We start from the raw sequence: 125,220 nt of genomic DNA, 5'->3' as shown, positions 1-125,220 counted from the left end.
GCCAAATAACATTACAGTTTGCTCTGTTTTTTTGTTGATTATTTCCAATGTGTCAAGTAATTATCTTTTTGTTTTGTCATAATTTGGTTGCTGTCCTGGTGCTTTGTGGGGTCTGTTTGTGTTTATGAGTACCAGCTGGCAGAGGGGACTCTTCTCCAGGTTCATCTCCCTGTATGTGAGGGCCTTGTTATGGAAGGTTTGAGAATCACTTATTTTTAGGTGGTTGTAGAATTTAATTGCTCTGGATTTTGATCTCTCTCTCTCGTCTCCTCCCTTTGTCCCACTCACACTAGCCTCTTCCTGGTTTCTCTCTCTCTCCTCTCTCTCCTCTCTCTCTCCCCTCCTCCCTTTGTCCCTCCCTTTGTCCCACTCCCACACTAGCCTCTTCCTGGTTTTTCTCTCTCTCTCTCAAGGTGAGGTAGAGTGCTGGCACAAAGAACAGCGGAAATGAAGCACATGCACACTCCTAAATTCTCTCTCTCTTCTCGCTCCCTCAATTTCCTCCCCTCCCCCCCACCTCTTATTCACTGTGGACACAGTGTTCATGTGTGCTTTTGGAGCGGGAAGGGGGGTTGTGTAACATCCCATAATCACCAATCAGAAGGATATGTGGTGGTTGTCATGGATACCCGCACGCAGCCCGCCCCTCCCCCACACCAGCGGACGCACCACTAAACATCCCATAATGTAATTTCTGAGTGAAAAGAAAGTACAGACCATAATATTCCTTCTTGTCCTGGTTGTCGCTATGGAGATAAACATTCGCGAGGGGGTGGGGGTTACAGGCGGGGTCAGATTACCATGTAAGCCAAAATGCAGACCATAATACTCCTTCACCCCCCCACCCACACCAGTGCCCCCTCCCTCCACACCCCCACACCCTCTCCATTCCAGACATCCTTTAATGTTTCACTGTTACTAGGCAAAGGAGTGCATATGGACATGATCATGCACACCCACTGATATAAGCAGAAAGCTCACCGACAGAGAGATAAGAAAGCAACTACTTGATGGACAGTCGGACAGGTAGACACACGTGATGGTGTGTATATAGAAGGTATTGACTTGATAACCAGACAATGCACATACTGCACTGTGAAAAGAGTACAATGTGCCATATTTCTGTCATGGACAAAAATAGGTATAGCCTATCTATTTGCATAGCCAATATGATCATTCATGACCACCATCCTGAGCAGTAGGTGTCTTCAAAAATAGGATGCATGTAATTCATCTGAATGAATCTATGGGAGAGTGCAGGAGACAAGACAATAAGCTGAGACAGATAGCCAAGGAATAGAATACAGTTGATTCTATTTCACCTGTGGTCCATGAAAACCAGATGATGTCTCTTTTTTGGTCAATATTACTTCTGGAATTCAGTGTCAAGGTTTCACCCTGCTGTTGTACACTGCATTGCATTGGCTTGTTGAAAAGGAGCCTTTGATCTTATCAGTGGGGCCAATGTATGAGTATATACATTCTGGTTTCATAGTGCAAATATCTCCAACCCTTCATCAAGGTCTCTGAAGAATAGTGATAAGGTATGAACAGAAAACATACTTTGGCAGATTTCTTCCCACAAGCCAAGACTGAGTTTCCCAGACAGTCTCCCTTTTTATTCAATTCACACCTGAGGATAAACATCCCATAATACTCAACATGTCGTAGAGCCTTGATCTCGATCCTTACACAGGACTCCCTTGGTAACACAGGCGCATTCTCAGGCAGGGAGGAGGGAGGGAGGGCCACTGTACAGCCTCAAAAACAGGCCTAGGCCAGACCATAATATTCCACCCCCCCCTCTGGTCCCACCTTCCCTCCCTCCTCCCTTTCACATCACCCCTCTCACCCTCCTCACTTAATTTCCACACCTCCCCCACATCACAACACCCGGCATCCCATAATATGCAGAGCTGCTGCCCACCATCTCTCCCTCCCCCACACCACTGCCGCTCCATAATAATCAGAGTGCTAATTCACCCTCCCCAGCTCTGTCTCACTACTGTCTCATATGCACTCCTTCAGAGTACAGTGCGTCTTTAAAAAAAATGAAGCTGGGGGCACACAGGAGCCCCAGAGCTCAAAATACACTTTATGACGTCTGCAACGGACTTCATCATGCACAAGGGTTCTTCTCTCGCTTTTTAGTTTTTCCCTCTTTCTCCTTCTCAGGCAGCCTTTATAAAACCACAGTATGGTTTAAATGTATGCGCACACCATTCCCGGATATAGGCTACATCAGGCCCCATTTTCAAGTGTTGGCATGTCATAATCTGTGTGGTTTCCTTAGATTGTTTGTGCTCTCTGGGTGCTGTTTAAACCTGACTGTCTTGAGAGTCACCTAAGGGAGATGGCCAATGGCAGTACAGGCTGAATGGATAAATGGTATAATGTGCTCTATCATGAGAATGCCATGCAGATCTGTCTAAGACCTTACATTCAGAGGAAGGTTGCTTTCTCTCTGCTCCCAGGTCCAGTCAAGAGGCCTAACACACACATCAGCATGTATTTCTACCCCCCCTCCCATACCAGGACAAGTCATGACAAAACAAAGAACATCCCATAATATCACAGTTGGCTGCCTCACCGTCACAGTGTACATGGTAACCGGTTGTGTCAGAGATAGAGGGACTGTGACGCTTGACTGTACTTCGACATACAAACCAACGCATGAGCCTTAAAACAGTTCACATACAATTATAATTTCCACATAGATGCAATGTACATGCTATTGTTAACCGTGTATGTCTAAATGTCCCCATGTATGCTTTTATGAACCTGTACATGGTATATATCACCAATCTAAACAGGTACTGTCCTTTGGATGCAGAAGTTAATTCAAGAGCGATATGCCTTTTCTATTTTCAAATCTGTTGTTGACGTATCTTTGTTTAGGCAAACCGTAAGTCCTCTGAGAGAAAAAAGAATGAGAGGTCAGGTTTCTATCCCATAATTCCTCTATTCTGCCCCCCCCCCACACACACACACTGTTGCCCATGACAACACTCTTATAATGAGGTCAAATTGGCATCCCATAATATGCACTAACCACTCTGACTCAGGCAATGTGGAACATACAGCAGTCAATGTGTCACTGGCTAACACCAACCACTTGACGACGCAAGAAAGCTAACTTGTGTCTAATTTCTCTGTGGATAACGAAGGACCCCCTTACTCCATGAGACCTTTCTTGGCTACTTAACATCAAGCTCATCAGCTTAGTTCTAAAAGAGAGCTGACATCTGTACTGTTCGGCATTATATTTGACAGGTAGTTTGTTGTCCTACACAAGTTGCAGAAAGGCAATGATCAATACATGTTATTTGAGGCGGAGTAGCCTATGGGAGCATCCACTAAAGTGGGCTAGACTCCACAGTAAAAAGGGTCTCTAAGATTGTCAATGAACAGATCATATCCGGGACACTTGTGGTGAGTGATTCTCCGGACGCATTTCAAATGCACCAACTGAAGATACAGGGTTAGTAAGAGTATAGGGTCTACCACTCACTGATGGCAGGATGGGATTACATTGAGCACTTTGCATTCCCAACGATTCACACATAGGCCTACAGTATCCGTGGGTACAGGCTGTTAAGAGGGTTAGGTTGGGACGGAGGTCTTGAATGTAGCCTCACTCGTGAGACCAGCTTTACCTTCAATGACCGTATTGTGATGTGGAAAGATGCTAAATTCATAAAAGATAAGAACATGTATAATAAAAGTGCAGTGGCTATAGTTTAGCTTTGTAATGGAGGGAAATCTGTCTGTGGGAGAGGAATGGTGACAGAGAATGTAGAGACTAGTATGTCAGACTGATACACCTTTACTGTGACATAAGATGAGATGTAGCACTAAACATCATTCTGTTGAAGAAATAGAGGTGAACTTGGACCTCCATTTGTCTGTGAAGACCCTTTGTGGCTATTTGCTTACTCAATCAATTATCCGTAGAGGGGAGTTCCCCAATGCATTTGCTGTCCAGGGTTTCGACAAAAACCTAAAGATCATCTATACATACCAATAAGATTATTCCATTGGTATGCACTATGCAATGGACTAGCAGTCATCTTAATGCTAAGGATTATCTTTGTTTTTGTTCAACTCGCCTGAGAACTGTCTTTTTCACTTAATCAAATCACACAAACCAACACACTGCTCTGCTTAAATCTCTCCACCACGTTTCCCTCATGGAGACTAAAGCAAATGGTTCTTCATTTAATTTAATCACTTCATTTTATTGGAATGAGATCCATTTTAGATCACCAATCAAAATGGGACTTTGAGAAATGAGTTCGACTCAAAACAAATGGCATACCTCCCCCTAGTGGCCATAAGATTGAACAAGTTAACCCTCAACTCTTCCACCCCTGGGGGGTTACTAGTGTACATGACTGTTCTCTTTGTCCATTCACTTCAAATACTGGTTCCACTGGTTTCATCAACGTGTTTCAGCGCTATTAACCTCTGGGGAAAAGGATACTTTTTATTGCGGTCGTTTCCATTTAGAATGAATGAAAAAGCATGCATTAATTACCTACAGAAAAGCCTACCAAATTTTCTGCAAACCCTTATGAACTGAATCCCTCACGACGAGCAGGGTTGAGCAGCCCAGGGATAGATAAACTTACTGAAGGAAGGACATTGCATGTTTGTTTTTCTATACATCTTATTTTTCTCTGAACTGTTTGCATTGCTTGCATTGGATTCAGAGAATATTAAATAAATTGTATGGGACATGACATTAAGAAAACTAGGAACATCACCAATCTCTAATCATGTAGTTATATTTAGCATCTTCACTATACCATGAGATAGAGTGGCTATAAACACTATTTCCTCAAAAAGTGGACAGTAGTTTCTAAGCAGCTACTTTGTTCTTTCACCACTTTTATCAACTTTGGTTTTGCATCTCTTCTGAACAAAAATATAAATGCAACAATTCCAATGATTTTACTAACTTACAGTTCATATTAGCAAATCAGTCAATTTAAATAAATTCATCAGACTGTAATCTATGGATATCACATGACTAGGCAGGGGCACTGCCATGGGTAGGCCTGGGAGGGCGTAAGCCCACCCAACTTGATTGCCAGGCCCACTGGGGAGTCAGACCCAGCCAATCAGATTGAGAATTCCCCTCACAAAAGGGCTTTATTACAGACAGAAATACTCCTCAGTTTCATCAGGTGGCTGATGAAGAAGTCGGATGTGGAGGCCCTGGGCTGGCGTGGTTACACGTTGTCTGCGGTTGACGCTGGTTGGACGTACGGCCTTTTGTCTCCAGCACAAGGTGCACCTGTGTAATGATCATTCTGTTTAATCGGCATCTTGATATGCCACATCTGTCAGGTGGATCGATTATCTAGGATAAATGCACACTAACAGGGATGCAAACAAACTTGTGCACAAAATTAGAGAGAAATAAGCTTTTTGTGCAAATGGGACATTTCTGGGATCTTTTATTTCAACTTATGAAACCAACACTGTGTTTTTACTTTTGTTCAGAATAGTTTTGATATTCCTCCCTAGACATGTTTTCAGAGAAGCCCAACCTTTTCAATAGAAGAGACTTACCTGAAAATATATACAGTGCATTCGGAAAGTATTCAGACCCCTTGCCTTTTTCCACTTTGTAACGTTACAGCCTTATTATGAAATTAATTAAATAACCCCCCCATCAACCTACACACAATACCCCATAATGACAAAGCAAAAACAGGTTTGAAACATCACATTTATATAAGTATTATGTAGCACCTTTAGCAGCGATTACAGCCTCAAGTCTTCTTGGTTATGACGCTACAAGCTTGGCCCACCTGTAATTGGGGAGTTTTTCCCATTATTCTCTGCAGATCCTCAAGCTCGGTCAGGTTGGATGAGGAGCGTAGCTGCACAGCTATTTTCAAGTCTCTTCAGAGATGGTCGACCGGGTTCAAGTCCGGGCTCTGGCTGGGCCACTCAAGGACATTCAGAGACTTGTCCCGACTTTGTCTTGGCTGTGTGCTTAGGGTCAATGGAAGGTAACCTTTGCCCCAGTCTGAGGTCCTGAACACTCTGGAGACGGTTTTCATCAAGGATCTCTCTGTACTTGGCTCCATTCATCTTTCCTTCGATTCTGACTAGTCTTCCAGTTCCTGCCACTGAAAAACATCCCCACAACATGATGTTGCCACCACCACGCTTCACCGTAGGGATGGTGCCAGGTTTCCTCCAGGCGTGATGCTTGGCATTCAGGCCAAAGAGTTCAATCAGATGAAAATCTGACCAGAGAATTTGGTTTCTCATGGTCAGAAAGTCTTTAGGTGGCTTGTGGCAAACTCCAAGTGGGCTGTCATGTGCCTTTTATGAGGAGTTGCGTCCATCTGGCCACTCTATCATAAAGGCCTGAATGGCGGAGTGCTGCAGAGACGGTTGTCCTTCTGGAAGGTTCTCCCATCTCCACAGAGGAACTTTGGCGCTCTGTCAGTGTGACCATCGAGTTCTTAGTCAGCTCCCTTCTCGCTCGATTGCTCAGTTTGGCCGGGGAGCCAGCTCCAGGAAGAGTCTTGGTGGCTACAAACTTCTTCCATTTTAGAATGATGGAGGCCACTGTGTTCTTTTAGACATCCAATGCTGCAGAACCTTTTTGGTACCCTTCCTCATTTCTGTGCCTCGACGCAATTCTGTTTCGAAGCTCTACGGACAATTCCTTTGACCTCATGGCTTGGTTTTTGCTCTGACATGCACTGCCAACTCTGGGACCTTATATAAACAGGTGTGTGCCTTTCCAAATCATGTCCAATCATTTGAATTTACCACAGGTGGACTCCAATCAAGTTGTAGAAACATCTCAAGGATGATCAATGGAAACAGGATGCACCTGAGCTCAATTTCGAGTCTTATAGCAAAGGGTCTGAATACTTATGTGACTAAGGAATCTGTTTTTAATTTTTAATACATTTGAAAAAATGTCTAAACCTGTTTTCACTGTCATTATAAGGTGTAGATTGATGAGGACATTTTTTCTATTTAATCTATTTTAGAATAAGGCTGTAACATAAAATGTGGAAAAAGTCAACGGGTCTGAATGCTTTCCGAATGCACTGTAACAAGCAGACTAAGCAGTTACTACCTCAAGTTTAAAAACTCACTGAGTGACAAATAGATGTGAAGTCAAATAGTTGTTTGATGTGTTTGGGTAAAGCCTGCAAAACAAGGATAGCATATTGTGTACTTGTAGATACTTTAAAGATATTTTTTTAGTTTTATAGCTGTCATATATACAACACTGCTCAAAAAAATAAAGGGAACACTAAAATAACACATCCTAGATCTGAATGAATGAAATATTCTTAAATACTTTTTTCTTTACATAATTGAATGTGCTGACAACAAAATCACACAAAGTTGATCGATGGAAATCAACCCATGGAGGTCTGGATTTGGAGTCACACTCTAAATTAAAGTGGTAAATCACACTACAGGCTGATCCAACTTTGATGTAATGTCCTTAAAACAAGTCAAAATGAGGCTCAGTAGTGTGTGTGGCCTCCACGTGCCTGTATGACCTCCCTACAACGCCTGGGCATGCTCCTGATGAGGTGGCGGATGGTCTCCTGAGGGATCTCCTCCCAGACCTGGACTAAAGCATCCGCCAACTCCTGGACAGTCTGTGGTGCAACGTGGTGGATGGAGCGAGACATGATGACCCAGATGTGCTCAATTGGATTCAGGTCTGGGGAACGGGTGGGCCAGTCCATAGCATCAATGTCTTCCTCTTGCAGGAACTGCTGACACACTCCAACCACATGAGGTCTAGCATTGTCTTGCATTAAGAGGAACCCAGGGCCAACCGCACCAGCATATGGTTTCACAAGGGGTCTGAGGATCTCATCTCGGTACCTAATGGCAGTCAGGCTACCTCTGGCGAACACATGGAGGGCTGTGCGGCCCCCCAAAGAAATGCCACCCCACACCATGACTGACCCACCGCCAAACCGGTCATGCTGGAGGATGTTGCAGGCAGCAGAACGTTCTCCACGGCGTCTCCAGACTGTCACGTCTTTCACATGTGCTCAGTGTGAACCTGCTTTCATCTGTGAAGAGCACAGGGCGCCAGTGGCGAATTTGCCAATCTTGGTGTTCTCTGGCAAATGCCAAACGTCTTGCACGGTGTTGGGCTGTAAGCACAACCTCCACCTGTGGACGTCGGGCCCTCATACCACCCTCATGGAGTCTGTTTCTGACCGTTTGAGCAGACACATGCACATTTGTGGCTTGCTGGAGGTCATTTTGCAGGGCTCTGGCAGTGCTCCTCCTTGCACAAAGGCGGAGGTAGTGGTCCTGCTGCTGGGTTGTTGCCCTCCTACGGCCTCCTCCACATCTCCTGATGTACTGGCCTGTCTCCTGGTAGCGCCTCCATGCTCTGGACACTACGCTGACAGACACAGCAAACCTTCTTGCCACAGCTCGCCTTGATGTTCCATCCTGGATGAGCTGCACTACCTGAGCCACTTGTGTGGGTTGTAGACTCCGTCTCATGCTACCACTAGAGTGAAAGCACCGCCAGCATTCAAAAGTGACCAAAACATCAGCCAGGAAGCATAGGAACTGAGAAGTGGTCTGTGGTCACCACCTTCAGAACCACTCCTTTATTGGGGGTGTCTTGCCAATTGCCTATACATTTCCACCTGTTGTCTATTCCATTTGCACAACAGCATGTGAAATGTATTGTCAATCAGTGTTGCTTCCTAAGTGGACAGTTTGATTTCACAGAAGTGTGATTGACTTGGAGTTACATTGTGCTGTTTAAGTGTCCCCTTTATTTTTTGGAGTAGTGTATATACAGTACCAGTCAAAAGCTACACCTACTCATTCAGGGGGTTTTCTTTCTTTTTACTATTTTCTACATTGTAGAATAGTCGTGAAGAAATCACAACTATGACATAACACATATGGAATCATGTAGTAACCAAAATAGTGTTAAACAAATTGAGATTCTTCAAAGTTGTCACCCTTTGCCTTGATGACAGCTTTGCACACTCTTGGCATTCTCTCAACCTGCTTCATGAGGTAGTCACCTGGAATGCATTTCAATTAACAGACGTGCCTTGTTAAAAAATATTATTTTGTGAAATTTCTTTCCATCTTAATAAGTTTGAGCCAATCAGTTGTGTTGTGAAGATGGTTATTTACCAAAGAGGGCAAAGTCCATATTATGGCAAGATCAGCTCAAATAAGCAAAGAGAAATAACAGTCCATCATTACTTTAAGGCATGAAGGTTAGACAATGCGGAACATTTCAAGAACTTTTAAAGTTTCAAGTGAAGTTGCAATAACCGCAAAGCACTATGATGAAACTGGCTCTCATGAGGACCGCCACATTAAAGGGAAGACCCACACTTACCTCTGCTTCAGAAGATAAGTTCATTAGAGTTAACTGCACCTCAGATTACCGCCCAAATAAATGCTTCACAGAGTTCAAGTAACAGACAGATCTCAACATCAACTGTTCAGAGACTGTGAATCAGGCCTTCATGGTCTAATTGCTGCAAAGAAACCACTACTAAAAGGACACCAATAAGAAGAGGCTTTCTTGGGCCAAGAAACACGAGTAATGGACATTAGACCAGTGGAAATCTGTCCTTTGGTCCGATGAGTCCAAATTTGAGATTTTTGGTTCCAACCACCATGTCTTTGTGAGACAGAGTAGTTGAAGGGATGATCTCTGCATGTGTGGTTCCTACCGTGAAGCATGGAGGAGGTGTGATGGTGCTTTGTTGGTGACACGGTCTGTGATTTATTTGGAATTCAAGGCACACTAAACCAGCATGGCTTCCACAGCATTCTGCAGCGATATGCCTTCCCATCTGGTTTGCACTTGAATTATATATATATATTTTTAAATGTAACATTAATTTAACTAGGCAAGTCAGTTAAGAACAAATTGTTATTTAGAATGGCGGCCTACACCGGCCAAACCCGGACGACGCTGGGCCAGTTGTGCGCCGCCATATGGGACTCCCAATCACGGACGGTTGTGATACATCCTGAATTCAACCCAGAGTGTCTGTAGTGATGTTGTTTTTTGGCCGGTGTAGGCCGCCATTCTAAATAACAGTATTGCTTGCTGTTTGGGGTTTTAGGCTGGGTTTCTGTACAGAACTTTGAGAAATCAGCTGATGCAAGAAGGGCTATATAAATAAATAAATTTGATTTTTCAACAGAACAATGACCCAACACACCTCTAGGCTGTGTAAGGACTATTTGACCAAGAAGGAGAGCAATGAGTGCTGCATCAGATGACTTGGCCTCTACAATCACCTGACCTCAAGCCAATTGAGATGGTTTGGGATGAGTTGGACCGCAGAGTGAAGGAAAAGCAGCCAGTATTTGTGGGAACTCCTTCAAGACTGTTGGAAAATAATTCCAGGTGAAGCTGGTTGAGAGAATGCCAATATATATATATATATATATATATATATATATATATACACAAATATAATACACATAAAATAGTATAGTATGCTTTTCCTTCACTCTGCCTAGTTAAATAAAGGTAAAATAAAATAAATTGGGAAATCGACTAGAGTTTAAGTTCAAGTATTTTTTATTTATTTCAAACAACCAGATGAGGATGCTTCAAAAGAGCTATTATTGTTACTCATAACCATTATTGCTTTTTTCTGTTATTACTACTGACATCACATCCAGCTACGTAGTCATTAGAGGCATATTATGATTGTTATGTCAAATGAAACCAGTGACACTCAACACATTGGCACACAACCATCAAATTAATAATAAAAATATATATAAAAAAACAACAAGAGTCCAAACCACTAACCACTAGGGGTACCCCAGAAATAAAGAGCCAAAAAATATATAATACTCTTATTATCATCAATAATACACCATCATCTCTAAAACAATAAATGGCAACAAAAAAAGCGAGCGGGAATTCAGTTCATGTTATTGCCTTTAGGGAGCAGTGAAAACCAAGAGGAAGTAAGAAGCGCTTGTAGTTCCCATTGGAGCGGTGACGGGCAGATAGCGAGTCAAGCAGAATAGTTCATGTTTGAAGACGCAGCATTTTCTAAACTATGGCGGGCAGTTTGAAAGAGAGAAGCCGTTTTGGGTTGAAGGGAGTAAAGCAGGTGTGTGTGAACGTCAAGGTTGCGCGTCTTAAGCAAAATTTTCCAGTCAGTTTTTAGTATCATCAAACACAAAATAAACTCCACACCGTCTCTACCTCTTTTTGTCAAACCCATTTCATTTGTCCTGTAACTAGAAGGCAATAGAGGTTTCAAAACCTTGTCTCTTTCCCTATATTGCTCAGTCGGTCTCCTTTTAAGAAGGACTATACTGGTTAGGAAGAGAATTGATCAGCTTGTTACATTCTATTACACATTGTGATTTATTTCTGTCTTTGTTACCCAACATCGCCCCTCCCCACCTCTATCACTGAAGGCACTGTTAAACGAATGTCTCACTTGTCCTCTCTTGCTCCCTCCCTCTACACCCCTCCCAGCGTTACACCCCTCCCTGTCTGTTCCTGTGTCCGCCTTTTAAATTCGGTCTTTCCCCTGGCTCTTTGGCCCCATTTAAAAATGTTTTATAAGAGTGCACAGCGTTTCTTGGGCTTGGTCTCTGGCGGCTCCAGTGCCGCCAGGATGGCCTCATCAAACACGTTCTTCAGACCTCGCTGAGAGAGAGAGAGAAAAAAAAAAGAGAGGAATAAGTTAGTCAATTTACTTATTGACCCACTAGCCTAGTTTCACAATGGCCACAGTTGCACAAGTTGGCACTATAAAATGCTGTCAACAGTAGCCATCATCCGGTAGTAGTTTGAAGTGAGTAAGTATGACATCCAACAACACGAAGGGGAACAGAGTGAGAGGAAGTTAGAGGAAGTTACTTTTCAGAAACCACACAAGCCACTTACACCCACCATTTCCTGTTTCCCTGAATGAGGGCCAGACTTAGGAGATAGAGATTGTGTCTCTCACACACATAGACACGCACCTGGGTGAGGGCGGAGCACTCCACATATTTGACGGCCCGGAGGTCCCGGGCCAGCTTGTCTCCGCTCTCGGGGGCCAGCGGCCGCTGCTTGTTCTTTGCCAGCTTCTCCACTGTGTTGCTGTCGTCCCTCAGGTCCATCTGGGTTCCCACCAGCAGGAAGGGTGTACGCGGACAATGGTGGGAGATCTCTGGGACCCACTGTGGGAGAGGAAGGGGGGGGGCATATTAGGTTCTGATCCTGCATTATATTATGTCCATAGAGTATGGGAGGGTTTCATGTTGTAAATAATGTTATGCAGGTGTGAGTAATGGAGAGAGAAAGAGGGAGGGGAGAGAAAGAACACTAGAATCACAGGTGTAAAGACATGGGCTAGAAAACACTAGTCCCACGTGTGTGTGTGTGTGTGTGTCTGGGGGTGTTGTGAAAGGCAGATGACTCATACGTTCCAGCCAATGGACACTAAAGTTATATTCCACACACACACACACACACACACACCTTCTCGCGGACGTTCTCAAAGGAGGAGGGCGATACGACAGAGAAACACACAAGGAAGACGTCTGTCTGGGGGTAGCTGAGTGGTCGCAGTCTGTCATAGTCCTCCTGACCTGGGGAGGGCGACAGAGAGAGACAGCAAACATTTGAGGAGTGTTCATCAAGGCTACCTTTCATATGCAAGAACAAGCCTAAATAAGACCACTACACAATGGGCTCTACATTATCTTGCGAATAATTGAGCTCAGTGGACTAACAAACTAGTAGACTAACTCACAAACACGTTTAGACACCATGGTAAATCCTATCACTACATAGGCCAGTGCACAAGGCGAGTTACCCATGCAATGTTCAAACGCTTAGATGGCTGGAGAGAAACACAATCCATAATCCCAATGTAAGCACCATGTGAAAGTCATTACAGGCAGACCATGGTGAGTGAGAAGAAGGTATTGCAAGTCGATGCTCAAGACACTGTAGTTAAGAAGAGCTAATGTAGTGGGGAGCGGCCATTTTGTTTTACCTGCTGTATCGAACAGCCCCAGAGTGTAGGGCTCCCCTCCGATCATCACGGTCACCGCATAGTTATCAAACACCTGAGAAAGAGGCAGATAGGAGAGAAATATAATAAATCATTAGGGATTTCAATGAAAATGTTGAGTTTTGATTGATTTTATTTGACAGTTACTTAATTTTTTAAATTTTTTTTATTCACACAACAACAAAAAAATAGAAATGTCCAATGTAGCCCCCCCCCCCCCAAAAAAAGTGATTGAAAGGTCTGACGGAGATTGAATAGTCCCTAGTAGAAGGTTCCAGGTGATGGGAAGGGAGTTGAGGCAGTGGGCTGGAAAGGCAGTATAGCTTGAGTGGTGGGGGCATTGATGATACAGCCAGGGAGAAACAAATGCAGTCTGACGAACAGGCCAGGAGCTCTTCATCACGACACCACATCCGTTTCTGGCGTTCAGTTCCGCCACAGCAGCTGCTCCCCAGCAGGTATTGGTCCTCCATTGATGAAAATGTGGCACCCACCTGCATGATGCCATGGCTGCCGAAAAAGCTCTCAAAAACAACCACATGTCGAGAGTGGTTAGGAAACAGACCCTTAGCCTTCACTGCCATCACATACAGTTGTCATTCGCAACAGTGTTAAATCCAAATAGCCAGATAACAAGCTGTCAAGCCAAACAAGTAGACTTTTAAATCTCAGACCTGCAACTTTGTGAGATGTCATGACAACCAGAGCAATCAAAAAAAAATAAAAATATCTATTTTTAATGTAACAAAACATGGATATTTTTTTCATAACAAAACATATACAATGGGTGTGTTTGTAAATTCACTCTGGAGTGCCACAGTGCACTTTGGGCGTCAAATTGTCAATTCGCAAATTCTAAGCGTTTCACTCTCAGAGCGTTCAGAGCGCACACTGTGGTCCTCGGCCAGAGCGTCCAACGGCAGTCAAGCACCCAAGCTAACTGGCTAAAGGTGGCAAGCTTGCTAGCTACTTCCAGACACAAATGAGAGAACACCTCACTCTGGCAATTTTACTCGCCCTAGCAGAGCTGGTTAGGCTGTTTACATGTTATCTAGAACAGTGGTTCCCAAACTTCTTATAGTCCCGTACCCCTTCAAACATTCAACCTCCAGCTGTGTACCCCTTCTAGCACCAGGGTCAGCGCACTCTCAAATGTTGTTTTTTGCCATCCACACACACACAATACGATACATTTATTAAACATAAGAATGAGTGTGAGTTTGTCACTTCCCACGAGCCGGGTTGTGACAAAGAATATAGGACCAGGGCACAAATAACAATAATCAATAATTTTGCTCTTTATTTAACCATCTTACATATAAAACCTTATTTATTTGTTCATCATTAATTGTGAATAACCCACCACAGGTTAATGAGAAGGGTGTGCTAGAAAGGATGCACTTAACTCTGCAATGTTGGTTTGTATTGCAGATAGTCTCAGTCTTAAATAAGGCAAGAAGGCAAAAATAAGGCAAGAAGGCAAAAATAAGGTAAGAAACTTTGAGCGCAGCCCTATCCAGAAATCTGGCAGTGGCTTCTGATTAAATAAACATGTCACAGAATCACTTGTTGCAATTTTGATGAGGCTCTCTTGTTCAGATATCAGTAAGTGGACTGGAGGCAGGGCATGAAAGGGATAACGAATCCAGTTGTTTGTGTCGTCCGTTTTGGGAAAGTACCTGTGTAATTACGCACCCAGCTCACCCAGGTGCTTCGCTCTATCACATTTGATATTGCCCGTAAGCTGGAATTCATTTGCACACAAAAAAAGAATACAACGATGGAAAGACCTGTGTGTTGTCCTTGTTAATCCAGACAGAAAAGAGCTCCAACTTCTTAATCATAGCCTCAATTTTGTCCCGCACATTGAATATAGTTGAGGTGAGTCCCTGTAATCGTAGAATCAGATCATTCAGGCGAGAAAAAACATCACCCAGATAGGCCAGTCGAGTGAGAAACTCATCATCTTGCAAGTGGTCAGACAAGTGAAAATGATGGTCAGTAAAGAAAACTTTAAGCTCGTCTCTCAATTCAAAAAAGAGTGTGTCAGTACTTTGATAACCAGCGCACTTCTGTATGTTGTAAAAGCGTTACATGGTCGCTGCCCATATCATTGTATATAATGCAGAAAATACACGAGAGTTCAGGGGCCTTGCTTTAACCAAGTTCAAAACGTCTTTTAAGCTGTCAGGCAGTCCCTTGGCAGCAAGAACCTCTCGGTGGATGCTGCAGTTTACCCAAGTGGCATTGGGAGCAAGTGCTTACACGCGTGTTACCACTCCACTAGGTCTCCCTGTCATTGCTTTTGCACCATCAGTACAGATACCAAAACATCTTGACCACCAAAGTCCATTTGATGCCAAAGCTGTCCAGTACTTTAAAAATATCCTCTCATGATATCCTGGTTTCAACTGGTTTGCAGAAGAGGACATCTTCCTTAATTGACCCCCATAAGCATAACGGACATATACCAGGAGCTGTGCCAGGCCCGCCACGTCTGTTGACTCATCCAGCTGTAACGCATATAATTCACTGGCTTGTATGCGAAGCAGTAACTGTTTCAAAACATCTCCTGCGCTGTCACCGATGTGCCGTGAAACAGTGTTGTTTGATGAAGGCATTGTCTGTATAGTTTTTTTGGCCTTTCCCGCAGCCATATCCGCAGCAGCAGGAAGAATTTAGTCCTCCACAATAGTATGGGGCTTGCCTGTCCTAGTCACTCGGTAGCTCACCATATAAGACGCTTCTAGCCCCTTCTTATTAATGGTATCGGTTGCTTTTGTAACCGATGTGAAATGGCTAGCTAGTTAGCGGGGAGCGCACTAATAGCATTTCAACCGGTGACGTCACTCGCTCTGAGACCTTGAAGTAGTTGTTCCCCTTGCTCTGCAAGGGCCGCGGCTTTTGTGGAGCGATGGGTAACGATGCTTCGAGGGTGGCTGTTGTCGATGTGTGCAGAGGGTCCCTGGTTCAAGCAAAGGTAGGGGCAAGGAGAGGGACGGAAGCTGTACTGTTACACTTTTATACATGTCTTACTTCTCGCTCAAAAAACTCCTGCGGCTTATTTTTCAAAATGGTCATGGTTCATTTCTAAGTGACTGCGCAAGAGTGAAGGTTTCCCACGAGAGTGTAACGGTCAATGTGTTTGGATGTTAATTATTTGACAAGGCTACCTGTATTTGACATTGTGTTGCTATTTCGCTGAACACTAGATGGTTTCATTTTATTTTGGGCAGTGAAATGAGGCTACTCAGGCGAGAAATAAACATCACTCAAATGTATAGCCCCGTTGGAAAATATAAATGTACTGTTTGAAAATGTGTTAAATTTTTTATACAAAAATTATAAAACATTTTTTAAATGTGAATCACATTTTTATTTGGTGTACCCCCGACAGCATTGCGCATACCTCTGGGGGTACTCATACCCCAGTTTGGGAATACTTGATCAGGAGCATTGGTGACTAACTATGCTGCTGGCAAGAATTGATTTACGTTTTTTTTGCAGATGTTTACTGACACCGGTCATATTCAATAGCTGTTGCACGTTCGGAAATTCCTCAGTTATTCTGCACTCTGGCACACCCCGATGAGAGTGCTCTGAAATTCGAGTAGATAGCCAGAGTGAATTTTCTAACAACCCTCAGACAAGTGTGTGCTGAGATCGGGAGTAGATGGCCAGCATGAATTTACAAACTCAATCAATATTTACAGAACTCTGCCTAGGCTACCTTCCATGGCAACCATGGAACTGTCTGATGAACATGGAGGCAGTGCTTAAAAGTCAAAAGCCAAAAGTTACTCAATATTTTGATGTTCCTATACTGTTGTCAGTGTTAAGTGTGCTCATTCTCTATTAGATATCAGATGAGTGAGTGACTGGTTGCCTCGTTCCAAACCTCTGGAAAGTCTTGTACTATACAGTAGAACAGGGTTCCCCAACTGGCGGCCATGGGCCATGATTTCATTTGTCCCCCCAATTTTCTTTTGTCTTTTTATTTTTGGACATGAGAATAAGAAACCAGAAAATCTGCTCCAAGTCATTCTAATTTGGGATATCTGTTCCAAAGTATTCCCACGCATTGTAGAGAGATACATTTGTGTGTATATAATATAGTGTAAGCAAAGTTTGAAATTATTATGTTTTGGGATTCTTGCGTTCAATTTGCAGTAATTATGTACCGCCGGCCCCCTGATCATCCGCTCAAGAAAAAAAATACATAAATAAAAATGTAAGAAATGGCCAGCGGATGAAGCGAGTTGATGATCTCTGCAACAGAAAGTATTGTACTATACAGTAGAGCTGCGCGATATGGCCAAAAATTGATATCGGGAACTATTTTGCTCGATAACAACAAATACATACACACACACATATATATACACACATACATACCTTTAAAAAATTGAAGGGACATATACTTTACATTAGCAAGCAGGGCTCTAAACAATTGTTTTCCGGTGCCAAGTAAGACAACTGAGAGGGTAGCCTATGATTCAAGCTGTTTCATCCAACATATCCAGGAAATGCATCACTGATATTTTGATGTGCAACCTGGCAAAATTGGATCCAGAATGATCAGATTTATTGTGGGCTATTCAGAGAATTTGCTGGCATCTTTGTGCACATTGGCCTATATTATTCACCACCTGAGGAAGTGGACACTCTTCGCTAGATTGCCAACGCTAAATATGATTTTGTTGCTAGATAGATTCATCAATTAGCCTACATGGCTATCAGTAAATGTAGGCTAATGTCCTACAAAAACTTTACAGCGCTAGGCTAGCCTATTCATTCCAAATCAAAACGAACTATAGTCTACTCCGGTTGTAAAGTGGTGCCATGAACCCAATATTAAGGGGTGAGAAATACATGATATACTCTCAGATATCTGTGACTCTCCTCTATGGAACTAGAACAACAGTAGTTGCTTTGAAAACTCTTTTACCCGCAATAGCCTTTTTTTAGCAACTTTCATATGCTTGTGCTTCTCAGAATGCAACGCTCTCTCCTCCGTGAGCACAGTGGGGAGAGGGAATAAGAGTCAGCACCCGACAGTGAAACAGGGAAAAGAAGATACTTCCATAGCAGGAATCAAAATAATGCATAGGCTATTACTGTTGGCCAAATCATTGTTTTAGAACAATTGAAATGAACTGGACTCTTTTGGAGTCTTTCCACAGAGCAAGTTTACAGTTGGCCTACATCATACCTGGTAGACCTGTGGATACAGGAATACTAGGCCGATATTCCATCATACTGAACACATGGAAATCCCAAATTTTTTGGTTCCCTCCACAGAACGGTCTATGACACAGAGTGGTAGTTGGTCAAAGGGATCCATGTTGTCAACTAAGTAAGCCTTGATTTTAAAACATGTGGAAGACCTACAATTAGCTACGTATTGCATAGGGACACTACATAGACGTGTGGCGCCCCGCCATTCATAACTTGACACAAGTTCTTGTGTTGTGTACGTAGGGTATCGTTTAGGTCAGAGACCGAATGTTTCACAGTGTTCTTGTTTCTCTTTAAGGTGCCTCCCACTAGAGGCAATGACACAACCGACTGTTCAGTAAGAATGAGAAACAATCTGACTCAGCTCATTTATATGTGCTGAAGAAACCACTATGCCTTGTCCCAAATGCTGCTGAATGGCATCACCATTTCTCATGTTTCGTCTCCGTCGCACAATGCTGGTTGACTCCCATAGGGCAGGTTCATGGGCAGTATAATTTCCAAGCTTATCTTTAGGTCAGCAAACTTAAGGACAATTCTAATCCTGTGCTCCAAACACACTCTCTTTAGCCCAACCAGTGTTTCTCCTACCATTACTACCATTGGGGCTCCCGAGTGGCGCGGCGGTCTAAGGCACTGCATCTCAGTGCTAGAGTCATCCCTACAGACACCCGTCCCTACAGACACCCAGGCTGTATCACAACCGGCTGTAATTGGGTGGCGCACAATTGGACCGTCGTCGTCGTCCGGGTTTGGCCGGTGTAGGCCGTCATTGTAAATAAACATTTGTTATTAACTTCTTTAGGATAGGGGGCAGCATTTTCACTTTTGGATGAATAGCGTGCCCAGAGTGAACTGCCTCCTACCCTGTCCCAGATGCTAAGATATTTGATTTGATTCATATATGCATATTATTATTGCTATTGGATAGAAAACTCTGAAGTTTCTAAAAAATGTTTGAATGATGTCTGAGTATAACAGAACTCATATGGCAGGCAAAAACCTGAGGAAAAATCCAAACAGGAAGTGGGAAATCTGAGGTTTGTAGTTTGAACTCACCCCTATTGAATACACAGTGGGATATGGGTTATTTTGCACTTCCTAAGGCTTCCACTAGATGTCAACCGTCTTTAGAACTTTGTTTCAGGCTTCTCATGTGAAGGGGGGCCGGATGGGACTATTCAGACTATTTCACATGAGAGGTAGCTCTTGTTCCATTGCTTTTCTACAGACAATGGAATTCTCTGGTTGGAACATTATTGAACATTTATGATAAAAAACATCCTAAAGATTGATTCTATACTTAGTTTGACAAGTTTCTTCGACCTGTAATAGAACTTTTCGTTCAACTGGACCAGATCGCACTTTTGGATTTGTTTACCAAAACGCCCTAACAAAAGAAGCTATTGGGCATAAATGATGGACATTATTGAACAAAACAAGCATTTATTGTGGAACTGTGATTCCGGGGAGTGCATTCTGATGATCAAAGTTAAGTGAATATTTATAATGCTATTTATGAATAATGTTGACTACTCAACAATGCGGATATATATTGTGTAACATGAAGTCCTATGAGTATCATCTGATGAAGATCAAAGGTTAGTGATTAATTTTATCTCTATTTGTGCTTTTTGTGACTCCTCTCTTTGGCTGGAAAAATGGCAGGGTTTTTCTGTGACTTGGTGGTGACCAAACACAATAATTTGTGGAGCTTTCAATGTAAAGCATTTTTTAAAAATCAGACACTGTGTCTGGATTAACGAGAATTTTATCTTTAAAATGGTGTTTAATACTTGTATGTTTGAGAAATTTGATTTATGAGATTTCTGTTGATTTATATATGGCGCTAGCAGAACCCCTGTCCTAGACAGGTTTAACTGACTTGCCTTAGCTTCTTGGATATAGGGGGCGCTCTTTTAATTTATGGATAAAAAAAAACGTTCCCATTTTAAACACGATATTTTGTCACGAAAAGATGCTCGACTATGCATATAATTGACAGCTTTGGAAAGAAAACACTGACGTTTCCAAAACTGCAAAGATATTGTCTGTGAGTGCCACAGAACTAATGCTACAGGCGAAACCAAGATTCAATTTCATACAGGAAGTGCCCCAGATTTTGAATGCGCTGTGTTCCAATGTCTCCTTATATGGCTGTGTATGGGTCATGAATGAGCTTAGACTTTCTGTCGTTTCCCCAAGGTGTCGACAGCATTGTGATGTATTTGTAGGCAAATCATTGGAAGATTGACCTTAAGAGACTACATCTACCAGGTGGCCGCTTGGTGTCCTCCGTTGCAATTATTGCAATCTCCAGCTGCGTGTATGAATGATTTATCATCGAATAGATATGTGAAAAACACCTTGAGGATTGATTCTAAACAACGTTTGCCATGTTTCTGTCGATATTATGGAGTTAATTTGGTAAAAAGTTCGGCGTTGTAGAGACTGCATTTTCAGATTTTTTTCTTAGCCAAACATGATGAACAAAACGGAGCGATTTCTCCTACACAAATAATCTTTTTGGAAAAACTGAACATTTGCTATCTAACAGAGTCTCCTCATTGAAAACATCCGAAGTTCTTCAAAGATAAATTATTTTATTTGAATGCTTTTCTTGTTTTTGTGAAAATGTTGCCTGCTGAATGCTAGGCTTAATGCTATGCTAGCTATCAATACTCTTACACAAATGCTTGTGTAGCTATGGTTGAAAAGCATATTTTGAAAATCTGAGATGACAGTGTTGTTAACAAAAGGCTAAGCTTGTGAGTGAATATATTTCTTTCATTTCATTTGCGATTTTCATGAATAGTTAACGTTGTGTTATGGTAATGAGCTTGAGGCTATAATTACGCTCCCGGATACGGGATTGCTCGACGCTAGAGGTTAAATAAAATAAATAAAAATGTTACTTAGGTGGGGTGCAAACAAGTGACTAAAAATGGTGTATCCAGTTTTTAACGTTGCTTTGGAAAATGTTGATTAGTGTTAAACACTCAGTATTCTATTTAAAAAGGAGTCTTACCGCTGTCACCTGGAAATGAGTAAGTGTTAACTTCTATTACTTTAGTGGACATGTTTGTCTTTGTAATGTGGAACATGAGGGACATTCCTTCAATTTGGGTGGGAGATTCCAGACAACATTCCAGCCTTGTGCAGTCACTAAACCACCAATTTACCTTCTTCCCTGGCTGTCCAATACCTGTTTCATCTCAGGCCTCATCCTAGTCCATTCTTACACTTTAGTTTGAGTCAACTGCCATTTTTCTTTTAAGGGATCTCACCTGGACGACAAGGAGAGGAAGCCATTTCAGACTATTGAGAGGCACCCACAAGTCATGCTTGCTAGAGTTGGGGTGCATCTCAATGGTCTAAAATGTCTTACTCTCCTTGTCACCTTTCCTTTAACTGCACTGAATATTATTGAATACTAGTGTTGCATTGTACTTTTTCAATACTAGAACATGAAAAAAAGTTTGGTACTAGAAGGAGTTACTTTCGGTCCTTCTATCAATATCAAAATGGGTCTCACGTCGTCTACTGATTGAGAGACGATTAAGCTCGTCTATCAACACAGTCGATTTTCCCTTTTAGCGCTGTGCAGAAGCGCTAACATGCTGTACAGAAGTTAACACACTTGAATAATGCAACACAGCATGTAGAAATGATGCAACTGTTAATTACTGTTCGAAAAAACAATGTCCATTTCAGGCTAGAACACTTTACAATGCAAGAGGCTACCGATAGCTTCCAGCTTTGTAGGCTAACTGTCCTTGCTAGTTTACAGCTGAAGCTAAACATCAATTCACAACCCTAGTATTTTGTTTGTGATAATATTCAAATCATAAACAAAATATGCTGATTTCAAAGCTTATTGTCACCATTCAATCATTTCCAACACTACTGATCACCGTCTGAATATGAAAAAACTGGAGAGGTGATAGCAATTTCCCAGGAGGTAGTCTGCCTATCATAGGCCTATTTCTTTCATCTCTCATACGTGTTTACACATCAGTGCAGAAAGATGAACGCGAGGAGGCGAGGTAGACACTTTCAACTATTAAGATGCAACCATGCACTTCAGTCTTGTACACACCCGTGGTCAGCTAATCGGTTATCTGATCCAGAGGGAGAACAGTCTGCCTCTATTGGGTTGAGAAACCATGGGAGGCAGGGCTTCTTAGGGCAGTTCAAGTTCAGACATAAAAAGAGTGAGGCGTTGGGGCACGTAGCGGAAAGGCGAGGCACGGCAGACCGAACACATTGAAGAGCAACCAAGCAAAGTAGAAAAAAAACACATCTCTGACCGTCATGACAATAATGTGTTTGGACAGAGCTAGGCCTAATGCCACAGAGAATGGTGGGTAAAAAAATAAAAAACCTGCCTCTACAATTGTGACTATACAGACTACACCAATATTCAGATGTTTCAACTCCCAAATGCAGTAGTACAAGGACTGTATTCACCAATAAATGAAATGTTATAAGAATGCACTACATACATCTAATATGAGAATACATTAGGCTGTTGTAGGTTCTCAGCCTACTTCTGTACATGTATGACGTGTAAGACTATTTCAATACCTACCAAATCAACCAGTAGCATTGTTTCTGAGGATTTTGAGAGTAATCTGCTTAGAATCAAATTGCCACGTGATTCTTATGAGAAGAGTGCACTGTTGAACTGCACAGACAGACAGAGAAACGTCATGGAGAAAGTTGGGTCTGTTTTTATGGGCCAACAACATGAACACACCCAGTTGAGCCTGACTGGGCAGAGGACAGAGAGGGCTGAGTCGACACACTCTCCCTGTCAGTCTCTGGTACAGCACAGTGCTGATTACTGCCAGAGACGGGACTGATAGAAACAGCTACTCATCACACACCATCTGCAGCACCCCATTGCTGTGCTGAGTCCCAATGCTACCTCAGGGATGTGCACCCCCCCCCCCCCCCTCAGGAGGAACTCAGTCAGGGTCTCAACTTGGTAGATTACACAAGGTGCAATTTCTAAATGTGGTTGTGCATCAGCAGTTTTTCTCCTGTTATGTCAGTTAATTAGCCAATGTCAGCTAAACATTTTTAGATTGCTAAATTAGCCGGCCGCTAAACTACCTAAACGTGTTACCATCCATTTCTCATCCACTTATATGCAGATGATTAATACTCCCCTGGATTGGGGGAGTATATGCAGATGTCTTATACTCCCCTGAATTGGCCCCTGCCCGGATCTTGTGTTAAACGCTCTACAACAAAGCTTTCTTATTGTCCAACAAGCTTTCTCTGCCCTTAACCTTGTTCTGAACACCTCCAAAACAAAGGTCATGTGGTTTGGTAAGAAGAATGCCCCTCTCCCCCCAGGTGTGATTACTACCTCTGAGGGGTTCGAGCTTAAGGTAGTCACCTCATACAAGTACTCGGGAGTATGGCTAGATGGTACACTGTCCGTATCTCAGCACATATCAAAGCTGCAGGCTAAGGTTAAATCTAGACTTGGTTTCCTCTATCGTAATCGCTCCTCTTTCACCCCAGCTGCCAAACTAACCCTGATTCATATGACCCTCCTACCCATGCTAGATTACGGAGACGCTATAAATAGATTGGCAGGTAAGGGTGTTCTCGAGTGGCTAGATGTACTTTACAATTTGGTCATCAGATTTGCCACCAATGCTCCTTATAGGACACATCATTTCACTCTATACTCCTCTGTAAACTGGCCATCTCTGTATATCTGTCACAAGACCCACTGGTTGATGCTTATTTATAAAATTCTCTTAGGCCTCACTCCCCCCTATCTGATATCTACTGCAGCCCTCATCCTCCAGATACAGCACCCGTTTGGCCAGTCACATTCTGTTAAAGGTCCCTAAAGCACACACATTCCTGGGTCACTACTCTTTTCAGTTCGCTGCAGCTAGCGACTGGAACGAGCTGCAACGAGTTCTCAATCTCTTCATTCAAAGACTCATTCATGGACACTTACTGACAGTTGTGGCTGCTTTACGTCAAAGTTGCCCATCCCTGGTCTACCAACTGTATTGATTTATTTCAGTTGGACTGAGTTGTCTGTTCTCATCCCTATTTGTCAAATAGTATGAAACGGTGTGTAGCCTGACTCATGCTTTTTGGTCCATAACCACTTCCATTCGAGTTTGGCTCTTCAAGGGGTTCCTCTTTTCAGTTCGAAAACAAATACCTTCTCTCAAAACCCATTCTATATTTGAGATTCTACACAATCATTGGTAACTCCAGCCATGAAGAATTACAGATGGTGTGTGGAGGCTTTTGCTCATGCCCAGCACTAAACACACCTAATTCATCCAATGGTTGTTTCAAATGGATGAGTTGAATAAGAGATGTGATAGAAATGGTCTGGAACGAAGGGCGCAAAGTGCGGCGGCTCCTGTTGCATATCCCCTAGCCTAGACACTTGACAGACCCAGACACTCCGCCAAGTCCCGCTTGAGACCTTTCTCGACAACACTCCAGTGCCACTCACCGTGGGGACGTATTCAGAAGGGAACTTGTTGGTGGTGTAGGAGATCAACAGGCAAGTCTTTCCCACCGCACCATCACCCACCACCACACACTTTATGGTCTGCATCTGGAGGGAAGGAGACAGACAGACAGACAGACACACGGTTGAATATGCTGACACAAGTGAATCTGCACTCTTTTGGTAGCTGTCGTCATAACTTATAGACAGACACCTCTTGCCGATCATCATCGGTTTATCACACTAGAGATTAGAGGTCGACCGATTAATCGGAATGGCCGGTTAATTAGGGGCGATTTCAAGTTTTCATAACAATCGGAAATCTGTATTTTTGGGCGCCGATTTGCCGTTTTTTTTTTTTACACCTTTATTTAATCTTTATTTAACTAGGAAATTCAGTTAAGAACAAATTCTTATTTTCAATGACGGCCTAGGAACAGTGGGTTATTTGCCTTGTTCAGGGGCAGAACGACAGATTTTCACCGTGTCAGCTCGGGGGATCCAATCTTGCAACCTTAACAAGTCAACGCAATAACGACCTGCCTCTCTCTCGTTGCACTCCACAAGGAGTTACGCGAATGCAGTAAGCCAAGGTAAGTTGCTAGCTAGCATAAAACTTAGCTTATAAAAAAAATCAATCAATCATAATCACTAGTTACTACACATGGTTGATGATATTACCAGATATTATCTAGCGTGTCCTGCGTTGCATATAATCTGACTGAGCATACAAGTATCTGACTGAGCGGTGGGGTAGGCAGAAGCAGGCGCGTAAACATTCATTCAAACAGCACTTTCATGCGTTTTGCCAGCAGCTCTTCGTTGTGCATCAAGCATTGCGCTGTTTATGACTTCAAGCCTATCAACTCCCGAGATGAGGCTTGTGTAACCGAAGTGAAATGGCTAGCTAGTTAGCGCTAATTGTTGTTGTGTTGCTGGTTATAGCCCAGGGAGGAGCGAGGAGAGGGACGGAAGCTATACTGTTACACTGGCAATACTAAAGTGACTATAAGAACATCCAATAGTCAAAGGTTAATGAAATACAAATGGTATAGAGGGAATTAGTCCTATAATAACTACAACCTAAAACTTCTTACCTGGAATATTGAAGACTCATGTTAAAAAGGAACCACCAGCTTTCATATGTTCTCATGTTCTGAGCAAGGAACTGAAACGTTAGCTTTCTTACATGGCACACACTTTACATGGAACATATTGCACTTTTACTTTCATCTCCAACACTTGCATTATTTAAACCAAATTGAACATGTTTCATTATTTACTTGAGGCTAAATTGATTTTATTGATGTATTATATTAAGTTAAAATAAGTGTTCATTCAGTAGTTGTAATTGTCATTATTACAACAACAAAAAAAACATTTATGTATTTAAAATCGGCCAATTAAATAGGTATCGGCTTTTATGGTCCTCCAATAATCGGTATAGGTGTTGAAAAATCATAAATCGGTCGACCTCTACTAGAGATGAAAGATAATAAGTGGGAGAGAATTATTATTTTTTTAAACATCATGAGGGTAGGCACGAGAGTGAGAGCAGACACCACCATTGTATGACTCCTTGGCTACAGCTCCGACAGTGTGTATGTGAATAACAAGTGATAAGAATGCCACACATCTTAATAGCTCAAGTGCACACAATAGGCGGTCACACAGTCCAAACACGGTTGGTTGTGTAATACACTGTTTACAGCACAAGGCCCTGTGAACAGTATGTTGCTCAGCAATACACATACCTGCTCATTTGGTTTAAAAAACAACAATAGCAATGACAGGAAGAGGCTAAGTGAGAGGCTCCACTCCCGTCAAAATCTGTCCACACGAGATACAGCGATAAGCAGACAAAGTGGAGACTTTTTGTTTGGAGGTCTGTAGCTAGGTTTCCATCATATTGACGACAGATTTATGTGAATATCCAAGTACTGTAAATAAATAAATAAAAATATGAGCATTCTCCCACCAGAGATGTTTCTCCATCAAGTTGACTTGTTACGGATAAAAGACTGTGCGTGATGACATAGTGCACATAAATTACTTGAGGTTAAATTCCCATGTACCGAATTTAAAAAAATAAGTATTTTAAACTCTGCTGATCGTTTTGTCACAACAAATGTTGCAATATATAGTGAATGTGCCCACTCTGGTCTTGGCACGTGCGTGTTAGCCAACAACTCGCAGCTACAGTAAGGGTAGGCTACCTACACGATAAGGTTATTATGGAAAAGAGAGAGTCTTTTAAATTTGTTAAACGCTAGCCAAGCATCGTCATGTCACCAGAATAAGACCCTCAATATTTATTGGAGGGGAGCATCAAGTTCATCCCCGTGCACATTCGCCACCCTGTGAAGTTAATCTTAAGTCGCTCTGGATACGAGCGTCTGCTCAATGACAAAGATATTAATGTAAATAACTTATTTCACCTGTTGCCTAATAAACGGCATGCTTTCCCGAGTCGTAGTGGGAGGACCACACAACTTATCATTGTGACTCCAAGTTTAATTCAATATGATGGTTTTAATATCATTATTTGCACATAAAATAACTTCCAATGCCATTTCTCGCATTACTAATTTGTTTTAAAACACAAAAAAGATCCCACCTTGTCTAGTGTATTTTATCAACATTTGAAAAGTGTACCGACAATTTTGCTGTTTCCATTTAGAATTTTTTATTCAACATGTACTTTACTTGGATGGAAACCTGCTTTATGAGTGTCAGATTTGGTCAACAAAACATGTATTGCTAATTTGCTAAGTGCGATTTATTTGATCTACACTAAACAAAAATATGAACACAATATGCAATAATTTCAAAGATTTTACTGAGTTAAAGTTCATATAAGGAAACCAGTCAATTGAAATACCACCCAAGAGCATACCACCCTGCACCATACTGCTGGCTTGCCTCTGAAGTTAAGCAGAGTTGGTCCTGGATGGGAGACCAGATGCTGCTGAAAGGGGTTTGGGGGTGGCCAGTAAGAGGCACTATTTTCTCTGGTCTAAAAAAATATCCCAACGCCCCAGGAAAGTGATCGGGGACTTTAAAACAGGTGTGCTGACTCCCTGTAGTCCCGTGGCCAAATTACCAATCTGGTCCTCATACCATCATGGCCACCTAATTATCCCCCGTTTACAATTAGCTCATTCATCCCCCCTCCTCTCCCCTGTAACTATTTCCCAGGTCGTTGCTGTAAATGAGCGTGTTCGCTACTTAATTTATAAAAAAGGAATTTATTAGGCCCTAATCTATGGATTTCACATGACTGGAAATACAAATATGCATCTGTTGAGCACAGATAACTTACAACGAGAAAAAAAAAAGTAGGGGCATTGATCAGAAAACCAGTCTGTATCTAGTGTGACCTGCATTTGCCTCACACAGCACGACATCTCCGTTGCATAGAGTTGATTGTGGAATGTTGTCCCACTAGTCTTCAATGGCTGTGCCAAGTTGATGGAACTGGAACAAGCTGTTGTACACGTCCATCCAGAGCATCCCTAATATGCTCAGTGGGTGACATGTCTGGTGAGTATGCAGGCCATGAAAGAACTGGGAAATGTTCAGCTTCCAGGAATTGCATACAGAACCTTGTGACATGGGGCAGTGCATTATCATGCTGAAATATGAGGTGATGGTGATAGATGAATGGGCCTCAGGATCTTGTCGCGGTTGCTTTGCGCATTCAAATCGCCATCGATACAATGCAATTGTGTTTGTTTTCCGTAGCTTATGCCTGCCCATACCATAACCCCACCGCCACCATGGGGCACTCTGTTCACAACGTTGACATCAGGAAACTGCTCACCCACACAACGCAATCTGCCTGGTTACAGTGAAACCGGGATTTATCTGTGAAGAGCACACTTCTCCAACATGCCAGTGGCCATCGAAGGTGAGCATTTGCTACGCTGAACTGCAATCAGGTCAAAACCCTGGTGAGGAAGATGAGCACTCAGATGTTCTTCCCTGAGACGGTTTCTGACAGTTTGTGCAAAATTCTTCGGGTTATGCAAACCCACAGTTTCATCAGCTGTCTGGGTGGTTGGTCTCAGATGAACCAGCAAGTGAAGAAGCCGGATGAGGGGGCACTGGGCTGGCATGGTGACACATAGTCTGTGGTTCTGAGGCCAGTTGTACGTACTGCCAAATGATCTAAAATGACATTGGAGTCGGCTTATGGTAGAGAAAGTAACATTACATTTTCTGGCAACAGCTCTGGTGGACATTCCTGCAGTCAGCATGCCAATTACACACTCCCTCAAAACCTGAGACATCTGTGGCATTGTGTTGTGTGACAAAACTGCATATTTCAGAGCAGCCTTTTGTCCCCAGCACAAATTGCACTAATGATCATGCTGTTCAATCCTCTTAGAAAAATGCCACACCTGTCAGGTGGATGGATTATTTTGGGAAAATGCTCACCACCAGGGATGTAAACAAATGTGTGCACAACATTTGAAAGAAATAAGCTTTTTTTGCATATGGAACATTTCTGGAATCTTTTATTTTAGCTCACGAAACATGGGACCAACACTTTACATGTTGCGTTTATATTTTTGTTCAGTGTAATAGTAGTTTCGTAAGTAGTTTTCGTTGTTACGAATGACATAAGTGGACGCCCACGCAACTTTGAGAAAAAACTAATTTCGGAGTTGTGTTGGATGTTTACATGCGTATCTTCCCTCTCATTGGCTAGAATGTTCACAGCTGATCTTGCCTCCTCCCGAGTGCCGGAAGTGGATTATCAATCCTCGTAACCAGTGGTGATATGAAATATTAGCGATATTACTGTGCAATTTAGGAAGTTTTTTCTCTCTCCAGAGATAGCAACAAAAAAAAGCATTTACCGTCGTTTCCTGGTTTCAAACAGCAACAAAACGACACTAACCACGAGCCTCAGCGTTTCTACCACCACAGAAACATATCCTGGACATGCACAACTCATCTCGTTTAACAAATAGGTAAAATCTTGCATAATTTGGTCAGATGCTCGAACTGCGCACAAGCGATAACAGGACCAACAAATTCACTTTGCAATTGGGACAATGCTATCATGAGTTCGCTAACAGATCAAGGTTTATTTTAGGACTGTGGCTTAGCTAGCTAACCTAAATTGGTAACGCAACACCTCGCCACAACAAAATTTCAAAGGAAAGATTCCAGGGGGACGTCACTTTTGTCTGCTCTGTGATTGGACGATACAGACCGTAATGCTGTATGGGATGAGTAGTTTGTTTGCCCCCCCCGGGTTCGCCCAGCAACGAGCCATTGTGTACAGATAGATGGCTAGTTGCGGAAGCTTCCGTACCCTGGCGTCCTTGATCAACCAAATCTAAACTATTCTGTTTCACCAAAATAACATTTCCAGTCAACATTGGCATATCCAATATCTCGAGGAACAATACTTACGACTGACCAGGTTGAATGTGTACTTTGCTAACAATTGAGTTTAAAACGTTTAAATCCAGGGTTTTCCGCCTGTGGGCTGCCATTGTAGTACATTCTAGATCACGTAATCTACCACTTATACAGGCGGAAATGGGAGACCCTGGATATAAATCTGTTTTAAATCCTTATTTGATAGGCAAGGCCACATTGTAAGCATTGCTCCTAGAGATATTGGATGCCACTGACAACTATTTTGGTGAATCAAGGATGCCTGACTACGGAAGATTCCGCAGCAAGCCATCAGTCTAAACAATGGCTCGTTGGCGGACGAAGCAAGTATGTTCAGGGTATTGTACCCTCATAATATATCACCGTTTAATGCAAGTTTTATATTTTTTTTTATTAATGGTTCACACAGGAAATGTGTGTACCTATTTTACGTTAGAACTACGCGACCAGCATGTTTTTAAAATTGTATTCTTAACATGTGGGTGTGTCAGTCCTGGAGCCATAACCGCGGAAAGACGGGCCGCTTGGAGCCTTGTTTCGACAACGACTCCCATTGTTAGGGCAGAGACAATACCACCTAGTCATTATAGAGTATGTCTGGTTTACATCACATTTTCGTCAATGAGGGTCTTATGATTTTTTGGGGGTGGGTTGTGGGCTTTGATAGGAGTAAGACAAAGATAAGTCATTAGCAATGCCAGTTCGAAATGTTGTTCAATAAAAACAGAACACATTCTGGCTTGCAGAAGTGCTGTGTGAGACCTGTTACCCCCCAAAAGTATAAGGCATTTTATCACACTGAATAGCGCTATCATAGTAGTATTACAGGCTAGCCAACCACAACAAAAAACATTTTCTTAAGAGTTGTCATTCACTATAACATACCGGCATGAATTGTATGGACACAATTAGAACTTACTAGCTAGCTAATTAAATTGTTAGCATTTTCCAACCTTGCTAGTTAGCCAACTACTGGCTGTCACTTCCGCATACAACGCGCGAGGTAATGACCATAACAAGCTAACATAAAGAAGAGAAAAAAACATGGAAAGTTAACCATACCAAATTTCAACTAGAGCTTGCCAACCCTACTAAAAATAGCGTTTTATATATTGGCTATATCTCGTTAGGCTAACGTTACCTTGCTAGCTAAATTCCAGACACGGCCTATAAAATCATTTCGGCTCAATCATTTCAGTGTCATGTCATTTTTTTTTTTTATCTCTCTCTCTATATAACTAAGCAAACAAAACAAAACAAAAACGAATACCATTTCCCCAATCTGCTATGACATACTTAGCTAGTTAAAAACAACAAACGAAAGCTAGCTAACGTTCTTAGCAGCTTGCTAGGGTTAGCTAGCTGTCAAGCTGTTTTAAAATAAATACATACACTAAGTTATTCCAAATGTAAACTTGATGTAAAGCGTAAATGTGTATTATTTCAACATAACATACATTTAACGATTTATGTCATATGAATCACAGATTTAAGATTGCAAAAGCTTAACATTAGCTACCTTATCAGTCCACCACCAGGCGTTGTTAGATCTGGGGTTCGCTCGCGAGAGCTCACTGTAAAGGAGGCGTGTCATACAACCCAGCCCTCAGTATTCTTGATGTTCATCCAGCTGTGGCTGAACAATGGCATGTAGTTAGTATATACTACCTTTTTATCTACCCTCCCTCTTAGTTATATAACAACATCTAGAGCGTAAAAGAGAGACATCCTCTATGAAGACTACCTACATTGTCCTTGGCAAGTGGTGAGACCTTTGAATAGATTTTAATAGAGCATGCAGGTGATCTTCAGTGGAGAGGGGTTGACATTGGTAACACGGCAACACCACGTTTTTCACTAAAATAATTTCAATCTGCAGTATTGCTTTACTGATCAGTGCACAGTGAGTCTGTACATGTTTAAGTTCAGAGCAAGCCTGGACCTGCCTGGTGGTGAGGCATGCCACAGGAGAGTGGAGTTAGGTGAAGTGGGTACTGAATGCTATTCTAGCAGGAATAAGTAACACATTTTTACCAGCGTGCTACTTTGTGAGCATAGTGAATGAAGGAGAGGATAGCTTGCCTGGCTACCCAGTCCTTGCTCCTGCCAAACGCTAGCCAAGCTCAGACGTTCGTTTCCTCTCCACTATAGAGTACCACAGTATGAGTCATAATACCCATAAAACCTAGCGGTGAAACAAGGAAATGGTTCCAATCGTTTTTCCACCATTAATTTTTCCTATAGGGATTTTAGAAACACTTAAAATAAGGTCTGTGTTCCATGTAGGCTTACCCTGGTGTGACATTTTGAAAACCGTGTAAATCTCATTAGGACAAGGTGACTTATCAATATATTCACATGTATTCCCCCCCAAAAAATACAAAATGAAATGCTAATTAGCTGCTAATGTGGCTATCATAAAGAACTACAAATGCCTTGACGATCTGGATGACACTGCCGAATTGAGGCAAAGGTACGAATCTCTGGATGAGCTATCTAATGTTAGTTAAATTTAGTCATGAATAAGTTGGCTACATTTCTTTAAATTGACAATTCTGTGAACTTTCTTGTGCAACTTTTAATTGACACAATACCTGTTAGCAAAGGTATCAGCTAGAGATGAGGTGCAGGGATCTGTAGTCTTTCATGATGCCCATTTTGATGCCAATTAGCATTTTCGAATCTAAGATTAAATAGAGACTAATATATTGATGAAAGTCACCTTGTCCGAGAGAGATTTTGAGATAAAAAAAAAACACTATATCGGAGTGCCTATCTGCCCTCTCATTGGCTAGAATGGTCCCACCTGATCTTGCCTCCTCCCGACTGCCTTCCAGTTTTGAAGACATTTCAATTCATTGTTAGAGCGGCCATCTAGTCAATTTAATGGGTAATCTGCGCCTTCAATGAACATGAACATGAACACATTCGGGGCAGTCTGATTGGTCCAGAAACCAATGGGTTGGGCCACAGCCAGAACACACCTGGGTGAAGTGGTCACTGTTCGCTGCTCTGGCCCCCCAATGGTGGAACAAACTCCCTCACGACGCCAGGACAGCGGAGTCAATCACCACCTTCCGGAGACACCTGAAACCCCACCTCTTTAAGGAATACCTAGGATAGGATAAGTAATCCTTCTCACCCCCCCCCCCTTTAAGATTTAGATGCACTATTGTAAAGTGACTGTTCCACTGGATGTCATAAGGTGAATGCACCAATTTGTAAGTCGCTCTGGATAAGAGCGTCTGCTAAATGACTTAAATGTAATGTAAATGTAAATGTCATCACCAGTTACCACAGCCACAAAACATATTTCTACAATTTCTCTTCTTAAAGGTGAAATATGCAGAAATCACTCTGCCATTTCCTGGTTGCATAAAAATATATTTTTATCTGTTTGAAGCTGGTGTAAAAGACGCAAAAACTTAAGAACTGGAAGCATAGAAATAGCGCACAAGAACAGCTTTCCTGCTTCTTGAACTTGCTTTCAATGAGAATGGCAGATCTAAAAATCACATTTCTATGTTGATTTGGACAGGCCATCCAAAGAGTTACACATTGCAGCTTTAAAATGTGATTTAAACCTTACCTCACCCCTAACCTTAACCACACTGCTAACCTTTTTCCTAACTCCAACCTTAAATTAAGACCAAAAAGCATTTTTTCCCTATGAATATTTCAGAATATAGCCCATTTTGAGACTTTGTAGCTGTGCTATCTAGTGGGAACTGGGTAAAGCGGAGGTTTGAAAATTCGTCATTGGCTTTGATACTGTGAGTGGTTAGAGATGATTCAATATCTGATTACCTTGTTTTGTACAACACCCCTTGTGCCCCTCCTCACCACAAACAATTTCAATGATGGCAGTCTCCGACTAAAGGATGTAGCAAGCAGCGGAAAGAATTTAGTGTGAGTCGTCAAGCTAGAGGATAGCAGGGCTGTGGCATGAACCTCCATCTACAAGACAAGCCTGATACCTGTCCTGTACGCACCATAACATTCAGGCCCAAAAATATTTTTTTTTCTTTATGGGCCTTCAGAGTGGCGCAGCGGTCTAAGGCACTGCATCACAGTGCTAGGAGGCAGCACTACAGACCCGGGTTCGATCCCAGGATGTGTCATGGGGAGACCCATGAGGCAGCGCAGAATTGGCCCAGCGTCGTCTGGATCAGGGGTGGTTTGGCTGGCCGGGATGTCCTTGTCCCATCGCGCTCTAGCAACTCCTTGTGGCGGGCCGGGCGCATGCACGCTGACTTCGGTCGCCAGTTGTACGGCGTTTCCTCTGACACATTGGTGCGGCTGGCTTCCGGGTTAAGCAAGCAGTGTGTCAAGAAGCAGTGCGGCTTGGCAAGGTCGTGTTTCGGAGGACCCATAGCTCTTGATCTTCGCCTCTCGATGGGAAAAGACTGTAACTTCATTAGAATCTAGTGCGTTATACCAATGCATTATTTCAAATAATGGCTATGAATACAATTTGTGTTTATTTGCGAATCTTTCTCTTTCCTTTGCTTTCTCTCTCCATCCATTGACACGGACGCACGCACGCTGCCCTAGGAGAGGAGTCCATGCAGACTCCCCTAGCTGTCACACTGGCTCTCTGTCCACTGGCCTCTCATATACCACTGTGCCTCCCCTGACATCTGCACCTCCTCTGGCTCCCTCTGTCCTCACAAATAACATAGACGCACACAGACACACACAAACATTCCAAGAGGAAATGAGAGGAAGGAGGATGGGACAGCAGCAGCTGCGTGGACTGAAACAGAGGTTGGAGAACCAGACGTGTGACCAGAGGGCGGACAAACTGTCAATCAACCAAGATTAAAATAGCAGATGGATAGAAGCACTTTCCCTGTACATCTCTCTCACTCTCTCTGCTCTTTGCCTCTCTCTCTCACTCTCTCTGCTCTTTGCCTCTCTCTCTCTCTCTCTCTGCTCTTTGCCTCTCTCTCTCTCTCTCTCTCTCTGCTCTTTGCCTCTCTCTCTCTCTCTCTCTGCTCTTTGCCTCTCTCTCTCTCTCTCTCTCTCTCTCTCTCTGCTCTTTGCCTCTCTCTCTCTCTCTCTCTCTCTCTCTCTCCTCTGTGTGTGAGATGGGTGTCAAGGACATTGTTTTTGTATTCCAAATATAATCCCATTAAACTTGGCCATTTAGTTATAGAATTTTACATCTCTAACTCTCATCTGTCTAGGCTTAAACACATACACACATGGAATGTACACTATCCCTGACACACACATGCATGCATATACATCCATAGGAATGCACACACAGAAACACACACACACACGTACATGCATGCTCAGGATTTAAACTTTCACTGGCACACACGAATGCACATACACACAGAGGAATTCGCACACACGTTTGTGTGTGTGTGTGTGTGTGTGTGTGTGTGTGTGTGTGTGTGTGTGTGTGTGTGTGTGTGTGTGTGTGTGTGTGTGTGTGTGTGTGTGTGTGTGTGTGTGTGTGTGTGTGTGTGCACAAATGTGCACAGACACGCACACACACACACACACACTACTTCCACACTATTTCACCCTCACCTCCTGTCTATCTGTATAACCGTCAAGTGGACCAAAAACATTAAACCCCTCCAGTAATCAACAACTTGCCATTTTTAAGGGCATGACATTTCGTGGATGGTTTTGCATATGAGCAAAAACACATTTGAAATGTTTTAGTATTTCTGTGTAATTGTTCTCTTACAGCTTATATATTATATTTTTCAAACAAGATAATAGTAGTAATTTTGATGTATGCTATTCAATGGGGCATACAGTCAATGTTTCCAAATCCACTTTGATGCTCTAACAGTGCAACGATGCTGTTCACGGTGCTTAGTGCCGACACAGTAAGTCATATCCACTCAGTGCCCAGTTTAGTAGGTACACCCATCTAGTACTGGGTTGGACCCCCTTTGCCTCTAGAACAGACTAAATTCTTTGGGGAATGGAAACATTGCTCACTTGGTATCAAAGGGCCTAACGTGCCAGGAAAACATACCCACGCCATTACACCACTGCCACCAGCCTGTACCGTTGACACCAGGCAGGATGGGTCATGCTGTTTACGCCAAATCCCGACTCCCATGATGCAACAGGAAGTGGGATTTGTTGGACCAGGCAATGTTTTTCCACTCCTCAATTGTCCAGTATTGATGATCGCGTCGCCACTGGAGCGGCTTCTTATTGTTTTAGGCTGATAGGAGGGGAACCCGGTGTGGTCATACCCGATCCGTGACAAGGATCGACGAGTTGTGCGTTCCAAGATGTGCATCCGAGATGCGCCGTTATTTGCCTGTTAGCTTGCATGATTCTTGCCATTGTCATTTGACCTCTCCACAACGAGCTGTTTTCGCCCACAGGGCTGCCTCTGACTGGATGTTTTTGTAAACACACTGTTGTGTGTGTGAAAATCCCGTCCGTTTCTGAGATACTGGAAGAGGCTCGCCTGGCACCGGCGATCATACCATGCTCAAAGTCTCATAGGTCACTCGTTTTGCCCATGCTAAAGTTCAATCGAACAGTAACTGAATGCCTCCATGCCCATCTGCCTGCTTTTATGTCTGTAGGAGCGATCCATTTTCTTGAACGGGTTGGTGTACGCAATAAACTGGCCACTGAGTGTATAAGAAATGGTATACACTGTAGGTGCATCATTGCTGTGTCTGTGTTTAGTATAGATTATGTAATAGTGTATATAGATGGTGCCTTATATACTGACTACACTGCCTTTGCAGGATCATGAAAGAAAGAAAGATGCAGAGAGATGAGAGAGAGGAAAGAAAGAGATACGAGAGAGATGAAGCTAGATGAGAGAGGAAAAAAAGAGATGAGATGAGAGAGAGAGAGAGAGAATTGAAGCTAGATGAGAGATTAGAGTTGAATCTAGATAAGAGAGAGATGAGAGAGAAGGGGGTAGACAGACCCTTTCCACTTCTTCCTTCCCCTCTCTATTTTTACAGCTGATTTGCAGTTCCAAATGCAGTACCCTGTCTTTTTCTCTCCGATCCACCTCTCCTCTGTCCCCCTTTCTGTCTAATTAGTCAATCCCCTTGACCTCCCCCTCCTCCCTCTTCACTCTCTCCTCTTTTCTCAGCATCTTATTGTGAGTCATCCCGTCATCCCCTCCCCCTTCTGTCACACATTTTACCCCCTCCCTGTTTTCCTCCTTTGCTCTCCCTTTCTCTCTCTCTCTCCGTTTCTCCCCCTCCCTCTGTTTCTCTCCCTCTCGCTCCCTCTCTCTCCAGTATTTTCTGGCTTGCCCTATTAGGCGGAACATACAGACGTCAGGTAACGATGGAAAATCCTCATTCTCTTCTCTTCCTCTCTATTTTCATTCTCCAGACTTTCTGTCATCCCCTGTTTTATTCCTGCATCTGGTATTGATTGCATCCCAGTAGCAGGGATGTTCTGTGTTGGAGTGGGTTGGGGTGATGCTGCTGCTTGCCTAGTTCTGTATGTGAGGTGTTACCGTTGTGTATGCTAACTAATGTGTCAGCCCTGGCACTGAGTTCTAGGTGTTTTATTGTTTCACTGTGAGTGTGTTTACTGTGTATACATGTGTGTCAGTTTCTATAAGAGCATTTTTGTATTGTCTGGGTTCTTTTGACGGTGCCTCTCTGTGTATGTGGAGAAAATGTGATTTGTGTTTGAACTAGCAGGTGTGTCTGAGGCAGGTAGAGGAAGGGAGAGCGCTACACGTCTCTGTGTGTGTGCGTGTTTGTGTGTTTGTCAGAGACAGTGAAGGGGATGAAGAGAGCCTTGAATGTCTGTATCACTATGTGTATGGATGCGTGTGTGTACAGTGCATGTGTGAGAGAGAAGAAGAGGGATAGTGTCAGCGTCTGCAAAAGTGTGTGTGTGTGTGTGTGTGTGTGTGTGTGTGTGTGTGTGTGTGTGTGTGTGTGTGTGTGTGTGTGTGTGTGTGTGTGTGTGTGTGTGTGTGTGTGTGTGTGTGTGCCGTGCGTTAGACTGCTCTCCATGCGTCTGTGTCAGTGTGTGTCCAATCGGTGCCAATCCTGCGAAAATAAGCCTTCTGCTTCTCTTTCTCGCTCTCCCCCTGCTCTCCTTTTTACCACACCAACCTTCTCCTCCATCTCTGAATCTCCTCTGTTCTTCAGCCAAAAGGAGGGATTTAATTATTTATCTATTTTTCTCCCCATCGCCCCAACCCCTTCCCTTCTCCCTCCCTCTATCTATCTTGCTCTCTCTGGGTATTTGTGCTGAGTGCTGCAATCTACAGTAGGTTCGGTGTGGACATGGGTGTCCTCATAAGGCAAGCTGCTGGGGGGGAGGGGTTATATAACTTACGGCTGCATTCATATGAGTCCCGATAAGGGGGTTGATTGATGGGCTGAAAGTGGATAGGGATTTATGCATATTGTGGCACCATTAAATTACAAGCATTTACCTGAACAACATATGGTTAAATACATTCATAGTGACTGAAAACATAGGGGCTGAAAGGAATGTATGATATATTTGTCCACCACACACAGCGACGTTCATACGTTTATCGAGAGCAATGCTCAGCTGCTGCAACATTTCAGTCTTTTTGTGAAAACGGAAGATTACGTAGCTGTGCAGTTCTGGAGGGATCCTTGTTATTTTGTTGATCCAAATAAATGACTATTAGGGGCTAATTACTATTAAGAAGCAAAATGATAATGACATCATATGGGTACATCATAGGGCAGGGATGGGCAACTTTGATGGTGGTGGAGGCCACACAAAAATCTGAGCTCATCTTGAGGGGCTGCAGTGGCTCGCGGGTCTGCGCACCCACATCCGTACCCACATCCATACGCACACATGCAGTCAGAGCCCAGCCCTGCATATTTTTATCTCTGCCCCATGGCAAAATGAGTAGAATTGCATGAAATGAGTTATAAAATTGCAAAACCTTCTTAACTGTGTATTTCTGGATAAAGCTTGTCAAGGTGGGCTAGGCGCTGATAGTCTGATCTTGACCAATGGCAGTGGCGGATTCCCTGTGTCTCATGGAGTCATGAGCCAGGTGACTAGGAACGGTATTGTCATTTGGCTTGAGTCACTCACCACCGATTCCACAACTCTCAGTCCTGATAGCGGAATAGTGTCTTGAGTGAGCAATGTTTTTTTAGCCTCATGGACTCCATCTAACCTTCTGGCACACGACATTGTAAAATCAATTCAATTCCTACTGTTGGATGTCTTGCAACTTTACATGTTGGAATGCTCTCATAAACCATGACGGGTTTATAGCCATCGTAATGTCCCTCTCTGCACACTTGCTTTGCACTTTCATTATTCATTTCCTTACTGTATGCGCAAATGTAATGGTAAAAATAGATCTCCCCCCCCTCTCGCTCTTTCGTTCTCTCCTTCCCTTCGCTCTCTCTTTCACAGGATGTCAATTGTGAGCATCATTGCGAGGGAGATCCTGGACTCCAGAGGAAACCCCACTGTGGAGGTGGACCTGTGCACAGAGAAAGGTGATCTCTCTCATGCCTGTCTGCAAAGCTGAGCATCACACCACACATAGAGAGCTAAGACTAGCCAAAAGCTATGTAAATTCTATAGAGGACCTCCCTCACCTCTCTCTCTCTCTCTCAGGTCTTTTCAGGGCTGCAGTGCCCAGTGGAGCGTCCACAGGTATCTATGAGGCTCTAGAGCTGAGGGATGGAGACAAGAGCCGCTACAAGGGCAAAGGTTTGTTTGTGTTCTTGCGCTCGCGAGTCCACGTTTATCGAATGCTGGAGTAAACAGAATGATGTTTGTCCCTCCTTCACCGTCTTCTCTCCCATCTGCCTTCTTTCTCTGCTCCCAGGTGTGCTCAAGGCAGTGGGCCACATCAATGACACTCTGGCTCCTGCCCTCATAGCAACGGTGAGTTGGGGACTGTGTTTTGCCAGCTAGGTGACAGTGCTCATGTTTTCGTGTGAGTACATATTGATCTGCAGCTAACCATCACCTCCAGATGGACTTTTCAGGAAGCTGAGTGGATGTGATTGACCTATCCAGACAGGCGTAGATAAACGAATGTGTGAAGATGGACCAAGGATAGTGGAAGGAAAAAAAGGAAATGTGTTTTATGGTCACAAACACCAGATAGGTGCAGTGAAATGGGGATGTGTTGGTATGAGTGATTTTAAGAGCACGGAGTAATTGTTCTCTGTGTGTATCTATGAATCAGACAGCTGCGCCACAGACAGAGAGAGAGATTTATGCCGAGGCAGATTTGAGGGGACAATAAATCTTAGGATGCTGTCAGCCTGTAAAAAACGCATTGATGCAACGTACGAAAATCACATTGCCATTGTGCTGCACTTATAGAACGTAGATATAGGATGCATGTAGAAATGAGACAAACATCTTTAGAACTTAATGATGTTGTCCTCTTGATTCTTTACAAGAAAATCTGTTATAGCTATGATATGTGCAAGAGGTAATACTTTTGAGGGTTTGGCTCCTTGCTCAAAGGTGGCTGCAAATATGAGATCTTTTTTTTGTGTGCAGTCGCCATATGTTGCGGGTTATCCGTCCATTTTGTTGAAGAAGAGAATTGGTCCTCGATGACATATCAATTTAAATAACGTTTTAATATGCTTATAAATATATGTCCCATAGGGTATCAGTGTTGTGGAGCAGGAACAACTGGACAACACGATGATTGAAATGGACGGCACAGAGAACAAGTGTGAGTCTCCAGGTTCCTACCAGAGAAACAGATCGAATGTGTCAAGCTGTATCCCCCGATCAATTCAGGTCCACCATTAACTGAGAGAATGGGCTTTTGTCTGAACCTAGATCTTGGTAGCCCTTTTGGAATTGATCACATTTCCTTCATCGTCGACAGCTCAGTTTGGTGCTAATGCTATCCTGGGAGTCTCCCTGGCCATTTGCAAGGCTGGTGCAGCGGAGAAAGAGGTCCCCCTGTACCGTCACATCGCTGACCTGGCGGGAAACACCGAGCTGGTGCTGCCAGTTCCAGTGAGAGACACTACTTATATAACTGTCATATCAGAGGAGGAGGTGGTGTAGCATGATAACAATAATTAACACTGAAACATAATGGTATGTGTGATAAAAGTAACATATATGAAAAAAATATGGGAAATGTACTGCACCATACCTGCTGAATATGGGTATTGGCCGAACGGCTAATTCCCTTCTGTCTCCTCTCATCTCCTTTCCAGGCGTTCAACGTGATCAACGGCGGCTCCCACGCGGGCAACAAGCTAGCCATGCAGGAGTTCATGGTACTTCCTGTCGGGGCGGAGTCTTTCAGGGATGCGCTACGAGTGGGCTCGGAGCTGTACCACACGCTCAGGGGGGTGATCCAGGAGAAGTACGGCCAGGATGCTACCAACGTGGGGGACGAAGGGGGGTTCGCCCCCAATATCCTGGAGAACAGTGAGGGTAAGTGTAGCAGAGTTGATTTAGAGAATCACAGTCCTGTGAGGGGCAGACCTGCCTGAGACCGATAAGCCCAATTGTCAACCTCTGACTACAGGGACTTTAATGATAAACTCAGCAAAAAAACAAACGTCCTCTCACTGTCAACTGCGTTTATTTTCAGCAAACGTAATATGTGTAAATATTTGTATGAACATAACAAGATTCAACAACTGAGACATAAACGGAACAAGTTCGACAGACATGTGACTAACAGAAATTGAATAATGTGTCCCTGAACAAAGGGGAGGGGGTCAAAATCAAAAGTAACAGTCAGTATCTGGTGTGGCCACCAGCTGCATTAAGTACTGCAGTGCATCTCCTCCTCATGGACTGCACCAGATTTGCCCGTTCTTGCTGTGAGACATTTCTGGGGGGAATGGCCCTAGCCCTCACCCTCCGATCTAACAGGTCCCAGACGTGCTCAATGGGATTGAGATCCAGGCTCTTCGCTGGCCATAGCAGAACACTGGCATTCCTGTCTTGCAGGAAATCACTCACAGAACGAGCAGTATGGCTGGTGGCATTGTCATGCTGGAGGGTCATGTCAGGATGAGCCTGAAGGGCGGGTACCACATGAGGGAGGAGGATGTCTTCCTTGTAATGCAATGACAACAAGCTCAGTCCGATGATACTGTGGCACACTGCCCCAGACCATTACAGACCCTCCACCTCCAAATCGATCCTGCTCCAGAGTACAGAGTACAGAGTACAGACAAAACCGCGACTCGTCAGTGAAGAGCACTTTTTGCCAGTCCTATCTGGTCCAGCGACGGTGAGTTTGTGCCCATAGGCAACATTGTTGCCGATGATGTCTGGTGAGGACCTGTCTTACAACAGGCCTACAAGCCTTCTGTCCAGCCTTTCTCAGCCTATTGTGGACAGTCTGAGCACTGATGGAGGGATTGTGCGTTCCTGGTGTAACTTGGGCAGTTGTTGTTGCCATCCTGTACCTGTCCCGCAGGTGTGATGTTCAGATGTACCGATCCTGTGCAGATGTTGTTACACGTGGTCTGCCACTGCGAGGACGATCAGCTGTCCGTCCTGTCTCCTGTAGCGCTGTCTTAGGCGTCTCACAGTATAGACATTGGAATTTATTGCCCTGGCCACATCTGCAGTCCACATGCCTCCTTGAGGCATGCCTTAAGCACGTTCACGCAGATGAGCAGGGACCCTGGTCATCTTTATTTTGGTGTAGAAAGCCCTCTTCAGTGTCTTTCATAACTGTGACCTTAATTGCCTACCGTCTGTAAGCTGTTAGTGTCTTAACGACCGTTCCACAGGTGCATGTTCATTAATTGTTTATGGTTCATTGAACAAGCATGGGGAAATGGTGTTTAAACTCTTTACAATGAAGGTCTGAAGTTATTTGGATCTTTATGAATTATCTTTGAAAGACATGGTCCTGAAATGGGTCCGTTTCTTTTTTTTTGCTGAGTTTATAATGGTTAAGCCGTTAGATTCCCCAGCGAGACATCCGCGGTACAACTCTGTTTTAAAAACATTTTGCTACGTGCTCCACTGAACACGACTCTGGTAACCCTTTGACCCGAGTTCAAATTATACATTCTCTTGGGGACTGTTTGAAAATAGTGGACTGTGCCAATGTTAATATACTATATGTGCATTTACCCCACTAGACAAAATCTTCTCACCCACAAACTACTCTACGCTACAGAAATTAAATCCTAAGGTGATAATGAGTTTGCAGCCTGCCTCTGTGACCGTGTCTGCTCATCTGTATGTTTGTCACGACGTGTTCTCATATTTCCCAACAAGCCAAGGCAAAGTGTATCAGATGATCTTTGGACTGACACTGTGTGTGTGTGAGCGCTTAAGCTTGTACTTGAGCTTGCATTGGTGTGTGCGTGTATGTGTGCGATAACACTGGGCCTTGGGCTAAGAATGATGCCGCTATCCCACTATTGAATAAGTAGCTAGGTGTGACAGGAAGTCAGAACCCTGGCAAGATCAAAAAAGAAGTGTGAAAAGCCTAAAGGAGTGTTAGCTGTAGCCTCTTAGAATATATTTTGGTCTGTAGTATCTCTCAAGCATCTAGAACAGAATCGTGTGTGTAGTCTTGCAACCTTTCTGCCTCACTCTCAACCCCACCCCAGTGTGGATACTTGACTATTTCTGCTTTCAGCAACACAGCAGCATCGTCTCACCAAACAAACGACAAGACAAGTTGGCTAAAGCAGAAACGGAGTGGTTCAGATTGTTATTCGACCGATTATGATTTTTCAACGCCACTTCACATTATCGGAGGACAAAAAAAAGGCAATACCGATTTTTGAAAATGTATTTATAAAAATGACAATTACAACAATACTGAATGAACAATTATGAACAATTATTTTAACTTAATACAATACATCAATAAAATCAATTTAGCCTGAAATAAATAATGAAACATGTTAAATTTGGTTTAAATAATGCAAAAACAAAGTGTTGGAGAAGAAAGTAAAAGTGCAATATGTGCCATGTAAGAAAGCTAATGTTTAAGTTCCTTGCTCAAAACATGAGAAAATATGAAAGCTGGTGGTTCCTTTTAACATGAGTCTTCAATATTCCCAGGTAAGAAGTTTTAGGTTGTAGGTATTATAGGAATATTTCTCTCTATACCATTTGTATTTCATCTACCTTTGACTATTGGATGTTCTATATAGGCACTTTAGTATTGCCAGTGTAACAGTATAGCTTCCATACCTCTCCTCGCTCCTACCTGGGCTCGAACCAGGAACACAACGACAACAGCCACCCTCGAAGCAGCGTTACCCATGCAGAGCAAGGGGAACAACTACTCCAAGTCTCAGAGCAAGTGACATTTGAAACGCTATTAGTGTGCACCCTGCTAACTAGCTAGCCATTTCACATCACATCGATACACCAGCCTAATCTCGGGAGTTGATAGGCTTGAAGTCATAAACAGCAGAGCTGCTGGAAAAACGCACAAAGGTGCTGTTTGAATGAATGCTTATGAGCCTGCTGGTGCGTACCATCGCTCAGTCAGACTGCTCTATCAAATCATAGACTTAATTATAACATAATAACACACAATTATGAGCCTTAGGTCATTAATATGGTCGAATCCGGAAACTATCATCTCGAAAAGAAAAAAAAACGTTTATTTTTTCAGTGAAATACGGGACCATTCCGTATATTATCTAACGGGTGGCATCCATCAATCTAAGTATTCCTGTTAGATTGCACAATCTTCAATGTTATGTCATAATTACGTAAAATTCTGGCAAATTAGTTCGCAATGAGCCAGGTGGCCCAAACTGTTGCATATACCCTGACTCTGCTTGCAATGAACACAAGAGAAGTGACACAATTTCACCTGGTTAATATTGCCTGCTAACCTGGATTTCTTTTAGCTAAATATGCAGGTTTAAAAATATATGCTTCTGTGTATTGATTTTAAGAAAGGCATTGGTGTTTATGGTTGGGTACACGTTGGAGCAACGACAGTCCTTTTTCGCGAATGCGCACTGCATCGATTATATGCAACGCAGGACACGCTAGATAAACTAGTAATATCATCAACCATGTGTAGATAAAACTAGTGATTATGATTGATTAAGTTTAATGCTAGCTAGCAACTTACCTTTGCTTCTTACTGCATTCACATAACAGGCGGGCTCCTTGTGAGGCAGGTGGTTAGTGCGTTAGACTAGTTAACCGTAAGGTTGCAAGATTGAATCCCTGAGCTGACAAGGTAAAAATTTGTCGTTCTGCCCCTGAACAAGGCAGTTAACCCACCGTCATTGAAAATAAGAATGTGTTCTTAACTGACTTGCCTTAGTTAAATAAAGATGAAATAAAGTTGTAAAAAAAAAAAAAAAAAAGAATCGGCAAAATTGGCATCCAAAATGACCGATTTTCCGATTATGAAAACTTGAAATCGGCCATTCCGATTATTCGGTCGACCTCTAGTTCAGATGCTAGGTAGAGTCTACCCTTACACCCTTCCTCTCTCGTTCTTTCTTTCCTTCCCTCCTTCTTATTTCTGTCTCTCCCTTCAGCATTGGAGCTGATAAAGACAGCCATCGAGAAAGCGGGCTTCACGGATAAGGTGGTGATTGGGATGGATGTGGCGGCATCCGAGTTTTACCGCGAGGGGAAGTACGACCTGGACTTCAAGTCTCCTCCGGACGCTAACAGACACATCAGCGGAGAGGAGCTGTCAGACATCTACCAAAGCTTCGTTAACGACTACCCAGGTAGGCAGACGGTTATCTGACACCTACAAGATTGTTAATTCAATCGAACATGAATTTTATTTATTTATTTTATTTGAGAGTTAAACAAAAAAACACACAGTGCATTATTTTTTAAAAACTAGACAGTGATAACACAATACCTTTGTCCCCTTTGTAGTGGTGTCCATCGAGGACCCATTTGACCAGGACGACTGGGCCGCCTGGTCCCGCCTAACCGCTTCCGTGGGCATCCAGGTTGTCGGGGACGACCTGACGGTGACCAATCCCAAGAGGATAGAGAAGGCTGCCGAGGAGCGGGCCTGCAACTGCCTGCTGCTCAAAGTCAACCAGATTGGCTCTGTCACTGAAGCCATCCAGGCGTAAGTGACCCCATGTCACATGACCCCACGTCACATGACCAGTCAATCAATCACGTTGATATACTTGTATATAGATGTCAATCTCTGTCACTTGGCCGGGCTAGGTTGTCCTTGAAAAAGAGATGAATTACCTAGTAATATATAGAAGGAACACTATGATGCTCTATAACAAGGTTATGTAGCTCTAATGATGTAGGTCCGTGGTTCCTCACTCTGGTCCTTGAGTAACCCCAACAATAGCATTTTTATTGTAGCCCAGGACAAGCAGCTGATTCAACTTGTCAACTAATTATCAGGCCCTTTAATGAGTTGAATCAGGTATGTTTGTTCAGGGCTACAACAAAAATGTGTGCTGTTAAGGGTACTGGAAGACAAGAGTTTGGGACCGCTGAGGTAGCTAATTCTGATCAAATGTCTTGGTCGGATCTGATATGATTGTCACGGGTCTTGGTTATGTGTAATTATAACCGACTCGTCCGGAAGGACCCATACAGATCCGAACGCGACTGCTGCAGTAGTGAGAAAGAGAAATGTTGTAATTTATGCTGCTGCTCTTGTTGGCCAATCATGAGTCGTCAAAGCGGCATTAGTCTACAGTCATATAGAGCCTGGCTCTTTCTGCAAAAGTTAGACATCTAATCAATGGAAGATGGACGGAATGAAAAGTTAAAGGAGATAGATAGACTATAATGACTAAGAGCCAACAGATACTTAATATTCTGAATATAGGAGTTGTTGTTATTTGTAATTGTAGGATTATAAAGTGAATGCAATGCAGCTAACGTTAGCTAGCTTAATTAGCTTCTCCCGGTTTGAAGCAGTCAAGACAGGCGCAACGTCATCCTATTTGATGATAAATAACCTAGATTTGGCAGCTATTAGTCTACTATAGCGCAAGTCGGCTGGTTGCTGTCTCTCGTCTCTCGCTCCCTCCTCCCGGTGTCACCCGCTCAGGGTACGGCCCCTCCCAGCTCCGGTTAATAAAGTAGCTTAAAAAATGACTTTACTGCTGCTTCCCTCACTTGGATCGGACCGGGTCTGGATCCGACTAGGTCTATACGGAACAGGTCTAGTTGTCATCGGTTCGGAACGGGTCTCTATATTTACAATTGTTATTTTTGGCCCCGGTGGGAAAGCCCCAGGCCCATTTAGGAACGGATCCAAAATACCTTTAGTAGGTAAGGTTCAAGCAAAGTGTGATGTCATTCATACACATTTATGTAGCGTCAATCATCACGTCTGTCTCTTGGCCAGGTTGGAAGTCCTTGAGCAAGAGATGTCAATGGTGGTTACCTGCTCAAATAAAATATTATTTAATTAAGCAAATAATGAGCTTTTTTTACATTCACATGATCATCAATCAGTCATATTTATATAGCCAATACTTCCATCTATATACCTGTCAAATGTTACAACACTCATAGCCATCAATCATTGACATTTTACAGCTATCCATCATCTATAACTGTTGTCATCAATCTTGACCATAAGTACAGCCAACGGTCATTGAAAGTTGTTCAATTAAAATGTATTAACATAGCCGTTAATCACTTAGAATCCTACATTCATTAAACTATCCTTTTGGTACCCTCTCTGATAGTCTATTGCCCACACCCCACCTATCCTCGTTGTCTCACGCTTATTCTACTCTCCATCTCTCTCTATCCCTCTCTCTTTATGTCTCTTGCTTAATCTCGGTTTCTCTATCTCTCTCTCTCTCTGTATATCTGCCTGACGCCTTCTCTCTCCCTCCCAGATGTAAGCTAGCCCAAGCCAATGGCTGGGGGGTGATGGTCAGTCACCGTTCGGGAGAGACAGAGGACACTTTCATCGCTGACCTGGTGGTGGGGCTCTGCACTGGACAGGTACACACTCACTCAGAGAGACGTGGAGCATTCCACACAGACACAGAAGTCCCTGATCATTAATACAAATCTGACCACAAAATTGTATCGCTTTCACTAAATTTGTTCTAATTCTCTCTCTCTCTCTCGCGCTCTCTCTCGCTCTCTCTCTCAGATTAAGACAGGAGCCCCGTGTAGATCTGAGAGGCTGGCCAAGTACAACCAGCTCATGAGGTCAGTGGTCAAACATGATCGTCTTTAGCTATCCTGACAAATGCTATTCAGTGGCTTATATTGCTTCTTGATGGAATTTGCACCTCAAAACAATACATCATTTTTACACTGTGTGTACAATTCATTAAGAACACCTGCTCTTTCCATGACAACACCTGCTCTTTCCATGACAGGCTGACCAGGTGAATGCTATGATCCCTTATTGATGTCACCTGTTAAATCTACAGGTTAAATAAGGATTTGTAAGCCTTGAGACATGAGATTGTGTATTTGTGCCATTCAGAGGGTGAATGGACAAGACAAAATACACTGAACAAAACTATAAATGGTCCCTAAATGTTTCCTAAACTGAAATAAAAAATCCCAGAAATGTTTATGCACAAAAAGTGTATTTCTCAGAAATGTTGTGCACACATTTGTTTATATCTCTGTTAGTGAGCATTTCTCCTTTACTAAAATAATCCATCCACCTGACAGGTGTGGCATATCAGGTTGCTGATTAAACAGCATGATCATTACACAGGTGCACCTTGCACTGGGGCCACTTTAAAATGTGCAGTTGTGTCACACAACACAATGCCACAGATTTTTGGAGAGTGTGCATTTGGCATGCTGACTGCAGGAATATCCACCAGAGTTGTTTCCAGAGAATTGAATGTTAATTTCTGTCTGTTATACAGCCCTTTTGTGGGGAAAAACTCAACTCATTCTGATTGGCTGGGCCTGGCTCCACAGTGGGTGGGGCCTATGCCCTCCCAGCCTACCCATGGCTGCACACCTGCCAAATCATGTGAAATCCATAGATTAGGGCCTAATTAATGTATTTCAATTGACTGGTTTCCTTATATGAACTGTAACTCAGTAAAATCGTTGAAATTTTTGCATGTTGCGTTTATATTTTAGTTCAGTATATTTAAGTGCTTTTGAACGGGGTATGGTAGTAGGTACCAGGCGCACCGGTTTGAGTGTGTCAAGGACTGCCAACCTGCTGGGTTTTTCACGCTCAACAGTTTCCTGTGTGCATCAAGAATGGTCCACTACCCAATGGACATCCGGGCCAATGGCAGAACAGGGGTCGAAAATGGCTCATTGATGAAAGAGGACAAAGGACACCGACACGAATTGTGCAGCATAACAGACGGGCTACAGTTTGTCAACTGACAGTCCAGTACAACATTGGTGCCCAAAGACCCATAAAATAATGCACAACTCGTCGTACCTTGACACGAATGGGGTATGGCAGCCAACGATGTACAGAGTTCAACTTCTTTCCTCAAAAAACAAGAACAACCACAGTTTGCTAAGGAACGAATACACTGGACACTGGGGAATTGGAAAAAACATTGCTTGGTCTGATGAATCTCGGTTCCTGCTGGCAGGACTAGGTTATGGCGAAAACCACATAAGTACATGCATCCATCATGCCACGTGTCAACATTGCATGCTGGTGGTGGTGGTGTGGAGCGTTTTCATCCTTGATAAAAGTGGAGCAACGTTTGAATGCCGCAGGATATCTGAACATCATTGCCAATCAGGTGCATCCCTTCATGGTGTATCCATCTGCAAATCAATTTTTTTCAGCAGGACAATGCCCCATGCCACAAGGCTAAGATTGTCCAGGAACGGTTCCATGAACACGACAGTGACTTCAGCTTACTGCAGTAGCACGCCCAGTCACCAGATCTCAATCCAATTGAGCATCTGTGGGATGAGATGGAACAAGCTATTCGGAGTAGAGATCCACTCCCAGCCAACTTGACACAACTGTGGGAAGCATTGAAGTCCACATGAGCCAGCATCCCTGTGGAACGCCTTCGACACCTTGCAGAGTCCATGCCCCAGTGAATTGAGGCTGTTCTGAGGGCGCAACGCAATATTAGGAAGGTGTTCCTAATGTTTTATACACTCTAGTGTATTTCCATAATAAACACTGCATCTCAAAGGAATAATAATACGCTTCTATTATTGCATGTAAGCATATACTAACATATATTGTGTCGAGACCAACAAGCTACTGTTACAGGTCAACAATCCCTCAAAGTAAGAATAGGAGTAGGACCACGTTGCCCCAAAACACTGATCGAACGTCCGTTTTACTTTCTACCTTGAATGGTTTACGGTCAGGTTAGTAGCATTCAGTTACCGTAAACTGAACCTAGACCTGTACCTGCATATAAGGCCAGCTTCCACCTTGAGTGTGACGAAGCGCAGCCCAGGAGCGTATTCATACACATCCCACTCTAAAACAGCGTCGCTGAGCTAATTGCTGTGACACTCATGCTAACACCCCAATGTCACCCCATGAGAGCCAGTCAGAGCGCAGACAGCACCTGGGATCCGCTCAGGGTAATCCCATTGGGCTCTTAGCAGGACAGGGAGGGCCTCTTACCCAATCATAGCAGCATTAACCGATAACAGCCACTATAACACCCTGATCACTGGGTTAATGGTCCAGGTAGAAGTTGCACAGTTCTAGAATCCGATTGCATGACTCCTAATAATGATCACTGGGTTAATAGTTGCAGGTGGAGGTGTAATTCAGTGCATTCAGACCCCTTGACTTTTCCCACGTTGTTATGCTACAGCCTTATTCTACCAATTTACTCAATTGTTTTTTCCCCCTCATCAATCTACACACAATACCCCATAATGACAAAGCAAAAACTGGTTTTGAGAAATGTGTGTGTGTGTGTGTGTGTGTGTGTGTGTGTGTGTGTGTGTGTGTGTGTGTGTGTGTGTGTGTGTGTGTGTGTGTGTATATATATATTACTTTTTTTACTGAAATATCACATTTACATAAGTATTCAGACCCTTTACTCAGTACTTTTGGTGAAGTACCTTTGGCAGCGATTACAGCCTTGAGTCTTTTAGGAGATGATGCTACAAGCTTGGAACACCTGTATTTGAGGCGTTTCTCCTATTCTTCTCTGCAGATCCTCTCAAGCTCTGTCAGGTTGGATTGGGAGCGTCGCTGCACAGCTATTTTCAGGTCTCTCCAGAGATGTTCGATCGGGTTCAAGTCTGGGCTCTGGCTGAACCACTCAAGGACATTCAGAGACTTGTCCCAAAGCCGCTCATGCGTTGTCTTGGCTGTGTGTTTAGGGTCGTTGTCCTGTTGGAAGGTGAACCGTGGCCCCAGTCTGAGGTCCTGAGCGCTTTGCAGCAGGTTTTCATCAAGGATCTTTCTGTACGTTGTTCCATTCATCTTTCCCTCAAGCCTGACTAATCTCCCAGTCCCTCCCGCTGAAAAACATCCCCACAGCATGATGCTGGCACCTCCATGCTTCACCGTAGGGATGGTGCCAGATTTCCTCCAGACGTGGCGCTTGGCATTTAGGCCAAAGAGTTTAATCTTGGTTTCATCAAACCAGATGATTTAGTTTCTCATGATCTGAGAGTCGTTTAGGTCCTTTTGGCAAACTCAAGTGGGCTGCCAAGTGCCTTATACTGAGGAGTGGCTTCCGTCTGGCCACTCTACCAAAAAGGCCTGATTGGTGGAGTGTTGCAGAGATGGTTGTCCTTCTGGATGGTTCTCCCTGACCAAGGTCCTTTTCCCCCAATTGCTCAGTTTGGCCAGGCGGCCAGCTCTAGGTGGCTCTTGGTGGTTCCAAACTTCTTCCATTTAAGAATGGAGGCCACTGTGTTCTTGGTGACCTTCAATGCTGCAGACATTTTTTGGTATCGTGCCTCGAGACATTCCTGTATCGAAGCTCCATAGACAATTCTTTCTACCCCATTTCTTGGTTTTTGCTCTGACATGCACTGTGGGACCTTATATAGACAGGTGTGTGCCTTTTCAAATCATGTCCATACAATTGAATTTACCACAGGTGGACTCCAAGTTAAGATAAGAATACCTCAAGGATAATCAATGGAAACAGGATACACCTGAGCTCCATTTTGAGTCTCATAGCAAAGGTTCTGTAAATAAAGTATTTCTCTCTTTTATTTTTAATACATTTTAACATTTCTAGACACCTTTTTTGCTTTGTCCTTTTGGGATATTGTGTGTAGATTTTTTAATATTTTTAATAATGCTAATGTAATAATGTGGAAAAAGTCAAGGGGTCTGAATACTTTCCAAATGCACTGTATGTAACCCCAGATTTAGGATCTGATTGCCCAATTACAGCAGCATTAACCAATAATGGCAACTATATTTCCCTGATCACTGGGTCAACTGCAGGTAGAAGTCGCCCCCAAGCCTAGCCACAGATCTAAGTTCAGATTGCCTGGGCTTTTACCTAGAGCATATGGATGTTGGATGCATTTACCTGTTGTATCACTGTTTTCTCGTTCTCTCTTTGTCCATTCTGCTGGTCTCTTTAGGATCGAGGAGGAGTTGGGAGATCAAGCTCGCTTTGCGGGCTATAACTTCAGAAACCCCACTGCCCTGTGAGACCTGACAGACCGACCGACACATCACCGCCGACTATACTCAGAGCCTCAAACTACACGCACAGAAGAACTACAGGGTAACGTTAAACATGTACAGTTAACTCTGATTTTGAGACACATAGACTGATAGACAAAAATGTAAAGAGACCGACTGACCGACCGACAGACACAAACATGGAAATAGAGACACACAAGTGTAGAAATGAAGCCTGAGGCGCCTAAACAAGACTGAGATGAGTGTCAAAGAAGGAAAAAAAAGAGAAAATGAAACACACAAATAATTTGTAAAAAAAAAAAATACACACCGCTGTAAACAACAACAAAAAACACTGACCAATGGCCGACAAGGACAGACTAACTAGGCGGACTGAGGAGAAGAAAAAAAAAATACATATTGTATTGCACAGTTGTTTGCTTTTTCACCCATGATGACACAAACTGAACTCTCCCTCCTTCATCCCCCTCTCTTTTCTGGCTCTGCAGTCGTCCCTTGTTCTTGTTGTTGTTTCTTGGTTACCTCCACACTCCCTCTCCTGGTGTTGCTATGATTGCAGAAATAGGCCTGTTCCTCCATGCTTGAAGTTCCAAATTTCCCCTTTCCCTACTTTACATTGATTCCTCTGTCAAAATAATTGCTGTTGAAAGACAAAACTACTGTCATGAAAAAAATACATGTGAAATAAAATTATTGTAATTTACAGTTTCAACCACATTGGTGTCTTTTTTTTCAATTTGATTAATATCAGTGTTGTACAAATCTAGATCAGTTTACCCTCCCCTAATCTTAATGTTACACAAAAATGACCCTAGATCAGCATATGGGGGCAATTTGTTCCTACATCATGTAAATGGAAGGGTTTGAATAGTGTGAAAAGTAAATGACTGAAATGTTAAAACCTTTTCTGGTTCGACAACCAATGCACATACATCGCTGTGCTCTACATGTAGTTCTCAATGTAAGACACTGGAGGGCAACAGAATGCTCCCACTGTCAACACACAACTTTCCATGTAGTAGTCAAATAAATACACAGCAGATGACAAACACTTGATGTAACACTATTTTGTGTTTGGCAAGTGAATGGATTATATCACATTTGTTAACTGCTTGTAAATCCAATGTTAATTTTCAGCAGCGGACGGTGGCAGAATCCGGGATATTTTTTGTTGTTGAACAACCGTGAGTTCACTTCTACACCAAAAAAAACAACATTTTTCTTAAAGGACATTTGATTCCAAAATGCATTAATATTTGTATATGTTCTACTCCTTTTTAAACTTGAGGAAAGGTATAATTGTTGATCTCAATGGCATTGATCTCAATGGGATCACCAGACAATTCTATACTAACCTAAATAAAAAGGATTTAGCCAGTGTAACTTAGCTAACTATTATACACTGGGTGTCAAAACATTATGAATACCTGCTCTTTCCATGACAGACTGACCAGGTGAATCCAGGTAAAAGCTATGATCCCTTCAATCAGTGTAGACAAAGGGAAGGAGACAGGTTAAAGAAGGATTTTTATTCCTTGAGATATGGATTGTGTATGTGTGCAATTCCCGAAGGAGAATGGAGAAGAAAAAAGATTTAAGGGCCTTTAAAGAGGTTAGTGTAGAAGTTGCCAGGCGCACCGGTTTGTGTCAACAACTGCAATGCTGCTGGGTTTTCCCCTGTGTATCAAGAATGGTCCACCACCTAAATAACATCCAGCCAACTTGACACAAGTCATGGTCCAGCATCCCTGTGGAATGCTTTCGACACCTTGTACGGTCCATGCCCATACGAATTGAGGCTGTTCTAAGGGCAAAAGGGGGTTGCAATGCTCTTAATGTTTTGTTCAGTCAGTGTATATCTATTGAAGGTATACTTCAGGATTTTGGCAATGAGTGTATCTGACTACTCCCCTAGAGTCAGATACACTCCTGGATACAATTTTTATGTCTCTGTGTTCAGTATGAAGGAAGTTAAGCTGTGTTAACACAGGCAACCCCATTTTTATATTTTTCCACTAATTTGTCTTTTGAGCAACCCCATCAAATCTTTTCACACCAGATCCTTTTCAGAGCTGATCTGATTGGTCAAAAGATCAATTAGTTAAAAAAATATCAGACTTGCGCTCTTTGCATTCTCTCAACCAGCTTCACCTGGAATGCTTTCCCAACAGTCTTCGAGTTTCCACATATGCTGAGCACTTGTTGGCTGCTTTTTTCACTTTGCGGTCCAACTCATCCCAATCCATCTCAATTGGGTTGAGGTCGGGTGATTGTGGAGGCCAGGTCATCCGATGCACCTTTCCATCACTCTCTCTTGGTCAAATAGCCCTTACATATGTGTGAGGTGTGTTGGGTCATTGTCCTGTTGAAAAACAAATTATAATCCCACTAAGTGCAAACCAGAAGGGATGGCGTATCACTGCATAATGCTGTGGTAGCCACGCTGGTTAAGTGCGCCTTGATCTAAATAAATCAGTGTCACCAGCAAAGCACCTCCTCCATGCTTCACGGTTGGAACCACACATGCGGAGATCTGTTCACCTACTCAGCGTCTCGAAGACACATCGGTTGGAATCAAACGTCTCAAATTTAGACTCATCAGACCAAAGGTTAGATTTCCTTCAGTCTAATGTCCATCGCTCATGTTTCTTGGCCCAATAAAGTTATTGGTGTCCTTTAGTAGTGGTTTCTTTGCAGCAATTCAACCATTAAGGCCTGATTCACACAGCCTTCTCTGAACAAATGTTGAAATGTCTTGAATTCTGTGAAGCATTTATTTGGTCTGCAATTTCTAAGGCTGGTAACTCTAAAGAACTTATCCTTTGCAGCAGGGTCTTCCTTCCCTGTGGCGGTCCTCATGAGCCCATTGCATCATAGCGCTTGGTGGTTTTTGCACCTACATTTACATTTAAGTCATTTAGCAGACGCTCTTATCAGAAAGTTCTTAAATCTTCCAGATTGACTGCCCTGCTTGTCAAAGTCATGGACTGTTTTTCATTGCTTATTTGAGGTGTTCTTGCCATAATATGGACTTGATCTTTTACCAAATAGGGCAATCTACCTTGTCACGACACATGATTGGCTCAAATGGATTGAGGAAAGAAATTCCACAAATTAATTTAAGGCACACCTGTTAATTCAAAGGCATTTCAGGTGACTACCTCATGAAGCTGGTTGAGAGAATGACAAGCATGTGCAAAGCTATCTAAGGCAAAGGGTGGCTACTTTGAGTAATCTCAAATATTTTGATTTGTTTAACACTTTTGGTTACTACATAGTTGATGTCTATTATTCTACAATAGACAATATTAAAGAAAAACCATTGGAGGTGTCCAAACTTGACTATAACTTGTAACAGATTTTAAAAGCTGTGCATCGCTGCTAAATGACTAGGGAAAACACTGAAATCATTGTTTAATGGAAAGAAGTGGAGGGTGCATACAATAAGTGATACTTGAAAAGGTTCTACTGAAGGCCATTGATTAAACTATAAAATTGATGTTTCAACTTAACATATTTTTTAAATCGTTGAGCCTTTTCAGTCATTTTGAAAAGTTATCCAGCCTGCTTTGGGTGGGTGGATGGAAGGAGCCATATTTCTGCTAGAGTCATGCAGTAACCGGAGACTTGCCGACTTTTAGAACCAACAGAGACAGACGCAAGTTCACAGCAGACTAAACCATTTATTCAAGTGGTCTTCAGCCTTGTGAGTCTGTCTTGACAGTCATTTGCTGGAAAACGTTACTGACATGATTCAACCAATAGGAGAGAAAGGAGGGACTAAACCAAGCGTGAGCATGACTGCTTCTAGTGACAATGGAACTTGTACAGTCACTAGCAATACAAAGTACTGGTCCCCTTACAGTAATGACCACATATCCTATATGGAACATCATTAAGTGCAGTGCTTATTAATATATCAGGAATGTACATTTTTAGAATGCATGTAGTTAGGATCTTCCATCCAAAGAGACATTCCATAATAAAAGTCCCACCCTCACACAGAATCAGTCAACCAATGGAGACTGACCTGTATTATCAATGTGGGACTTTTACTGTGGCCGGCCCCTAAACTATAGTGCATTTCAAAATGAGTCAAATCATCCCTTGTTAACACAAGCAGGTCATTCATTGTCACACAGAAACTCAGGGAAGAGATGCAGTCACAGGACACTAGCAGCAGGTTAGGTTGCCCGTGCGCTCTAGGCACGTGCATTGATGATGTCAACAAACTCAGGCTTGAGGGAGGCTCCGCCCACCAGGAAGCCATCCACATCGTTTTGGGAGCCCAGCTCTTTGCAGTTGGCCCCCGTCACGGAGCCTGGAGAAGGGAGGGACTTTGGTAAAAACACTCAAGTGCGCATGTAATTACATACAATCATTTTATCAAAGGTTTACATTCATATTCTTCCAAAAGACACAGAAATATTGTTACTCATGCTGTAAGCTCCATTTGATGTCAGTAATGTGTGTTTTTAACCCCAACTATTCAGCCCAATACATATGTTTAGATTTCCATTAGAAACAGTGGCTCTGGGGATTTTCTCGTTGCTATTAGCAGCCCGAGTTCAGTGTGGTCCCTACTGACCTCCATAGATAATGCGGACGGAGTCGGCCACGGCCTCAGAGACATTGGCCCTCATCCACTCCCTCAGCTTCTCATGCACCTCCTGGGCCTGGGGCGAGACAAGTTCACACATAGTGTCTTGTACAGCCAACTTTGTGGGGACACACAATTCAGTTCCACTAACCCATACTCTTTCCCTAATTCTAACCTTAACCCTAAACTCCCTAGAAATCACACTTGACCTTGTGGGGACAAAAAAAAAAAAAAAAAAGTCCCTAGTTGGTCAAATTTGTGCTGGATTTGAATTAAAAATGGTCAAAAATAAACAAATAGCTTCCTAGCAAGAGCAATCTCTCAAGCAATTTTGCTAGGACTGTCTGGGAGATGTCCGAGTGGGGAGGGAAAAACTGAAAACTAGTCGTTATTGGCAGGGAGGTTTAGAACTCTTATCCGTGTATCACCTAGTCCATCACCTAATTTACCACCTGGTGATGTCACCAGGCAGGCCAAAACTCCATCCCACCAATGGCTGAAATTTCAAACCACTTACATAAAAAGGGCATTATCATTTTCACAGTATAATTCCAACCTCCATTTGGAAATGTATATAAAAATACATGAAAAAAATATACATTTTGTTTTAGTCACATTTGACTGCACTGGGCCTTCAAATAAAACATTTAAACAGAAAATACACTCTTGCAGCAGAAACAAACTAGTGCTTAATATAACCACATTTAGCATAAACCACTAGGCTGTTTCTAACAAAAAAAACTTTCAAAACTAAAACAATGGAACTATTGTTGTAGAGCATCTGCTAAATGACTTAAATGTAAATGTAGATTTACTTAAAAACATAGTGAGCTACAAAACTATTGGCACAGACATGTTGTTTTGGCTCTGTACTCCAGGACTTTTGATTTCAAATTAATGACAATGAAGTTAAAGTGCAGACTGTCAGCTTTAATTTGAGGGCGATTTCAACCACAGGTGAATCGTTTAGAAATTACAGCACTTTTTGTACATGGTGCCCCATTTTAGGGGACCAAAAGTATTGGGCCAAATTCACTTAAGTGTATTAAAGTAGTCAAAAGTTAAGTATTTAGTTCCATATTCATAGCTTGCGTTGACTACAAATTTGTTGGATGCATTTGCTGTTTTGTTTTGGTTGTGTTTCAGGTTATTTTGTTCCCAATAGATATGAATGGTTAGTAATGTATTGTCATTTTGGAGTCACTTTTATTGTAAATAAGTATAGAATGTTTATAAATACCTGTATATTCATGTGGATTCTACCATGATTACGTATAGTCCTGAATAAATCTTGAATGATGAGTGAGAAAGTTAGACGCACAAATACCGTAGCATATCTTGGGAGTATGATATTTGTGCGTCTAACTTCCTCAGTCATTCACATAGAACCCCCCCCTCCATTGCTCCATAGTCAAATGGCAGCGAGCTTTACACCACTCCAGCCGATGCCTGGCATTACGCATGGTGAGATTGCATGGCTGGCTGTGTATGTCAGCAACATCTGTGGCTGGAAATAGCCACATCCACTGATTTGAAGGAGTGTCCACCAGTGGAGGCTGGTGAGGGGAGGACCACTCATAGTAGATGGCTAGAATGGAGTCAATCCAGTGGTATTAACCACATGTTTGATACCACTCCATTCCAGACATTATTCCATTCCGTCCTCCCTCAGCAGCCTCCACTGGTGTCCACATACTTGTGTACATCCAACACGTTTCTAGAGTCACAAGCTTGATGCAAATCATTGTGCGCTAGGAATATGGGACTAAACACAAAAAAAAAAGTTTGACTCATAACACACAAGTGAATTTGGGGGGGGACACTACCTACAAAAAGTGTCAATTTCTAAACGGTCACATTTGGATGAAAATACCCTCAAGCTAAAGCTGGCAGTCTGCACTTTAACCTCAGTCATTGTAGCATCTCCCTAACAACAATGATAACCGTTTGTGTGAATGCAGTGGACTGTGAGCCCAGCATGCACAGTGCTCGTTTCTAGTGAGCGTACTGCCGGCCTAAACATGTGGTGGTCTATAAAGATTGGATGGAAGTGGGCCATCCCGAGAAGCCAACGGGTGCCTTTCACGTAACAGAATCCCGCTCACTGCAGTCATGTATAGACAACTCTTGCGAACTTTAAAAAAAAAATCAAATGCATGCGATTAAGAAAGCCAACATCCATTTCCCACAGATCTGTGTGTAACTTACAAAAAATATAGTAAAGTATGCATGTTGTAGGTAAGTAAATATTGTTATGAAATGGCGATGAGTCGTACCTGTTCGGGTGAGGCTGTCTTGCCAGTACCGATGGCCCACACCGGCTCGTAAGCCAGCACCACTTTGCTCCAGTCCTTCACGTTGTCTACAACAACAACTTTACATCAATATAATGGACGGCACTGTATGTAGATCATGATAAGTCGTTTGGCCTACCACTAATTGCCTTAAGATGTATAATACAACATGTGGTACGTAGACTAATGGAATGGACCCCAGAGTTAGTTATTTTAGGTCTCAGGCAAAGTTCTGAGAAAGTGTGATGTCATGTTTTGTTGAATATGTATGTAAATCGTAAGTTTTCTAATGTTTTTGTCCAAAAAAATACAAAGTAAAATTTAACGTAAACCAAAATAATGGATAATATATTTTTGGAAGGAGTGCAACAGAACAGGTAGAATATATAAAATGTAGATTTCATGGACATTTTTAGTCAACTTTCCCAAAGAGTTATTCAGGAGAGAAAATAAAGGATCTAAATGTTTACACTGGTAATTTAGCAGAGACTCTTATCCAAAGCAACTTACACTAGTGGGTGCATACATTTTCCTACTGGTCCCCTGTGGGAATCGAACCACAACCCTGGTATTGCAAGGGTTCAACGTTTGCATGACCAGAACGCTTTAGATGAGCAGACTAATACATTCCTGTGATACACAGCGAACATGGGGTTTGAACCTAGCGGTTACCTGCGATGGCCTGGGTCTGGGCGTACACCACCTCCTCTGTGGTTCCAGCCTCTCTCTCCTCCAGCTTCTCTCCGATGCAGGCAATCACCCCCAGGCCACTCTCCAGGGCGTGGGCCACCTTCTGACCAATCAGCTCGTCACTCTCCCCGAACACGTGGCGCCTCTCCGAGTGGCCCAGAATCACCCACTCCACACCACAGTCCTTGATCATCACAGGGCTGAGGGAGAGAGAAAGAGGGAGAGGGATTAGCAATACATCCACTAAATAGTAGATTTAATTGAAATATTTTTAGTATGTCAGATTATTCTGGCATTTCTCACAGAACCTTCATTAGGATGAAAGATGTTAAAAATATTTTTTACATTTGTATCAAACTTCCAGAGTGGGCTCTGCTAATTCTGAAGGTATGATACATTTTATGAGCACCACCAACTCAGTGAATGGGAAAATGGATTCAAAGGGTATCTGGATAACCAGCCAAATAGGAAAAGTAGCCAGCCAGGCCTCCCCTGCCACAACCTATATTTCGGTGGCCTCTGGTACAGTCTAATGTCTTGATTCCACCCGAAATACACAGCAAAATTATGACCGTACGTACATACCCCAACCAAAAGCCATGGATTACAGGCACCATGGATTACAGGCAGCATCCGCACTGAGCTAAAGGCTAGAGCTGCTGCTTTCAAGGAACGGGACTCTACCTGGAAGCTTATAAGAAATCCTGCTATGTCCTCTGATGAACCATCAAACAGGAAAAGCCGAATAGTACTATAACGGCTCTGACGCTCATCGGATGTGGCAGGGCTTGCAAACCATTAGACTACAAGGGGAAGCACAGCCGAGAGCTGCCCAGTGACACGAGCCTACCAGAAATGCTAAACTACTTCTATGCTCGCGCCGAGGCAAATAACACTAAAACATGCATGAGCACCAGCTGTTACAGAAGACTGATCATGCTCTCCGCAGACGATGTGAGTAAGCCCTTTAAAACAGGTCAACAGTCACAAGGCTGCAGGGCCGGACCAATTATCAGGACGTGTACTGCGAGCATGAACTGACCAACTGGCAAGTGTCTCCACTGACATTTTCAACCTCTCCCTGTCCGAGTCTGTAATTCCAACATGTTTTAAGCAGACCACCATAGTCCCTGTGCCCAAGAACACTAAGGTAACCTGCCTAAGCGACTACCAACCCGTAGCACTCACGTCTGTAGCTATGAAGTGCCTTGAAAGGCTGGTCATGGCTCACATCATACCATCATCCCAGAAACCCTAGACCCACTCCAATTTGCATACCACACCAACACAGATGATGCACACTCCATTGAACTCCACACTTTCCTTTCGCACCTGGACAAAAAGGAACACCTATGTGAGAATGCTATTCAATAACTACAGCTCAGCGTTCAACACCAGAGCCCTCAAAGCTCATCAATAAGTTAAGGACCCTGGGACTAAACACCTCCCTCTGCAACTGGATCCTGGACTTCCTGACGGGCTGCCCCCAGGTGGCAAAGGTAGGTAACACATCCACCACGCTGATTCTCAACACAGGGGCCCGTGCTCAGTCCTCTACTCCCTGTTCACTCATGACTGCACGGCCAGGCACAACTCCAACACAATCATTACATTTGCAGATAAGCCTGATCACCGACAACAATGAGACAGCCTATAGGAAGGAGGTCAGAGTCCTGGCCGTGTGGTGCCAGGACAACAACCTCTCCCTCAACGTGATCAAGACAAACGAGATGACTGCGGACCATAGGAAAAAGCGGACCGAGCGCGACCCATTCTCATCGATGGGGCTGGAGTGGAGCAGGCTGAGAGCGTCAAGTTCCTTGGTGTCCACGTCACCAACAAACTAACATGGTCCAAGCACACCAAGACGGTCATGAGGGCACGACAAAACCTCAGGAGAAAGATTTGGCATGGGTCCTCAGATCCTCAAAAGGTTCTTCAGCTGCACCATCAAGCGCATCCTGACTGGTTGCATCACTGCCGGTATGGCAACTGCTCGGCCTCTGACCGTAAGGCACCACAGAGAGCGGGGGCTAAGATTCCTGCCATCCAGGACCTCTACACCAGGCGGTGTCAGAGGAAGGCCCTAAAAATTGTGAAAGACTCCTGCCACCCTAGTCATAGATTTTTCTCTCTGCTACCGCATGGCAAGCAGTACCGGAGCGCCAAGTCTTGGTTCAAGAGGCTTCTAACCCCAAGCCATAAGACTCCTGAACATCTAGTCAAACGGCTACCCAGACTATTTGCAGTGCACCCCTCACCCTCTCTTTACACCACTGCTACTCTGTCATCAATGCAGTCACCTTAATAGCTTTACCTACATGTACATACTACCGCAAACAGGTTCTCCCGCACATTGATTTTGTATCAGTACCCCCAGTATAGTCTCGCTGTTATTTCACTGCTGCTCTTTAATACTTGTTACTTTTATCACTTATTCTTATCTGTATTTTTTAAACTGCATTGTTGGTAAGCATTTCACTGTACGGTCTACGCCCGTTGTATTCAGCACAGGTGACTAATACAATTTGATTTGAATACTTGTTAAATTTACCTCCCAAATTGTAAAAATGACTTTACAATTTAAATGACTGAAATTGTTTGAAGAATTCAGTGTATTGTTAGTTGTTTTGGATATCGTCTAGTCCTAGGCCTACACTGAGTGTATAAAACATTATGAACAAATTATGTCAAATCCACTTCAAATCTGTGTAGATCAAGGGAAGGAGCCAGGTTAAATAAGGAATTTTTAAGCCTTGAGAAAATTGAGACTGTGCCATTCAGAGGGTGAATAGGCAAGACAAAATATTTAAGTGCTTTTGTACAGGGTATGGTAGTAGGTGCACCAGTTTGTCTCAAGAACTGCAACGTTGATGGGGTTTTCCACACTCACTGTGGGAAACCCCGTGTGTAACAACCAAAGGACATCCAGCCAACTTGACACAACTGTGGGAAGCATTGGAGTCAACATGGGTCAGCATCCCTGTGGAACGCTTTCAACACCTTGTAGAGTCCATGCCCGACAAATTGATGGTGTTCTGAGGGCAAAAGGGGGGACAACATTAGGAAGGCGTTCTTAATGTTTTGTAAACTCAGTGTATAAGATCAGGACAATGTTCTATGTGAAGTGGATTTTGACTCATCTTTACAACTTATGTTAAAAACATGGGACATGTGAATTCAGGGCTCTAAGCTGACATTTTGTACAAGGAGCACAATAAGCAGCACACAAAACTGCAGGAGTATAATGAAAGTATTTGAGAAAGCGTTATGATAAGAAATGAAAGTTATTTGGATTGTTCCATGCTCAATAAAGTACAAATGTACAAGCAAATATTTTAGTCACATGGGTGCAAGTGTACACCCGCAGCCCGCAATTCGGGGCAGGAATGATCCCCCTCGAGCAACCCATTGGTTCTTTCAAGCCTGCTGTGTACTGGATAAAATAGTGCCTGACAGCTGGACGAAGGACAGTCTACTAGTCGTCCCGCCTAACGCTGGAACAGCATGCGGGAGGCTGGGGCGACACAAGTGTGCTAGCAAGCTAGTTAGCGACACTGTGCTAGCATGCTAGTTCTCCAGCTAGAACAGTGTCGCCCCCTCCTGCACATGGACAGGTCTACTAGTCGACCCCGCTAGCACAGCAGCTAACGTTCGGTAGCGACAGTGTTGCTCCCGTGTACCGGACTAGCTGGCTCCGCTAGTGCAGAGTCCTTGGCTCCCGCCTGCCAAACACCGGCCGTCGTTAACAGAACTGGGGGAAACATTACCAATTTCATCTTTTTTTTCCCAAAAATGGTTTGATACACAAATGTAAAAAAGCATGTTAAACATCCAGCCTCCCAACGAAGTTCCTAAATGACCCAATAAGGAGTCCATCTTAAACCAGTTCACAGATTCCGTCTCAAGGCGTCATTATGGAGCCTTACCTGATCTCGCCTGTGAAGGCCCCCTTGGCAACTTTGTAGCAGTTCTGTGCGGCGACGCCGATCCTGGCATCCAGGTTCGAGCGGGCAAAGTCAAGGTAGACGGTGGGAGCACCACACACCACCTCTGAGTATAAGAGAGGGAGGTGGAGAGAGAGAGAGGAGACAAGAGGGAGACAGTAGGAGGAGTTTAAAGCGTCCTCATGCTTCCCATCTGAAACAGTTCGGAAGCATTTGTGCATATTAGGTGGACATTTAGGTCTTCGGCAAGGGTTTTCTCAGTTGTTTGTGCACACTACATTTATTACGCCAGGCAAGCCGAAGTCAGAAGATTTACATCCCTTCGACTGGTGGATAGGCTGTTGGTAGACAGAGTCTTCAGTTGAGCAGTGGCAAATAAATAAATATATAAAAAGATATGGCACAAGAGACCTGCCTGATTCACACCTGTCTGAGTCAACTAATCCATTGAGAAGGCCAGAGATGGTACACCAGTAGTTCATTGACCATTTCTAATCTACAATGTTTGTTTGGTTACAGTCATTTCTGTTAATGCGTTCAATATATTACTGCAGTCTTACTGTTTTCATTGTGGGAGTGGACTCATTGTTTACAGAGCCCACAACCTAGGCTAAACTTGAAAGGAAAAAAATGTTTCGTTCAATTGAACAGTTGTCAATATAATCATAGTCTTTTGTTTGGCACGCTATTGTCAATCTTGAGTAAGGACACGCACCTGATAACTCATATAACTAAGCCTAGACTACCTGGCCTGTACGCAAATGGAGGCTTATAAATGTGCCCATTTGGGGATCAGTTGGTGAATTAAGACAATCTGAAATTATGTGGAGCTTCTCAACGTCTCAAGTCTGTTTTTACATCCATTGAGAATGACAGTTCCTCAACGTAGCCGATTTGAAATACCTTTTCAGCGCGATCCCTTTCGATAACCAAAACGGATGAGCAGGCTTATTACTGGGAATTTAAAGCCCAGGTCTCATCAATGCACACAGATGTTATGGGAAATTATGCTGAGTTCAATGAGCATAGCTCTCACTAACAGCCCAAGTCCGTGCTATCCAGAATCATTGGGACGTCCCTACCCCATTGAAGTTCAAATTTAAAATGGTTGAGGTGACGATTAAAATGTAGGGTTAGGTATAGGTTATGGTAAGGGTTAAGGACGTCCCAAGGATTCCACATAGTGGTCAAAAGATACGTCACGTGACTTCAATGTCATGGTGTTATTCTCGTGTCGTTTGACGCAATCATCAGCATCATTCTTCTGTTTAGTGATAAAATATATATACACATTTACTAGTTTCATGTTAACATGTATGTATATATGTATTGGTATCAATAAGAATGTAGTGTCAACGTATTAGGGCACATTTTAGACTGAAGATATTGAGACAAAAATCGAATGCCGGTTACCGGTTTCATCGTTGAGGCTTGCAGTGTTCAGGGTCGTTATAAGGTCGCCCAGGCTCTTCTTGTCACCGTTCATCTTCCAGTTTCCTCCTACGAAAAATGTTCTAGAAGACATGATGGCTGGACGTTAGACGATACCGGAAAACCGAAGACACGGGCCTAGGATGTGATGCGCTCGCAACAAACAGTGGGTAAGCAAAATCAGTCTTCTCCCCGTTTTTCTTTAAGCTTCTTCTTCTTCGGTGGGGTTTAACCGCAGTTGGCAGCCAATATAATGTTACATTACCGCCACCAACTGGACCGGAGAACAAATCCATTCTACTTTGTGATAGAAAAAAAAGAATTACACTGCCAACCACTGTATTAACCCTATCATTAAAAGACACTCCCCCCATTCCACTAATTTAACCCTATCTAATCCTTTACCAGGCCAATGGCCTGGGAGGAGGGGACAATACCATTCAACACCCCCTGTAACTCTTCACATTAAAATCTCCTAATTCCAAGTACTTCTCTGCAGCTGCCACCACAACACCTGTTTTCTGTGACTTAGGTTCCATACCTGCTGTACAGTTGATAACCATAGCAATGAACACTAAAAAGACAACCTTACTGAAGCACATTTCATTTGTAGGCCTATTACGCTGTACTGGCAACATTCTGCAACTCACCGGTAGCCTCTTAGGATCCTTCACCATTGACCCATCTTCTTCAATTTTCTTCACTGCCGCAGCATCTGACACCCTTTCCCCCAACTTTCACCCTGGCAACCTCAACCTGCGTCTCTCGCACCAGACACTTCTGATCCCCAGCAACATGGGCATCCCTACAGTTTACGCACGCACACACACACACACACACACACACACACACACACACACACACACACACACACACACACACACACACACACACACACACACACACACACACACACACACACACACACACACACACACACACACACACACACACACACACACACACACACACACACACACACACACACACACACACACACACACCACCTTTTATCTAATCTACCACCCCATTGCAGGTAGCCTAGTGGTTAGAGCATTGGGCTAGTAACCAAAAGGTTGCTGGATTGAATCCCAGAGATGCGAAGGTAAAATTCTGTCGTTCTTCCCCTGAGCAAGGCAGTTAATCCACTGTTCCCCGTGCGCTGAAGACGTGGATGTTGATTAAGGCAGCCCCATGCACCTCTCTGATTCAGAGGGGTTGGATTCAATGCGGAAGACACATTTCAGTTGAAGTCATTCAGTTGTACAACTTTCCCTTTCCCATTTGTCTCTTACAACAATAGTGAGGGGATTCAATTAAGCTGCCCCGGGTTGAACCGGACTATGGCCCATTATGTGACCGGGCGAAGCCAGTGAGGGAGGTGTGCCATGCTCAAATCAACCGGTAATCTGCATCCCCTGGTCATATTGTCAACAATGCAGCATGGTGTGAATCATTCAGAAACAGAACGTTCCTCTGTCCAGTGTCTGTTCTTCTGCCCATCTTAATCTTTTCTTTTTATTGCCAGGTCTGAGATATGGCTTTTTCTTTGCAACTCTGCCTAGAAGGTCAGCATCCCGGAGTCGCCTCTTCACTGCTGACGTTGAGACCGGTGTTTTGCAGGTACTATTTAATGAAGCTGTCAGTTGAGGACTTGTGAGGCATCTGTTTCTCAAACTAGACACTGTAATGTACTTGTCCTCTTGCTCAGTTCTGCCCTGGGGCCTCCCACTCCTCTTTCTATCCTGGTTAGAGACAGTTTGCGCTGTTCTGTGAAGGGAGTAGTACACAGTGTTGTACCGGATCTTCAGTTTCTTGGCAATTTCTCGCATGGAATAGCCTTAATTTTTCAGAACAAGAATAGACTGATGAGTTTCAGAAGAAATGTCTTTGTTTCTGGCCATTTTCAGCCTGTAATCGAACCCACAAATGCTGATGCTCCAGATACTTAACTAGTCTAAACGCCAGTTTTATTGCTTCTTTAATCAGAACAACAGTTTTCAGCTCTGCTAACATAATTGCAAAAGGGTTTTCTAATGATCAATTAGCTTTTTAAAATTATACATTTGGATTAGCTAACACAATGTGCCTTTGGAACACAGGAGTGATGGTTGCTGATGGGCCTCTGTACACCTATGTGGATATTCCATTAAAAAAGTCAGCCGTTTCCAGCTACAATAGTCATTTACAACATTAACAATGTCTCCACTGTATTTCTGATCAATTTGATGTTATTGTAATGAAAAAAATTGCTTTTATTTCAAAAACAAGGACATTTCTAAGTTACCCCAAACTTTTGAACGGTAGTGTATGTTCTAATTTTTAAACTAGTTTTCATTGGGAACTCAGATAAAGCATTTTTTATCAAAAGCGATCACTTTTGCACGTCAAAACACAGAATCCTACTCATTATTCAATGTGCTGAACCTACGTCAAATAAAATTATCTTGTGGATGTCATGAGTTGTCAGTTCTTATATCCTTCAAGCCGACTTCAACATCGGCCAGAGGCGGGGGCCATCTGGCTCACACAGCGTAGGCAACCTAGTTCCAAATCAACATTCAGCCAGTGCAAACCGCACCTACACAGGCACCCAGGCGAGATTAATCAACCCCCCCCCCCCCCCACAATGTGGTCTTAATCTACAAAATATTGGCCTGGGATCCAATCTGGTAATAGCTTCAAAATATGTTTAACATTATCTTGTGGTTGTCATGAGTTGTCAGTCCTTATATCTAGAAAGGTGGTTACATTTTCACAGCCCCACTAAAACCAAAACGTGGTTGCTTATCAATGTTTCCACAGGTTGAGTAGTTATGTTTATGTTCTGTTTTAAATTGTGTTTTATTATGAAGCATTGGAGTACAGCATGCAAGCTTCTTTTTTTTACAGAAGATGACAAACACAAGGTGAATGAGCAAAACAAAAACCTCACAAAAAAGAAAAGAAACAAACTGAAGTAAAGACACATAAGTAAAACATTTAGTGATGTCCTCCAGAAAGAGGTCTGTAAAGCACAAATACACAGACATGGTGTTAATGCAGTATTCTAGGTTTATTAGAAAGGTTTTTCAACGAACATAGCATGTTTACAGAGTTACTGCCGATGTGTAAAAGTGCTTCAAAATGCAGTTGGGAGGGAATATATTGGTATCTGATATGTAACACCTCATGAACCTTTTTCCTGAAGTAGGATTCAAGAATGCCAGACACTCAAAGTAGAGGGATAGACAAACTCGGATGTATGTGATTGAACATGGTTTAATTTTGTTGGTGATTGGTGATGGCAGCCATTTTGGGGCAAAGACAGCGGATGCTGCTGGTTAGCATGTATCATCACAGGCCCAAAATGGCATTATACATTGGATTTGTGTGACCAAACGGCACTGTACATCAACTCTGCACTCCAATAAATAATAAATTACCTAAATGTAAATAAATGTACATATCAACTTTCAGCTAATAAGTGTGGGCTTTATACATCAAAGATCTCAAAACAATAAAAATACATCTGTAATACTAAATCTTTATTTATGTTCATTATATTTCTGTATTTATTTCACATTTTTATTGTCAAAAATCTATATGTGCAATTGTCACTCTCACCTTAGATACAAGTAGAGCATATTTTCTTCATTAATTCATTTATTATTTCAAATAATCCTATATTTTTTATGTTTGTCGTTGTCTCGGTATTGATAGTCTTAACAATAACTTTAAAATTCTCATGTGTACACGTAGTGTGGCTGCATTTTGTTCTGCTGTCGATGTCATTTATACAGTATGTTCTATGAAGTCCCATTCACCACCTCTCACATTGCATACATAGATGAAAAGGAGGGGAGAGAGAGAAAGGAAGAAATTATGTGAACTGGTACTACAACCATGCTCCGCCTGATATCTCCCCAATCCCAAAATGAGCATCCTTATTTCTCAGTCTTGTGTTTAACCCCTTCTCCTCTCCTCCTCTAGCTCCATCCACCCCCCTCCCTGTCTTCCCCTCTCTCTTTCCCAATGTCGCCTCTGGAAGACCAGCTCAGTTCCAGATCTTCAGGAAGCTATCCCAGGATCCTGTGCAGACACCCAATCCATCGTCTGGCACCCCAATGCAGCTCACTCTGTTGTCATGGCCAGACAGAACACCTGAGAGAGAGAGAGAGAGAGAGAGAGAGAGAGAGAGAGAGAGAGAGAGAGAGAGAGAGGGATGAGAGAAGAAGAAAATAGTCATCCATACTGATGCAAATGATGTAGTTCTAGTGTCTATTTCCTTTTTACCCGTGTTTCTTTGATTGACTGCCTCTCATCCAGACTTCTTTGACTATACGCTTTCTCCCTTTCATTACCTGTGTTTAAACCACCCACTTATTTACATTTACATTTGAGCCATTTAGCAGATGCTCCTATCAAGAGCAACATACAGGAGCAATTAGGGTTACGTGCCTTGCACAAGGGCACATCGGCAGGTTTTTCACTCATGCCATCTATCTCCTCTTCTGCCTCCCTCTCTTTACATTGACTGTTCTCTTTGTTTCTCTCTGTCTTTACTCACTCCTTTTCACCCCTCCCCTCAGTCCTCTCCCTTCTCTCTCACTGGTTTCACCTCACACTTTTACTCACCAACTTTCTCGGCCTTCAGAGAATCCCAGATGTTGCAGTTGAAGTTGTCGTAGCCGGCGAAGATGAGGCGTCCTGAGCTGGAGAGGGAGACTGACGTGACGCCAGCATTCAATGCAGCGTCCTGGTAGCCATTGACCTCTTGGTCTGCACGGAGGTCGTACATCTTGAGGGTGCAGTCATCGGAACCTGTGATAACTGCAGTGCCACTAGGGTAGAACTGGGGTATAAAGAAGGCCATTTCAGTATGTAGTGTTTTGTTTTGACATGTATAGAACTTGAAGGTTAGTTTGCCCGGTGAGTTGACTGAGTTAGCAAAGTACAGACTCCTTGGAAAGATTTGGTCTTGTGAAGCTAAATTATGTTTCGATTTTGGATCGCACTACCCCCTAACTACTGAAGTCACGTGGGTAGTCTCAACCGGAGCTCGAAACCAGAATCTTGTACCTGCAACCCAACATCTTGACAAGGTCGATAGTTGTTGGGTTAAGGTCACTACAGTATATAGATCATTCAGAGTCATTCTGACCAGGAAAAACCCCGGGGCGTGTCTTATGTGCTCACCGCAATGGCGTTAATGTCACTCGTGTGGCCGATGAAGGTCTGCTTGCAGCCGCCATCTCTTATGTCCCACAGCTTGGCGCTGGAGTCACATGCCCCTGAGATGAAACTGTTCTGGTCTGGTGACAAGGCCAGGCACATACAGTCACCCACATGGCTCTTGTAGATCACCTTCTGCTTGCCAGTCTCCAAATCCCACAGGCAACAAGTGGTGTCACCGGATGCTGTGAGGATCTCATTGTCGTTCAGGAAGCGGCTATGAGAAAGGTAGCCTGAGATGGAAGGAGAAAGATTGAGATGTTATTGTTTGTACTTCTTATTTCCTACGTTTTTGGATCTCATCCAATGTATGAACACGCCTTTAATGAATTCTCTTGTAGTTGGTCACGGAGTTGACCGTAAACCCAGTTGACGATAACTCGGATGAAGCAAACATTGTACTACGATTACCCACCTTCATGTGCGTCCAGCTCCCTGAGGGTCTTTGGGCTGGCACCCTTGATATTGGCGATGGTGCACATGTTATCCAGACCTCCGCTGGCCACCAGATTGCCAGAAGGGGCCATGGAGCAACTCATTACCCAGGAGGACTTGAGGGGGACGGCATATACCTGGAGGGCAGGGAGAAGAATGCTTAACCACTCACTTTCTAGTTCGCTTTGTCTCAAGGTTAGAAGACTTAAAATACCCAACTAGCTGACTTATAGCATATAAATACATTCGTAGTGTGTAATCAAAGTCAAGACAATCTAAAAGAAAAGTGGGTACTGCTTCTACATGTCGGTGGTTGAAGTAGGGATTTACTCCATATGTTTGCAAACCAAGTAGAAAGTTCTCTATATAAATCCTATGCATTAAGAGGAAAATAGTTAGAGATGTGAAGATGATGACTGATCAGTGATCACTCCTTACCTTGTTTCCGGTGTAGGTGTCCCAAATCAGAAGCTTGCCATCCTGTGAGGCACTGACCATGTGCCTGTTGGAGAGAAAAAGAAAGTGGCTAGTCAGTGTATCAAATTCTGTGAACAGGATTTAGGCACGAGGTCCAGTATGAATCTGGCTCAATACTTTGACAATGCAACATTTGAAACAATGAAAGCATTTTTATTGAACCCCATGACACCTGCATGCCACGGTGGACACATTAAACAATGGGACCTTTTGATATCAGAGTCCATTTGGTTTGAGTGGCGCATCAGACAACCCCTTGTATCGACCTTCTCTGTCTTGCTCAAGGTAGACCTTCTCTATGTTTTTCAATAGTCCCTATTCCACACTGGCTAGTGGTAGTGGTGGGGCGTCTATGGTGAGCTCTGCTGTCCCTGGCGCCATCCCCATTCTCAGCTATCTGGACAAGAACACCTTCTCACCTGTTATCAGCAGACCAGTGCAAGCCGTAGATTTTAGCCAAGTGGCCCTTCAATGTCTTTCTGTTTTTCAGCTGAACACGCGGTGCAGCCGCCATACCAGATGCTAGAGTGGCCATGGTGGTGTCATTGACCGCCTTGCGGCCTGCCTAGTAGCGGGAAAGGGATTCACAGGTAGTAGAGGAATAAGTTAAGAGTCAAATAGTTGTAGAAAAATAAGCATAGATTGTTTGGAGCAGAATGTTTTCCATACTTCTGTTGTATTTACTGGTATGTGGAGGAAACTAAATGTAGGCTATATGTTATCAACTCTGTACATTAATTCTTATGCATTATTGATACTATAATTCCAAGTTATTTATCTGATTGTCTTTTTTTGACTGGGGTGATATTGAAGATTGTAACAAACCAAAAAAATGTGTCTTGTGGCAACCATTGACATGCTGCGATAACGAGACTCACTTCAATCTGGGCCTTCAGACCATCGGCCTCCTTTTTCAACGTGTCCATTTCACCCATGGCAACGGTTGATAGGGGCTGTTACCGCTGGAGAAAAAAAAAGTAGCAGACTAGACAAAAAGGGAGAAAGAGAAAAGGACAATAGTTTTATGTTTAGAACTTATTTGATTGCATACATATACAGGTCAAGGCTTGGCAAAAATGCTGTCCTCGTTGTAAAATGTATGCAGTGTAGAACTCAATCATGTAACGAAGATCTTAATTAAATAGAAGTGAGAATTCATGTTCTCAAATATGTGCAGTAGATATACTGTATACGGCCATCTGTTTGAGGAGAACGTAACTGGACTCATTGCTCCAGTAACTCCCCCATGGCCTCTGACCCCCTAAACTAAACCAATCAGGTGCTTTCGTCATTTAGTATGGCGCAAGAGCCTAGATTGGCCTTCTTGAGTACGGTACGAGGTATAATCCCACATCCACTGTGCTAGAAGTCTAATATGCAGAATTAGTGACATATCCAAGATCTACCTTCATGTATCTGAAGAACAAGGCAAATCACTGGCCATTTTATCTGTAACACAGCCAGCCATTTTGTTTGTTATAGTTCTTTACGGAAGTCTTTCCGGGTACTCTTTCAAGAGTACTTTCCATTTTTACTTAGAAGGCCTCATTTAACTTTACAACTATACTTTATTACTTATATTTTCCTATTTATTGCTTAAATTGTTATTATTTTGTGTTACAATTCAAACAAGTTTAAGACACAATTTAGCATGAACCTTCTTTTCTCCCCCCTCACTCTGACTTTCAATGCCTTTTAAGAGAGAATATTTCAAGATCAAGAGGGAATTAGGGGTTAGCTGTGTGTGGCCCTAATACTCTTTAATTGGATGCTGACGTTTTCATAATTGGAGGCCAATTACCAACACACACCACTTTTGTAAACCGCTTAAAGTTTAACAACAAATCTCGAAAACGAATCCAACTACTACAGCACACATCCCTGCAAATACAGTATTAACAAAAGGCATTACTTTCACAGAAATAATTGTTCACAAATAGGCTAAGCAAAGCATAGGCTAAGCATGTTCAGTAGGTGGTTTGACCTATGATGAGAGCCAGTGAGACAGAGAGGGCGAGGAGGGGTGGGCACAACTTACTGGGAACAAACTGGTTGAATCAACATTGTTTCCATGTACTTTCAATGACAAAATAATCAATGCGATAATGTGGAGAAAGTCATCAACGTAAAGGAATTTCTGTATTTTCACCCAACTTTGAACTTAAATCCAATGACCCGGTTCAAATTCTTGTTGATTTCATGCTGAATTCACATTAGCTGACAACTCAATCAAATGTAAATCAAAACTAGACAAAATGACGTCTGTGCCAAGTGGGAATAGAGCTTTAAAGCCCCATCAGGGGATCTTAAAGGAGGCTTTTCCAGTCAAATCTCCTGTCATCCGATTACTGACTGCCCTTTACCACTGGATCAGAAAGGGGGAGCAAGAGATGGTAGAAGAGAGAAAGAGTGGAGAGAGGGGACAAGACTTTGCAAGGATATGGGCCTATCAGGTAGAAATGTGAGTTTTTTTTATGGAGTCTTCTTCTTCCGTTTCCTGTTTGGTTATTTCCTTTGAAATTATCTTTGCACAAATGCACAGAATGGCCTCTATTCCTGTTTGTCTAGATATAAGAACTCTAGACATGCACCCTTCTATTAGCATGGCTGCAGAATTCAGGAAGACTTCAATGCACAAAATCAATACATGTGAGACAATACATGAGCGAAAAGTGAGATAGAAGATATGCACAAGCTCTGCAGTTTGCTGCTTTCACTCTGAGATTTTGTTTTGTTGTTGTTCCTCTTTTACTGGATCTCCAGAATCAATGAGGGAGGATTTGCAACCTTCGTGATAATGCTGATAACGTCTTTGCATGCTGTTGTTATCTAATAAATTAAATGGATTCTGAGAAGAAAAGCACTCAATTCTGTCACCGTCACTCCCTACTGGTGACAGCCATTTCAACCCGACCTACCAGTTCTCTCTCTGTCTCTGTCTCTGTCTCTGTCTCTGTCTCTGTCTCTGTCTCTGTCTCTGTCTCTGTCTCTGTCTCTGTCTGTCTCTGTCTCTGTCTCTCTCTGTTGCTCTCTCTCTCACTTGCAAAGACAGCAGTCAACATGTTTTCCATGGACTACAGTGCACTTGTTGCATGTCATTAGAATTCCTCCTCTGGTGGAAACGAGCACATCTGAGAACTCCATTTATTACTTCTTGTAATTGACCGACAATTGAGTAGTTTATTTCGCTCATATTCAATCCATTGGACCGGGCTGCAAATCAGATGAAGTTCCAGTCTTTCAACTGTGAAATCTTATCATGGACGAGAATAATACTGAGCTAGGTAATGGGATAGTGTCCATGATGATCTGAGTCCGTGTTCGTAATCATCAGAGAAGTCAATGTCGTTCCATGTAGTTCCACGTATGTGCTACCAAAGTCACCCAAAATCACTCACCTTTCCAAACAAAATGCAGTCCTTCCTCTTTTTGGGCTTTTCTGCCTCAGTAGCCCTTTGAAGCAACTGTTTATGTTCAACAATACTCAAGTCAGCCCTGCTTTCCTTCTCTCTATCTCTCTTTCCTCTTACGCTTTCACCCACAGACTGGCTGCAGGCAACCTGTGAAAACTCTCTCTTTCTCTCTCCCGTCCTCCTGTGAGGAACAGATGAGGATTGAAGGGGATGAAGGAGATCAGGGATGAAGGGATAAGCCCGAAGATGGAAATAGAGAGAGGGAAGGAGAGAGAGAGAGCATGGCAAGAGGAGATGGGTAAACCGATTGGAGGAGAAAATCAGGTTATGAGGTCAAAAGACAAGAGCAGGTAAAGAGAGAAGGAGGGATGAAGGGAGAGAGGGACAGGTAAAGGTGTAAATGTGAGAATAAGATTAAGTAGAGAGATGCGGAGGGGTTTGAGATATGATCTAGTAGAGAGATTCTGAGGGGCATAGAGCGGCATTGCTAGTGAGAACACACCATTTGTTACATCACATCAATGGCTACGACATAAAGCTGGTAGAGAAACACATTTGATGTCTTCCACATTCAGTTCCACATCATTCAACAGTATAATAGTGTTAATGTCTACGAGGAGAGGGTATTTGATTTTGCTCACCTGGAGTGGCTCAGAAAACTCTTCCAGCCAATTGCATGGTAGGCCTACCAATTAGAGCAGTCCAATCAGTAAACAAATTGACAATTTCAGCATGCTTATAGGGAAGGACACTCAACAAGTACAGCACTTACACAAACGACTGATGATTGGCTGAGAGAAATTGATGATCAAATTATTGTGTGGGCTGTCTTGTTAGACTTCAGTGCAGCTTTTGACATTATCGATCATAGTCTGCTGCTGGAAAAACGTATGTGTTATGGCTTTACACCCCCTGCTATAATGTGGATAAAGAGTTACTACACAGAGGGTGTTCTTTAATGGAAGCCTCTCAAATATAATTCAGTTAGAACCAAGAATTCCCCAGGGTAGCTGTTTAGGCCCCTTGCTTTTTAAATTTTTACTAACAACATCTCACTGACTTTGAGTAAAGCCAGAGTGTCTATGTATGCGGATGACTCACCACTATACACGTCAGCTACTACAGCAACTGAAATGACTGCAGCACTCAACAAAGAGCTGCAGTTATTTTCAGAGTGGGTGGCAAGGAATAAGTTAGCCCTAAATATTTCTAAAACTAAAATAATTGTATTTGGAACAAAGCACTCAAACAAAACACTCACTAAACCCTAAACCTCAACTAAAACTTGGAATAAATCATGTGGAAATTGAGTAAGTTGAGATGACTAAACTGCTTGGAGTAAACCTAGATTGTAAACTGTCATGGTCAAAACATATTGATGCAGTAGTAGCTAAGATGGGGTGCAGTCTGTCTATGATAAAGCGATGCTCTGCCTTCTTAACAACTATCAATGTCCTACAGGCCCTAGTTTTGTCACACCTTGACTACTGTTCAGTCTTGTGGTCAGGTACCACAAAAAAGGACTTGCAATTGGCTCAGAACAGAGCAGAATGGCTGCCCCTTGGATGTACACAGAAAGCTAATATTAATGATATGCATGTCAATCTCTCCTGGCTAAAAGTGGAGGAGAGATTTACTTAATCACTACTTTTATTTATGAAGGTATGTGACGTTGATTGTATCTGTCTTAGCTATCAAGCTATCTGTCTTAGCTACTGGCACACATCTCAGACACCCATGCATACCCCACAAGACATGCCACAAGAGGTCTCTTCACAGTCCCCAAGTCCAGAACAGACTATGGGAGGCACACAGTACTACATAGAGCCATGGTTACTTGGAACTCTATTCCACATCAAGTAAATGACGCAAGCAGGAAAATTAGATTCAAAAACAGATTCAAAAACACCTTATGGAACAGTGGGGACTGTGAAGCAACACAAACATGGGCACACACACACACACACACACACACACACACACACACACACACACACACACACACACACACACACACACACACACACACACACACACACACACACACACACACACACACACACACACACACACACACACACACACACACACACACACATACATACACATGGATTTAGTACTGTAGATATGTGGTAGTGGTGGAGTAGGGGCCTGAGGGCACACAGTGTGTTGTGAAATCTGTGAATGTATTGTAATGTTTTTACAATTGTATAAACTGCCTTCATTTTTCAGGACCCCAGGAAGAGTAGCTGCGGCGTTGGCAGCAGCTAATGGGGATCCAAAATAAATACAACTACAAATACAAATCACTAATGAGTGGTGTTTGGATTCTTATCAAGTCTATCAGTGGCAGCTTTCACTATCGATAGTAATATGATGCAGCAGTCAGAAATGACCAGACATCAATAGTATTATTGTCTGACTGTATTGGTGGAGCGGCTGAATTTTGTAGGGTTTTCTGAGAGATTGGCAGGGGTTGAGGTTGAGGGGAGTTGAATTTATTTATCAGAGCTAATGAGTTGAGCCCAGTTAATCAGGATCCAATTGGATATCCGGGGAATCTGAAATCTCGTTAAGGAATTAGAGCAGTCCAACCAGAACATGCGTCACAAGTGACACAGAAGAGACAAGAAGAAAATGGATCAAGAAATCGAGGGATCGATTGATGGTTAAAATAGAGATTTGGATGTGAAGATGCCAGTGGAGTTGCAGAATGCATTTGGGTATAAATGGCAAGCCTTTATAGTTGTGGTAGATAAAGGGAGAATTCTACTGTACCTTGAGAGTTGATCATCTCTTCTCAGCCACAGGGAATTAGCTGACTTGTGGCTCCGAAGGAGAGATTTCACAGATCCCACAAGATCGGGGTGGGCCTAAAGATCGAAATGAATGAGAACTTTGGGGGTGTGCTACTGCAGTAATTCCTGTATTAAAGCATTATATAGATTCAGAAGTACTCGCAGCAAGATTTGTCTGAGTTCAAGAGGTCTTTGGTGCCTTGATACGAACATTACCGCTCGATGAATTAACACAAGCGTTGTTGCTTGGGAATGCCAATTCGCGGCAAGCAATGCCCAACGCCATTTAACAAACAAACCTTGTACCTTGATGCACACTCCGCTATGGCCCAACATTGATATTCTAGATAGCTCCCATGCAATGACTACTTTTATAGGTTGCATTAGACTCTATGTGTGGAGAAACCTTGTGCAAGCACGTCTATTCTATGCAATGCAATCTCTGGTATTAACGAGACAATGCACCTTGATCTCCTCGTCAAGAGGGATTACAGGTGAAAACCTAAACGATCAGGTTCCATGTCAGGGCGATCTACCAATCACCCTGCCCTGTGGCATGTGTCATGGGGTCAGAAATAGGTAAGGGGTTGAGGTGATTGTTGGTTTTAAACACCCGTGTTGGATTCACCCCTTCAACAGTCAAAAAGACCTTGATTTGTAATCCACTGATATTACAGTTTATCCACCACTACCTGGCTACCAACAAGGGGCTGTGGACACTGATATTCCAATAAATATGTGATAAGGTTGCGTGCAACTATTTTCATGACAGGGGAAGTGGCACTCATTGACAAATGTAATATCTTTGAATAACCTCTGGGTAAAAGACAGATTGGCTTCTTTATCTTTTCTTGTGATGCATACAAATCGATAAAAGTGTCAACAGGCATGAAACCCTTGCACCATGCCCCCCCCCTAACAGCACAGTATACATCTCATAACATTACTATATAATACGTTGGCTGAATATTTGGGAACGAGTTGTGATACCTTACAGGCCTGTGTGTAAATGTGTGCGTGTGCTTTATTTAGCTTGGAGTTTCCACGTGTGACTGAGATTATTCTATTCGTTTCATTGTACCAGGCAAAATCAATCGAACGCAGGTAAAGTATTTGACAAGTTAAGTATTTGGTATTTGATCCAAGTCCTTATAATACATTTTAGAACATTAGAACACCTTATAACACAGATTGATGTTCTGTGTTGATTTTATGCTACAGTCAGCACTGAAAAGGTCTGCATAGTGTGAAGTGCAAGGGTGAAGCCAACTGATGCTTTCCAGTAACATTGTTAGCTACTGTGGTTCTGTGAAACCTAGCCATCTTCTCATTGCTCTTTTTCTCAGAATTAGTGCAAGGCTGTAAGTTAAGCTCAATCAGGCCCTGTAGGACACTTAGTATTACCCCTCCCCTCTCTCTCTCTCTGTCTCTCTCTCTCTCTCTCTCTCTCTCTCTCTCTCTCTCTCTCTCTCTCTCTCTCTCTCTCTCTCTCTCTCTCTATTTCTCTCCCCCTCTCGCTCATTCTATCCCTTCGCTCTCTCTCCCTCTGCACTCTTTCACCTCTCTCCCTCTCCTCCCTCTCTGTTGAACAATGGAAGTGTTAATGATTTTATCCTCAAAAAAATTCAGAGAACCACTCACAGAGCCCGTATACCTGTATTTTGGTTACAGGATCTGTGAAAATGCAGGAATCACGAGATAAATGTAAGTGGGATTTAGTTCTTTGTATGAAAGGGGTATATGTCTGTGTGCCTCTTTCTCAGTCTGCATGTCTCTCTCCGACTCCCTCCCTCCCCTGCTGTAATCCTAGCTAACCCCTAACCAACTATGACAGAAATGGGCTAGCGAACTTCCTCTGTTAGTAACACGTTCAGGAGGTAGATAGGAAGTTAGAGTACAGCACACAAACCCCTGTCACCTTTGACACCGGGCCCACTAAGAACATGGTCACATGACGGGCAGTGTAAGAGATTATTGTGGATGTATCTAATGTATCGCCGGGCCCGGCATACAATGGCTATAACACCATGACCAAGCGAATTAGCCTTTTGTATAATTGGCTAATTCTGGCACATGTACAACATTGTTGATTCATGTGCATTGTATCTATCAGATACATTGAATAAAGTAAAGTTTAAAATCCTGAAAGAATAGTCAGCCTTGCATTTATTTTGTCCCTACCCCTAAATGGGCATGATTGAACTTTAAACATTCTAAATCAGATTGAGCACACCATGATTTTCTTGTGTGCATTGTCTACAGTTGATATGTGGTGTATGTTCATATATCGTGTGTGGTAACACTTTACTCCAACTGTCTGTCTTAAGCTATCATGACTATTGGGAGGCTGGTGGGAGTAGCTATAGGAGGACGGGCTCATTGTAAAGACTGGAATGGAATTAATGGAATGGTATCAAACACATAAAACATACGGAAACTACATTTGACCCCGTTCCTTTGATTCCATTCCAGCCATTACAATCCTCTATCCTGCTACATCCTCCATCCTCCTACAATCTAACCCAGTATCCCTCCCCATTTCATGACAACCTTCCTCCTGGTTGGCTACTGCCCTTTCAAGTACTGCTACTGAGGCAATTTCCCATTTATCTGGGTGAAAGCGGACAAAGTAGACAACCAGGCTGATGTAGCTTGGTCCAATACTGTCATGGTCCATGTTTTCAGGGCAGCACTTAATGCAGAGCAGTCCAACATTGAGTATTCAGCACAAACATTCACTAGTATTAAATCTATTATTGTTGTAAAATATTTGAAATGATCAAATTGTCACCTTTTTTGGTGACACATGTTGCAGATGTCAACTAAATGTGTCAATGAGAGTGAAAATGATACTTAACATGAGGTTTAGAATGAAGGAACATGCACGGTGGACATAGTAAATGACTAGACCTGTTTCCATGGAAGATATAACTTTCACCATTTTCCTAGCTGGTTATTTATTTACCTTGGCGGGCCCGACACACCTGTTATGCCCTTTTTCCTGAATAACCTGAGAAAGTCAAGGTTGTGAGTGCAAGTTTGATTCTCTACCAGGGGTGTCAAACTCATTACATGGAGTGCCTAGTGTCTACTGGTTTTGGGGTTTTCCCTTTCAATTAAGCCCTAGACAACCAGGTGAGGGGAGTTCCTTACTAATTAGTGACCTTAATTAATCAATCGAGTACAAGGGAGAAGCGAGAAAACCCGCAGACACGGCCCTCTGTGGAACGAGTTTGACACTTGCTGTAAGCCTATCAAGCGTAAGGAATGTCTAAGGGAAGTAGCTAGGATCAGAAAGCCACATTTGGCTTGTGGCCGAAATAGAAAGAGGGCGGGCAGAAGGGATCTCATGCATGACTCTGTATTGGCTACCATTGGCTACCATGCATGTACTGCTACATGGGAGGAGGCATAGTACTGAAGGTAGCTATTATGTTGGTATAATAGTGATCAGTATACTGTGTACACTGTGTGTTACAGTGCTATACTAACTATATCTGTTTCGTGAGGACTTGTAAATGTGTATTACAGGGACTGGAGCAGTTCTGTGTCTTACCTTTTGGTCTTTATAATGGGCCGTTTCATACCTGTGACTGACAATACTGTTATGCAGGTGAATGAGGACCCAAAAGCGACTTAGCGAAAACAGAGTCTTTATTCCAGTAACTGGCAAAAGTATACTCCTGGACAATATAAGAAGAAAACAAAACATGAAAAAACTCAAATCCACTCGTAGTGACGAGGACAGACTGGAGACTCGACCATGACTGCAGGTTGCCTCGGGAAGGCACCGACCGTAGCAGACTTAGACACCTGCTCACACGCAGCATCTGAAGGAGACAAGACACGACAGGGCGAGACAATGACACAGCACAGCGAACATCATATAAGGATCCGACAAGGACAGAAGCGGAAAACAAGGGGAGAAATAGGGACTCAAATCAGAGGACAAAATAGGGGACAGGTGTGAAAAGACTAAATGAGTGAGTTAGGAGAATGAGGAACAGCTGGGAGCAGGAACGGAACGATAGAGAGAGGAGAGAGAGGGAGGGGGAGAGAGAGGGATAGAAAAAGGGAACGAACCTAAAGACCAGCAGGGGGAAACGAACAGAAGGGAAAGCATAATGACAAGACAATATAAGACAAAACATGACAAATACTTCAAAAAACGATCCAAATACCTGTCATTTGGTGTCATATTAACATGAATAATGTATAAAGGGATGGAATAGAATAATGCTTAAATGGGCAGTGCAGCTAAAAACGTGAATTTCCAGTGCGAAAGGTCTGGTCGACCAACGAATCAATCTTGGCCTTCATTAGTTAGTTAGGTTTCAAATCCAATTTTAAGAAGAGAAATAGTGGAAATGGGCTGGGTTTAGCCATAAGTATGACTTTGTGGCAGTGTTAAGTGGTGATGACCAGGGGGAATATTATTGCTAGCAAAGGATATAGCCTGATGACAAATATTTTACTCAGTAAGGTCACGCCAATAGATTTATATCGTCACTCCTACTAAGGCCAACTTTGAATGGTTGATATCCCAGGCTTGTACAGTATGTGCTGTGTGCACAAAAGCCCGGGGTGAGGCGACATTACACCAAGAAACACTTATCTTGATGAAAGCCTCGAACATAAGGAAATTGAAAGTGTCTTTCTTCTGGAACCAAGTTACATGTTCCTCAGTACACAAATATGCGCGCAACAATACGACGAGCCATTCCGCACGGTGCTGGATCAGGTCTTTGACACATGTTGGGGATGAACCAGAATTAGTTAGGTAACACTGATAAATAAGATGTTTTATTTTCATAATAATGCTTATGTGAGATATTTGTCATTGGAATGTCTTCTTTTGGATAATACTGTTGTCAGTTGCATTTTCCTCGTTCTTCTCCCGGGAAAAATCACTTGGGGCCCAAAGAGGGGAGAGTTCAGGCTGGTCTTTTATCTGTCTGGTAATATGCAGAATATCAGAAAGGGAGAAGTCAGAATTGAACAGTGTCTTCCAACGTATCTGTTAAACCGTGTGAAGGGCTCCACAATGTCTGTGTGTCTAGGAGGAGATGTACTTGAGATGGGAGTATCTAGAATTGACAATTGATATATGCCATTGGATGAGGTAATGTTTTGGTACTAAGAAGTACCAGGAACGAGATTACAATCTCGTTTTAGGAGACCAAACTGAACAATAATGTATAGCTAATGCTATCTGGCTATGGGATACTCCTCTTTCAAGTAAAATGCACTTTGTGAAGTTCCTAAGATCTGTGGTTCGTCATTGTGAGTTGAGAGGGGTGGATCTTTGCTATAAAAGATCTCAGTTGCCATTTTGTAAGCACTCTCAGAGAATTCATTTCTAGACACTGAATTGTTCTGAGAGTCACAGGGCTATGGTGAAGCTCAGATGAAGTTTATGTATAACTCTGACTGGTGTGTGGTTTGTAACTCTCCTTATTTAGTAATACAGGACATTTCCACGACACACATTCACCCGCTCCCCCGCTGAAAGATCAGCCACAACATGTTGACACCATTGTAACAGGTTGCAATCAAGCCTTGGTCCCCAGCATGGGAACAGAAGAGAAATACCTGGTGCGGTAGTCTGAGGTTGGACTAGTCCAAATCATCTTGGCTCTGAAACATACACAAACACAAGCTTTGCAGGTCCATCAACCCATTTAAGTACCTCTCTCATCCTACAGTAAACTGTGGATTATAACCTATTTATTGCCACTCTATGTAGTGTCCTGTAATATTTTGTGTGAAGTGAGACACCTTCGGTCATTCATAACACATTCATAAAGACTATATATCGCATCACGCGGTACTTACTTTAAAGTCAGACCCAGCTTGGCACACCTGTATTTGGGGAGTTTCTCCCATTCTTCTCTGCAGATCCTCTCAAGCTCTGTCAGGTTGGATGGGGAGAGTCACTGCACAGCTATTGCCAGGTCTCTCCAGAGATGTTCGGTCGGGTTCAAGTCCAGGCTCTGGCTGGGCCACTCAAGGGCATTCAGAGACTTGTCCCGAAGCTACTACTACGTTGTCTTGGTGGTGTGCTTAGGGTTGTTGTCCTGTTGGAAGGTGAACCTTCGCCCCAGTCTGAGGTTCAGAGCGCTCTGGAGCAGGTTTTCATCAAGGATCTCTCTGTACTTTGCTTTGTTCATCTTTCCCTCGATCCTGACTAGTCTCCCAGTCCTTGCCACTGAAAAACATCACCACAGCATGATGATGACATCACAATGCTTCACCGTAGGTATGGTGTCAGGTTTCCTTCACACGTGACGCTTGGCATTCAGGCCAAATAGTTCAATCTTGGCTTCATCAGATCAGAGAATCTTGTTTTTCATGGTCTGAGAGTTTTTTGGCAAACTCCAAGCAGGCTGTCATGTGTCTTTTACTGAGGAGTGGCTTCCGTGTGGCCGCTCTACCATATAAAGGTCTCTACTATAACCTTCTGGAAGGTTCTCCCATCTCCACAGAGGAACTCTGGAGCTCTGTCAGAGTGACCATCGGGTTCTTGGTCACCTCTCTGTCCAAGGCCCTTCTCCCCTGATTGCTCAGTTTGGCCTGGCGGCCAGCTCTAGGAAGAGTTTTGGTGGTTCCAAACTTTTTCCATTTAATAATGATGGAGGCCACTGTGTTCTTGGGGACCTTCAATGCTGCAGACATTTTTTTGGTACCCTTCCCCAGATCTGTACCTCGACACAATCATGTCTCGGACCTCTACGGATAATTCCTTTGTCCAAACTGTGAGGTCGAAATAACACTCTGAAATTGTGAAAATTGTGATAATCCCCTTTTTGTGTAAAAGCTGTGTGAAAAAGAATGCATGGACTTTTTGGCCCAGATCATGACATCATAATATGGTCCACTAAAATCATTGACAACTGTCCGTACTGTGAGACGCCTAGACAGCGCTACAGGGAGACAGGACGGACAGCTGATCATCCTTGCAGTGGCAGACCACGTGTTACAACACCTGCACAGGATTGGTACATCCGAACATCACACCTGCAGGACAGGTACAGGATGGCAACAACAACTGCCCAAGTTACACCAGGAACACACAATCCCTACATCAGTGGTCAGACTGTCCGCAATAGGCTGAGAGAGGCTGGACTGAGGGCTTTTAGGCCTGTTGTAAGGCAGGTCCTCACCAGACATCACCGGCAACAACGTTGCCTGTGGGCACAAACCCACCATCACTGGACCAGACAGGATTGGCAAAAGTGCTCTTCACTGACGAGTCGCGGTTTTGTCTCACCAGGGGTGATGGTCAGTTTCGTGTTTATCGTTGAAGGAATGAGCATTCGATTTGGAGGTGGAGGGACCATCATGGTCTGGGGCGGTGTGTCACAGCATCATCGGACTGAGTTTGTGGTCATTGCAGGCTATCTCAATGCAGTGCGTTATAGAGAAGATATCCTCCTTCCTCATGTGGTACCCTTACTGCTCATTCTGTGCGTGATTTCCTGCAAGACAGGAATGTTAGTGTTCTGCCATGGTCAGAGAAGAGCCCGGATCTCAATCCCATTGAGCACATCTGGGACCTGTTGGATCGGAGGGTGAGGGCTAGGGCCATTCCCACCAGAAATGTCCGGGAACTAGCAGATGCAATGGTGGAAGAGTGGGGTAACATCTTACAGCAAGAACTGGCAAATCTGGTGCAGTCCATGAGGACATGCACTGCAGTACTTAATGCAGCTGGTGCCCACTCCAGATACTGACTGTTACTTTTGATTTTGATCCCCCCTTTGTTCAGGGACACATTTTTCAATTTCTGTTAGCCACATGTCTGTGTAACGTGTTCCGTTTATGTCTCAGTTTTGAATCTTGTTATGTTCATACAAATATTTACACATTTTACGTTTGCTGAAAATAAACGCAGTTGACTTTGAGAGGACGTTTCTTTTTTTGCTGAGTTTATTTTGTTGTAATATCACCACCCCTTGAAGAGCATAGTCAGAACTACAAATGTAACTGTATGCTTTCCATGATCAGTAAACATCACTTGATCATGTAATTTCAGATACGTTAGGGAAGCCTCACGATATCACTCAATATTGGCCACCATTAATTGGATATTGAGTGATATAAAGAAAGTGAACTATACCTGACAAGTGTGAGGGATTTATGTTCATTTTCAATTCCCATTTTTGTGGGCTCTGCCCGTCAAGCAGCAGATGGGCGCATTTGCCGATGTCTTAGCTGATAATGTTTACTTTTCAAGCTACCGGTAGAAACTTTGTACAGTTGGCTAAATATAGTGGTAATGTACTTTTTTCTCCAACCAACGTAGGCCTACCTAGCGAAGTTAGCTAACAGTATCTTCTTTTCAACATTGTTTTTAAGAGTTTTTCATCACGATTGCTGCAGACAGGCTTATAGACAATAGTCTACATTGATTGATTGGCTAGCTAGCTAATAAGAGATTACGTAATGACTAGCTAGTCTCCTGAAAGCTAACTTTCAGAGGATAAATTAGATGGCTATATCAAAATATTGTTTGATTTGCTTGCCATCTGTAGTGGTGATGACAGAAGGTCTGACAACTTTACCAGGACGAGGACTTGCCCATGTGAAGCTCTTTCCAAAAGCCTAAACTCTGATGAAGCAAGCTAAATTACACTTTGTTATGAAGTTTTATTGATAACGACCTATTCTGACCAATAGTCATCTTTTACTTGCGTATGTATCCTCCTACTTTGAAGAGGTAAGCGGGTGAGTGTAGACGAACCTTTTCGCTAATCATATATTTGGAGTTGTATTCATGAAATAAACACACAGTGATTTATTACACATATAGGGATGATTTAAAAATGTAATAAATACTGCATGTGTGCTTTAATTAGTCCAAGAAAGGTGTATTTGGCTGTTGCAGTACACATCCTACTGTCACACCACACACACAGGCTTGATTGGAGCAGAACAGGGACAGAAGCAGAGTTACTGGCGCAGATTGACATATACTGAACTTTGAATGAACCTGCAATTTAGCTCATGTATTGCTAGGTTACGGGAAAAGTGAGGCAAAGTAATGATGACAGCGTTATGTAGTAGGCTTAGTTGAGCATTGTGTCTACAGTGTTGCATTTATTTACAGTGGCAATACACACTTTGTCTATCAGTCCAACACTTTGCAATGTGATTTGAGCAAAAACTTTCACAGCATTTGGAAATTGTCTTATTTGTTCCACATCAATGTTTTTAATCATAACAGCAAAGTAATTCCGTTTTTGAAGAACCTGTAATAATGCTGAAATTACCAATAAACTAAACTCAACGATGCTTCCAAATCTTGCTAGATTTTCATAAATCTATAGTCCTGCTCCTGCACAGTATTCGAATAGCATAACACCACACATCTAAATAGGCGAGGCAATGATTTAGCAAACAAGTTACTTACACTGTAGGTCTACTGTAGGCATATATGTTATTATTTCCTTTGGTGATTGACAGTCCCAAACACCTATCATTACTGCCGCCTAGAGATTGACACTGGAACAGGATATATATAGCTGTGCTGGTCGAGGCAGATTACCTAGAACCATATTACCCTTTCCTGATACTAACCGTAACCACTAGAAGTAAAAGTGTTTGTAGAACATAATTTATAATAGTAAATTAGGTTAATGACTATTTTCCCATTTGAATCATTTTTATTTCGAATAAAATGTATTTGCATTGTTATACATCATTTGATAATCTGTTTCAGGAATAACATCTCTTTTAATAAATATTTTTTCCTTCTTCTGTAAATCTAAATGACATGACTATTGATTGACAGATAGTGCTTTAGAAGGATTATTGAACTTTGGCGACCACTTCGATGACACAACAGTAACTAACATGTTCCTTGAGAACGTTTTGAATTGAAAAAGCAAAATACAGTAGACTAGTAAAGTAGAGTGTTCCCCTTCAGGCCCGATAATGCTGCAAAAGTCTACCAAAGTGTAGTGCAGGGGTGGCCAAACATCCTCCTGAAGAGCTACAGGGCTTGCAAGGTTTTGCTCTTGCCCTGCTTTAACACACCTTATTCTACTAATCAGCTGCTCATCTGAACCTTGATTATCTGAATCAGATAAGTTAGAGCAGGGTTAGAGCAAAAACCAGTGTACCCAGGTGAAGGGTTGGTCATCACTGGTCTATCATTATGAACAATGACAATTCCAGCTCAAAGAGGAGGTATTTCTAGGTCCAACATGGGCCTGGTAAGTGCTTATCACTAAGTAGCAGGATCAGGGGTCTGCGTCTCTATCTCACAGATGAAGGGCCAGTACATGGTGCACGGGGGCATCGTACCAGCTGGTCACCGCTTTGTGCTCCAGCTTGCGTGTCTTCACGATGTAGCCACAGTCTTCGTCAATGTGGTTGTTGGGCTCACCCTCCTCCCAAAAGTTACACAGGGAGAAACATGGTTTCCTTAGAAAACCCCACAAAGTCAACCAAACATATCTTGGTATAATGCACGGTACATAATATAAATAAAACATATATAATATATTGTTTTACTAGAATAGCTGTTGGCCAATGGTGTGCACTAATGAACTGTGTTATCTACAGTGCCTCTACAGGTCTCTCTTGCAAAAAATATATATATATATTTTTTATCTCAGCGAGACAAACCTTTATAAATAAAGGTTTATTTATTCAGCACCCACAAGGGAACCACGCCTGCGAAGCCCATTATGCACCTGCATAAGGTAAGTCTGAATACCAACTACTGAGAAGTCTGAGTCAGGGCCATAGAGAACAGGCTACTCTGACAAATGGTGTTTGTTTAATAAAGTTAGGTTAAAGTTGAATCAGTGTCTCCAAGATCACATAATGATACAAAACAGGTATGCTACGGTTTGTTAACACCATCTGCTCTAGAATTCGCGCACTGTACATAATTTGAAACAACACTGTACATAATTTGAAACAACACTGTACATAATTTGAAACAACACTGTACATAATTTGAAACAACACTGTACATAACAAAGAAGATCGAAATGCATATTCCCATGGAACTGATTGTGATCAAATGGTTGGCATGCAGATGCTGCATGGACGTTTCACCGGTAAAACCTGAAGAATTATCATCATTCACGATTGGACAGTGAGAAATGTGAAGGGAGAGGTGACCACAAAAATGTGTGCTTAAAGTAGAGGTAACGAAACACATGCACTGAAGGTGATACGGATCTTTCCAGGGGATCCAGGGGGGCAGGGCAGGTGTGGGGCAGGGGCGGAACGGGGCGGTGACCTACGGATCCAGAGCCACAGGCGTCTCTTTAACTAGGCTATAGGTAGTTACATGGACCTATAGAAATAGAATGACTAGAATGGTCATTGCCATTCAAGTCAATGAATGGACCGGTGGCCATATTGTGTGTACCCATAGGTTTAAAACAGGAAGTAATTTTATTTCTATGGTCCGACCAGTAGTTTGTAATAGCCTACTTATCCTGAATGGAAATCCATTGGGGTACACATTTTTTTAATTTTTTTATTGCGTACACAAAGCAAAGTCACACATTTCACAAGCTGCTTTTAACAAGTTAAAGATTTGTCACAGGGAAACCGAATGTACAATATAGAGGTCAATTTACAGCATTTTAGTCATCTTCATAACGTACTAAACACATTATATGTCATCTATTAGTCCACCGAAAAAGTTAAAGGATGGAAAAACAAATATCACACGTCTGACGTATTATAAAACACAGTCGAATATATCACAATGTAATTCATGTCAGATACAGTTGGAAAATATATGTAGAAATATAATAATATATGCCATTTAGCAGACACCTTCATCCAATACAACTTAGTCATGCGTGCATACATTTTATGTACGGGTGGTCGCAGGAATCAAACCCACTATCCTAGCATTGCAAGAGCCATTCTCTACCAAATGAGCTACAGAGGAACACCTAATAAAAGCATTACAAGTAAATAGAGTATAATGACTAATTTGTTAAATATTATAGCCTACTACATTATGGGCCAGTTTCACAGACCCCGTTTAAATAAATCCAGGTGAATCAAGGCTTAATTCTGGTTTATAAAACAATTGGATCTTAAATCATTTAGGCTATGTTTATGAAGCCAAATGATTATTAGCATTGATTACATCTATGTATCAATATAGTCCCAGAGTAGATATAGTCCCTGGGTAGATATAGTCCCAGGGTAGATATAGTCCCGGGGTAGATATAGTCCCGGGGTAGATATAGTACCAGGGTAGATATAGTCCCGGGGTAGATATAGTCCCGGGGTAGATATAGTCCCGGGGTAGATATAGTCCCAGGGTAGATAACAGTCCTGGGGTAGATATAGTCCCGGGGTAGATATAGTCCCAGGGTAGATATAGTCCCAGGGTAGATATAGTCCCGAGGTAGATATAGTCCCAGGGTAGATATAGTCCCGGGGTAGATATAGTCCCGGGGTAGACTATAACTCAACACAGCATTACTCGTTTAAATAAAACAAAGCATAAGGTTCAATGCCATTGATGGATTCATCCACACAACTTCGCCAAGCTTACATCACGTTGAGCTTTATGCCAAACATCAGCTGCCCTCTGTCGGAAAACAGACTGACCAATTCCCAGGTTTACAGTGGTGCCAAACATGTACAGAGAGATGACCGTGTAGAAGATATTTCCATTGTTGTCAAAATCTGTAGAGAAAAAATCTTTGATGATATAAAAGATGAGCCACAAAAAGCAAATGATGTAGAGAATCCCCTGCAGGATCCCAGTGATGGTGACCCTCATCTGACTGTGCAGACGGGGCGCGGAGAAGGGGCTGCCGCTCTCTTTCATGCTCTCCATGTGTGTGTGCAGGTAGCGCACAGTGGCACAGCTCGACCAAACTACCACACAGAGTCCAAAAAAGACATAGGTTATTTTCAAGACAACACGTGCCATCTCAGTGTAACACCGGGCATTTTGAGAGGCAGAGACCATAGTGTTCATTGATATGGAAGTTCCATTAGCATTTCCAGACACGCTGTTGAGTAAATCAACTATTGCGGGAAGATGAAGAGAAATATCAAACAAAAATAAGACTTTGTCAATAAACAGGATCCAGTAAATAATTATTTTGATATTCCTCTTCACCCAGGTGAAGAGAGCTCGCTGGGAAGGGACAATCTGAGTGTAGTAGAAGAAACTCAGCCAAACAGAGGTTGTCATACTAGTGGGGAAAGTGTATCCCACTATCAGATTAGCAGCGAGCCAGAGCTCCAGATGTTCCGTGAAGAGGAAGTATTTCATTGCAATAAGAGAAACCAGGAAAACAATGGTGCAGCAAACTAACGAGCCCAGTAGTATCTTCACAGGCTGTTTGAGTTGCTCTCTGCCTGGCAGAGGACAGAACAGGCAGAAGGCAAAAAACAGGTTTGCAAATATGCTGATTGCAATGAAAGGCACATTGACGCTGATAAATGCCAGTTTGTCCATCCAAAGTACTGCTCCTGCAGTTCTGACGAGACAAGATTTCTGCTTGCAGTCTCACAATCTCTAGAAGCTCAAATGCCACATTTGCATTCAACATGTGGAAACTAGGCTTAATGAGCTAGCAAATTACATAAGCCAACAACGAGATAATGCAAATGTAGAACATTGACAACATTGGGTGGGGTGGTGGTGGAGGGGTTGGGCTGCAAGTGTTTGACAAACCCACTAAAACGGCTGCTTTCATCTTGAATGAAAGTTGTGCAGGGGGTTCCATAGGTTCATCCCAACTCAATTTCCAAGGCTGTGATCCTTAGGCAGCATGTTGATAATCTCATAACGGTATACAGATTCTCTAGTAAATCTTCTGGATGAAGGCAAAACATGAATTTGTTAGAATGCTATAACAGTGAAAAGTCTCATTTACAGCGTACAAAAAGGCAGTGTAATCAATCTTCACCCTGTCCATCGATGCAAAATGGGCAGGTGCTCAACTGAAGAAGTTTAAAAATGGAACAACAAATGGGTAGAGCCCACAGTGAAAACACAGTCAAATGAACCATAACCTGTTTGCATCACATGTACCAACTGAGAACACAAGTAAACCAAACAATTTGAAAAACGAAATTAATATACTCATTTGTAAAATAGAAGGCAGGTTCTCACATTAAATGATGGGACTCAGACCCAGATTTAAACAATCCCAGGTGTAGTAGAATTCTGGTATATCAAACAAGAGTTGAGCCTTGTTTTACATGGTTAGTCAGATTCAATGTTTAAAAAATGCACCACCACAGTCCGGGGATAATTTAGGCCAATGTGTATGAAGCCAATCATTTTTAGTGTTGACCAGTTTGGTTCCATCGACCCAAAGCCAGTCTGCCTCGGCTGTCTCGTCATTGATTCCAAACCAGTTTGCATTCCAGTGGCTCAGAGGTAACTGGTTCAACAGAAACGTCTACAGCAGGAGACATGATTATATTGACATGCGACAATGTTTATAACATGAAATATACATTGGGATGTGACAATGTCTATAACAGGAGACAATATTACATTGGAATGCGACAATGTCTATAACAATGTCTATAACAGGTGAGATGACTACATTGGGATGTGAATGACGAGTATAACAGGACACATGATTTTAAAAGGTAACAGTAAACATGTTGTCCCACACAAATTATATATTTGGGTGAATGACACATCATTCACTCAAATGTCATTCAAAATCGGGCCTGTGGTGTCTGAGATATTGCGTGTGACTAACAGACGTAGAGTTGATTCCTATAGCGCCCACCTTGGGCCAATCAGTGTCATTTTGTAAATGCCGGATCTCTATGGCGAGACTCATCATTCACCAAAGTTTCGTCGACATTGGGCCAGTGGTGTCTGAGATATTGTTTGGGTTAGCTAGACTCATATTCCTGAGTATATGAGACACATTTCAAACATGTGCCAATTATAGCGCCACCGTGTGGTCAATATAAATGTTCTTGCATATGTTGAGACTTGACACAGTGTATCTAACGTGTACGAAATGTTGCTCTTTCCATGTTCTCTCCATGGCATAGATTGACCAGGGGAATCCAGGTGAAAGCTATGTTCACTTATTGATGTCACCTGTTAAATCCACTTCAATCAGTGAAGGGGAGGAGACAGATTAAAGACAGATTTTTAAGCATTGAGACAATTGAGACATGGATTGTGTATGTATCTGCCATTCAGAGAGTGAATGGGCAAGACAAAATATTTAAGTGCCTTTGAACAGGGCATGCATAGCGCCACCATCTGGCCAATCTCTACAGCAAGAAGCATCATTCACCCGAGTTTGCTCAATATCGGGAAAATAAAATGAACTCAATGCATTTATCATGACCCCTACAGAACCCTGGCAGAAAGGAAAGGACATTTGTGTCAATCTTTTTGAAATTGGGCTTTATCTTCCCTATTGATCTGCTATTTCCAGCCTTACCAGATAATTGAGAAAATCAACAGTGTCTAATCCACAACCTCTCACCTCTCTCTCTTTCCCTCTTTAACTCCACCCCCTCCACCCCCTCCTCTTCATCTCTCTCTCTCTCTCTCTCTCTCTCTCTCTCTCTCTCTCTCTCTCTCTCTCTCTCTCTCTCTCTCTCTCTCTCTCTCCTCTCTCTCTCTCTCTCTCTCTCCCCACTCCATCTCACCTGTTCCTCAGCAGTGTGTACGATGGCCAGGTGTCCTCCTATCTCCATGAACGAGTCCTGGATGTTGTGCCAGTGCATACTCCTGGTGAAGATGTAGTAGCAGCTGCTGTTGAGCACCAGCCAGTCCCGAGGACAGGTTACCGGCGTTTGAAAGGGCCAACGGGGTTGACGTAGGTGACAGTGGTGATGTGGGCTCTGGTTCTGCCATACACAGCAGAAAAAAAGGATTTAGATGTAAATGTTTTACTTCAGCGTCATGACACACACACACACACACACACACACACACACACACACACACACACACACACACACACACACACACACACACACACACACACACACACACACACACACACACACACACACACACACACACACACACACACACACACACACACACACACACACACACACGACCTGATTTGGCCAACCTGGCCAGAAGCTCGTCTCTCTCCTTCACAAGGTCTTCTTTCTTCGTCTGCAGTTCTCTCAGGGCTGCAATCGGGGCCGTTATGTTGACGGTCTCTCTCTGCATCTGCATCTGACCACCAGACTCGTTCTGAGGCAGAGGAGCCTGATGCTCATTGCGCAAGCCCAGATATGGAGATTCTTATCTGAGAGGAAGACGAGCAGCAGGGGACTTCAGTCCAAAGCACCCAGGAAGAAAACAACAAGTCTTTAAAGAAGGGAAGGCAAAGACAAAGAATGCGGTGAGCGTAGGGCAGGGGTGATGAGGTACCTTTGATAAGGCTAGTTGAATGTGGTAGCCATAAGAAGGAGCCCCATAGAACACAACAAGCAAATGTCTTTTCATTGTCTTTTATATGTGCTGAGTATGACATCATCAAGGTTTGTTCAGGATAAGAGTTAGCGGCACGGCAACAATCACTGAATCCACACCGCTTTTTGAGCTCTCAGACTTTGTTAGGTTGCAAGTAGAGTTTCATATTAGTCATTTACTGGGATGCAGGGCCGGCTCTAGCCTTTTGGCTAGAGCGAGATTTGGTTACAGTGTCTATTACAAAGGTAATAGATTACAAAGGTCACCAAACGGAGGGGAAAAAAACAGAAGCAGAGGCCTTTATTTAAATGTTGTGTCACATTGGGACACTAGGGTAAATCAGGAAGTGGTTTAGGGAGGCAACATTTAAACAACGCCGTGTGTTTTCTGTGGATATATTTACAGTGGGTGCTCGCAGCGATGATGGACAGCAGAAGGACAGCGCACAGTGTGGCCAGACATGCCGTGGCTAACCTGTAGGGTCTGGGGCCCGTTCTCAGTGAGGGGACAGACACTGTTTTGGAGGACACAGAGAAGTACATGACACCAGTGTATAGAGATGTATTTCAGTTGGAAATGTTGGTGCTAATTGCTCTGTATGTGGTTTTGGGGGGCTTTTGTGCAACTGAAACACTTGATAACACAGTCAAATACTATACTACTGCCTACTGTCTGCAGGCTGGGGATGCACAACATGCCTACAATGAAATATTTTCAGAATGTCAACAACATTTAATCCTGCAGACAAAAACCCATAAATGTGTGTTTGGTAGAAAATTAGATACATTTCATGAATCATTATAAAAAGCATGGAAGATAAATATGAAATCAAAAACTAGTAAGTATAATTGAAAGAGAGGAGTAATGAAATTATCTTTCAATAATTACATGTTTTATGTGGTATACACAAAGAAAAAAGGATTCAAATAAGAAAACAAACTTGGAATCATTGAAATATAAGCCTTAATGAAATGATTGCAAAACACAATTGTTATTGTGTGTTTTTGAGAAGGAAACAGGCTAATGGCTACTAATTATTAGGTATACTGTTTATACCCTATCAATCAGTACTTGGAGAATTGTTGAATAAATAAATGTTGATTCGATATTTGATTGAGCCAACCATTAAAAGGGGAACAAAAGTAATGTAAAGAAGAATAATCATGTGACTGCTCTTAAAAACAACCATGTATTGTCAGTAGGCCACTTCTTGCTCCCGATGATTCACAAAATGCCTGTTGTTGAATCTTACTTCCCATCATGTTTGTCGGGCAGAATTATGGTTGTTGCTATTCTAGGACAGGAAATGAACCATGTCCGTGTAATCATTACACAAAGAGCATTTATTTGTCTGTTAAATGTCACGAGCATGTTGACTGCACCACAGAGTAGTAGGAGCATTCAGGAAAACGACATGGGCTGTATGGGAAGGGGTGTTGCTTGTTGCCAGTTTGGAGACAATTCCTGTCAGTAATATTGCCTGTGGTGCACTGTGCTCTTATTGTTTTCAAATCTGTTCCTCGGGGAACCCCAGTTGTTGCACATTTAGCCATTGCAGCATTAGCACATCTGTTAAAATGAATCAAAGGCTTGAGGATTAGATGACTAGTTGAATTAGGGTGGGGGGGGTCCCAGAGGAACAGATTGACGCATTTTGAAATGGATCATATTTCCACTTTACAGTATTAGGAGTCAGACATAAGGTCACAGCATGCAAATATATTCTTCACATTAGATGCTAGATTTAATTTAACTAATGACATTCCTTAATAAAGAACTATTGTTCTTTAGAGCTTGTGACAGTCCTGTAGTATTATACAATAAGCTATGGTGTCAGATACGTGGGACAAAGCATATTGAATACAAATTAGAAGCAGTGTCTATTCTATTGAGGAAGGTAATGATGAAAGACAGATATGGAAACCCGGAGAGAACTGTGTTTTGAATGCAATACACACCATGCCTGAGTGAACACTGCATAACCAAACCCTCTGGGCACAGATGTCAGTTCAACATTTAGTTTTGATTTACATTGGGTTGAGTTGTGAACTTACTTGAATTCAACACAAAATCAACAAAAACAGTCACTATGTCATTGGATTTAGGTTCAAATTCCCTTTGATGACTTTTTCCAAATCCACATCAGTTTTTTATATATATATATATGCCATTTAGCAGACGCTTTTATCCAAAGCGACTTACAGTCATGTGTGCATACATTCTACGTATGGGTGGTCCTGGGGATCAAACCCACTACCCTGACGTTACAAGCGCCATGCTCTACCAACTGAGCTACAGAAGGACCACTTTTTTTTTGTTTTCCATGCTGATTAAACGTCCTCACGTTGATTTGTTTGTTGTTGAAATGTCGTGGACACAATGTTGATTCAACCAGTATATCCCAAACTTTACCATGTAAATCAGTCATTAGGCTCTCTTTGCCGGGAATTATGCAAATGTTGTTTTTGTCAAATGGTGGTCACCTAGATTTGAAGTGTGTTCTTGTCCCAAATGCCATACATTTCATTTGGTTTTGAAAATTCGTAATATATAGTACGAATTGTAATTTGTAACATATACTAAAATGGATGATGGACATCCACAAATTAATACAAAACACAAGTAACGTAACATATCATACTAAATGTGGTGTTTGGGATTTACATACAGAATCATACGAAATGCTCTGAGACCTGTTTGATTTCCGATCTGCTTTCATTACTGAAACATTTTAGATAATTTGTATAATTTCCATAAATACATGACTTTTATTTTATATATATATATATATATATATATATATATATATATATATATATATATATATATATATATATATATTAACCTTTATTTAACTAGACAAGTCAGTTTAGAACACATTCTTATTTAAAATGACAGCCTACCCCGGCCAATTCTGTGCAGCCCTATGGGACTACCTATCACTGCCAGATGTGATGCAGCCTGGATTCAAAGCAGGGTCTGCAATGGCGCCTCTTGCACTGAGATGCAGGGCCTTAGACCACTGCGCCACTCAGGAGCCCGAGTGGAAATGTCTGGAAATGAACAACTTGTAATAGGCTAACTTTTCTCATTAAAATGCTACTAATGAACTATTTACAAGTAGAATATAGTATTAGCATATGCATGTTTCATGTTGTGTTTTTTATGACATGTTTTGTGGGGTATTTAATCATTTAGATGCAGTGCAAATCAATGTACATTATGTTAGGCAATTAGATTTCACCACTAGCCTTCAAAATGCTTTAAAGTGGTTGCATGTAGGCTACTATACAAAAAGCTGATGGATAAATAAAGATATCCCACTCAGGCCATTTACCATTTTAAAAAAAGGTAGGTTCTGGTCTGCTTAACAGGGTGGCTCTCCCATAGGCTCCGGTGCATTAGCAGCTGAGTCTGGTCTGCTTCATTCATTGTCTTTATATGAACCAGAAAAAAATGAAGGAGTGGAATGTCTCGCTTCCTCTTCCTCCTCTGCTATACATTTCTGAGGTTATTTTCCCTTTGATCAGCCACTAGAGTGCCCCACAAGCCTTTTAAATGCTTCCATGTAAAGTGTGTGCTGTACACTAGGCTATAAACACTGTACTGCTAGTACTGCTGCTGAACTTACTGTATGTGAACGGAAAGGTGAGTACAGTCAGGCCGTGTTGACATTTGGGTGACTGACTAGTGTGGATATGGGAGTTGTATACACACAAGTTGCATAGAAAAAACTACATTGATAAACCAAGAATGGGTCATCTGATGATTTTCCAATGGAAACAGTCCTGTTTTCATTGTGTTATTAATCCATAACGCAACATAAACTCCAGTACCTTATTGTGAAATCCCGATATGTGAAATCCAGTGAGTGACATGCTAATGTCACTGTCACTAACAGTTAGGTCATCAAGGGAACACAGTGTTTAACCATGGCGATTAAGAGACAGCACAATACGAATTTCCAGAGCAGTGCTGCGCCCAATGACCTTCATCAGACTGCTGTGTTTTTCGACTAGTGGACGGTTACGTTCCAGCACAACATGTCTCCGGAATCACCATAGATATTAGCCAACCGACTACAGGGAATGGTGGTAATAATGAATGTTAAGCTCATGTAAAGCATCTCACTGACCCACATCACAACATCCTATCACGTACTAATGACCGGTGGGGATAGATGACATAAATTCCATGTCCTTAGGTTCTCTTTGTGTGTGTGCTGCGCATGCGCACTTGTGTGTGTGCTCATGTACCTTTCACCCACGTTGTGAAGGCTTACTGGGCCTTTCCTTTGTCACATTGAGTCAGACAGTATCAAAAGGGTAACTCCCTTTCCTGTATCTGTTACTGCATCCCTTTCAGTAAATCTTCCCAACCCAGAATGCTCTGTGATACTCCCCTGGATTCACTATATGGGAGTCGGCCATGTGTCCTCGCTCCCTAATTGATTGAAATAGATATAGGAAGTGGATGACTCCTTTCAAGGGAATGCTGAAACGGCTTACTTTAGGATGTTGAGTAATGCTATTTGTGTTTGGGGTGGGGTAGTGATTGGGAAATGTCAGTGTGTTCTGGCTACTGTTATCAACCATTATAAGCCTGCCAGAATGTGTGTGGTCCTACTACTGCTGCTTTGAAGTAACTGCTTCAATGCAGGAGAACTACTCTGACACGGGAAAAATAATGACCATTAGGCAACACGTGGTTAGGTAGGTTACTTTCTAAATGTAAACCGTTGCAGTTACTAGTTACCTGTCCAAAATTGTAATCATTAATGTAACTTTTGGATTATCCAAACTCAGTAATATAATCTGATTACTTTCAGTTACTTGTGGATTACTTTCACCTTAAGCGGCATGAGAAGAGGACAAAAAGGTTCCATCAAAGCTTTTGGTGTGCCATCATAGTGGTCTCTCACTTATGGTCAGACTCACTCAGGTGGAACAAATATAAACTTGCACCTTTTTTCAATTTAAAAGTAATCCAAGGTGTAATCTAGTTTTTCAAAAGTATCTGTAATCCTATTACAATATTTCTGCTGGTAACTTTTTTGTAATCAGATTACATGTAATCAGTTACTGCCCAACCCTGACTGTCTACACAACTTTAGGGCCTTGCTAGCTAGTCTTGATTTTCTAGCACGGTGCTGTGAGGCTGGCCAAGCAAGACTAAGGCCTAGCAAACCTAACTACCAGCATCTAATTCGGAGTTTGTTTTTGGTAAGGATGTTATGATTGGGCAGGGATAGATAGACAGATATGCCACTCATTCTGTAGTGCCAAGACAAAGAGGGAGTAACATTCAACAATCTTGTAGAAACAGGTTTTGGAGTCAATTCCATTTAAATTCCAGGGAGCCACCTTTTTCATTGGAATTTGGTTTACTTTCTGAATTGACTGAAATGTTTATGGAATTAACCACAACCCTGGTAAAAAGTGAGGATAATTCGATCAGCTCAGAAGAATCTGAGGAATATTTCAGGTCTAAGGACCAGCAGGTGGCACTGCGGTTATTGTGACAGCCAGGCTGAAAGGTACACCCTTACATTTTGCCCATTCATTTCTTACTTACTCCTATGTACAGTACACAGGCGTGACCGTTCATGTTTGCACGTATGCAAGTGTGTGTTAATGCATTTTGTTTTGTGTATGTGCACTTGTGTGTACATGTGTACATGTGTGTGTCTGTGTGTGTGCATATCGGCTTTTTGCGTTTTCTGTCTGAGTGAGTTCTGTTTCCTTTTGAGTATCTGTAGTGTAAGTCTGTGTGTGTGTGTGTGTGTGTGTGTGTGTGTGTGTGTGTGTGTGTGTGTGTGTGTGTGTGTGTGTGTGTGTGTGTGTGTGTGTGTGTGTGTGTGTGTGTGTGTGTGTGTGTGTGTGTGTGTGTGTGTGTGTGTGTGTGTGTGTGTGTGTGTGTGTGTGTGTGTGTGTGTGTGTGTGCGTGCGTGCGTGCGCTCAGCACCATTCAGAGCATGGCGTTTTAGTCAGAGGGACAAAGCTGGGGGGGGGGGGGGATTACTCAACCCCAACGCCTCCAGGTGAGGCAGGACAGAGGTGACGTGATGGATGTCAGACAGATCAAACAGCCCTATTCCATCATGCACCTGACCTGAGTCTGGTCATTGGATACCGGAGTTGAGGCCAATACGGCTAACTTCCCTCCCTGAATGGATCACATTCCATGTAACACACACCCTGTCACAATCCACACACACCCAACCACACACGCAGCACCCACCCACATGCACGGCACATTAATCACTTCCAGTAAGGACAGAAAGCTTACCGTACACGTATCACTTGTCATTGGTTTCTGCATGAATAATAAGGTCCATTGCATATGAATATTAATTCCCAAATGTCATAATCAGATGCATTATTACAGTACCAGGTCAAAGAGCAATGGACTTAAAAATGTACATATATTGAGTGAGTGCCAATATAGTAATGTACAGACACCTCTGATAATACACATCCTGTTGTGGATTGTTGCTTGATCAAAAAAACATTATGGAATCTGTTTGAATCCTCAAACTACTTTCAGTTCCACGCAGACTAGGTGACCAAAGTACCACACTGGTTCTATTTCATCTACGAGAGAGGAAATGATGTGGTCATTGATGCCTCACAGGAAAGTATGCGTCACTTGAAGAGATGTGACCCAACGTGTCTCTGTGGCTTACATAGTGTACAGTTATCATTTATTGGTCAAAGTTATTGCAACGCTGTCCCAGAATCAACAAGTCATTCAGACCCGACTTCCAACGTGTACAAATAGGAGTCTCTTTTGGAAACAAATCGTTTGATAGGAAATCATTCAAAAATCTGTAGACTCTGTTTAGTGACACTAATAGCAATATAGGATTAAAGTATAAAACAATTTAAACCAAAACTTAAATGAACATCATACTCATCTGTCTCACCTGTCTTTGTGCTAGTCTTCAGCCCCCTCCAGGTGTCGCCCATCTTCCCCATTATCCCCGGTGTACCTGCGTTCTCTGTTTGTCTGTTGCCAGTTTGTTTTATTTCTCCAAGCCTACCACTGTTTTTTCCCCCGTGCCTCTGTCTGTCTCTAGTTCCTGTTTTCTAGCTTTCCCGGGTTTTGACCATTCTACCTGCCTTGACCCTGAGCCTGCCTGTAGTCCTGTACCTTGTTATACCATCCTGGACTACTGACCTCTGCCTGCCCTTGACCTGTCGTTTGCCTGCCCCCCTGTTTTTGTAATAAACTTGTATTACTTTGAAACTGTCTGCATCTGGGTCTTATCGTGAGCCTTGACACTCATCATAACATCTATTTGTAGTAAATACCTTTTAGGGTCAATGAAAAGTTCTGATGACATAGAGCGTCTCAAACATGTGGGACAACGGATGACAGGGTCCTGTGTAGCTCAGTTGGTAGAGCATGACGCTTGCAACGCCAGGGATGTTGGTTGGATTCACATGGGGGACCAGTATGAAAATGTCTGCACTCACTACTGTAAATCGCTCTGGATAAGACCATCTGCTAAGATGTCATTTCCCTTTCTTTTGTTAAGAAGAGAGATCTCGACATGATTAAATAAGAACTCCCTCAGTGTTTAGTCTCGTTGTCTTTCTGCTCAAACCTTTGAACTCCGGCGTACCAGGTTAAAGCCTGCCAGCCGAACCTCTACCTCCATGCCGAGCCGCTTGGCACAAAGTCAATGCCCAACCCAACTGTTTTAAAATTGACGAGCATACCTCGTCGCTGCTTTTCGCTGCTATGGAGAATAGACAATATGAATGACAGTTTTACATGTTTATGGCTTCTGCAGACTGCTTTTGTTGTGTCTGACACTTCGAATGTCAGATTTTCAGGCCAAGTCTGTCACATATACTGAAATGGACAAAACATTATGAACACCATCCTAATATTGAGTTGTATCCCCTTTTTACCTCAGAACAGTCGCCATTTGTCAGGGCATGGACTCTACAAGGTGTCGAAAGTGTTTCACAGGGATGCTGGCCCATGTTGACTCCAATGCTTCATAGAGTTGTGTCAAGTTGACTGGATGTCCTTTGGGAAGTGGACCATTCTTGATACACACAGACACACAAACCGGTGCTCTCTGAATGGCACACATACACAATCCATGTCTCAGTTTCTCAAGGCTTAAAAATCCCTCTTTAACCTGTCACCTCCCATTCCTCTACACTGATTGAGGTGGATTTAACAGGTGACATCAATATAAGTTAACATAGATTTCACCTGGGTTCATCTGGTCAATCTATGTAATGGAAAGAGCATGTTCCTAATGTTTTGTACACTAAGTATTTTTTTCCATAAGATCATTACAGTTATGAATTATAACATCTTAGTCAAGCATAATGTCAATGAGTTTTGCATTATCACATGATAATAACTAAATCACTAAATTCACTCATGCTGCCAAACATACCCTTGTAAAACTGACCATCCTACCGATCCTCGACTTCTGCGATGTCATTTACAAAATAGCCTCCAATACCCTACTCAATAAATTGGATGCAGTCTATCTCAGTGCCATCCGTTTTGTCACCAAAGCCCCATATACTACCCACCACTGCGACCTGTACGCTCTCGTTGGCTGACCCTCGCTTCATACTCGTCGCCAAACCCACTGGCTCCAGTTCATCTGCAAGACCCTGCTAGGTAAAGCCCCGCCTTATCTCAGCTCGCTGATCACCATAGCAGCACCCACCTGTAGCACGCACTCCAGCAGGTATGTCTCTCTGGTCACCCCCAAAACCAATTCTTCATTTGGCCTCCCTTCCTTCCAGTTCTCTGCTGCCAATGACTGGAACAAACTACAAAAATCTCTGAAACTGGAAACACGTATCTCCCTCACTAGCTTTAAGCACCAGCTGTCAGAGCAGCTCACAGATTACTGCACCTGTACATAGCCCATCTATAATTTAGCCCAAACAACTACCTCACCCCCTACTGTATATATTTATTTATTTTGCTCCTTTGCACCCCATTATTTCTATCTCTACTTTGCACATTCTTCCACTGCAAATCTACCATTCCAGTGTTTTACTTGCTATTTTGTATTTACTTTGCCACCATGGCCTTTTTTTTGCCTTTACCTCCCTTATCTCACCTCATTTGCTCACATTGTATATAGACTTATTTTTTCTACTGTATTATTGACTGTATGTTTGTTTTACTCCATGTGTAACTCTGTTGTATGGGTCGAACTGCTTTGCTTTATCTTGGCCAGGTCGCAATTGTAAATGAGAACTTGTTCTCAACTTGCCTACCTGGTTAAATAAAGGTGTTCTCAACTAGCCTACCTGGTTAAATAAAGGTGTTCTCAACTTGCCTACCTGGTTAAATAAAGGTGTTCTCAACCTGCCTACCCGGTTAAATAAAGGTGTTCTCAACCTGCCTACCCGGTTAAATAAAGGTGTTCTCAACTAGCCTACCTGGTTAAATAAAGGTGTTCTCAACTAGCCTACCTGGTTAAATAAAGGTGTTCTCAACTTGCCTACCTGGTTAAATAAAGGTGTTCTCAACCTGCCTACCCGGTTAAATAAAGGTGTTCTCAACCTGCCTACCCGGTTAAATAAAGGTGTTCTCAACTAGCCTACCTGGTTAAATAAAGGTGTTCTCAACTAGCCTACCTGGTTAAATAAAGGTGTTCTCAACTTGCCTACCTGGTTAAATAAAGGTGTTCTCAACCTGCCTACCTGGTTAAATAAAGGTGACAGAACCAAATAAATCAATTAAATGCTGTTGTAATTCAGTATTTTGTAAAAGGGGGGGGGGATAATGTAAATAGAGATATATTTAAGTTTGTAGTATACAGACATATTTTACTTGAACAAGTTATCAAATTCCCCTCGGCAAACTGTGACATTATAAGCTGTAAAGGCTGCTACTAGTTTTGGCTGTGCCTCAGCAGTTGACTCAGGTTGTCAATCGACACCTGGCCCAGTCTACTATGATGGCAATAGTAGGTGTAAACGTCACTCTTATTTCTATAGGTCCGGTTCATCAGGATTTCCTTCCGCAGCCAGTACACTATGTAAATGGTGAATGCAAATGCTTTTATGTGATGTATTTTGTTTGTAACAGACCATGAACCCACAACCAAGATACGGTCTGGGCTCTATTTTAACAAAGCTAAGGCAATGGCAAATCTTAGCACTGGCGTTAAGCTTGTGTTTTCTAGGTTTGGGGGTGTGTCCGAAATATTTGAGCTACTTTCACAACCGGAATTATGGGAGCCGTAGCTGCTGGTGGTGCGAAAGGGCTGGGTTTTGATGAATAACCCATTCATGGGTGTGTCGAGGCTTGGCTCCTCACTGGCCAATCAGAACATGCTCCATGGCTAAATATGTGGTTGCTTTAAGTTGTGTATTTATGGTCTTTTATGTATTGCCTTGTCATCAAATCCAATTTGAATGTTAGTCCGTTATAGCCTAGTTCGTTAAATAGCCTGCCCCATATTTTCTAAATACGTTGAACATATTTGAAGTCCACAGTGTTAGGGTTTCAAGCCCGCGAAGCTGAGTGAAACCCGATATTTATTTGTTGGCATTGATTATTATTATTTTCCTTCTTCTGCCTATTGGTGGAAAAAAATGGAATACCCGTGAGATGGTAAAGCCTAGGACGTTACAACCTTGCATGATGATAAATGGCCAAGGGCCACACCCTCTTATGCACATACCATGCCAATTGGCCACATGGTGGTGCTATAACAAGCCATTGAAAATGCCCATTTTGAAAGCTCACACACCACACCCCATTTGAGAGTCCTGAAATTCAGTATATACGTCCATATTTTTTAAAGGAACAAATATGCCTCAAGGACCCATAAAGGTCCGCCATTATGGATCTTCTGCCATTTACAATTTTGGGAAAAACTTTACTCTTCTGGCACCGATTGACCGATCTCCACAAAACTGAATATATGGTATCTATGGACCAAGCTCTCACAACTGATGTTCATCCAGGAAAGCGTCTCAAACAACATGGCCACTACTGACCAATAAACATGAATGTGGGCGTGGTCTGGCACATACATACATATACCTCCAACACGGATATTCATATTGTAACAAAACTTGGTACACATGTTCGAAAAACTGTTAAGTCTCAACACATGTAAGCACATTCCGATCGACCATACAGTGGCTCTATAATGGGGGCATGTTTATATCTCTTGATCTGGCTGACTCAGAGTGATGAAATTTAGCACACACACTCAGGGATATGAATCTAGCTAACCTGTATAGTATGCTTTAGTTTGGCCGCATGGTGGTGCTTTTGGACATAACAGCCATACTGTTTGCGCAGGAGTCTTAGAAAATAGTGTGATTGAAGATGTGCATCTATAGATGCTATATACCAAGTTTGGTGCCGATCGGTCCATCAGCTCTGTAGAAGAATGCATTTTAAAGTAGTAAACATCATTGAACATTTTCCAAAATACATCAAAATCATATTATATTGCATGATCCATTTGATTTGGAGTTCTGATATTTGGCAAGAATGGTAAACAGTACAGAAGTAACTTGTTCTAGGTCAATGTTTCCCATTTTTCCTGATGGTGGCACAGTGGGCCCATAGCTGAACCCCGGCATTTGTTGCTTGCAGCTATATGTATTATTATTCATCTTCTTCCGTAAGACCAAATGAAAATGCTAATTCCCGTGAAATGGTGAGGCCTAGGAAGGGAGAAGGGGTTAGCTGCATCCCAATATGGCGACCGGAGTATGACTGGAGTATGGGTGAGTGTGTGTATCGAAAGTAAAGTAGTGGACGTGTGGAAAGGAGTGCGTGTGTCGGAAGTAAAGTATTGGGAGTGTGGAAAGGAGTTGGTGTGTCAAAGGATAGTAGTGGGTGTGTGGAAAAGGTGTGTCGAATACACTCTGCTATAGGTTAAATGGTTTTGAATGAGCTGTGTTGTTTTGTCTTCCATTTCTTACCAGGCAACTACCATGCATTGGAGTTACCATACCGCAAGAGTTTGGAATTCTGTTTTTAGTCTGGGTCATTTTTCACTGTTAGTTTTACACAAATAATTGTACATTTTCAGTTATAAAACTGACCATTGTTTGTGTTTGATTGAATGTATTGACGATGGGTGTACTGTTGCTTCATGCGTTGCGTGCATGTGCTTACTGTGACTGTCACCCTGATATTGGCTACTAGGTATCTACTTCCCATTCCCTTGCCGGACAGTAGTGTTTGTCAAGTGGGAGCGAAGGGCACTGTGTCCAGGGGATGTTGTTAGGTACGTCGATACTGGTCGCTGGCGTATCTTGTCGTGCAGCCCAATCAGCCACGTCAAACGGTCTTGAGTGGCAACAAATCTGCCCAATCTGCTGATTCGTTACATAGGTTCATCTCAAGGAACAAATATGCCTCAAAGACCCATAAGTTCCTCCATGATGGATTTTCCGTCATTTAGAAGTTTGTTAAAAACACTTAAAACGCTACTCCTCTGGCACCAAATGACCGATCTGCACGAATCTTGATATATTGCATCTATGGACCAAGCTCTCACAGGATAGCATCTCAAACAACATGGCCGCTACTGACCAATAAACATTCATGTGGGCGTGGTCTGGCACATAAATGCATATAACTCCCGACACTAATATTTGTATTGTAACAAAACTTGGTACATGTTCCAAACACTGTCAAGGCTCAACATGTCTAAGTACATTCAAATCGACCACATGGTGGTGCTATAACAGACACATGTTTATATCTCTTAATCTGTTTGACTCAGCGTGAGGAAATGTTACACCACATGCTCAGTAGTGCTGAGCGATTACCTCTAGAGATAAATCAAATCAAACTGTGCGATGTAGTAGGGAGTTGTACTTTCCAACAGGCCAATATTCTACATAGTTAAGCGCAGACAAATGTGGTAATTAACTACAATGACCATAATCCACTGCGCTGTTCTGTGTGTTTCTTTCATGCGTTCTAGGTTTAGGTTAATGTGGGGCAGACACGGAGAACGAGAGAAGAGACATAAGAATATGCGATTTAGAGGGAGAGAGCAGTTGCTTCTCTATCCCTCTAACGACGAGAATGCCTAAAATTGCACTTGACAGCCAGTGTTAGTGAATGAGGCATCACGTTTTGTTGGGAAAGAACCTTGCTTTTTAATGCTAGTAACCCCATTGTTTAAAAGCAATAATACACTCGAATTCATGTGTTACGACATTTTTTGTCATGCTTGTGATGTGATGATAGCCACGAGGCCTCTCGTGTATTATTTCTTAAACAAATCATATTCAAAAATGAAACAACAACTTGTTTAAATAGTCCTAAATACAGTTACTGGCACCACAATTGCTATCTGTGGGCATTTAATACAGATAAAGCTATTTAGACTATGGATGGTTTTAGCACATCCAAACTTTTCACCGGCCCTGGATAAAGATCCAAAATGAAGAGAAATCACAATAATATTGCTCACAAATCTAATGTTTTATAAACATAATGGAACCATCTTACAGATCATGTTTGCACTTCTCTAAAAATAGCAGACGAAATTGCATTGTGTTCGAGACAGATTGAATAGTTTGGAGGAGCGTGTCTTTGGTAATCTGACAAGGGGTGTTTTTTTTGTAAATGGGGATGGATAACCTACTTGAACAAGCGAAAATCACTCTCAATAGACTTTTTAAAACCCCTTTATCCATAGGCTACTTTTGTCTAGTGGCCGGGGTGAACACGCCTTGATTAAGAGGAGGGTAGGCTATGTTAAACCTTTATTGAAATTGACATTTATTGACTTTATTGACCATGACATTATCAACTGCGTTGCCGTTAAGACCTGCTTCTTGTGGGTCTTAAAACTTCCCATTAGCGCTGCTTGAAATTGTCACTTTTGCGCTTGTTTTTCTGGACACACGTCAAATATTGCCACCCCTCCCACCTCAACGCAAGCGTGTTGATGTTAGACAAGTAAATTGTTAAGGCTGGAAAATGCCAGGGCGCCTGTATACATGACCAAATTGCATTGTTTGACACTTGCGCCTCTTTAGCATCATCCGAAAATAGAGCCCCGCATCAATTCCCATCAATATTTTACTAATGTCCATATATATTGATGGGAAAAATATACAGGATATGCAGTTCTGAAGCTGTAAGGCTAATGTGGAGCAAGCCCAATAAAAATGATGACGTTGACACAGAATTATCTGACTGGTGTCCCTGACCTTAGAGATCCTTTTTATGTCTCTGTTTTGGTTTGGTCAGGGAGTTGGAGTGGGCATTCTATGTTTTGTGTTCTATGTTTTCTATTTCTTTGTGTTTGGCCGGGTATGGTTCTCAATCAGGGACAGCTGTCTATCAATGTCTCTGATTGGGAACCATACTTAGGTACCCTTTTCCCACCTGTGTGTGTGGGAGGTCGTCTCTGTTAGAGCACTTTGCGTGTGAGCTTCACAATTTGTTTTTGTAGTGTTTATTGTTTTGTTTGGTGTCATTTTGCTTAAAAGAAAGAAAATGTACGCTCACCACGCTGCACCTTGGTCCTCATCCTTCAACAGCCGTGACAACTGACACCCATTCTTGCATGATCAATAGGGACGGAAGCGTAGCCTAGTGGTTAGAGCGTTGGACTAGTAACCGGAAGGTTGCGAGTTCAAACCCCCGAGCTGACAAGGTACAAATCTGTTGTTCTGCCCCTGAACAGGCAGTTTTCAATGTTCCCAGGCCGTCATTGAAAATAAGAATATGTTCTTAACTGACTTGCCTGGTTAAATAAAGATTAAATTAAAGTTAAATAGCTGCCATTTACAAAAGCAGCAGGGCTTCAAAGAACAAGTTTGAATTTTCGCAACTTGGATTCCCTGTCTTTTAAGGCAATTACTCTGTTATCAGGGTTAGATTATTCCTTTTATCAGAATAAATATCTGCTTTTGGCGACATTCAACAGTTTATGGGTTCAGTACCATGTATCTTGTAGTGGATGTGAGCTTCGACTGGAAGCCAGTGGAGTGTCTGGAGGAGCAGGGTGACATGGGAGAATTTGGGAAGGTTGAACACCAGGCGGGCAGCAGCGTTCTGGATAAGTTGGTTTGATGGCACAAGCAGGAGCCCAGCCAACAGCGAGTTGCAGTAGTCCAGACGGGAGAGGACAAGTGCTTGGATTAGGACCTGTGTCGCTTCCTGTGTGAGTTAGGGTCACACTCTACGGATGTTGTAGAGAATGAACCTGCAGGAGCGAGTCACTGCTTTGATGTTTGCAGAGAACGACAGTGTGTTTTCCAGGGTCACACCAAGGTTCTTTGCATTCTGTGGACAACGACACCGTGGAGTTGTCAACCGTGATGGAGAGGTCTTGGAGTGGGCAGGGAGGCCTTCCCCGGGAGGAAGAGCAGCTCCGTCTTGTCAGGGTTGCGCTTGAGGTGGTGGGCCGACATCCAAACTGAGATATCTGCCAGGCAGGCAGGGATGCGTGTCGCCACCTGGGTGTCAGAAGGGGGGGAAGGAGAAAAGTAGTTGAGTGTCATCCGCATAGCAATGATAGGAGAGACCATGTGAGGATATGACGGAGCAGAGTAACTTGGTGTATAGAAGGAAGAGGAGATGGCCTAGAACTGAGCCCAAGGGGGACACCAGGAGTAAGAGTATGTGCTGCAGACACAGATCTTCTCCATGTCACCTGGTAGGAGCGGCCTGCCAGGTAGGATGCAATTCAAGAGTGTGCAGAGCCTGAGACAACTAGCGGTGAGAGGGTGGAGAGGAGGATCTGATGGTTCATGGTGTTGAAGGCATTGGATAGATCTAGGAGGATGAGAACAGAGGAGATAGAGTCAGCTTTGGCAGTGCAGAGAGCCTCCGTGACACAGGGAAGAGCAGTCTCGGTTGAGTGACCCGTCTTGAAGCCTGACTGGTTAGGGTCAAGAAGGTCATTCTGAGAGAGATAGAGAGAGAGTCGGTCAGAGTTTGGTTGTTGTACTACTTTTATGTTATACACAAGCACACACCACACCTACTGTACACAAATAACGTAGAACGACAATGACACTAACACTGCACAAAGCAAACGGACATGTCAAACAATATACATGACTTGGTGGGAGACACAGATACACACACCAACACAAATGAACACACACAACGAACATTCCATTAGTATTTTCAGATGGACAAACCCCCAGAATACGTGATAAGGGGAAGAAGGGCTACTGCAGGAGTTGTACAACCTCACTGCTTCAAACTTCACCGCTCCTCTACTTGTTTCTGTGGAAATGGACCCTGGCCCTGGGTGTAGGCTAGGCTGCTCAATCTGCTAGGGGTATTGTGACTCTGAGCGAGCTCATAGTCATTGTGGGTACATTCCAGTGTAATTGCTCTGGGCATGTTCCATCCTGTACCCTATACCTTCCTCAGGAAGGCTGTGCTTTTCTCTAGTGATGAGAATTTTGTCTCATTTTAATGACATAGATCTTTCAACTCGTTCACTCAGAAGAATTCATCTTTTGACTCATTTTGTTTCACTTGAGTCAGTAATGCCCAGAGCACGCAGGACTCACTACCTGCGAACGATGAACTGAAAACTTGAAAGAGTCATGATTCCACAAGCTACTCGTTAATATGTTGTGCACCATGGGGAGCTTATTGGAGCTGTCATTTGTGACTGAGACTTGTAAATGTGTGCTTTAAACAATGTAGATTTATTGATTGCTAGGCATACAAAAATATAAACGCAACATGCAACAATTTCAACGATTTTATTGAGTTATAGTTCATGTAAGGAAATCAGTCAATTCAAATAAATTCATTAGGTGCTAATCTATGGATTTCACATAACTGGACCACCCACTTGGGAGCCAGGCCCAGCCAATCAGAATAGAGTTTTCGACAAAAAAGGGCTTTTTTACAGACAGAAATACTCCCAAGTTTCATCAGCTGTCTGGGTGGCTGGTCTCAGATGATCCTGCAGGTGAAGAAACCGGATGTGGAGGTCCTGGGCTGGTAAGGTTACATGGGCTGCGGTTGTGGGACCGGTTGGACGTACTGTCAAATTCTCTAAAACGACATTGGAGGCGGCTTATGGTAGAGAATTGAACATTACATTTTCTGGCAACAGCTCTGGTGGACATTCCTGCAGTCAGCATGCCAGTTGCATGCTCCTTCAAAACTTGAGACATCTGTGGCATTGTATTGTGTGACAAAACTGCACATTTTAGAGCAGTCTTTTATTGTCCCCAGCACAAGGTGCACCTGTGTAATGATCATGCTGTTTAATCAGCTTCTTGATATGACACATCTGTCAGGTGCATAGATTATCTTGGCAAAGGAGAAATGCTCACTAACAGGGATGTAAACAAATTTGTGTTCATAGTTTGAGAGAAATATGCCTTTGTGCATATTAAACATTTCTGGGATATTTTATTTCAGCTCATGAAACATGGGACCAAAACTGGGGTTTATATTTTTGTTCAGTGTATAAGATTATTTATTGATACATCTGAAACAAGGTCTAGTTGTGGCTGCAACTGAACTATATTGTGAACGACTTTTGGCGGAGTGCATTGCTTGACTGCCGTGAGAGGGTAAATAAGTAGCCCGACGACTCTTCCGCTGCTCTGTCGTTTGCTACATACTTCTCATTCCGGAAAAGAAACTAACATCCGTGAGCATGGTGTAGCGTTTGGTCGGAACAAGTCTGGGTAGCCAGGCAAGGTGTTAAGCACAGCCGTTCGCGAACTGCAGCCCCTACAACTATTTGTTTTCGAGTGCGCGTTTGTTGAGCATAGGCAATGTAGGTTTTGGTTCTACAAAGCTGTGTCCATCAAAACATTCAATAGTCAATTAATTGCTGTCATTATTGCACCATGCGATTAATTATCAGTTATAAACATGTATTTTTCTTTTCTACGCTCACATTTGATTCTCCTGTGCGCATATAACAGACGGTTGGCGGTTCACTCATAGCTATGACGGATATTCACACAGTTACAGGTCGTGATGACTCACACATTCCATCACGAAGTATAATTGAACATGCAAGTTATTTCCACATATTACATTTTCACAAGGAACAATGTGAAGTTGCATAAATTTGGACTCAGGTTACTACCATATTAATGTGTCGACTACAAAAACAAACAAAAAACAGAGAGTCAGATTGGCCAGTCTGAGCATGATTACAGGGTAGGATAATGACAGCCCTGATCTGCAGTAAGCCAGGTTGGTGAGTTACAGTCATAGTACCAAACCCTCCTCACCTTCCTCTCTCAAGGCTGCCATGTCCCAGTGGCATAATGAGAAAAACCTGAAAGTCCTCATTTGTAACTGTGGACTATTCTTTCGCCTACACTGTTCACAGGTGAGACAAACATTCACTGGATCTGCCAAGCAGACTTATTCATGAGCTAATATCGCCTATGCAGGCACACCTTTTTGAAAGTACATTTAAACCCCAACTCAATGTTACATGTTACGATCAAGTTATTAAGGAAGTATACAAACTCCTCTTGACTTTCATTTTCAAGATAATTGCTCAGAAACATTCTACATTCAGTAGATTTGATGTCATGCCTTATTACACACTGTTAGATATGCACAGCACGTTTAACCCAAGAAACCTAATACTCTAACAACAAAAACCTTGAGATCACAGATGTGTTGAAATCCTATGACATAAAAGGGATCCAGGGATCAAGGGATTTTTGTACACAAACATTTTTATTGGGTTTTCTTTTACATTCAAGTACAGTGTTACACAATTGTCCCATTGTTTTAACACCAAACCAGACCAACAGTTATAAAAAAAACAAGCCATTGTTGATTCAAGGAAAATGAACTTGATAGCCTGGTCACTACCAAGCACCTCCTGCACCTTGTAGTGTTTGTTCATCTGCACATTCATATTCCCATTCTAACTGCACTCAACAGTAGACCTCATTTTTATGAGAATGTGTTTACAATTCACACGCTCATATAGGAATGTGTTCACAAGAGGATCAAATCCAGTTCAAATGTAAATGTGTGGTTTCAAATCCAGTTCAAATGTAAATGTTTGGTTTCAAATCCAGTTCAAATGTAAATGTGTGGTTTCAAATCCAGTTCAAATGTAAATGTGTGGTTTCAAATCCAGTTCAAATGTAAATGTGTGGTTTCAAATCCAGTTCAAATGTAAATGTGTGGTTTCAAATCCAGTTCAAATGTAAATGTGTGGTTTCAAATCCAGTTCAAATGTAAATGTGTGGTTTCAAATCCAGTTCAAATGTAAATGTGGTTAGGATAAAATATGGATGCTTTAATTTACCCACCCCTGTGCTCAGGGTGTCGGTTTCCCACCCTGAGCACACAACCTGCCCACCACAGGGATTCCTTGTCTCTGTGTTGATAAAGCAGGGCTTTACATTCTTTCTTTGTTTCTGAGGTATACCTGTGAAGAAAACAGGGAGACTGGTGGGGCAGGAGAGGAGAACACCATTGCATACACACACACACCAACTGCAGCGAGACACAAATCCTCTCGGTTATCTCACCAGTAAAGAGGATTTTAAAAATGAACCGTTGGTCCGCCTTTATGTTGTGTCATTCCAAATCCCAGGAACAAATAGGAGAGAGAGAGGGGGGGGGGGGAGAGAAATACAGAGACTGGGGTTGGCTAGCTAGACACAGGAAGTAAAGCTAATTTTGAAAATAAACCAGACTGTAACAAAAGCAAATAGCAGTAGCAACAGAAGAATAAATAAACTAAAACAAACATATCAGAGGTGTGTCTATACAAAGAGAAAATTACCCATGAATATAGGCAGTTCAGTCGTTAAAGAATAATACGCATTATTGTAAACAACCTGAGAAAATGTATGACATTTTGAAATATTCAAATTAAGATTGAACAAGAAACCCCAAATAGCTGACAGTGTCAAGCCTAAAAAATACAATGTTTATTACAGTTCACATTTACATGAAGTAAATCATATTTACAAAGGGAGCAGTTTATTGATGTGCCATTTTGTCATTTGAGCTGGTCTATCCCTTAACAGTAAAAAATAAACTGTTCAGGTAAAGTTGTCGATTTCTCCCTGGTCATCTTCAAGAATTAACCCCCCCCCCCCCATTGACTTTAACGTGTGGGAGAAAACACAACAGATAATGAACTCACCCCATAGTACTGTGTGTTCTAACTGAAGGTGTGTGTGACTGGGCGTCACACACAAATGTGTGTGCTGTCAAACTACTCATTATCATTTATTGGATTTAAAAACACACACCGTCAGCTCAATCAATTCAACTAAGGTTACAAAAAAATAAATACTAGTGACTAAAAACAAGGATGTCATTTTTCACAAAGCTAAGAAGTAGGTAAAAGGGGTCGTGTTACAGTTAACATAAAATGGCAGTTGTTCATTTATGGTCCTAAAAACATACTTTTAGTATTTTTTTTGTATTATACTACAAAAGCCAAAATAATACAAACAATATTCAAATATCAACGATGGATCCATTTGAAAAGTGGGATACAACAAATAACGAAACTCATTAGCACAGCCCTGACTCACACACATTTTCCCTCCAAAACCAAAGAATGTCTTTGCCCACAAAAACATTCTTACCTTTTCTTTCTCCCCCTAACATTTGCTGCGTGTTGGATCTTGTCGTTGCTCTTTTGACATGAAGCTCTTACGAGCAGATCTTGCAGATGTAAGAAAAAAAATATATATTTATTTTTTAATTTTTTAAAAGCTACCCTTGGGATCAAGCAGAGGTGGTAACGTCAGATTTATGAACCTGTGTCCGTCAGTTGTTTGAAAGTTTCAGACGATATTTGCCCATTCGCCTTGATGTTGTGATCAGTGAGGAGTGACCAAGTGACTCAGCCATACAATCTTCTACATTATATTGCCCCCACTAAATCCTCCTCCAGTTTCGCAAAGCTGAAAGGATCATTCGTTACGGACAGGGCACCACCATCGCTCAAGTCTATGCATTTAATTTCCTAAGGAATATGTGGAGAAATTGATGTAAGCGATGACATTCCTCAGTTTTGCGAAGGAGTTCAGCATCCCAGGGAGTGGTTAGAAGCTCTTTACCTTAGCCAATGGGCTGGATGGAGAGGAGGGAAGGTGTGTGAAGGAATATAAGTCCATACAGACAGATAGATGTTAGATGGGATAGATGCGTTGGAGTTTTCCCGGTCCAATCCAAGCACAAGGACCCAGAGTCCCAGACACACCACCATTTTCAAAGGAGATGACCAGCTCCTAGGGAGGGATGTTGTGACCCCTGTGGTTATGTGGGCTTTGTGATGAAACGTTTGTATTGCTGGACCGACTTGGGGGAGGTCTCCACCTTGATTGGTCTTCCAGACTGCAGCGATGGATCTTGAGGGGAATAATTGGCTGATTCTTTGGGTTGATAGCTCCTGTGAGCAAGAAGAAAGGAGTCACATGACTTATAGTTTATCACTAAGAACACTGTAGTAAAAAAAGAACAACATCTGAAGTTAAATGACTTTTTTTCTCCCATCATCCCTCATCTGAAAGTCTTTCACTCTTAGGTGAACATTGGCAATAGTCAGGCTATACAGTATCTACTGGATTTTGTTCTACTTCAACTCCCAAAATGCTAATAGCCCAAATGAGGATCTTTGCCTTTCTTGTTCATTCAGACGAAAGAAGCACACAGATTTTCGGTAGCTATGCCAGAATCGGACTTGGTGCCCACTCCCTACAGTATGTGTAAAGTCAACATTCTTATCTGAAAGGCAGAGGCCTTTCAGGTCAGATTTGTGTGATAGGGAGTGGCACCATAGAATGGCAGCTGTAACTTCGGACGCAATGCAATAAGAATGTCATCAACAAGGATATGTTTGTCCCAGGCTCTAGAGACAGCCTTGATAACTGCTGTTTACAACAGAGGACAATGCCAGCTTGCGTCGCCTGACAAGGGAACGCAAACAACTTGAGGATAGTATGGAGTTATCACAGAGCAACTTACCAGCTTTCCTCGGGGATCTCTTCTAGTACGGCGACTCGATCCTGAAACAGAACGTGAAAGAAAATAGTGGCGATTAGTGGAACGATGACCTCGCGTTGAAGGGATTTGAGGAAACATAAACGCCTCACTGTTGTGGGGATGATAACTTTGCTTTGACATCCCGAATGACTTGATTTTAGGTCATATACCCACATGGAAGCGACAAATATAGACAGGCAGCTATCATTTCAAAGGAATTGTGTCTCCTCATTTCTTTGATGGAATGTCCATAGGTAGCTCTTTTACACTTTTAACCCATATACGGGTTGAAAATGGCAGATTTTGACACTGATATGCACCTAAATTGGAATGCAGTGGCTGTACAGTAACTGCGATTCAGTGTCTTAGACCGCTGCGCCACTCGGGAGGCCTTTCTTAATTGTCAACGTTTATCATCACAATGCTTAAAATGTACAGTTACAAGATGACATGGCATCATACGCTGGCTGTTCTGAACAGAATGGGCCTGTTTGTTGTGTTGAAGAAATTTGGCAGGGAACACGCATCCGAATGCCCTCATGGCTCTATTCTATGCCTACCAACCTTACGATCTGCTTCTCTGAATTGCCTTGTGAAAGCCTAACGCTACAACATCGTATTTTGTAACTTAGCTAGCCATGGGGGCAATAGAGCACGCTTTCAAATGATGCCTACCTGATCAGATTGCGATTTTATAATGGACTGTTTTTGGAATGTGTAAACACCAACAGTAATTGTGTGATGGTGGGGATGCGGGGCAGTGTTCCAAACAAAACAACTACAAGTCTGCTTGCTCTGGTTCCTCAACAGTACAGCTAGGAGAGTTCAAAATAGCACCTTATACTGCCTTACCTAGCAAAAGAGCAGTAACTGCACATTTGGTCAAAAATGAGTTATTTACATTTGTTATACATTAAATATATGCCTTATCATGTAGACAAATATCATATCCTGCCTCCATTGTGTTGTGTTATGGAGAAAATGGGGGTTCGTGTTTGCAGTAACTGGAAAAAAGGCACAAACTGCCATCACCCACATCAGTTACTGCCTTTTACCTTGGTTTCACTGAGCTTTTTTGCTGCATTGTCTACGGTTTATCTTGGTATTATTTATTGTTCTTTGCTGACACAACTATATGACACTGACAGCCTCAAAATAAATACAAATAAATATGTTAACACAAGTTTGTGTAAAAAAAAAAATTGTAATGGAAACATATTGCAGTGGGTGTACCAAGCCGTCTAGGGTCAAAGGTCATGCCAGAGGTCAGGGTCCAATATTAATTTAAAAAATAACCACAAAGTAAGACAGATAACCACACCTCCAATGATCTGCCTACAATTCATTTGGCTGGACAATAAAACAACTTTGAAGTAATTTTTCTCAATTTCACCCTATGAGCAGTTACTGCTATTTGCTTGGTAGGGCAGTATAGTTAAATACTCTTCTTTGAGTCATAAAAGTGCATTGACATTGCTTGGGAACTGTGCACACTTTGGAGAGGTGTGTAGCCACTTGGAGACGCCAGTTAGACTTCAAACAATTTTCTTCTTTTTTTTGTCTTATGTTGCACCTACACCAAATTTTTTCCCATTTATATTCTTATCATGTTACTGAATATATCCAGAGTATTTTTAGATTTCGATAACAACAAATGCGGCGAAAAGTAGAGTTAATGTAAAATGCACATAAAATCAACAGTGTAATCTTTGGATTCAATCTTATGTTTAATGAACTGTTTTGTCCTCACCTATAGTTGAATCATTTTCCCATAATCTCCAAATGGTTTCCTTTCAGTGGATACCATGGTTATTTTTTTCATATTCCTTCTGTAAGAAACATTTCTATTTACGTCTATCCATATACGCCAATTCCCACAAGTGTAAAGGGTTAATGAACAGACCCTAATGCCCTGACGAACACGAGCAGTGTTGGTAGATCTTGTAACCTTTTTAATGCTGGGATCTCATCTCAGAAAGCATCTGATCATTTAGCCTAGTTGTACGCCATTGATAAGAGCAGTAGACGACAACACAGGAAGAGGACGACTCAATAACGACAATATCAACTACGGGTACTTGGCAGTCCTCACTTTGATCCTGCAGATGTGCCCGTGTGCCAGTACTATGGCTGAATTACGGCACGTCTTCACAGAAATAGGATTATGTCCGTGTGGAATGGCCCTCAGGACAAACCGGATGGAGGAAACTGTCCTCTCTTACCTGCCACTGTGACTTAAAAAGAGGAAACCAAGTGGAAGAGAGGTTTGTAGAGGAAGAATGTTAGAAAGAGTGACAGACGGCAAAAGACAGATGAGGCGAGAAGAAGAGGGAGATGGACAGAAAGAGAGAGAGAGAGAGAGAGAGAGAGAGACCTGTGCAGACACGACGGTGACATTCCAATCCTACTCTCAACTCATCATCTCCCCCCAGTGACTATCCTGGAATTAACCATTTCCACTTGTGGACAATAAAGAAGAGCATATCTTCCCCATATCTAATCCTTGTTCCACTGACTATGTCCACCTCTCCAGTCCGTCAGAAATGAGGAGAGAGGCTTAAGCTCGGCTGGAAGGGTCCATTCCACTGCTCAGGGGCACCACGCCCAGACAGCTTGCCATCTTAAGAGGATTCAGAGAGGAGCGAAAAGTGGCAGACTCCGCTGTTGAGATGGAATCTTCCTCTCCTGAGTGTGAGGCGAGAGGGAGAGTGTTGGAATGTGGTCCGACTGTTTTCAAAATACTGAAACCCACAGCGTTGATCCAGGCTGACAAGGCCAGGCAGAATGAGTAGAAAGAGCCAGGATAAACACACGCAGATCTTGCTAACACTTATCTCCTGTATACATGTCGTCATGGTATTGATCTAGCCAATATCAACAGAATCATATCTTAGTTGCTTAAATCACTTGGATACTCTGTAAATGTGTCCAGTAAGGTATATCAGAACATGGTTAAACAGATTCAGTGTATACCTGAGACAGACATTTATAGGCTCAACCAGGTGGAAAAAAAATCTGCTCACTATAAAGAGAGTGACCTTTACCAGAAACCTACAATGTCGGCACCTGTAATCGCTAATCGCCATTTTACATAGGGGCCTGGCCTGCTGTGCAGCCACTTATCACACTAATCAGGGAACAGTATCTGCCTTTGCACCCACCAGTCCCTCTCCCAATTAAACAAGTATGCAGCTGTGTGTGAACCCAGTTGTGCACACAGGGCGGTCTAAACCTGACCAACCAGGTATCTGCTTTCAACAACATACTGCATTCCCCTTGTTCACTGGCTGTCAGCTTGTTAGTTCTCTGGTAGGAAGAAATGTGTGTCATGCTGGTTGGTTATCTGCGGGCTCATCTTCCTGTCTGGATGAAGGTGGTTGGGTTCACATTTGCATCAGAAATCCTTGTAACTTTATTTCCCTTTTCCTTGTTTTAACATAGCGTCACTTCCTGTTGAATGTGGAACGAGGAAGAGCTCGATTTTGTTTGTTTGAAAAGTGTGTTTGAAAGTGTATTGGAAAGTTCGTGGTAGCTAGCTTCTTAGTTTGAATCCCGCGACGCAGTTGGCATCAGTTGCTGGGACTGCTTGTCTCTTTCCAGTGACCCTGCCAACCAAGGACGGGTCTGAGGAGCTATTTGGCGTCGCTGCTAGCCTAGCTGCTAGCTAGTGGGCTTTCTTGAACGCAGCCCGCAACGCGGTTTTGTGGCTGTCTAGATCCCCTCTGTGTGTTGTTTTCAATCTTCCCTGTGACCTGCCCTGTCTGGAACAGCGAGGAGTAACAACGTAACCTACGTTGCCATGACAAAGACCAAAGCCGGGGGGAGTACCGTTGAGGATAGCAGTGTCTCTCTATCACATGTAAAGGGTCTTTAAAACGAACAAAAAAAGACCTACAAGCAGTTATTACAACAACAGCAAAATAGCTTCAAGTGTTTTGTCCAAATACTTGTGGATTCTACGAATAAAAGAATGGACGACCTGACCAGAGAGGTCCAGGACCTGAAGAACAGTTTGCAGTTCTCCCAGGGTCAGCACGATGAGTTGAAACAGGAGAACGGCAAGATGACAGCAATCTGTAAGTCACTGAGAGAGGACATCAGTTCTGTATGTGAATCCATGACAGATAAAGCAGACTTGTCTCGAGGGACAATCAAGGCGGAACAAAATGGTTGTGGACGGAATTGCAGAATTTTCACATGAGACCTGGACAGAGTCTGAGGACAAAGTGAGGGAAATGATACGTGACAAATTGAGGATGGACCACAGGAAGATTGAGGTGGAGCGTGCCCACAGGACTGGAAAACCTACCACCGGCCCAGGTGACAGGCCCAAGCCGATAGTGGTCAAGTTCCTGAGGTTCAAGGACAAGGAAGCTGTTCTGGAAAGAGCCAAGAACTTGAGAGGAACGTAGAGCTTCCTCAACAAGGACTATCCTGAAGCTGTGCGCCAGAAGTGGAAAGAACTGATCCCAGCCATGAAAGCTGCCAGAGAACGTGGGGACATTGCTTAGATCCTTTATGACAGGCTCATTGTCCACCCTCCCTCCCAGAAGCCTGGAAGGGATGAGAGAGCCAAGCCTATGGGTTCGTAGCTTCAACTCCGCAGTACACACACACACCTACTGATTAATGGACTGCTGAATGTATATTTTTTGTCTTGCTTTGTTTGCTCTTTTCAGTATTATGTCTATCTCTGATAAGCTACACAGGAAAGGGCTGAAAATAGCCCATATTAATATATTTAGCCTTAGAAATAAGGTTAATGATATCAATAACTTGCTAACATCAGATAACATTCATATATTAGCCATTTCTGAGACTCACATAGATAATTAATTTGATGATACATCAGTAGCATAACAAGGATATAACCTCTATAGAAGAGACAGAAATGCTTATGGGGGAGGTGTTGCTGTATATATTCAGAGCCATATCCCTGTAATGCTAAGAGAAGATCTTATGTCAAGTGTTATTGAAGTGTTGTGGTTGCAGGTTCTCTTGGCACATGTAAATCCTTTTTCTTTTGGTGTGTTGCTATAGGCCACCAAGTGCTAACAGTCAGTATCTAAATAATATATGTGAAATGCTTGATAGTGTATGTGATGTAAACAGAGAGGTCTACTTTCTTGGGGACATGAATATTGACTGGTTTTCATCAAGCTGTCTGCTCAAGAGGAAGCTCCTTACTGTAACCAGTGTCCGTAATCTGGTTCAGGTTATTAATTTCTTGGTGACAGGGGGGCAGTATTGAGGAGCTTGGATTAATAAGGTGCCCAGAGTAAACTGCCTGCCACCAGATGCTAATATATGCATATTATTAGTAGTAGTTGAGTTGAGTTTCTAAACTGTTTGAATGATGTCTGTGAGTATAACAGAACTCATATGGCAGGCGAAAACCTGAGAAAAATCCAACCCGGAAGTGGGAAATCTGAGGTTTGTAGTTTTGCAACTCTTTGCCATTTCAATATACGGTGTAAATGGGGTCATATTGCACTTCCTAAGGCTTCCAGTCTTTAGAACTTTGTTTCAGGCTTCTACTATGAAGGGGGAGGGAATGAGGGGGGATTGAGCCAGGTGTCTGGCAGAGTGCCACAGGCTAGTGACATGCGGTCATGAGAGAGTTAGATCTCGTTCCATTGCTTTTCTATAGACAATGGAATTCTCCGGTTGGAACATTATTGACGATTTATGATAAAAACATCGTAAAGATTGATTCTATACTTAGTTTGACAAGTTTCCACGACCTGTAATATAACTTTTTGAACTTTTCGTCCGACGTTCGGCTGGACCTGAACGCGCGTTTGGATTTGTTTACCAAACGCCCTAACAAAAGAAGCTATTTGGATATAAATTATGAACTTTGTCGAACAAATCAAACATGTATTGTAGAACTGGGATTCCTGGGAGTGCATTCTGATGAAGATCCTCAAAGGTAAGTGAATGTTTATAATGCCATTTCTTTCTGACGAATGATGACTACACAGTGTGGCGGATAACTTTTTGGCTGATTTGTTGTCTGAACGCTGTACTCAGATTATTGCATGGTTTGCTTTTTCGTAATTTTTTTTAAAATCTGACACAGCGGTTGCAGTAAGGAGAAGTATATCTCTAATTCCATGTATAACACTTGTATTTTCGTCAACATTTATAATGAGTATTTCTGTAAATTGATGTGACTCTGCACAATGACCGCATGTTTTAGAACTACTGAGCATAACGCTCCAATGTAAATGAGATTTTTAAATATAAATATGCACTTTAGCGAACAAAACATACATGTATTGTGTAACATGAATTCCTATGAGTGTCATCTGATGAACATCAAAGGTTAGTGATTAATTTGAACTCTATTTGTATTTTTTGTGACTCCTCTCTTTGGCTGGAAAAATGGCTGTGTTTTTCTGTGACTTGGTGGTGACCTAACAATCGTTTGTGGTGCTTTCGCTGTAATGCCTTTTTGAAATCAGACACTGTGGCTGGATTAACGAGAATTTTATCTTTAAAATGGTATAACATACTTGTATGCTTGAGGAATTTTAATTATGATTGAGGAATTTTAATTATGAGATTTTTGTTGTTTTGAATTTGGTGCCCTGCACTTTCACTGGCTGTTGGCGAGGTGGGATGCTACCGTCCCACATATCCCAGAGAGGTTAATCAACCTACCAAGGTGTTTACAAACACTACAGGGACAAGATTATCCACATGTTTCGATTACATTTTTACTAATACTGTAGAACTTTGTTCTAAAGCTGTATCCGTACCCATTGGATGCAGTGATCACAATATAGTGGCTATATCCAGGAAAGCCAAAGTTCCAAAAGCTGGGCCTAAAATAGGTACAGTGGGGCAAAAAAGTATTTAGTCAGCCACCAATTGTGCAGAAAAACAGCCCCAAAGCATGATGTTTCCACCCGCATGATTCACAGTAGGTATGGTGTTATTTGGATGCAACTCAGCATTCTTTGTTCTCCAAACACGACGAGTTGAGTTTTTACCAAAAGTTATATTTTGGTTTCATCTGACCATATGACATTCTCCCAATCTTCTTCTGGATCAGTCAAATGCTCTCTATCAAACTTCAGACAGGCCTGGACATGTATCCCCCTGCTTAAGCCAGTACGTCTGGCACTGCAGTATTTGAGTCCCTGGCGGCATAGTGTGTTACTGATGGTAGGCTTTGTTAATTTGGTCCCAGCTCTCTGCAGGTCATTCACTGTCAATGTCCCCCCGTGTGGTTCTTGGATTTGTGCTCACCGTCCTTGTGATCATTTTGACTCCACGGGGTGAGATCTTGCATGGAGCCCCAGATCGAGGGAGATTATCAGTGGTCTTGTATGTCTTCCATTTCCTAATAATTGCTCCCACAGTTGATTTCTTCAAACCAAGCTGCTTACCTATTGAAGATTCAGTCTTCCCAGCCTGGTGCAGGCCTACAATGTGATTTTCTGTTTTTTTTCTAATTTTGTCATAGTTGAAGTGTACCTATGAAGAAATGTACAGGCCTCTCTCATATTCTTAAGTGGGAGAACTTGCACAATTGGTGGCTGACTAAATACTTTTTTGCCCCACTGTATATAGTCTTAATTAATTCCTACTAAGATTTGTGTTTATTGGGTGTATGTTGTGTAATTTGTTAGATAGTGCAGTAATATATAACAAGTAATGTCAGAGCTAGAAGCACAAGCATTTCGCTACACCCGCAATAACATCTGCCAATCATGTGTATGTGACCAATACAATTTTATTTGATTTTACTAATATAGTGATTTTGTCAGACGGCATAAGCAGCTGCTCTATAGAGATCAGATGATGACTTGGAATTAAATAATAAAGTTATTAAATAAAACAAATGTAATATACACAACAAGTGAAATATTTTATTAAAGTGATAAATGTTGGTTAATAAGTGATAAGCAGTAAGGGGCAGTCACTACCATCACGGGACTTTTATTCATAGTTGAATTCTGTGTTGTTACAACATTCAACTCACATATTGCATTTAATGTTTTTTTTTAATTACTGAAAACCGGGATTATTTTTTAATAATTGAGCAGAAACCGAACCGATCACAAAAAGCTAAAATTGCTCAGCACTACTGCTCTGCTGACAACACTTTTATTCGTGAGGAAGGGGTGAGGAATGAGAATGTGAACACGTACTCCAACAAGCTGGAGATTCAATGACAAATAAGGGTTTTGAGCAAAGACACCTGTGGTATATTTCTCCTTTTCTGGTTTGTTCAGAACGCCCATGACCCGAAAGTCTTAAAACATTTTTTTTTTAATTCAGTTGCCAAACGCTGGAATGTTGGGAGGAATGTCAGCCCGTGTCTGCTTTATCTCTCTTTGCTCTGTCCAATAAAATCAGTACCTTTATCTGTGTGGACACATATGAAAATCTACAAAGAGTTTGCTGAAACAGGGCTTGGGAGTGCAGAGAGTTTGGATGCTACGAACAGAGTGAAGATACTGTACTTGGTAACAATCAGGCGCACAAGTTCTAGGAGGCCAAAGAATGAGAGAAGTGAAAGCGAGGACTGTAGACCCACAGGAATGGTATTTAGAGACGATGACAGATTGTGTATCAATACACACAGCAGCTGTGTCTGCCAGAGCCGTACCGGCTTCTATGGAATAGCGTGGACCAAAAGTAGAACCAAGGGTACTCACGGTGTTTTTTTCCGTCTCATGTAGCGAACTCCTACGATGATGAGCACCAGGGCGATAAGCACGCCGATGACGATCCCAGCGATCTGCCCACCAGTCAGACCATCATCCGGTGTTCCCTCCTCTGCGGAATCCCAAGAACAAAGCCATTTCAAATCAAATCTAATCAAATTTGA

General features: G+C 42.5%; 5 protein-coding genes and 1 pseudogene across 9 annotated transcripts in view; 1 reads left to right on the top strand and 5 right to left on the bottom strand.

The window, feature by feature from the left end:
- Nucleotides 1-10,576: 10,576 nt before the first annotated feature.
- LOC124043562 (cell division control protein 42 homolog) lies at nucleotides 10,577-31,819 on the bottom strand. Its single transcript, XM_046362273.1, has 6 exons — nucleotides 31,715-31,819; nucleotides 24,784-24,888; nucleotides 13,026-13,098; nucleotides 12,506-12,615; nucleotides 12,007-12,204; nucleotides 10,577-11,686 (listed from the first exon to the last, which is right to left on the bottom strand). The coding sequence occupies exons 1-6, from the start codon at nucleotides 31,787-31,789 to the stop codon at nucleotides 11,597-11,599; spliced, it is 651 nt and encodes a 216-aa protein (XP_046218229.1). The 5' UTR covers nucleotides 31,790-31,819; the 3' UTR covers nucleotides 10,577-11,596.
- On the top strand, nucleotides 30,407-53,395 carry LOC124043561 (gamma-enolase). Of its 5 annotated transcripts, XR_006840347.1 has the most exons (13): nucleotides 30,407-30,522; nucleotides 39,586-39,671; nucleotides 39,793-39,888; nucleotides 40,007-40,065; nucleotides 40,807-40,876; nucleotides 41,036-41,169; nucleotides 41,376-41,598; nucleotides 45,663-45,860; nucleotides 46,018-46,219; nucleotides 47,976-48,084; nucleotides 48,239-48,297; nucleotides 52,627-52,772; nucleotides 53,179-53,395. XR_006840347.1 is itself a non-coding variant. In XM_046362268.1 (12 exons), exons 1-12 carry the CDS (start codon nucleotides 30,422-30,424, stop codon nucleotides 52,694-52,696), a joined length of 1,407 nt encoding a protein of 468 aa, XP_046218224.1. In that variant the 5' UTR covers nucleotides 30,407-30,421; the 3' UTR covers nucleotides 52,697-53,395. The 5 variants fall into 5 exon arrangements, 4 of the variants coding, with proteins under 4 accessions (XP_046218224.1, XP_046218225.1, XP_046218228.1 ...); XM_046362268.1 differs by having other exon boundaries at nucleotides 52,627-53,395; XM_046362269.1 differs by lacking the exon at nucleotides 30,407-30,522 and adding an exon at nucleotides 31,914-31,960 and having other exon boundaries at nucleotides 52,627-53,395.
- Nucleotides 53,396-56,353: 2,958 nt separating this feature from the next.
- Nucleotides 56,354-65,882, bottom strand: LOC124043560 (triosephosphate isomerase A-like). The gene is made up of 6 exons (XM_046362267.1): nucleotides 65,635-65,882; nucleotides 64,204-64,327; nucleotides 60,257-60,474; nucleotides 59,567-59,652; nucleotides 57,279-57,366; nucleotides 56,354-57,011 (listed from the first exon to the last, which is right to left on the bottom strand). Exons 1-6 carry the CDS (start codon nucleotides 65,744-65,746, stop codon nucleotides 56,893-56,895), a joined length of 747 nt encoding a protein of 248 aa, XP_046218223.1. The 5' UTR covers nucleotides 65,747-65,882; the 3' UTR covers nucleotides 56,354-56,892.
- A 3,015-nt stretch (nucleotides 65,883-68,897) lies between these two features.
- On the bottom strand, nucleotides 68,898-75,386 carry LOC124043559 (guanine nucleotide-binding protein G(I)/G(S)/G(T) subunit beta-3-like). Its single transcript, XM_046362266.1, has 8 exons — nucleotides 75,177-75,386; nucleotides 72,657-72,763; nucleotides 72,198-72,343; nucleotides 71,740-71,803; nucleotides 71,282-71,438; nucleotides 70,831-71,099; nucleotides 70,270-70,486; nucleotides 68,898-69,795 (listed from the first exon to the last, which is right to left on the bottom strand). The coding sequence occupies exons 2-8, from the start codon at nucleotides 72,711-72,713 to the stop codon at nucleotides 69,689-69,691; spliced, it is 1,017 nt and encodes a 338-aa protein (XP_046218222.1). The 5' UTR covers nucleotides 72,714-72,763; nucleotides 75,177-75,386; the 3' UTR covers nucleotides 68,898-69,688.
- Nucleotides 75,387-88,220: 12,834 nt separating this feature from the next.
- LOC124044373 lies at nucleotides 88,221-101,389 on the bottom strand (annotated as a pseudogene).
- A 12,881-nt stretch (nucleotides 101,390-114,270) lies between these two features.
- LOC124043558 (carcinoembryonic antigen-related cell adhesion molecule 1-like) overlaps nucleotides 114,271-125,220 on the bottom strand; it is a 20,655-nt gene continuing 9,705 nt past the window's right edge. Inside the window, exons 7-9 of the mRNA XM_046362265.1 lie at nucleotides 125,048-125,168; nucleotides 116,358-116,398; nucleotides 114,271-115,782 (exon numbers count right to left, since the gene is read on the bottom strand). Coding sequence (XP_046218221.1) covers nucleotides 116,380-116,398; nucleotides 125,048-125,168 — 140 coding nt within the window. The 3' untranslated portion in view covers nucleotides 114,271-115,782; nucleotides 116,358-116,379. The remainder of the gene's footprint in view (nucleotides 115,783-116,357; nucleotides 116,399-125,047; nucleotides 125,169-125,220) is intronic.

Source organism: Oncorhynchus gorbuscha, linkage group LG09, assembly GCF_021184085.1.
Source record: "Oncorhynchus gorbuscha isolate QuinsamMale2020 ecotype Even-year linkage group LG09, OgorEven_v1.0, whole genome shotgun sequence".
In the NCBI taxonomy this organism is placed as follows: domain Eukaryota; kingdom Metazoa; phylum Chordata; class Actinopteri; order Salmoniformes; family Salmonidae; genus Oncorhynchus; species Oncorhynchus gorbuscha.
Note: the sequence above shows the minus strand (reverse complement) of the source record. Positions and strands in the feature narration are given on the sequence as shown.

Bases quoted from the DNA above. Each gene is read 5' to 3' on its own strand.
- LOC124043561 (XM_046362268.1), top strand. From the start codon at position 30,422: ATGCCACTGACAACTATTTTGGTGAATCAAGGATGCCTGACTACGGAA. The intron at 40,877-41,035 runs GTGAGTCTCCAG...CATCGTCGACAG, and splicing joins GGACGGCACAGAGAACAAGT to CTCAGTTTGGTGCTAATGCT. The intron at 48,085-48,238 runs GTACACACTCAC...TCTCTCTCTCAG, and splicing joins TGGGGCTCTGCACTGGACAG to ATTAAGACAGGAGCCCCGTG.
- LOC124043562 (XM_046362273.1), bottom strand. From the start codon at position 31,789: ATGACACGCCTCCTTTACAGTGAGCTCTCGCGAGCGAACCCCAGATCT. The intron at 12,205-12,505 runs GTGTGTGTGTGT...CCTCTCCCACAG, and splicing joins TTGAGAACGTCCGCGAGAAG to TGGGTCCCAGAGATCTCCCA. The intron at 11,687-12,006 runs GTGCGTGTCTAT...TCTCTCTCTCAG, and splicing joins AGTGCTCCGCCCTCACCCAG to CGAGGTCTGAAGAACGTGTT.
- LOC124043560 (XM_046362267.1), bottom strand. From the start codon at position 65,746: ATGTCTTCTAGAACATTTTTCGTAGGAGGAAACTGGAAGATGAACGGT. The intron at 60,475-64,203 runs GTAAGGCTCCAT...TCTCTCCCTCAG, and splicing joins GCCTTCACAGGCGAGATCAG to CCCTGTGATGATCAAGGACT. The intron at 57,367-59,566 runs GTACGACTCATC...GTCTCGCCCCAG, and splicing joins AGACAGCCTCACCCGAACAG to GCCCAGGAGGTGCATGAGAA.
- LOC124043559 (XM_046362266.1), bottom strand. From the start codon at position 72,713: ATGGGTGAAATGGACACGTTGAAAAAGGAGGCCGATGGTCTGAAGGCC. The intron at 71,804-72,197 runs GTGAGAAGGTGT...TCTCTCCAACAG, and splicing joins CACTGGTCTGCTGATAACAG to GCACATGGTCAGTGCCTCAC. The intron at 71,439-71,739 runs GTAAGGAGTGAT...CCTGCCCTCCAG, and splicing joins ACACCTACACCGGAAACAAG to GTATATGCCGTCCCCCTCAA.